This window comes from Humulus lupulus, chromosome 3, assembly GCF_963169125.1.
Source record: "Humulus lupulus chromosome 3, drHumLupu1.1, whole genome shotgun sequence".
Classification (NCBI taxonomy): domain Eukaryota; kingdom Viridiplantae; phylum Streptophyta; class Magnoliopsida; order Rosales; family Cannabaceae; genus Humulus; species Humulus lupulus.
Window position 1 is genome coordinate 77,847,443 of NC_084795.1, and position 144,179 is coordinate 77,991,621.

The 144,179-nt window shown below is 35.2% G+C and overlaps 3 protein-coding genes and 2 non-coding genes across 5 annotated transcripts; 2 read left to right on the top strand and 3 right to left on the bottom strand.

Moving 5' to 3' along the window:
* Window positions 1–44,734: 44,734 nt before the first annotated feature.
* On the bottom strand, window positions 44,735–44,841 carry LOC133827941 (small nucleolar RNA R71). The gene has a single exon (XR_009890590.1). It is a non-coding gene; the product is annotated as a small nucleolar RNA R71 (small nucleolar RNA).
* A 9,001-nt stretch (window positions 44,842–53,842) lies between these two features.
* Window positions 53,843–57,380, top strand: LOC133822862 (transcription factor BIM2). The gene is made up of 7 exons (XM_062255318.1): window positions 53,843–54,351; window positions 54,783–54,867; window positions 55,456–55,525; window positions 55,634–55,729; window positions 56,245–56,654; window positions 56,789–56,918; window positions 57,024–57,380. Exons 1-7 carry the CDS (start codon window positions 54,246–54,248, stop codon window positions 57,123–57,125), a joined length of 999 nt encoding a protein of 332 aa, XP_062111302.1. The 5' UTR covers window positions 53,843–54,245; the 3' UTR covers window positions 57,126–57,380.
* A 168-nt stretch (window positions 57,381–57,548) lies between these two features.
* LOC133822861 (rhamnogalacturonan I rhamnosyltransferase 1-like) lies at window positions 57,549–61,033 on the bottom strand. Its single transcript, XM_062255317.1, has 8 exons — window positions 60,382–61,033; window positions 60,136–60,203; window positions 59,558–59,646; window positions 59,303–59,456; window positions 58,741–59,030; window positions 58,453–58,657; window positions 58,198–58,355; window positions 57,549–58,101 (listed from the first exon to the last, which is right to left on the bottom strand). Exons 1-8 carry the CDS (start codon window positions 60,761–60,763, stop codon window positions 57,861–57,863), a joined length of 1,587 nt encoding a protein of 528 aa, XP_062111301.1. The 5' UTR covers window positions 60,764–61,033; the 3' UTR covers window positions 57,549–57,860.
* An 18,405-nt stretch (window positions 61,034–79,438) lies between these two features.
* LOC133827895 (small nucleolar RNA R71) lies at window positions 79,439–79,545 on the bottom strand. The gene has a single exon (XR_009890544.1). It is a non-coding gene; the product is annotated as a small nucleolar RNA R71 (small nucleolar RNA).
* A 9,583-nt stretch (window positions 79,546–89,128) lies between these two features.
* Window positions 89,129–90,137, top strand: LOC133824433 (uncharacterized). Its single transcript, XM_062257313.1, has 3 exons — window positions 89,129–89,304; window positions 89,417–89,864; window positions 89,982–90,137. Exons 1-3 carry the CDS (start codon window positions 89,129–89,131, stop codon window positions 90,135–90,137), a joined length of 780 nt encoding a protein of 259 aa, XP_062113297.1.
* The last annotated feature ends 54,042 nt before the right edge of the window (window positions 90,138–144,179 follow it).

The following is a 144,179-nucleotide window of genomic DNA, read 5'->3' on the forward strand; positions in this document are numbered from 1 at the left end:
GGAATTCTCCCAGTTGATATACTCTTGTGCCCGATGAATGAAGTCGTCAAGCCGTCGGCATCCCCTCCGCTGGAGGTCATCCCAAAGTGGGGACCCCGTGCGGATGCCAGCCTGCAAGGCCATCAACTGCTGGCCATCATCAACCCTCTTGGTTCTCGCTGCCTCCACCTTGAAGCATTTGATGTATGCCTTGAGGGTCTTGAAGGGTCCTTGTTTAATGTTGGCCAAAGCATTGACCTCAAAGCTCACCTTCCGAGCTACTATGAATTGCCTTCGGAAGGCAGATGACAACTGATGCCACGAATGAATGGATACTGGTCGATGTTTTTTGAACCATTCGTCTACTGGTCCCGTTAGAGTGATCGGGAATACATGACATTTAGCCTCGTCAGAGACGCGGTGCATCGACATCAACTTGTTGAACTTAGAAAGGTGGTCGGTGGGGTCCCAGTCTCCATCATAGGGAGGGATGGTCGACATCTTGAAGCCCTATGGTAAGGGGGCTTCCACAATATGGGGAGCACATGGCTCCACTTTTTTGTCTTCCGAGTCTGAGTTGTGGCCTTGTCTTCTAGCCATTCTTAGCACGATCTTCTTCAGACTCTCTAACTCTGCACGGAGCGGATGGCGGTCTCGGTTGACGCTCTATGCCGGGTTATATCTTCTTCAGGCATTGAGGTTATCGCGTAGGTCTGATAGACCTTTCCTGGCAGGTTCATGCCCATTGGCCTTATTACATCTTCGGGCATTAAGGTTGTCCTGCAGGTCAGCTTGACCCCAAAACACGCTATCCTCGGGACGAGTCACCTCGGTCTCTCCATCAAACTCAACATTCTCATCATTTACCGAGATATTTATGCCACGTTCTCGGTTTTGTGAGACGTTCCTTGGGCGGACCCCTGGACCGTTGTCCTACGGGGCTGGCAAGGTCCCGAGGGGAAACCACCTCTAGGCTCGCGCAATCCGTATGAGTGCATCGGGGCATGACGCCCCGAGCTTGATGGGTGCTGACAACTTGACGGTGTCCTTGGGTCCCTTGGCCATTACCTTTACCAGCCTGCTGGGGAGCCATGTGGCCCTCAGGGTCTTGACGAGCCCTCTTCTGCATTGAAGCAAGATTATCGTCAACTTTTCCTTTGTCATGATCCTGTGGCGACACTGGGGTTCCAACTCCAGTTGGATGCTTGGTGGGCACTCTAGTTGGTGGATCTCGCGCCTCTTCAGTCGGGTGCCTGGGGGTCACACCGGTTGTATTGACAGGTGGCACTCCAACAGGGTGCGCAGGTGGTACGCCAGTTGGGTGCCTAGCTAGTATATATAAATTTAAACATTATATAATATCATTATGATAATAATATATAATCTTAATTTTTTACATATTATATTAATATGAATTCAAATATTATAATAATATTTAATACAAGACTAAATATTTAATACTTATATTAATATAAATTTAAATGTTATAAAATATCATTATAATAATATATAATACATAATCTTAATTTTTATTAAAAAATGATCATTTATGATAAAAAATATTATTATATATATAATCATATACAATAATACTTTGGTTTAATTTTTCATTTATTATGTTTATGTTTTCATATCTTTGATTTACTCTTTTAATACCAACACTATGGGACCATTGCACCAAGACTTTCTTGATGATGTCGTTGTTTCTAGACACATAACGTCAGCTAAGATGGGGATAGGGAGGAGCAGAGGCTTGTTAGCTAGACTGAGTTCCGAAAGCGGGTAACTCTGTTGCAGCATATTACCAATAAACAGCTTCAATGGGATACATGAAAAGTGGGGTGTATGCGACTGTAGCTCTAGTGTATATGCAACTGGTTCGGTGTGATCAATGATAGGAAATGGCCTGAAGTAACAACGACACAATTTTGCATTAAGGCGAGACACGATAGTGGTCTAGCGGTATTGTTGGAGCTTGGCTCTCACTAAATCTCTAATGTTAAATTGAATATCCTTGCGTTAAACAAAGGATAAATCACATATCATTCTAAAAATATATTTCAATTTGAGTAATAAATCACATGTCATAATTTTAATAACCAATTAACTTTCCCTATTTAAACTATTGACCAGTTAGCATTAATTGAGACATTTAAAGCTGATTGCAATCTAACATTCTAATTGAATCCTTCATCTGCTAAGCTACTTCTACTTGGGCCATATATGCGAGCTTAGTCACTGACTCCTCCTCAAGCCTTATCTATTCATGCATTTTGCCAACTGTGTTTCTTGTTGTACCTATGCATACTTACAGAGTTCCACCAAGCGTAGTTTTATTACTTTACTTGAGCTCGAGCACCTTCCTTCATCGAGCTAAACCCTTGACTTATCGTTGAGAGTTTTTATTTTGGGGGGAATTTGGGTTTAGCAATTACATATTAAACATAAATAAGTGCATTCAAATTCAGGTAAGTAGTTAAATAAATTACATAAGGAGAATATCCTAGGCAATTTCCTATTTTTGTGTGGTTGACCAAATAGCAATTTTTCCATCCTTATGACCGTCAAGGATTTAATATCACATTAATATCCCACAATATCATCTCATTTTGGTGGTTTTAGAATGTTTGCTTAGTGTCACGGGCCGTCAACTTCAATACTCGAATTGACGGAACGAACGACACTTGTTAGCGCTCTTAGCTAGCAAGTCAGCCTAGAATTCACACCTGCGGCAAGCAAACTCAATGGTTAGCCACGTTACAAGTCTCGCACAAGTAAGGGAAATTGTGAAGCAGGAGCAAGCACGAGGCAAGCATTCCAGAGACAACATCCCACACAACAACTAGAGCATACAACACAATCAAGTGGCACGTAATGGCCCAACGAAGGTAACAAACAAGCAACACATAGACCATAAAGAAAGCATACACAAAGGGACATGGCAAAGCATCGTTTTATTCATATTAGGCCTTGATAGGGTAAGGGAGTACACAGCTTAAGCCCCTATCTATTGGTGGCCATGGTGCTTCCTTAAGTCACCAGGTCACCCCCCCCCCCCCTAAGGAGCTTTCTAAGGAAATGAAGTCTTCCCAGGAACATATATAATTTTTGTCTGGGAGACATATGCATAATTACAAAAGTGCCATCCCCTCCCCATGAGGTTACTTGGTGCAAGACTTGACTAATGATCAAGCACCAAGGCATGCTCATATCTACAAAATGGCCCCCTGGAGATGTGCATGACACAACATGTCACACTTAGCACATCACAAAACCACAATGATTTGCATGCAAGTACACCTTTTGACCAATTTGTTTTATATTATTTTAAATAATATAATGTTAGATTAAATAATGTGACAAAATGTGATTTGTCACACATTGTAACACATTATTGAGGGTCATAAAATTGGACATGTGTGTGTGCCCAAATATGACATATTTTGGAGTTACAAATTTGAAAATCATAAATATTACCCAATAATGTGTAAATTGTGTGTTACACATTTGAGTTTTGATTTCACAAAGCCATTATGAAATATGGTTGTTTGAGACATATTTTTAACTCCCATTAGGTGTATGGAGGTTACAAAAGCATATGGGAAAGGGTTTGGGACTTTTTGGAAAAACTAAAAAATTTGTTGCTGAAATTGGAGTTGTGGCCATGGCCACTGATAATCCCTGGCCGCGGCTTGGGGGACAGAGGCCAGTGGCCATGGCCACTGATACTCCTGGCCGCGATGAGGAGTGTTGACTGCCAATTTCTCTTTTTCAATTTTTCACCAGAAACTCTTTCTTCTTCTTTCTATCCACGACCACGGTCCTCTCTGCTAGGATTTCTTTAGGTTGTCTACTGCTTCGTGGCTTGATGCTGACTCCTTCTCTGGTAGACTGGTTGCGCGCTGGATCTTCATGATACGACTTGAGGTTTTTGATGTGCAAGACCGGGTGTATCTTCATCCATTATGGTAAGCTGACTTTGTAGGAGGTCAGGCCCACTTTTGGACCCTTGTATTTGCGGACGAGTCTGTTGTCCTTATTCCCTCAGAATCTCAGTTGTTCGGGTCTCAGCTTGATCATCACTAAGTCGCCTGCTTTGAATTCCAGCGGTCACCTCTTCTGATCTGCCCACTTCTTCATTCTCTTTGATGTCTTCTCCAGGTAGGCTCAGGCAATCTCAGTGGTTTTCTTCCATTCTTTCGTGAAATTAAAGGCTCTCGAATTTCTTCCCCGATACTCATCCACTGTGTGGGGTAACAGCGGTTGCTGACCGTTAACAACTTCAAAAGCGCTCTTGTTTGACGAAGAACTCTTCTGAGAGTTGAAACAAAATTGAGCTATGTCTAGTAGCTGTGGCCAATTCTTTTGGTTGGCACTGACGAAATGCCGCAAATACTCTTCCAGCATCCCATTGAATCTTTCAGTCTGTCTGTCTGTCTGAGGATGGTAGCTCGAGGAAATATTTAGCTGTGACCCCAAAAGGTTGAATAATTCGGACCAAAAGGTCCCTGTGAATCTTCCATCACGGTCACTAACTATGTTTTGGGGTACTCCCCAATACTTAACTACATACTTGAAGAAAAGTCTCGTTGTCTCTTCTGCCGAGCAATATTTCGACACCGGTATGAAGGTTGCATACTTTGAAAATCTGTCCACGATCACCAAGATCGCACTCAAGTCTCCCGTCTTCGGTAAACTAGTAATGAAGTCAAGCGACACACTCTCCCATGGTCGGCTTGGGACTAACAAAGGTTCCAACAACCCTGGCATCTTGTGTCTCTCTACTTTGTCTTGTTGGCAGGTGAGACAGGTCCTGGTGTACTCCACAATATCGTCGCGCATTTGTGGCTAGTAATACCCCTGCTTCAATAGGGCATGAGTTCTCTGCCACCCTGGATGACCCGCCCACAAGGTGTCATGACACTCACTCATTGGTGTCCTCTGCAAATCTCCCGTCTTTGGAACATATAAGCGCCCACCTTTGGCCCACAAAAGATCGTCTTCTACCCAAAATTGGCGAGTCTTCCCCTCTTTTGCGAGATTCATGATGGTCTTCACCACAGGGTCTTTCACCAGGTTCTCCTTAATGCGCTCTCGGAGTGGAGTGGTCACCATGCTAGCTGACATATTCGCTAGAAATTTTAGAGTCGCTAACTCAGCTTTGCGACTCAGGGCATCAGCTGCCTGGTTTAGACGGCTCGCCTTGTGTTCAAAATGAAAGTCGAATTCTGCTATGAACTCCTGCCATCGTTCTTGTTTAGGGGTAAGCTTTGGCTGGGTGAGGAAATGACTCACCGCAGCATTATTTGTCTTCACCACAAACTTGACCCCAACAAGTAGTGCCTCCACACTCGTAGACAATGAATTACTACGAGAAGCTCCTTCTCTTGTGTAGTGTACCGCCTCTCTACCTCCGTGAGTTTGTGACTTTCATAAACTACGGGGTGGCCCTCTTGTACAAGCACCCCTCCCAAAGCATAATCAGACGCGTTTGTCTGCACTTCGAAGGGTCTACCAACATCTGGTAAGGCAAGGACAGGATCTCGCATCATGGGCTCCTTCAGACTCTTAAATGCTTCGACACACTTATCGGTCCACGTCCAAGTTACACCCTTCTTCAACAACTCGGTCAAGGGTGCCGCCCTTCTTGAATAGCCCTCCACAATTCTTCGATAATAGTTGGCTAAACCAAGGAAAGAGCGTAATTCTTTCAAATTGGTGGGGCCTTCCATTCTTGAATGGCCCGCACCTTCTCTAGACCCATGCGGATCCGACCATGTTCTACTATGTGGCCTAGGAACTTGATTCTCTCTTGTGCAAAGGAGCACTTCTCTCGCTTCACATAGAGTTGGTTCTCTCTCAATTTCTGAAACACTTGAGATAAGTGCGTTAATGTTCTTCTATTGTGGAGCTATAGACCACAATGTCATCCAAGTAGACTACCACAAAATTGTCTAGGTATTCCTAGAAAACTTGGTTTATCAACGTACAGAATGTGGCTGGTGCGTTTGTCAACCCAAGCGGCATGACTCAGAACTCGTATACTCCATATCGAGTCACACACGTTGTCTTCGGCTCATCCCCTTCTGCTATCCGCACTTGATAGTAGCCTGATCTCAAGTCCAGTTTCGTAAAGAATTTCGCTCCACTCAACTGGTTGAATAAGTCGGCGATCAAGGGGATGTGGTACGTATTACACATTGTCACCTTATTGAGAGCCCGATAATCAATACATAGTCTCAAGCTCCCGTCGTGCTTTTTCTGAAAGAGCAAGGGTGCACCATATGGTGCCTTTGATGGTCTGATGAAGCCTGCCTCTAGTAAGTCCTTCAACTGCTTCCTCAGTTCTGCTAGTTCAGGGGGTGCCATCCTATAGGCCGCCTTTGCAGGTGGTTTGGCTCCCGACACCAGCTCAATCTGGTGATCAATCCCTCTTCTAGGTGGTAAGGCTCTGGGGAGTTGATCCGGCATAACATCCCCATACTTCTTCAAGACCATTTGAATTTCTGGTGGGATGACTTCATCTACCGTATCCTCGTATATTGTGGGTAGGATAATATACGTGGGCTCTTGTCTTCTCACGCCCTTCTTCAATTGTAAGGCTGACAGCAACTTGGTTTCTGGGGGCTGCTCTACTTTAGCAGGCACCACTGCAGGTGTCTCCCCCATTATGAGTAAGCTTCCCATAGCTAGGATGGGAATGGCTCCCTTTTCCGTAAGGAAGTCCATACCCAATATCACATCAAAGTCGTCCATTCGCACGACCACCAAGTCAGTTTGCCCCTCCCACGAGCCGATCTTCATGTTCACCTTTTTAGCCACGCCGGTTTTGGCCAAGGCTTCTGAGTTAACCGCTTTCATGCAGCCATGGTCCTTCTCCCATTTCAGTCCCAGACGTTTAGCTTTGATCTCCGAAATGAAGTTATGAGTGGCGCCCGTGTCGATCATCACACGTTTAGAGTGGCGTCCACATACATTAGTCCCTTTCAGGGGGTCTTCTTCACTTTCGCACCGTGTTTCTTGAGAGCATTTAGCATCCGGAGGGCACTCATGTGCGTATACTCCTCCTCCTCCTCTTCGTTGGTTTGTTCTCCTTGAGCAAATGTCGCCTGGAGGGCACTCATCTTGGATCTGTGAGGACACTCTGTCGACTTATGAGGTATGGTACAGATCCAACATGTAAGAGGCTTCTTGAACAAGGGGTTACTACCTTTGTTAGGAGGGTTAGATTCCACACTCCTTTTCTCTCCTCCCCCACCCTTGCTCTGCCAAGACTTCCCAAACTTTTTACTCCCAACATTACTTCCACTGGTCGACAGATTGGTCTTCCTGGATGGAATATTCCCTGATGAGTAATCAGTCAGTCGTTCGGCAGCAGCTTGACCAGTGGCTAGGTCAACCACTCGTTGTCTCTCGAGCTCTTGCTTTGCCCAAGGTTTCAGACCTTCTAAAAACGCGAAGAGTTTGTCCACTTTGGACATGTCTTTGATGTCCAGCATCAACCCAGAGAATTTTTTCACGTATTCTCGGATTGTCTCGTGTGCTTCAGCTCTCTCAACTAGCGTCGAGCTATGTAGGAAACATTTTCAGGGAGAAATTTTGTCTTCAACTCTCTCTTCAGATCTTCCCACGTTGTTATGGTTCATCTGTCGTTCTGAATATTGTCGTACTTCGTCCTCCACCACACTTTGGCATCTACAGACAAGTACATCATTGCCATGGCGACCTTGCCATCCTTTGATTCAGTTCTCACGGCTCTAAAGTAATGCTCCATATCAAAGAGGAAGTTCTCTAAGTCCTTCGCGTCTCTAGCCCCACCATAGGGCCTCGGCTCAGGGACTTTTACTCTCCCATATTCCATGCCAATGGGTCCAGTTGCAGGCTGATTCCCAACTGCCCTCATGGCGAGGTTCAGCTTGGTGTTCATCTCCAACATTTCATCCTTCATTGCCTCAACTGACCCCCTACAATTCTCTACGAGGTCATTTAATGCTTCCTGTAAGTCCTTCACCGCTCGTTCCACTACATCAATACGTTCCTCCCTCTGAGGACTATTGGACGTGCTTGAAAGGTTTTCCCTCCACTCCATTGCCGTTATGCGGGCTATTAGATTGGTCGTATCCCTCCACTCCTTTGAGTGTTGCTCGCCATCCTGCAGGGTCACCAAGCTTTCTCAAACTTAGCTCTGATACCAACTGTCATGGGCCACCAGCTTCAATACTCGAATTGACGGAACGTGCGGCACTTGTTAGCGCTCTTAGCTAGCAAGTCATCCTAGAATTCACACCTGCGACAAGCAAACTCAATGGTTAGCCACGTTATAAGTCTTACACAAGTAAGGGCAATTATGAAGTGAGAGCAAGCACGAGGCAAGCATTCCAGAGACAATATCCCACACAACAATCAGAGCATACAACACAGTCAAGTGGCACCCAATGGCCCAACGAAGGTAACAAACAAGCAACACATAGACCGTAAAGAAAGCATACACAAAGGGACATGGCAAAGCATCTTTTTATTCATATTAGGCCTTGATAGGGCAAGGGAGTACACAGCTTAAGCCCCTATTTGCTGGTGGCCATGGTGCTTCCTTAAGTCACCAGGTCACCTCCCCCCCCCCCCCCCTAAGGAGCTTTCTAAGGAAATGAAGTCTTCCCAGGAACATATATGATTTTTGTTTGGGAGACATATGTATAATTACAAAAGTGCCATCCCCTCCTCATGAGGTTACTTGGTGCAAGACTTGACTAATGATCAAGCACCAAGGCATGCTCATATCTACAAAATGGCCCCCTGGAGATGTGTCATGACACAACATGCCACACTTAGCACATCACAAAACCACAATGATTTGCATGCAAGTACACCTTTTGACCAATTAGTTTTATATTATTTTAAATAATATAATGTTAGATTAAATAATCTGAAAAAATTTGATTTGTCACACATTGTAACACATTATTGAGGGTCATAAAATTGGACATGTGTGTGTGCCCAAATATGACATATTTTGGAGTTACAAAATTAGTTACAAATTTGAAACTCATAAATATTACCCAATAATGTGTAAATTGTGTGTTACACATTTGAGTTTTGATTTCACAAAGCCATTATGAAATATGGTTGTTTGAGACATATTTTTAACTCCCATTAGGTGTATGGAGGTTACAAAAGCATATGGGAAAGGGTTTGGGACTTTTTGGAAAAACTAAAAATTTTGTTGCTGAAATTGGAGTTGTGGCCATGGCCACTGATAATCCCTGTCCACGGTTTAGGGGATAGAGGCCAGTGGCCACGGCCACTGATACTCCTGGCCGCGATGAGGAGTGTTGACTGCCAATTTCTCTTTTTCAGTTTTTTCCAATTTGAATGGTTCTAACATCCCAAGTAACTCTCAAATCTCCATTTTAATTCTATAAACATCCAATTATACATTAGTAACAACCATGGGAGTTGGTGGAATTTGAAATTCAAAGGTATCTCAAACTCTATAAATAGGAGCTTAATGCTCACTTGTAAGACAACTCTATTTCTATCCACTAGAGAACTTGACATAAAATACACCAAAATGCTTGAATATTCTAGATAGCTATTTCAAATATTGAGAGAATCCCCTAGTGCTTGAGATAGGGGAAATAAGCTTTTGGACAAATGCTGTAAACCTTGTTCAAGTTGGTGATCCTCAATGCTCTTCACTTTGGTTGTGTGAGTAGGAGAGTTTGGCTTATTGTTCTTGTTATTTCTTTTTTTATACAATTGTTTTTATCTTTTCTTCTTCTATTTCTATTTACTTGTATTTTTGTAATAAGAGTTGTAACACTTATTTATCTATCATCTTGTCTATTGTAACCTTTTGCATAGAGTTGTATCTTTGCTTTTACTATTTCCATCGAGTATAATATATATATATATATATCTAACAATCAAAAGCTTATTTTCATTTTCAATGGAAGGAGAAACCATAGAGATCTTGTTAAGATCCAACTTTGAAAAGATTGTAAGATAAGATAATGTTCTTCTTTGGTTTTCTTAGAAGATCTAATGACTTTCATATAGTGATAGGAATAGGAAGAAGAAAATTTTATAAATGAGGTTCATTGTTTTCTAATCTTCTTTGCTTTTGCAAATATAGTTGTTAGATTAGAAGATAATTCAACATCTTGAATTTTTGCTATATGTGATTAATTAACATATTATGTAAATAATCTAGTAGATCATTGGGTAATATGCTAGCATGTTCTAAAATTGTCTTATTTTGTGATAATGAGAAATTATTAGAATGACAATTTTATGAGTTTTATATGACGTGTATAAATATATTGATTTTTTGAATCAATAGAAATGTGAAATCATATGTGTATAATATTATTAATTTATGTTTACATATTAATAAAGAACCATGTTAGTATGATATAAGTCACATGTATTGACAATTATGTGAAATTATATTGAAATATAATCATATAAATATTTGTGAGATGTTAATATGTTTTACCCTATATTATTGTTAGTATGTGATTGGTAAGTAAAAGAATAATTTGAGAAATTAAAATTTCTCATTTAAAGTGTTGAGCATCTCAAATTATGAGATAAGAAAAGATGAACCAAAGGGGGTTACATCTTTTATTGGAAGTGTCTTGCCATTGCAAGAAAAATGGATCAAGGTGGATTCAAAGATTGTGGGATGACATATTGACTCAATAAACTTGGGGTCTAGAGTGTGGTCAAATTAAATATATTTTGAGAATTATTTAGTGACAATAATTCTTAAATATTCAATGTCTCAATGAGGAGACATTTCAAAATTGGAGAAGCAATTTTGAATCTTTACACCAATAGTGAATAGATTAAAGAGAACTTTATTTATTTTGGTTATAGATGATGATATGTTTAAATTAATCTCAATGATGAGATAATTTTAAACTAAAGCATAAGAAATCAAAGTGTTTAAATAAATCAATGATGGTTTATTTTCTTTGATTTAAAGTGAATAAAAATTGACATCTTCAAATTGATTTTGATGAGAAAATCAATGGATGTCAAATTGGTGTTTTCAAAAGAATCTCAAAGAGACTCTTAAGAAATACACAAAAGTTGTTTAAGTGATTTTGAGATTATTTAGACAACTACAAGTGAAAATTAGTGACTATTTGTTTGAGGAATTTTCACATGACATTTGTGTCCACATATTTTATTTTGTGAAATATATAAAAGAAAGCAACCAAGGGAAGATTACTTTCAAAGAAGTGTGTCTTGCTTTTGCAAGTAAATGAGTCAAAATAAACTAACATTGAAGTTTTGTTTATTTTGATCTATTGTGAGTTTATTATGTGGCTTGAGGACTCATGATGAACCTAGATAATTATAAGTCTAGATTTATCTTGAATGATAAATGACTTAATAGAAATAAAGAGTTTTCTATTTTAAAGTGATATTTTATTATCACTATGTGATAAATGTGAGGATGATGCTCCAAAGTTAATCAATTTATTTTATCGATAATAATTGATTAATTTGATCATCCTATAAATCATGTGGGAAAGGTTTGTGATGTTTTGGAAAAACTGGAAATTTTGTTACTGAAATTGGAGTTGTGGCTGCGGCCACTGATAATCTCTAGTCACGACCTGGGGGACAGAGGCCAATGGCTGCGGCCAAGGGTGCTAACAACCAATTTCTCTTTTCAATTTTTTCCAATTTGAACGATTCTAACATCCCAAGTAACTCTCAAATCTCCATTTTAATTCCATAAACATCCAATTAAATATTGATAACAGCCATGAGGTTGGTGGAGTTTGAAATTTAAAGGGTATCTCAAACTCTATAAATAGGAGTCCAATGCTCACTTGATGGACAACTCTATTTATATCCACTAGAGCACTTGTCTAGAAATACACCAAAATGGTTGATTATTTCAGAGAGTTATTTCCAATATTAAGAGAATCTCTTAGTGCTTGAGATAAAGGGAAATAAGCTTTTGGACAAAGGTTGTAAATCTTGTTAAAGTTGGTGATCCCCAATACTCTTCACTTTGGTTGTGTGAGTGAGAAAGTTTTACTTATTGTTCTTGTTATTTCTTTTTCCTACAATTGTTTTTATCTTCTCTTCTTCTATTTCTATTTACTTATATTTTTGTAATAAGAGTTGTAACACTTATTGATCTATCATATTGTCTATTGTAACATTTTGCATAGAGTTGTATATTTGGTTTTACCATTTTCATTGATTATAATATATATATATATATATCTAACAATTAGCACTCAATCCTCATAGCTCTCCTACTCTGGCTAGATTGCATATGAGGCTCTTTCTATTACATGACCATTTTCTTATGGGATGGGGCTTTCCTGGTTCTGTTTACCCCTCGAACGCACTTCTATTTCAAACCTTTTTTTTGTCCCATTTGAGTAGAGATATGCTTTCTTGGATGTCGTACACATTAAAAATGTGCACAACCCTTCTCTTTGATTTACAATAGGTTATATATTATTTTAATATTTTATACCTAAGTAAAGTACTTTGTCTCTAAGTTATAAAAAATTTAAATATAAGCCATAATTTATTTATAAAGGTATAATAAGCCTACTTTTTTTGACAAAAAAATTAATATCATATACATAACAATTATAAATACATTGAAATTCTTCTAACCGAGTAAACACATCATCAATAAAAAAAATGCATCCTTATTGGCTAGTCCATAAACAATACACCTTAAAATATAGATAACAAGTGTCTAATATGTCTAATGTGAAAATCTCAATAAAAAGATTAAAGAAATACAACTCAACACTACCTCAAACCGAGAGGGAAAAAAAAGCTAAATAACATAAAACAAAAATGTCAAAGTTTTTACTACTCTAGGCGTGAAAAAATCCTCCACCTTTTGAGAAAAATAAGCTATAAGTGTTGAAGAATATATTATATTCAATGAAAATAGGGAAAATCAAAATACAATTCTATGCAAAAAAAAATACAATAGATAAGGTAATTGATTAAAGAAATGTTACAACTCAATTGCACAAGTAAATAGAAAGATGTAGAAGAAGAATATTACAAACTCAAAACAATGATAATATAAGTAAAATAAGAACAAAAGAAATAACACGAACTCTCACACAACCAAAGTGTAGAATAGTGGGGATCACCAACTTGAACAAGGTTCAAAACCTTTGTCCAAAAGCTTATTTTCTCATATTCTCTAAGCACTAAGGGATCTCACAAGGAAATAACTCTTTGGAATTATCAAGCATCTTTGGTGTATTTTCTAGCCAAGTGCTTTGTGGATGGAAAATTGTGTGTCTTACAAGTGAGCATTATACTCTTATTTATTAGGGATGAGAACCAGTTGGTTGGACGGTATTTTTTTTCTATTCCAAAATCCAGATTTTGGTTTTCGGTTTGGATTAGTGCGATCCAAAAATCGACCGACCTACTTAAAACACCAAAAAAATCAACCGATTTAGACCATGGTTTGGTCGGTTAAAACCATCCAAATAAAACTTGATTTTTTAAAATTTATTTTTAATTTTTTAAATAATTTTTTATAAAATTTAAGTTTTAAAAATGTAGATTATTGGAATCCATTTTTGAGATTTTTTTAATATGAAAATGATTAATTAAATTTGTTAACTTGAAGATTTTAACTTTAAGATTTGAAAACCTAAACACATGGTTACAATGCTACATCCACAAATTTAGAACCTAAGCATATTCAGTCGGTTTCGGTTTGTACGGTCGGTTTACGACCAACTTATAAACCAACCGATTTAATGTCGGTTTTTGCTAAGGCAGTTTCAAAGATTTTCGATTCTGTCGGTTTCGGTTTTTTCAATATTCGGGCAGTTAGTTTGAGTAGTTTATTCAGTTTTTTGGATTTTTTTGCATAACCCTACTATTTATAGAGTTTGAGATACCCTTTGAATTTCAAATTTCACCAATCTCCATGGATGTTACCAATGTTTAATTGAATGTTTATGGAATTAAATTGAAGATTTGAGAGTTACTTGGGGTGTTAGAACCGTTCAAATTGGAAAATACTGAAAAAAGAAATTGTCTATCAGCACCCATGGCCGCGACCAAGAGTATCAGTGGTCACGGTCACTGGCCTTTGTCCCCCAGGCCGCGACCAGGGATAATCAGTGGCTACGGCCATAGTGCATTAAACAACTTCCAATTTTCAATTTTTCCAAAAACGTCTCAATCTCTTGCCACATGATTTTGTAACTTCCATACACCTAATGGGAGTCAAAAACATGTCTTCAACATCAATATTTCATAATGGCTCTATGAAATTCAAACACAAATGTCTAACTCTCGATCTACACATTATTGGGTAATATTTGTAACTGATTTTGTAACTCCAAAATATGTTACATTATGGCACACACATGTGTCCAATTTTGTAACTCTCAATAATATGTTACAAGGTATGACAAATCACATTTTGTCACATTATTTCATTTAAAATTATATTATTTAAAATAATATAACATTCCTTCACTTAGATTAAATAATCACTTTTTGTAACACTTATTTAATCAATCAAACAATATATTAACATATAATACTCCCCTACTTGATTAAATAATCACTCTCTATAGAAACTTATGCATTTGTGCATAAAATAAAATGTATTTTGACTTAAATTTTATATTAGTGTAATTAGCACAATGTTTTTTGAAATTTTTGTTGCCAAAGAATTGAACCATTATCCCTTGATAACAAATTGGTGATAACACACACATCTTTGCTATGTTCACTTGAGACCTCAATGTCTCGCTTTTGCACTGTTAATGCCCATGTGCACATTCCATTCATAGAATTTTCTTGAGAATGGCTCCCAATTCTTATGAGGGGTGGCACCACCCCTAAGTCTATATAGATAGAACTCTTACAATATTTTGTTACCATAAAATACTTGTCTTTTCAAGACTGAGTTCTATTAAAAAACCTTTTGAATTTAACCCTCATTTTGGTAACACACCAGTACTCATATCTCATATGGGACAAAATTTTGAGTACTATTACTATTCACTTCATTGACTTGTTATTACCTATTGAACCTAATACTAATTTGGTTACTAGTATTAAGATATGTTACCATTAACCGTGAATCTCTTTAGGGAGTCTAAGTCCCATCCCTTGAGATGTAGAAATAATTCTGTTTGAGTAATTTCTTTTCTCATATATGCATACTTAATCATTCTCTCATTATCTTATTCAAACATTGTTGCTAGCTATAGTTTGATTAAAATAGTTACACCATTAAAATAGTGAGTTTGACCATAGTCAACACCCCCACTATTTTATACTTCAATATCCAAGATAAACATTTTTCTTGAATATTAATTCTAGAAACCTTTTTGTTTCTAAAATTCTCCTTTATGTTTTAAATTGACTCCTTCTTGAATCAAATATTTTACAAACAATAACTTTAGACATCAACCATGTCTAGATTTATTCATTTTATACACATATAGCCAAAGTAATTTAGAATGTGGAATTCCAAATTACCTATTTGATAGGATGACCAAATTAATCAATCATTATCAACAAAATAAATTGATTAACTTTAGAGCATCACCCCCACATTTCTCACATGAAGTGATAATAAAATATCACTTTAAAATAGATATCTCTTCATTTTTATTAAGTCTTTTATCATCCAAGATAAATCTAGACTTATAATTCTCAAATTTCATCATGACTCCTCAAGCCACATGATAAACTCACAATAGATCAAAATAAACAAAATTTCAATGTTAGTTTATTTTGACTCATTTACTTGCAAAAGCAAGACACATTTCTTTGAAAGTAACCTTCACTTGGCTGCTTTCTTTTATATATTTCAAAAAATGAAATATGTGAACACAAATAACATGTGGAAATTTCTCAACCAAATAATCACTAATTTTCACTTTTAGCTGTCTAGATGATCTCAAAATCACTTAAACAACTTTTGTGCATCTTCTAAGAGTCTCTTTGAGATTCTTTTAAAAACGCCACTTTGATATTCATTGATTTTCTCATCAAAATCAATTTGAAGATGTCAATTTTGAACACCTTAAATCAAAGGAAATAAAACCTCATTGATTTATTTAAACACTTTGATTACTCATGGTTTAATTTAAAATTATCTCCTCATTGAGATTAATTTTAACATATCACCATCTTTAATCCAAAATGAATAAAATTCTCTTCAATCTATTCACTTTTGGTGTAAAGATTCAAAATTGCTTCTCCAATTTTGCAATGTCTCCTCATTGGACATTGAATATTTAAGAATTATTGTCATTAAATAATTCTCAAATATTTTTCATCCGCCCACACTTTAGACTCCAAGCCTTATGGGTCAATATGTCATCCAATAATTTTTTAATTCACCTAGATCCATTTTTCTTGCAATAACAAGACACTTCCAATAAAAGATGTAACCCCCTTCGGTTCATCTTTTCTTATCTCATAAGTTGAGATGCTCAACACTTAACTGAGAAATTTTAATTTCTCAAATTATTCTTTTATTTACCAAATAAATGGTTGCTAATCACATTAATAATCATATTATATGGCACACCATAAAACATGATAACTCACATGTATATATCAATATACTTTTATGTAATGACCCAAATTTCCTAATAAGGTTTAGGACCTTGATTAGGAGGTCGGGAGGGCCATAATTGATTATCTGTGCTATTATATGATTATATGCATGTTTATGTGGATCATATTATTATATGATGATGAATTCATGCATATGGGTATATATTTTGCTATGGGGGCATTTTGGTAATTTGGCCCTTTGATGGCGTAATTGTATAATTGTATATATATATATATTGGTAGTTATTGTTGAGGCCACATTATAATGTGGACTTGTTCGAGCTTTTGGACATGAGACGATCGTTGAGTATTAGTTAGCGGCTTGGTCATAACGGGGTTAAGTTTGGGGCTCAGGGTGAGCCCCGGGGTAATTTGGTGACTAGAGCATTGCCGGGAGTTAAGGGGTAACGGGATATGAATTAATGATATTCGAGAATATTGAGAATAAAGGGAAATGGAGGGTGTTAATTATGATTAACGAGATAGGTGTGAAAGGACGATTTTGCCCTTGGTGGCTAATAAGGACTTTAATTAAGCTTGAGGGCATTTAGGTCATTTTAACTTTAAGGATATATATTGATACTTAGGCTGGAAAATAGTAGAAGGCTATAGGAGAAAACAGAGCACCTCTTGCTTCATCAATCGACTGCCATTTTCTCCCTTTTTTTCTTCAATTTTTGAAGCTTCTTTTGGGGAATTAAGCTGGGAATAAAGTGTTGAGGATCTAGGGTATTGTTCCATCATTGAAGAGGAGTTCATACCGAGCTTGAGGTAAGATTCCAACCACTAGAACTCTGGTTTTCTGCTCTGTTTTGCTACTGAGTTTAGTTGAGATTTTGGGTTTGAAAGTAGAGAATCCAATGGGATTTTTTGGCAAAGGTTGGGTAGGTTATGATGCCTAGGACTAGTATATATGGTATTTGGGTTCATTTGGGGGTTTAAATGGTGTTTGGAAGTTTTTGAAACAGGTTGAAAATGGAGAATTCGAAGGAAGAAGAACCAGGGCCATGTCTACCTGGTCCTAGCGCTATAGCGCCCAGAGGGTAGCGCTACAGCGCTAGCCAGGGCAAAATGTCCCTGGTTGTAGCGCTGGGGCACTAGGGGGGTAGCGCTGTAGCACTACCCTGTTTTCTCATATGCATATTTTGGGTGATTTTAAGGGTTTTTAGCTTGGGGTTTCAATTCTTAAGGCTCGGGATCGAATCTACTCACCGTTTGGGTACTATTCGGGGTCCTGGGAGTGAGGTTCAGGTTAAGACTCATTTATTGGCATTTTCATTAATTGGATTCCACATATGGTTATGACTAGGTGACCGCTAATGTAACGACCCAAAATTACTAATAAGGCTTAAGGGCCTTGATTAGTGTGCCGGGAGGGCATGATTGGAGGTTAAGAGAAGTAATGGTAAGAGGGTATGTATATGGTTATTGGATAAGCGGGCGGGCCCTGTTCGGCTGGTAAGGGCTTAATCGTAATTTTGGCCCGTTAGGGCATAAATGTGAATGTGTGATAAATTGTTGAGACCACATTATTATGTGGATAAATAGATAAATATATATGCGTGTACATGTGTGTGCATTTGTTACTATCGGCACGAGGCGATCCCAGGGAGCAGGTAGTGGGAAAAGTCACAACGGGGCTTAATAGTTGACTTTGGATAAGTCAGGGGTATTATAGGTATCGGGTAGTTATTTAGACTATCGGGTTATGAAAATAAATATATGGGGATATATTTGAGGTTAGGAAGTCTAGGTGGGAATATTGGGGAATTTTACCATTTTTCCCTTGGGGGCGTTTCCGGCACCCCGAGGCTCGGGATTGACTTAACGGGATAAAGGATAGACTTAGTTAAAACAGAAGCTAGTGGAAAAGAAGATTAGACCGACTCTTTCTCTCTCTCCCTCCTCTCTCTCAAGGAAACTAGGAAGAACACAAGGAAAGCAGAGGAAATTTGGAGGATTTAGGCTGGGATTTCAGAGGATTTCAGTGGGGATTCAAAAGCTTACCTCAAGGATTATCCAAGGAACATTTAATCAAAGCCAAGGTGAGAATCAAACTGTGTTTTTGAGGTTAGAAACTCTGAGTTTTTCTGAGTAGTAAGATAATTATAATTTTGATGTTTAAGGTTGAATTGAAGCTAGAAACTTGGGAACTAGCTGGGATTCTGCTTAGAGAAGGGGTTCAGCTGAAGAGGTAAACTTTAATTTATGATTTAGAAGCTTAAATTTGAGTTTTGTATGGTTGGTTTTAGTGTTTGAAGTTCTTGAGTTTCAGAGATTGAAACATGGATTGCAATGAGTTTTAGGTTGGGTTTCCTGTTGAATTATGATGTTAAATTTGTCTTAAAAGTGTTGGGAATGATTGATATTGAAATAGGGAGCTTTGGGATGATTTTGGGTAAGGTTTGGAGGTTAGAAATGGTGGAAATTCTGGGCTCGAAGGGAAGGGCCGCGACTATCTTCTAGAGCGCTACGGCTCTAGGATGAAGATGAGCCAGGAGGGCTCGGCCAAGGGTGAGTGCCGCGGCGCCCAAGGCAAGGGCCGTGGCGCGTGTCTTCTTTCAGGGAGGGCCTTGGTTCTGTTTTGAGGGCAGGGCCGTGGCTAAGATTTAGGGGCCGCATCCCTTAGACGCATACTTGGACGTTCAAGGTTTTAAAGTACGGGGATCGAGCCTAGGGTTCTCGGGATTAATCTCACCACCGTGCTTGGTGGGATTCGACTTCCCGGAAGCTAGTTTTGTGCACGAAAACCTATATTTGAATATTAATGGAATCCATTATCTTGTTTGTGACTAGGTGATAAGCTAGGGCTCGGGAAGTGGATCGTGCTCGAGGGTCGTCCTTTCTAATTAAAGCACTTGGAATCAAGGTAAGAAAACTGCACCTGTGTAGGTAGATAGGATGGGACTAAGTGCTCCCTATATCTGAGTGTATTGTTATGTGATTGTAATAAACCATGTGAACATGTTGGGACTAAGAGTTCCCTATAATTGTATAAATGTCATGAGGTGGTATTATGCCACGGGGACATGTGATAAACGGCCTAAGGGTGCCGAAATCAATACTTGCGCACAGGGCGTGGCTCGGACACTGGTATCCGAGGAAAACTTATTAATCTCTAATGACCCAACTACTCTAGACTTTTGGACCATTAACGAAAACTATACATACTAATCCTTAATAAAACTTACAAGTGAAAATACCATACTTTATTAAGAAACTTGTAAAAATAAGGGTTAAACTTACAAAATGTCAAGTAGGATATGGGATCCCATTGTTTTTAAAAAGAACAAAAAACATAATTTAAATAAAAAAAAATTACATAACAAGTGCGGAAAATACATGTAAAAACCATAAAAACAAAACAAACTACATCCTCGAATCGTAACGCTCGACTCTTTAATCCATTCCGCCTCAATACACATTCTCCAAGCTACCAAGAACCTTTCCCGCCACTAAGTCTATTTTCCTGCACATATAAACAAAAAGGAATGAGCCTAATGCCCAGCAAGGAAAATCTAACACATAGTTCATATACATAAATTTCATAAGAAACATAAAAACATAACATAACACTTATATCATACACATACTATAATGGCCATTATTCCTTGGGGTCCCATAGACCAAACAAGTCATATGCCCATTAGATTAGTGGGGTCCTATTAGCTAAGTAGGTCATATGCTCATAATCTATTTGGGGTCTTGTTAGTCATATGGGTCATATGCCCAAGCCTACATACATACATATCATAACACATTTCATAACATAAAAACATAAGAACACATATAAAACATATAACATATGAATTCTATCCTATTTTCCTTACCAAAATACCGGGATAAGAGGACAGAGGTGGGACTTTGGAACACTCCTAAGAACCATTTGAAAAAGAGTGAGTATAGTGAAGAAGAGAAATGAAAGGAATGGAAGGACTAAACCATTGAGAAAATACTTGCCAAAAACTTATGTGCGAGTTCTTAGATTTCCTAACCAAAATAAGAATAAGGTTAGAATAAGTAGAAGACTATGAGAACTTTTAAAGAAAAAGTACAGAAACGAACTAGAGTTTAGGTTACCTTGAAGACTTGTAAGACCAATCTAAACCTCGAACCGAAATACTATAAATCCTTACTTTCCCAAGTGTTTGATAAGCTTATGATTTCCCCACCCAAGTGTTTACACTCTCATTCTCACCTAGCAACTTGCAGCCTCTGAACTTAGAGCAAAAGATGAATAATGGATGGGTACTAGGTCCTATTTATAGAGTTTAGGAATGAAAGGATCTTAATTTTACTTGAATAAAAATAATGGCTTTTTAGGTAAAAATAATTCGAATAATCGTTCAGCAGAGGCTGAAGACTCGTTCAAAAAGGTGCTGGACTTATCAAAAGGTTGAATGGTTGAATGGAAAACGAATTCAAAAGCATTCAAAATATGCTGAAGGAGGCGATATATCGCCCCCTATAGGCGATATATCTCCAGGACCATTATGCCTGAGGCAAACGTACATCGTTTCGTGTTTTCCGTATCTACGTGCTGCGATATATCGCCCCCTATAGCTGCGATATATCGGCATACGCTGATTATTTAAACACGAAATTACACATTTTTAGCTTAATTCAAATTGAGTAAACAGCCTTGACTAAGCCCTCAAACATATTCAAAGCTGCTGACTGACCTTAGAGCATTCAAACTTTACCCTTATTAAATTTAATCCTCAAAATACTTAATCCTTTAATCACCCATACATAACATGTGCTTAAAATCCTATTGGTTCTCATCTAAACCTTATAGTATAATAAATATTGTCCTTAATATCAGCCATATTAATCAAACCTTAGGTTAACATTAATATTCCTAGACTATAAGTTAAACTTAGAAAATCTACAAGTACTACTATGAGTGTCCAAATAATTCCCGGTCTGAACCAATAATCCACAGACATAAAGATAATACTATAAATACTATAATACTACTATCTAACTAGCTAAGTAAAGTTCTTGGACTCTACATAATCACTGAGCTCGGTTAAGTTGGCCGGAGTCAGTGGGTATGTCACTGGGCTTGGCCAAAGTGAGCCAAAGGCAGTGAATTAAATAGAGGGTACGGCCTGCGGGCATTAACCCTAGTTATTGCTTGATATATGTCAATTGTGGATTATTGCCTATGATTTGATGAGTATTTGGAGCTGAATTGTTGGTTATCGACCAGTGTGCTGCCTTGAATGTATTTTGTGGCTTGATGAAACTGATTAATGCTTTGTGATTATTGGGTAATGCTCTACGAACTGTTTAGCTGCTAATACCGTTATGTTATGATATTATGTTTTCTTGCTGGGCTTCGGCTCATGGGTGCTACATGGTGCAGGTAAGACAAGTTGACCATGGGTTGCAGAGCTCTGGGGGCGAGGTGTACATTGTCAGCTGCTCAGCCACCACGGTCGAGGATTTGTACAGGAACGGGGACCTAAAAAGTATATTTTTCCATTAAAGTGGCTTGGTTATCTATTTGTAATTAAGAATTTTGTATTTACGTTATTTAAACCCTGATTTGGGATCCCATGTATTAAGCATCTGTTTTTAATAAAGTTTAATCATTTATAACCAAAATTCTTTTTAACCTAATCTGCTTGTGTCATTAGAAACACATTTTGAATTAAATGACTTGATTAGCAAGTCTTGCACTATTCCAAACACACAGTGTAACGGTCTTGGTTATCCAGGGCGTTACAGCTAAGGGGTTAAAAGATCGATCGTTCTCAAGGGTCATTCATAAAGTGTTTCTCGCTCGAACAAGAGGTAAGAAAACTGCACCCGATTATGTGGTTAGGTTGGGACTAAGTGTTCCCTATATTTGTATGCATTATTATGTGATTGAGAAGGGACTAAGAGCTCCCTATATCTGTATGATGTCATAGATGGTATTATGCCATGGGACATAAGATAAACGACCTAAGGGTGCCGTAAATAATATTTGCGCACATGGCGCGGCTCGGACACTGGTAGCCGAGGACATCTTATTAATCACTGAGCTCGGTTAAGCTGGCCGGAGTCAGTGGGTATTACACTGGGGGTGGCCTAAGTGAGCCGAAGATAGTGGGTTAAACAGAGGGAGCAGCCTAAGGGTGCCGGCCCTAAATATTGTGTAATGATTGAGATAAATTGTTGATTATGCATATGATTTGCAATCTGATAAATATGATATGCTGATTATCTGGATGACAAATTGTTAGTTTGTCGATTGTTATCACTGAATAGGTGAATGTTAAGAATTACTAAATTCTTGATTATGTGTTGTGGAATATCTGGTTATTGATATTGATCATGCTATGTTATTACGTTTTGTTGTTGGGCCTCGGCTCACGGGTGCTATGTGGTGCAAGTAAAGGCAAGGGCATGTAGATTCAACCATGAGTTGGAGAGCTCTGGGGGCGAGGTGTACATTGTCAGCTGCTCGGCCACCACGGTCGAGGGATTGTACAGGGACGGAAACCTAAAATGCGTATTTTGCCATTATAGTGGCCTGAGTTGTTTATAACTTCTGGAATTTTGTAAATATGTCATCCAAACTCTGTTTCGAGAGTCTATATATTAAACTTTCATTTTTAACAAAAATAACTTATTTATGACCAAAATCTTTTACTCCTAATCAATTGATGACTTTAAATTCACAGTTTGTTCAAATGACTTGATTAGCAAGTCTTGCACTATTTTAAACACACAGTGTAATGGTCTTGGTTACCCAGGGCGTTACAACTTGGTATCAGAGCGGTCTAGGTTTATGGGTTCCTGAAGACTAGCTGGACATGTACACTCGCCGCTAAAGACAAGCTCAACTCAAGGGTTTGTAATGGAATATATGAAATTGTATGCTTAAGTGCTTGAATGAGATATGAGTATATTAATTGGTATGATTAATAGGAAGCATGAGATACTGATAGGGCCTGGGCCTTGACTGCTGTGTGATGATATTAAGGCATGCTGATTAGCATTGCTCTTGCATGTGGATGAATACGTGGATAATGATGGTATATGGATTGCAGGTTATTATATGTTTAAATTGAACTTATATGCTATACCTGTTTATCGTTATGGAAGGCATAGTAGGTATGAGTGCATCTAGTGATAATGCAATCTCATAATTTATGCATAATATTGGTGTTTGGTATGCTTTATGTGTGTTTGATTATTATGGCCATTTGGATCTGCCTTGGGATGGTTTTGGGTATAAACGTCAGGGCTGAGGGGTTTAGGTTGTGAAGACAGATTAATTCAGATTGTATTTGCTTGGAATGGTTAATTGGACCTGATTTTGTTTTAATAAGGGTTGCAGATAATAGATAGGGTTGGAATCCTTTATCTGCTCCTAAGTTTTTGCAGCAGATTACTGGGGGAAAACAAGCTGCTTTGTATACTATGACCGTGTTGGGCACCAGTGTTGGTTTAGCTCGAGGGGGAAACATATAGGGATTATTGTATGGAAGACTTTGGAAGCATTATCCTCTAGTTTTGAGGAAGGTTTGGGCTGGTTCAGGAACTGGTTAGTAAATGGGTATAGCTGATCTCATTCTTGATAATATGAGGAGGACAAATTGCGACTGGGTAGTTGTATTAAGTATTTGTGGCAGAAGAATGTTGACAGTGATAAGATAGCGACAGTGTATGTCAATAAGTTTGGTGGGTTGGTCAATCCACTTTGGATTATGTCACAAGTTGATGTAGCCCAGAGATGATGATTTATTTATGGATTAAACTCGGAAATGAGTTGGAGGGTCAAGACTATGTTGTTTAACATGTAAAGTGATGATATTCTTTTTGGTGAGATTTAGTAAGGAAGGATACTTGAATACCGGAAAAGAAGAACCTTTGATGGTTCTAAGGCTCCTGGTTTTGACAAGAAGGGGGTCCGGTTTACAGATTGGCCATCAAGACAGGGATGAGGCCTAATGATGTCATTTAGTATGCATCAGAAGCAGAAGAAACTGCCTGTAAAGATGCCAGGTAGGGGCATGTTCTTTATATGGGATGATTTAGTACGCTAGGGCGGATTTTCCAGGAGTAGAAAAAGGAAGACTGGGATGCCTTGTACATTCAGAGCTCAAGGCTAGTTACTCGGAAGTGACTAGTGGATTTGATAGTCTTTGTTTTTGGTTAGATAACAAGGTTGAAGAATTCAGTGTTGCGAGTCACCAGGAAAGATTTGGATATGAAGTACATACCACAAAGTTGTTATATGAAGGGCTTGAGATATGAGTACTTGTTAAGAAAGGGTTAGCATCTCTACAAGGAAGAAGTGGAATAAGAGTAGTAAAGGGGTTCATAGGGAAGTGGTTGAACTTGTCAAATGAGATTTTGTTATGGGCTTGATGGAAAGCTAATGTGTTACATAAGGGACAACCCTAAACAGTCGAGGACATCTCTCGAAGTATAGTGATTAGACTGAAGGGAAATTAAATTGGTCAGTAAGGATGTAGCTGAGTATGCAAGAAGTTGTTGGATACGGTTCGAAACTTGGGTATGGAAGGATTTGGTATCAGGAACGTTATGAAGAATGATATTAGTTTGGCTTAAGGAATTATTGGATCACCTGAAGATGTGACTTATAAGTGAATTGGACAAAACATTGTATCATGGGATCGTGGATATTGCCTACTAGGGATGAAGAGTTTAAATGCCCCATTACAAGACAGGACAATGTCTTCAGGAGTTGATCATCGATCTGGTTATTACCAGATAAGGATCAAAGAAAGAGACATCTCAGGAATTATTACTTGTACCAAGTGGGGTGTGATGTATTAATAGTAAAGGTTCCTAATCATTTTATACTTCAATGACATGGATAAGTCCGACAAGCAGAGAATAGAGAAACGACATGGATGGGTTGCATTCAAGTTCACTAGCGATGTGTTGGACTACTCCCCAGCTAGAATCAGAACGTGGGCGACTACTATACTGATGATATTACGACTAAAGAAGCAGGGTTAGAGGTAAGGTTTGAGAAGGTATTAACTTCGTTTCTCAAGGGTACTCAAGGTTATAATACAGGAATGGAAGAGATCAGGTATGAAGGAAGTTGATCGGAAGCATGTTAAGACTGGTGAACATATCAACTACTACTTGAAGTATCTTCGAAGACAGTTACAACGTAAGGGTTTTGAATATGAAGAGTTGGTCAAGTATGGAACAGTGATGGGTTGTAAGAAAGGAGCAGTAACTCTTGAGTTTAAAAGGGGGAAACCCTTGCAGTGGTTAGTATTTTTACCTAGAGTGGGAGATCTACTGCAGGGGGATGGTTAGAACCTTACCTAGTGTGATGGACACTACTTGAGTTGTACCAGTGGGACAAAGACAGACTGGATTAGTTTGTGAGTTTCCGGATAAGTTTCCAAGGAATTTGTCAAGGAGCTCATCTGCATGAAGAGGTGGAATGGTGATTAGATTGGTGTCAGGGATGGAATCAGATCTAAGACACTGTATTGAACGGTTTCAACAAAGCTGTGAGAATTAAAGTCTTAATTGTTGAGCAGGATGATGTTCTTCAAGGTGGATCTTTGACCTGGTTATTACCAGTTAGAGATCAGGGATAGTTAAGGATCTTTGATCTGGTTATTACCAGCTGGAAATCAGGGAAAAGGATAGGCATGAGATTGCTAATATATTAGATAAGGGCATTGAGGATGCTGAGTCATGTGTTGAGGATTTGGTCAATGCCAAATTGTTTTTGTGTAATGGGTGAACAGAGTATTCAAAGATTATCTAAATTAGATTTGTGATTGTCTTGATCGACGGTGTAGTGATGTATTCTGGTTGGAACTTTGCCAAGGTTAAGGAATGCCTTAGGAGTAGGAGTTTCCTTAGGCAGGCATGGTGGTACATGTATTTCAGGTTGAGTTCTACGTCTTTTTACAGGTTAGAATCAATTGGTGAGTTGCTATGATACTTCAAGGACAGGAGAAAGTGATTGTCTATGCATGTTGTTGGTTAAAGGATTCGAGTAGAACTAGAGTGGAGTTTCTAGTGGGCTAGATCCAGTTTGATACTTGGAATTATTACCTCATAAAGGATCAAAGAAAGACAGATAAGTAAACCCCAGATGGGAAGAACTGAAGGCAAAGTCTTAGCTGGATTTTACAGTGTCAGGTATAAGTTTATTAAAATACAAGGATCAGATCTGGAATCTGATGGACCGCAGAATTACATAGAAATTTTGGATGAATCTTATACTACTCTCTTGGACTTTTCATCCAGGCATCAGGAAAAGGTGCCAGAATCTGAAGGTTTTATAGTAATAGCCTGGGATGGAGAGAGAGACATAATGGAATATAGGATGAAGCTCTTAACCTGTTAGCAGGTCAGGACAAGGTATCAGAAACTGGTAAGGCTATTGCAGCCTTTGAGTATGTTATAATGGGAATAAGGGAATATCGCGATGGGTATCACAAAGAGGCTGCCAAGATGGTTGGTCAGTGCGGGACGGTTGGGTCATTATGGACCAGCATTTGGGGTGAACTTGCTTTTATTAGTATGGACAAGTTACACAGCTGATCAGTATTCGGAACTCTATGTGAGATAGATAGTAAGCTTTCATGGAATTCAGGGTCTATTTCATCGAATGAGGACTTTGTTTTACTCTCAAGTCTTGGGAGGATTAAGGAAGACGATGGATAGATAATTGGAATCTGGTGCATTTTATTACTTTCAGACTGATGGTAAATCAGAGAGAAAGCGAGCTATCCAATTATTGGAAGAACACTTGATGAGATGGAGTATAATAGGAAATGTATATTATCCATTCGTTGGAATGAGATAAGTGAGATGTTGTACTTGGATCCTGAGGTAGTTCAGGGGATTGTTGAGATTGTTAAAGGATAGAGCTTCGAGACTCATTTTTCAAAATCAATGAAATTTTTTTACTGAATTGGAAAACATGAATATGGAGTTCCAAGTAGAAGATTGTATCTTCCTTAAGATATCACCAAGGATAAAGGGGTGAAGAGCAAGTTGAACCCTAGAGTATTAAGACTATTTGGATCCGGGAAAGGATCAGCGAGGTTGTTTTTAAGTTGATAACAGTTTTGGCACTGTCGGCCGTACGCAGTGTATTTTGTACTCCATGTTGAGGACATGGGTTGGAGAAACTCACATGTTGACTTATGGGAATCTACAGTTGAAGATGGAGTTATTCCATGTGGAGTGACCAGTTCAGTTATGAGGTAAAAAGAATAAGGTTTTGAGGAACAGGATTGTACCTTGAGTTAAGGTAATGTTTTAGAAATAGTAAGGTCAAGGAATGACCTGGGAAACTGGAATCAATAGTGCGGAATTTGTATTTCGGGCGGCTCAGATAAAATTTCGAGGATGAAATTTCTGTAAGGAGGGGATAGTTGTAACGGCCCAAATTTCCTAATAAGGTTTAGGACCTTGATTAGGAGGTCGGGAGGGCCATAATTGATTATCTGTGCTATTATATGATTATATGCATGTTTATGTGGATCATATTTTTATATGATGATGAATGCATGCATATGGGTATATATTTTGCTATGGGGGCATTTTGGTAATTTGGCCCGTTGAGGGCGTAATTGTATAATTCTATATATATTGGTAGTTATTGTTGAGGCCACATTATAATGTGGACTTGTTCGAGCTTTTGGACATGAGACAATCGTTGAGTATTAGTTAGCAGTTTGGTCATACGGGGTTAAGTTTGGGGCTCGCGGTGAGTCCCGGGATAATTTGGTGACTAGAGCGTTGCCAGGAGTTAAGGGGTAACGAGATATGAATTAATGATATTCGAGAATATTGAGAATAAAGGGAAATGGAGGGTGTTAATTATGATTAACGAGATATGTGTGAAAGGACGATTTTGCCCTTGGTGGCTGCTAAGGACTTTAATTAAGCTTGAGGGCATTTAGGTCATTTTACCTTTAAGGATATATATTGATACTTAGGCTGGAAAATAGTAGAAGGCTGTAGGAGAAAAAGAGCACCTCTTGCTTCATCAACTGACTGCCATTTTCTCCCTTTTTCTTCTTCAATTTTTGAAGCTTCTTTTGGGGAATTAAGCTGGGAATCAAGTGTTGAGGATCTAGGGTATTGTTCCATCATTGAAGAGGAGTTCATACCGAGCTTGAGGTAAGATTCCAACCACTAGAACTCTAGTTTTCTGCTCTGTTTTGCTACTGAGTTTAGTTGAGATTTTGGGTTTGAAAGTAGAGAATCCAATGGGGTTTTTGGCAAAGGTTGGGTAGGTTATGATGCCTAGGACTAGTATATATGGTATTTGGGTTCATTTGGGGGTTTAAATGGTGTTTGGAAGTTTTTGAAACAGGTTGAAAATGGAGAATTCGAAGGAAGAAGAACTAGGCCCATGTCTGCCTGGTCCTAGTGTTATAGCGCCCAGAGGGTAGTGCTACAGCGCTAGCCAGGCAAAATGTCCTTGGTTGTAGCGCTGGGGTGCTAGGGGGGTAGCGCTACATCGCTACCCTGTTTTCTCATATGCATATTTTGGGTGTTTTTAAGGGTTTTTGGCTTGGGGTTTCAATTCTTAAGGCTCGGGATCGAATCTACTCACCGTTTGGGTACTATTCAGGGTCCCGGGAGTGAGGTTCAGGTTAAGACTCATTTATTGGTATTTTCATTAATTGGATTCCATATATGGTTATGACTAGGTGACCGCTAAGGGATTAAAAGATCGATCGTTCTCAAGGGTCATTTGTAAAGTGTTTCTCGCTCGAACAAGAGGTAAGAAAACTGCACCCGATTATGTGGTTAGGTTGGGACTAAGTGTTCCCTATATTTGTATGCATTATTATGTGATTGAGAAGGGACTAAGAGCTCCCTATATCTGTATGATGTCATAGATGGTATTATGCCATGGGACATAAGATAAACGGCCTAAGGGTGCCGTAAATAATATTTGCGCACATGGCGCGGCTCGGACACTGGTAGCCGAGGACAGCTTATTAATCACTGAGCTCGGTTAAGCTGGCCGGAGTCAGTGGGTATTACACTGAGGGTGGCCTAAGTGAGCCGAAGACAGTGGGTTAAACAGAGGGAGCAACCTAAGGGTGCCGACCCTAAATATTGTGTAATGATTGAGATAAATTGTTGATTATGCATATGATTTGCAATCTGATAGATATGATATGCTGATTATCTGGATGACAAATCGTTAGTTTGTCGATTGTTATCATTGAATAGGTGGATGTTAAGAATGGCTGAATTCTTGATTATGTGTTGTGGAATATCTGGTTATTGATATTGATCATGCTATGTTATTACGTTTTCTTGCTGGGCCTCGGCTCACGGGTGCTACGTGGTGCAGGTAAAGGCAAGGGCATGTAGATTCAACCATTAGTTGGAGAGCTCTGGGGGCGAGGTGTACATTGTCAGCTGCTCGGCCACCACGGTCGAGGGATTGTACAGGGATGGAAACCAAAAATGCGTATTTTTCCATTAGAGTGGCCTGAGTTGTTTATAACTTCTGGAATTTTGTAAATATGTCATCCAAACCCTGTTTCTAGAGTCTATGTATTAAACTTTTATTTTTAACGAAAATAACTTATTTATGACCAAAATCTTTTATTCCAAATCAATTGATGACTTTAGATTCACAGTTTGTTCAAATGACTTGATTAGCAAGTCTTGCACTATTTTAAACACACAGTGTAACGGTCATGGTTACCCAGGGCGTTACATTTTATATATTAACATAATTATGTCTCAATGTAATTTCACATAATTTGTCAACATATGTCTATCATATTAACAATCTTTTTGAATCACATAATTAATTGTAAGTATATCACAAATATTATACAATAATTCTCATATCCACATATTGATATGTTCTATTGATTCACAAAATCAATATATAAGCATGTCAAAACTACCAAATTATCATGCTTTATAAAATCTCAAAACATAATTTTCATGTCAATGTACAACTATCTCACCTATAGCATACAAATAAGTTTTACAATCCCTATATTATGAAAATCATGTCAAAAGTTTACTTCTAAGGATTACACATTAACTTTCACAAATCAATGTGTCAACTATATCACAATGTATCTCATATTGTGTTAACATGTTAACAACTGCACATTTATTCATATATCCGTTGGGAAAACTTATACATGATCTTAATTATTTTCATGTAAATCATATATTAAACACATTAATATAAGATAACCTAGAACATAATTCTATAATTGAATTCAAACAAAAATAAAGATAAGAACACTTATATAATACGCAGTGGAATGTATTAGTCCTTCCTTTAGTTTCTCTAACCCTTGAATCCTTTCTGTCACAGGGTATCACCAATAAACTGAACCGATCTTCAATTTTCTTAACAACCTTCCAAAGTATCCTTAGAATCACCTAGACTAGAGTGGACAATTATCAACACATTAAATAGATACATAGAGAAGAAAATATAAGGGAATATTGAGGCTTAGAAAAGAGCTTATGTTGTAGAGAGAATCTAAAACCTAGTGCATCAAGAACAAATATTATGATCTTCTCAGATTCACCACTTAGATTGTCTGTCAGATCACTTTTAAAAAATTCTGATTTCAACTCTCACTTAATATTCCTTTTATAGGCTCAATTAGGTCATTTATTTTAATTAAAAAATCAATAAAATAATAGATAATATCAGCCATTAGGTCGAAATTCTCATGGGCTTTAAGCCCGTGAAATTTCTTATTTAATTATAAGCCCATTGGACTTAAAATCAATGCCTATATTATTTTCTATTAATTAATTAATTAAAAAATTATTTAAATCCTTTATCAAATTAATTATTTATAATTTTAACCTTGATTTAAACTTATTTATTAATTTAGACACCAATTTGTCTTAATTAATAAATCATCCATATAATCTCTTTTCTTCTCTAAATTGTATAACTCTATGAAACTATCCAAAATTTACCTGGTCAACTTTGATAATTCTAATTGATAATTAAATCAATTAAATGAGAATATCTAGATGATTTTACAGTGGGGACTATGGGCCTATGAAATCAAGCTCCAATAAGTTATCATAAATTTAACAAATAAATTTACTAACTTATTAATTCCTCATGACTCCACTAATTACTCAGAATTGCACTTTTGAATTCATAGAACGCTCTATAACAAATATAGATACGTTATTAATTATTCATTGTTACAACCATAATTGTCACTCAATCATCTATAGACGATCTACAATGAGATGAGACTAAAATACCATTTTACCCCTCCTTGTATTTTATCCTTAAAACACTTAGTTCCTTGTAAATAATATTTCAATAAACTAATCTTAATTGCTGAAATAAGATCTCTATCATTTAGCACCTTGAACCAAACTAAAAGTAAACCATCGTTTTACTTCTTCATCAAAAGATATAGATGCTCATATCTATGATTAACACTCCCACTCAATTATACTACCGAGTTCCCAAGATGTAAGTATGAGCTAGTCCGTAGGGTAAGCTGGTAACGAACAAGTCAAAGAACTCAAATAATACAACCAGTTAGAATACTAACCACTCAGAATTGAGATTGAATTGACCTATGATCAACTATATGATATGACTAGAATAGATAATAACAGTATGTTTACTTATCCTATCTACTGTCAATATCGGTCCAGTCCGATGTAACAAATACATCCGATCTTATCTACTTTTCTAATGTTCTGGAAATAACATAACACTACAATGTGTAAGTAGATCATATCGTAGATTGGCAAGTCAGTGTAAATCTTGTACACTGACTAATCTTAGGACTAACTTATTTTGAACATATAATCATATTTATATTCCACTGTGATTACGTCACTATAAATATGATTAGCTATATGCTCGGGATTTAATAGAAGTTTATATTAAACAAATAATCATGAAAATAAAACATGTGAGCAAAGTGAATGACCAAGTCAAAAATAGATTAGGGCATAAAACCCCAACAATATCAACATATGAAATAATGCTAATACAATCTCATTACGATTATATAAAATAGTGGATACCTTTTACAATTATCTTATCTTACTACCTAGTGAAATTGGATTCATCAAACCTATCCAACCTCACTAGGTATTGGTTCATGATCTTGATGGTCTCACATGTTAGATTAGCTTATATAGGATCTTTATTTATTTTCATGTATATCTAATATTAAACAAATTAATACGAGATAACCTAAAACATGTTTCTAAAATTGAATTCAAAGAGAAACAAATAATAGAATACTTACAGTATACGCAGCGGAATGAAACATTCCTTCCTTCAGTTTCTCTAACTCTTGTATCCTCTCTGTCACAGAGTATTATCAAGAAACTAAACCGATCTTCTATTTTGTTCACCATCTTCTAATGTATCCTTAGAACCACCTAGACTAGTGTGGGAAATTCTCAACACATGAGATAGATATAGAGAGAAGAAGAGAAAATAACAAAGAGGCTTAGAAAAGGACTTGTGTTTAGAGAGAATCAAAAACTATCAGAAAACCAGTGGTTAAACTTATCAAACTTATGTTTTGACTTCTCTCTAAGCACTCATTTTATAGACTCAATTATGCCATTTAATTTAATTAAAAAATCAATAAAATAATATCCATTTTAAAGCCCTAGGTCGAAATTATCATGGGCTTTAGGCCCGTGAAATTTCCCATTTGATTATAAGCCCATTGGACTTAAAATCAAGGCTTGTATTATTTTCTATTGATTTAATTAATTAAATAATTATTTAAATCATTTATCAAATTAATTATTTATAATTTGAACCTTGATTTAAACTTATTTATTAATTTAGATACCAATTTATCTTAATTAATAAATCTGCCATAATTTCTCTTTTCTTCTCAACTCTGTGAAACTATCCAAAATTGACTTGGTCAACTTTGATAATTCTAATTGATAATTAAATCAATTAATTGAGACTATCTAGATGATTTTATCCAAGGTACAATGGGGACCATGGGCCTATGTAATCAAGCTCCAATAAGTTATCATAAATCTAACAAACAAATTTACTAACTTAATAATTCCTCGTGACTCCACTATAGACTCAGAATTGCACTCTTGAATTCATAGAACGTTCTATAATAAATATAGATACGCTATTAATTATCCATTGTTACAACCATAATTGTCACTCAATCCTCTATAGACGGTCTACAACAAGATATGACTAAAATACCATTTTACCCCTCATTGTATTTTATCCTTAAAACACTTAGTTCCTTGTAAATGATATTTCAGTAAACTAATTTAATTACTGAAATGAGATCTCTATCATTTAACACATTAAACCAAACTAAAAGGAAACCATCGTTTCACTTCTTCATCAGAAGTTATAGATGTTCATATCTATGATTAACACTCCCACTCAATTATACTACCGAGTTCCCAAGATGTAATTATGGGCTAGTCTGTAGGGTAAGCTGGTAACGAACAAGTCAAAGAACTCAAATAATATAATCAGTTAGAATACTAACCACTCAGAATTGAGATTGAATTAACCTATGGTCAACTATATGATATGACTAGAATAGATAAAAATGGTATGTTTACTTATCTTATCAACTGTCAATATCGGTCCTGCCCGATGTAACAAATACACCCGATCTTATTTACTTTGCTAATATTCTGGAAAGAACATAACACTGTAATTTGTAAGTAGATCATATTGTAGATTGGCAAGTCAGTGTAAATCCGGTGCACTGACTAATCTTAGGACTAACTTATTTTGAACATATAATCATATTTATATTCCATTGTGATTACGTCACTATAAATAAGATTAGCTATATACTCGGGATTTAATAGAAGTTTATATTAAACAAATAATCATGAAAATAAAACATGTGAGCAAAGTGATTGACCAAGTCAAAAAATGATTTCTATTCTTTTATTGATAATAAAATGAGATTACAAAGAATTTGGGTTTTAAAAGTAAAAAAACGGGCTGAGAGGTCGGGTTGCTCCCTTCCATGTTGAAGAGGAAGAAGCTAATTCGTAAGCCTGATATTTTACCAGATGACCGATTTGAGCAGTAACTGCAAGAGGTTCAACAGAAGAAAGTGAGTGGATCCGAGGGAGATGTTGCTGCCGATCTAGGGCAGAGTAAGCAATTGGGTGAAAGGCCTGGGTCTGGGTGTAAGCAGGATGATATGATGGCTCGACAGGGTAAGGGCTCCCAGCCGATTGAGGAAAAGGATGATGGATTGGGTACAGAGGTGCCCAATGTTGCTTGGGCAGACAGGTGCGAAGATGGTGATAGGGTCATGGAAGGGGATTTCCAGTCGGATTCACAGCTTCATTGGCAGCAATTCTGAACGAGTAAGCTTTCTTTTTTTGAACCGAAGCTGGAATACACTGAACATATCTTTAGGAATGGACAAAAGTTGGCTCAAGTGGACGCTGAAGAGGTGAGGATTCAGTTTGCAAATTGGAGCTCTGCCGTGGTTTGTATGGTTCTTGGAGCAAATCCTCCAATGGCTGTGTTTGAGGGTTTCATAAAAAAGGGTTTGGGGTCATCTAGGGATAGCCCAGATTTCTAGAATGACTTTGGGGCTTACTTTGGTGAAATTCAATGATGAAGCAACTAGAGACCATGTCCTTGAGAATGGAGTTCTTCAATTTGATAGGAAACCCGTCATTGTGAGGCCATGGACAGCTGATCTAAGTGCAATTTGCTTGATTCGGACGGTTCCGTTGTGGATTCGTCTTCATGATCTTGGGCTACAGTATTGAGGGAGCAAGTGTCTCATTGCGTTGGTCAGTACGATTGGCAAACCTCTTTTAGTGGATAAATTTACTAAGGAGCGTTCTCGTGTTCAGTTTGCGAGGGTGTTAGTAGAGACGGAAATCACAGATAATCCTCCGCGTAGTTTCCAATTTATCAATGAACATGGTCAGGTGGTTGAACAAGGAATAGAGTATGAGTGGTTGCCTACTAAGTGTAAGAGCTGCTCTGGTTTTGGGCATACTATGGCAGAGTGTCGGAAGGACCATAAGGCAATTTGGGTAGAAAAAGTTGCTCATCCTACTGATGAGAAACCTCTAGATAGAACAGAAAGTTTAGAGGGAGCTAAGGTAGGGAATCCAAGCAAGAAAGAGGAGGGGTCTAAATCTACTGAAGATGCAGAAGCGGGTGAAGGTGACGTGTCTATTTCAGAGGAGACTAATTCTGGGTTGGCTGTGGAGCGGAACAGGGAAGTGCAATGGCATACTCCCAGGCGGGTTAGTTCTCAGAGACAGGGTTATATTGCTGGTTCCACTAAAGTGGCTGGGCTGGCTCAAACACAGGGAAATCAATTTGGTATTCTGTAGGAACATGAAAGGGGTAGTAAGTTTGGGAATATTACTGTTAGTTCTTCTAATGGATAAGTGTCCTATATTGAGTTGGAAAATAAGGGGGCTGACTAGGATGAATAAACAAATTTCAGTCCAAGAAATGTTTAGGAAGAATAAGATTGGTATTAGTGGTTTAATGGAAACTAAATTACGTGGTAATAAAATTGGTGAGTTCATGGAACATAAATTTCCTAATTGGGACTATTTCTCCAGCCCAAGCACAGAAGGAAGGCTGTTAATTCTTTGGCGGAAGGGGATAGCTAATTTGAGTATCTTGGAAGACTCTCCTCAATTGGTTCACTGCCAAGTTAAGTTGGTTGGTCACATGAATATCTTCTATGTCACGTTTGTTTATGGTTTCAACTCAGTTGATAATAGAAGGAGCCTTTGGCATGATCTAACTCGTATATCACTTTCTGTCAAAGCGTGGATGGTTCTTGGGGATTTTAATGCCCCATTTTCAGCTGATGATAGGTCTGGTGGTTGCTCTATAACAAGTTCTGAATTGGTTGATCCTATTGGGTGGAAAACTATTGCTAAAGTTGAAGCAATTAAGAGCATGGGTTCTTATTTCACTTGGACAAATAACCAAGAAGGATTAGCAAGGATCTATTCCAAAATTGACCATGCTCTTATTAATGAAGAATGGCTGGACATATTCCCACATTGTTTGGCTGTGTTTCAATGGGAGGTGGTGTCGGATCATTGCTCCTGTGTTGTCTCTAATATCCCTTTGGAGACTATGGGAATTAAACTATTCAGATTTTATAACTTTTGGTCCAGCCACCCTGACTTTAATCAATTGGTGTTGAATAGATGGAGAGCCCATGTGCATGCTTCTGGTTTGAGGGAAATTTTTACCAGGCTAGTTCGTTTGAAGCATCAACTTAAGAAGCTTAACAGGGATTGGTTTGGGGATGTTGGATCTGGCTATCAGTCAGCTATGGAAGCTCTTCAAACTGCCCAACTACAAGCTCAAGAGAAGCCTCAAGACTTTCAGTTGCAAGAGGTAGTCAAGGAGAGGGCATCCGAGTTTCACTATCAAGAACAAATATATCATAGTTTCCTTGTCCAACGAAGCAAGATCTACTGGATTAGGAAGGGTGATGTGAACTCCTCTTTCTTTCATGCCTTTCTGAAGAATTGGAAAGCTGAGAATTCTATTGTTTCTTACATTAATGAACATGGGTTATTGATATATGATTTCAAGGAGGTGGTAGGCCATTTTGTTGAGCATTTTAAGAATCATTTGGGCAATTCTAGTTCGGCTACAGGGATAGTAGATCAGAGTTATGTAGCTTTAGGCTCTAAGCTTTCAGTGGAGCAGCAACTCTATCTTTTAAAACCTTTCTCTGCTAAGGAAATAAAAGCTGCTTTATTTAGTATTCCTAATACTAAATCGCCTGGTCCCAATGGCTATGGTTCCGGTTTTTTCAAATCTATGTGGAAGGATATTGGTCAGGATATTTGCTCAACAATCATTCATGGTTTCTCTACAGGCCATTTTCCTAAAGAGCTGCATGAAACAACTTTATCCTTGATTCCTAAAGTTACTAGTCCGGCTAGGGCCTCTGATTACAGACCTATTGCTTGTTGCTCGACCCTATATAAGGTCATGGCTAAGTTGTTATGTTCCCAATTGGAAGTGGTGCTTCCTTATCTCATTCAATCGAATCAAGATGCTTTTGTTTGTGGTAGATCTATAGCTCACAATATCTTGATTCTTCAATACTTAATTAAGAATTATGGTAGAGCTATTACCTCTCCTCGTTGTGCGATTAAAATTGACCTTAGCAAGGCGTATGATATGGTTGATTGGCATTTTTTGGAAAATCTATTGAAGGCCTTCTGTTTTCCATCAAAGTTTATTGGCTGGGTTATGAAGTGTATCAGGAGTACTTCTTACTCTCTACTGATTAATGGTCGGGTCCAGTGCAATTTCAAGGGGGGAAAAGGTCTGCGCCAAGGGGACCCAATGTCCCCTCTTCTCTTTGTTCTCATTATAGAGTACATGACCAGATGCTTACAACTAGATGCCAGATCCTCTACATTTCGGTTTCACCCTATGTGTAAGAGCTTGAAGCTCATAAATTTATGTTTTGCAAATGATGTTATCTTGTTTTGTAAAGGCTCTGTTGCGGCTGTGACTATTCTTAAAGACTCTCTTAGGAAGTTTAATGAAGCATCTGGGCTGTCTATTAATTCTAAGAAGTCCCAAGTTTATTTTGGAGGGGTTATTGCAGCTGACAGGAATGAGATATTGCAGGTTCTGCAACTTCCAGCTGGGTCTTTCCCTCTGCATTATCTTGGAGTGCCTTTGAGGCCTACTAAATGGAAACATGTGGACTATGAAATTATACTCCAAAAGATGAGAACAAAACTGTTTTCCTGGTCAAGTAAGAACTTATCTTATGCTGGTCGATTACTTCTCATACAAACTGTCCTGTTTGGATTGAGAAATTTCTGGATGTCAGTGTTTACTTTACCTCAAAGTATCATTAAGGAAGTTGAGAAGTTGTGCAGACAGTTTCTTTGGGGGGCCTCGGGAACTCGAAGTAAATTACATTTAGCATCTTGGCATCAAGATTGCTTGCCTAAGGCGTATGGTGGTCTTGGTCTAAGGGATGGAGCTAGTTGGAATAGGGCTCTTCTTGCCAGGTATGTGTGGGTTGTTTCTACTAAACAAGACTCTCTTTGGGTTAAGTGGATTCAGCATGTATACCTAAAGGGGGCTAACTTTTGGGATTATGTTTTGAAGCAAGACAGTAGTTGGTATTGGCGCAAGCTGTGTCATCTCAGAAAAAGGTTCAATGAGGGAGAGATCTTGGCTGCTGGTATATCAGGGACATTCAGGCCATCAAAGTTGTATAACAGCTCCCTAAACCAGCAAATTGTGGCCTATAAGAATGGGGTCTGGTGTCACACTATTCTCCCCAAGCATAGGTTTCTATTATGGATGGTAGTTAACTCATTCCTCCTAACTAGAGACAACTTGGCCAAATGCACCATCCCTCTTGACAGCCTACTCTGCCCAGTTTGTGAAGATCAGTGGGAGAGCCATAACCACCTATTCTTTGATTGTTGTTTATCTAAGAAAATTCTGACTTGCATCTTTTCTTGGCTTGGTTATCGTGCTTGGGCTTCTAGTTTCTCGGTCTGGACTATGGGGCTCAATTTTAGCCATAATAACAGAATGAGCATGATCATTAATATGATCCTTGCAGCTGTAGTTTATCAAATTTGGAGGAATAGGAATAGATGCATTTATGATGGTTACTCTTGAACAGCTAACTGTATAGCTAAAGATGTAATTACCTTAGTTCAATACAGAATATATAGTGTTCATAGTAGGAAGGCTCTTCGTCATCTTAAGCTTTTCTTAAGGAAACTTTCTTGTATGTAATTTGAGGTGGTAGCTTGTTTGGTTGTAACCGGGTTCTTTCTGGGCAAATGCCCTTGGTTGTACTTACTTGTTTGTTCAATGAAGGTTATTTCTTCTTGACCAAAAAAAAAATTAGAATTTGGATTTTAATTAGGGCATAAAACCCCAACATCACATTCCATTGAAACAAACAAGAGATTAAGCTTTTGACTGTTAGAGTGTAGAAATTGTAATTCAAAATTAGAATTAGTCTACCGTATATTTAGATGTACATCTAGAGTATTAGTTAGAATCTAAGTTGTTAGTCAGTTCCTATAGTTGTGGATTAGTTTTTTTTTAAATATCTGGTGTATCTATTTATTTAGCTTTTTGGTTAATTAATAAAATGAAAAATTATCCAAACTTCCATGGCATCAGAGCAAACCCCACATCTAATCGCATAACCCTAAGCCTTGGTCGCATAACCTTGCTGAACCCTAAACCTCAGCCTATCCTAAAACCTATTTTTTCACGATGGAGACAGAAACTACAGCAGCTACTGTAGCTGACCTAAAAAATTCTTCTTCCGTCGCTAGCGAAACTGCTCCTCTTTCTATGCACATCACAGTGCATATATTAAATGGTAACAATTATTTGGAGTGATCTTAGTCAGTAAAGCTTACTATTGATGGAAAGGAAAGTTAGGGTATCTCACTGGAGACGTGAAGACACTGAAGGAAGGCAAAGAAGGGTACAATCTCTGGAGATCTGAGAACTCTCTTGTAACAGCATGGCTTCTCAACTCCATGGATAACTCCATTTCCAAGCCGCATATGTTCATGAAGACTGCTAAAGAAGTGTAGGATTCCATTAAGGAAACCTACTCGGATCTAGAAAATTTCTCCCAGATTTTTGAATTAAAAACAAGGCTTTGGCAGTCAAAACAAGGAAATAGGGCTATGACAATCTATTACAATGAGATGGTAGCACTCTGGCAAGAACTTGATCAGTGTTATGATGATAAGTGGGAAAACACGAACAACTACACCCGGCATAAAAAGCATGAAGAGAATGATCGTGTTTTTATGTTCTTATCAGGTGTTAATCGTGCTCTTGATGAAGTAAAAGGGAGAATTCTTGGACGACGTCCACTACCATCCATTCAAGAAGTTTTTTCTGAAGTTCGCTTGGAGGAAAATTGTCGGAAGATCATGTACAACAATGAATCTGCCGAGCAAGAAAATGAGAACTCTGCGCCGATTGTTTGAGGAGGAGGACAGGAGGAGAAAGGAAGAAACCATGGTGTGATTTTTGTAAAAAACTGTGGCATACAAGGGAGACTTGCTGGAATATTCATGGAAAGCCACCCGGGGGAAAGAAGAAACCAGAAAAAGGCTATCAAGCCATGGCTGAAGACTCACAAGAGCCATAAAATACCTCTGGACAACCGACTTTCACAAGGGATCAGATTGAGCAGCTCCTGAAACTATTATAGACCACACAAAAATCTGGAAATATTCCTTCCTGCTTTTTTGCACAAAATGGTAAAACAATTTCTATTGCATCCTATTTTTTTTCTACGCCCAATAACACTTGGATCATCGATTCAGGTGCTAGTGATCATATGTGTGACAGTCAGAATCCCATGGTCCGTAAGGGGAAAGACCGGGTAAAGCTGTGCAATCCCACACTGCATGGGGAAGGTTAAGTGTGATGATTCTAAGACTGTGTAGGTATGGGAATACATAGTTGAAGATGGCTTAAATGGATTGATGGGTACTACCTATGCCAACAAGATTCATCTTCTTTTCGATAGCCCATCACTTGAGAACTCCAAAGTTAAACATGCTTGACCTGGAGTAATCTTAAGATGGGTGACCTCCTGGGAAGTTTTCCCAGGAAGCGTGCGAGTGAGGAAAAAGCACGTTGTAAAGACTCGTGTTGGTTTGTAGGGCCAATCGTCATTCCAGAAAGCAGCCATAGTGACGTGGGGCGTTATAATATGACTGGAAATTCTAGGTTATTTTCAACATATAAACCTTGTGCAGGAAATAAAAAAGTTAGAATTGCTGATGGATCTTTTTCAGCGATTGCTGGATCTGGTGATATAATTATCTCACCTTCTTTAATCTTATCTAAAGTATTACATGTTCCAAACTTGTCATGTAATCTTATTTCCATCAGCAAAATGACCCAAGATCAAAAATCTCAAGCTAGCTTTTATCCTTCACATTGTCATTTTCAGGAACTGGAATTGGGGAAGACGATTGGCAATGCTAGGGAATGTGATGGACTCTATATTCTTGAAGAGGGAATGAACTATAATAAAGGAGGTCAAGAGAGCGCTTGCCTGCAGATCTCTACCACCCAAAGTAATAATGAGATTTATTTATTGCATTTTTGTCTAGGACATCCTAGTTTTTATTATTTCAGTAAATTGTTTCCTAAGTTATTTTTTTAATAAAAGTCCTTCTTTATTTCAATGTGAAATTTGTGCTTTAGCTAAACACCATAAAAATCCCAACCCATCACAGCCATATAAACCAACCAAAACTTTTGCACTTGTTCATAGCGATATATGGGGTGCATCTCATGTATCAACTCACTCGGGTAAAAGATGGTTTCTCACATTAATTGATGATCATACACGGGTAAGTTGGGTGTTTTTGCTAAAAGAAAAATATGAAGTTCAAAATGTTTTTAAAATTTTTTATCACATGGTTCAAAATCAATTTAAAACACAAATTCAAATGGTTAGGAGTGACAATGGGTTTGAGTATTTTGTTCACACATTAAACAATTTTTTTGAAAAAAATAGGATCATTCATCAAAGCTCTTGCATAGATACACCACCACAAAATGGCATAGCTGAAAGGAAAAATAGGCATATTCTTGAAGTTACACGAGCTTTAATGCTTTCAGCAAAAATTCCAAAATATCTTTGGGGAGAGAGTGTTCTTTATGCTACCTATTTAATAAATCGAATGCCTTCAACAGTTTTAAAATTTCAGACACCAATTAGTATTCTTCAAATAGAATTTCCTCAATCTCGTATGTTTCATTCTATGCCATTAATTATTTTTTGGATGTACTGTGTTTATCAAAAATCCAGATAGAACTGCAAGTAAGTTAGATCCAAGAGGGAAAAAATGTGTTTTTTTGGGGATAGTCCCAACCCAAAAAGGGTATAAATGTTTTGATCCCATTTCTAGAAAAACATTTGTTACCATGGATACTGAATTCTTTGAATCAAGACCATTTTTCACTTCTCATCTTCAGGGGAGAATAATCAGGAAGATGATATATTTTCAAAAGAATTAAGAACGGAAAAATTTATTGTTCCACAAAATCAGGATAGTTTAACCACTAATAGTGAGACTACGATTCTAATACCAGAGTCTATGGTTTTAAGTCCTGAAAAACAGCCAAGTATGTCTCAAGAATTAACTGAGGACAGGTATAGAGATCAGGCAAGTACTCTATTTGACCGAGTTTACACAAGGAAGTTTCCAAATCGAGGTGCAGAGCTGATAAATGAGTTTTAGACTCATTTATCTATGTGTTTTTCAGGAAAAGTATTAGGAGTTTTTTTTTTTTTTTTGTTCTATTTTACGCTGGTTTTTGTATGTTTTCAGGTGTCGAATGGCTTAGGTGACTTAGGTGTGGAAACATGGTGGAAAAATCGACAAAATGACAAAATTTGGTGGAAAACGGTGTTTCAAAGCACTTCCTGCGATTGCAGGAAGTGTGTCTTGCGGCCGCAACTCCAGAGAAGTTTTTGCATTTCTAGAGTATTCCTGCGACAGCAGGAATGACATCCTGCAACCGTAGGAATGACATCCTGCAACCGCAGGATATGTCTACAAATGAGAAAAACACAGATTTTTAATTGAGGGTGTTTTGGTCCTTTCATGTTTAAAAAATCGCTAATTAGGTTTAAATTACGATTAAGGAGAAAAAAGGAGGCACTTTTTGCAGACCTAGACTGGGAGAGGAGGCTGAGAAGTGGATCTATCACTTAGAGTTTCTTTTCTTCTCTTTTTATTTTTTAGTTTATGTTAATTTCAGATTTATGGATTTCTTAGTGATGTTTATGAACTAAGTTCTGTTTAGGTTTTCTAATTGACTCTCTTGAAACCCTGTTATGATTTAATGCATTTATCTATTTCTTCTTCATCTTAAATCTATTCAATTTGTGTTTATTGTGTATGTAATTGACTGCGCACCTTTTACATATGATTTATGAACTTGAATCAAAATCTGAAAAGTGAGATTTGAATATGCTAAAATTGAATAGCCATAGATTTCAATTTAGAATGAGAGTATCAAATTGGTTTGTGTGATTTAGGGCTGTTTTCATTGCTTCCTATTATTTGAATTGACCATAGAAATATAGGGAATTCACATTAGGTCGAGTTTTCTATCTCTTAACTCGAATAGTTAACACTTTTGCATGTCTATCATTTCAGTGAGAAGAGTTTCAGTAGTAATTGAATTAAAGAATAATAGAGTGGATAGTAGAGAATATTAGGATTCCTAATTGTTACATAGTGAATTTAATCCTTGTGTTCTTTTTATTATTTGATTTCTGCAATTTTCATTTATTTCTGTTTTCTTATTTTCAAATTTCACAAATCTAGTTTTCATTAGCCAAATAGAAACTAGAAATTAATTATTTGGTAATTGATAAATCAGTCTTCATGGGACGATACTCGTTCTTATCGAGATTTATTACAAATTGCGATTACGTATACTTGCGTAGCTTAATTTTCGCAACAAGTTTTTGGCGCCGTTGCCGGGGACTGATTTTTATTAATATCAATACAATTAATTTTTATTCTAATTTGGTTTTTCTGTGTTAATTGTTTCTAACTGTTGTGTTTGAGAATCTTAATTTCAGGTGCCAATTGGTATATGCGACGTCAAAGGGCTGACAATCTTTTGCCTATTAATATTGAAATTGAGAGGACTTGCAGACAGAATAGAAAGCGAAAACGGGTAGCAGAGATGGCCCAACATCAGGGCAATGTGTTGAATGGGGACGCTGCTGAGCCAGCAGTTCGCCCACTTAGAGAATATGTACTTCCCGCTGTTACTGGAGTACAATCATGCATCCAACCGCCGGCAGTTGCAGCCAATAATTTTGAAATTAAGCCAGCAATTTTGCAAATGGTCCAGTCTACTGACCAGTTTGGTGGACTCCCTACTGAGGATCCCAATACACACATAGCCAATTTCCAGGAGCTGTGTGGAAATTTTAAATACAATTGGGTCACCGACGATGCTATTTGACTGAGATTGTTCCCGTTCTCACTACGAGATAGAGCTAAAAGCTGGTTGAACTCTCTTCAAGCCAATTCAATCACTACATGGGAGGCATTAGCTCTGAAATTTCTTGCTAAATTTTTCCCTTCATCCAAGGCTGCAAAGTTAAGAGGGGAAATTAATAACTTCTCTCAATTTGATGGAGAGTATCTTTATGATGCATGGGAGAGGTTTAAGGAACTTTTGAGGAAATGTCCTCATCATGGGATTGAAAAATGGATGCTAGTCCATAATTTTTACAACGGTTTGTGTGGGATGACTCGCACCATTATTGACGCTGCAGCAGGTGGTGCTTTCATGAGCAAGAGTGCTGATGAGGCCTATGAATTGCTTGAGGAAATGGCCATGAATAACTATCAGTGGCCTAGTGAACGAGATAGAAATAAGAAGGTAGCCGGTATGCACGAGCTGGATGCTATTACCGCTCTCACTGCTCAAGTTGCATCATTGACCAAGCAACTACAACAAAATTCTATGGCCACTCAGGTCATGCAAATCCAAGCGGTATGTCATAATTGTGGTGGTCCTCACCCATTTGAGCAGTGCATGGTAGTTGAGATGAACAACTCCATTCCCATGGAGCAGGTGAATATGATGGGAAATTTCAATAGGCAAGCGAATAGTCCATTCTCCAACCCGTTCAATCAAGGGTGGAGAAATCAGCCTAATTTTGCATGGTGAAATACTCAAGGTCCTCAACAAATTCAGCAGCCCATGCTTCAAGCTCCACCTCAAGCACCGTTACAACCACCACTACTACCTGTTGCTCAAGAGAAGACAAATGAGTTACAAGCTGCACTGTTAACTCTAACCAACTCTTAATCTCAATTTATGACAGTAACTCGCTCATCCATCAGGAATCTTGAGATGCAAGTTGGTCAATTGGCAAATATGTTATAAAGTAGGCCTCAAGGAAATTTTCCAAGTAATACAGAGGTGAATCCTAAAGAGCAGTGCAATGCAATCTCTTTGAGGAGTGAGAAGAAGTTGGAAGAGCCAGTCAAGAAGTCTATACCTACACCAAAAGTTGAAGTTGAGATTGAGGGTAGGGTAGAAGAAGAGGTTATTGAAGACCTTGAGAAGAATCAGTCACCAGTGATTTATGAGCACCACATCAAGATTCCATATCCTCAACGACTTCAAAAGAAGACACTTGACAAACAATTTTCAAAGTTTCTAGATATTTTTTGAAAACTTCACATTAACATACCTTTTGCCGAGGTACTTGAACAAATGCCAAGTTATGTGAAGTTTATGAAGGAAATATTGTCAAAGAAAAAGAAGTTGGAGGATTATGAGACAGTGGCGCTTACTGAGGAGTACAGTGCTATTTTGCAGAAGAAACTACCTCCCAAGCTTAAAGATCCAGGTAGTTTCGCGATTCCTTGCTCAATAGGAGATACTGTTATGACCAAGGCCTTATGTGATTTAGGGGCTAGTGTAAATTTAATGCCCTTATCTATTTTTCGAAAGCTGAAATTGGGAGAAGCTCGCCCCACTACTGTGTCCTTACAAATGGTAGACCGCTCTGTTAAGCAACCTTGTGGAGTAATTGAGGATGTCTTAGTTAAGGTTGGTAAATTTATCTTCCCTGTTGATTTTATTATTCTAGATATGGAGGAAGATGCAAAAATTCCCATTATTTTGGGAAGACCATTCTTAGCCACAGGGAGAGCACTAATTGACGTACAAAAAGGGGAGTTGAAGCTGCGAGTGCAAAACGAAGAGGTAACATTTGATGTTTTTGCAGCAACTGATATTCCAACTTGTTGTAGGGTGGATGTGGTATGTAGTGGTGGTAGTAATTTTGAAACCACTAAGAGAAAAACCAATGCTAAAATTGGTAGTCGAGCAGTTCGTAATTGTTTGAAACAGTTCTATAGTGGAAAGGCTAGAAGGTTACACGAGCGGTGGAAGGCGCCAACAATTAGCAACGTCCAAAGACGAGTTTTTGCTTATGACACTATGGCTCTAAAGGATGAGCGGGGTGGACTTGACCCGAGTTGAAGTTCAATGAAGGAAGTGAGAGTCCAGCTGGAGACGTTAAATAAAGCGCCATTGGGAGGCATCCCAAGTTCATTTAAATTTATTTAAGTTCGTTAAGTTTTTAAGTTATTTTAGTTGAGACAATCTTTATTTTTTTAGTTATTTTTTGTTTAATTTGAATTTTCTTGTAAATATTGTTGATTATGAAATCGTGAAATACGTGAAAAAAAATCGAAAAATGATGAAAAAAAATAGAAAAAAAACGCACAGAACCAATATGCCTACAACCAAGCCTTCACTACTCATTTTGGCATTGACACTAGTGGATTTCCACCATATCCACAACCACCTAACATTGGGTATCCTCCAACTGAGGGGGATGACGACGCGGGACCTTCATTATGAGTCGAGTAAGGTAAGTTTCCTTTCCTTAGCTTTTATTTAAACATTGGGGACAATGTTTTGTTAAGTTTGGGGAAGAGGGATTTATGTTAGTTATTTGTGTCAGGTTAGTTGAGTCAAGTTTCTATTTAGTTTGGTGTTTTGTTAAATTGTGTTTGATTTTGTGTGTTAATTGTGTTGTGTGCTAGGGTATCTAGAGAGTGTGTTGAATCAAGATAACAATGATTAGCCGATGAGAATATGTGAATGTCTTGTAATATAATTCGAGAAAACTATATTTTATTATAAAAAAAAACAATCCGTGTGCTTGGTTTGACCACCTCTTTGGATTACTTTAATTCATTGTAAAACTGAATATTTGATCATGATTGGTAAATTCTTGCATTTAAATAAATTTACACTTGCTGAATTTTGAATGTGGAAAGAATGTATGAACAATTCTAGAACTTGCTTGCTTACTATTTGAGGCGAAATCATAGACAATGCTTGTTTAGAAAAATGATTTAGGCGACTTTTTTTGGAACGTTTGAGCCTTTCAAGCCATCCTTGATTAATTTATCCTTAGTTACCCTTTTTCAAGCCTAAAAGTATAACTTTTTATTGTTAACCACTTATTTTGAGCCTAATTGAACACTTAATTATTTTTTTCATTCCCTTGATTTATACCATGAGCATATAAACATATAAATGAGGATTGAATTGTATTGGGTGTTATTGTTTGATTTGGTTGTGACAATAGAAAAATAAAAGGAAAGATTGAGAGGAAAATTCGGAAAAAAAGAAGAAAGAGATTGAAAATAAATTACACTTCTTATGTTTGTTCACATTGAAAAACATAAGTTTGGGGAATTGTAGTTGAAGAAAAAAAAGAAAGAAATGAGAAAAAAAAGATACAATTAGTGTGAACTCTTCTCAATCTTGGAAAATAAAGGGAAATTTGGGGTTGTTTGGATTACAAAGTGGATAACAGGTGTGGTTTGTTTGGATTATATTCTTATGGTATAGATGAGCCTAAATGACTATTTTATCTACCGTTATCTAAGCCTCTCAATACAAGCTTTAAAAGACCTTTTGATTCTTGAACATGCATTGATTTATATTAGTGGAGAATAATAAGTTAGCAAGCATATGGAAATTTGGGATTTGATGGATTGATGGTGAGAGTTCAGCATGTGTAAATTATTTTAAATATGTGTTATTTACTGTTCATGATTGAGTAGACAAAAATGATCAATGGGTTAGGGTGAATTGAAGAAGTGGTTGGATTGAAAATCTGGATTACTTGTCAAAAAAAAAAAAATTTCGAAAATTATATATGCTTGTCCTTCATTAATTTTGAGGCTTAAAAATTGTGGTTATCTTGATTCATTTGTTTAGTGTCTGTATTTATTTGTTTAGTTTATCTTGAGTCTTGTTTTCTTTGCTCGAGGGCGAGCAAATGTTAAGTTTGGGGAAGTTTGATAAATGAGTTTTAGACTCATTTATCTATGTGTTTTTCAGGTAAAGTATTAGGTGTTTGTTTTGTTTTGTTCTATTTTACGTTGGTTTTTGTATGTTTTCAGGTGTCGAAGGGCTTAGGTGACTTAGGTGTGGAAACATGGTGGAAAAATCGACAAAATGACAAAATTTGGTGGAAAACGATGTTTCAGAGCACTTCCTGCGATTGCAGGAAGTGTGTCTTGCGGCCGCAACTCCAGAGAAGTTTTTGCATTTCTAGAGCATTCCTGCGACCGTAGGAATGACTTCCTGCAACCGCAGGATATGTCTACAAATGAGAAAAACACAGATTTTTAATTAAGGGTGTTTTGGTCCTTTCATGTTTAAAAAATCGCTAATTAGGTTTAAATTACGATTAAGGAGAAAAAAGGAGGCACTTTTTGCAGACCTAGTCTGGGATAGGAGGCTGAGAAGTGGATCTATCATTTAGAGTTTCTTTTCTTTTCTTCTCTTTTTATTTTTTAGTTTACGTTAATTTCAGATTTATGGATTTCTTAGTGATGTTTATGAACTAAATTCTGTTTAGGTTTTCTAATTGACTCTCTTGAAACTCTGTTATGATTTAATGCATTTATCTATTTCTTCTTCATCTTAAATCTATTCAATTTGTGTTTATTGTGTATGTAATTGATTGCGCACCTTTTACATATGATTTATAAATTTGAATCAAAATCTGAAAAGTGAGATTTGAATATGCTAAAATTGAATAGACATAGATTTCAATTTAGAACGAGAGTATAAAATTTGTTTATGTGATTTATGGATGTATTCATTGCTTCCTATTGTTTGAATTGACCATAGAAATGTTGGGAATTCACATTAGGTCGAGTTTTCTATCTCTTAACTCGAATAGTTAACACTTTTGCATGTCTATCATTTCAATGAGAAGAGTTTCAGTAGTAATTGAATTAAAGAATAATATAGTGGATGGTAGAGAAGATTAGGATTCCTAATTGTTTCATAGTGAATTTAATCCTTGTGTTCTTTTTATTATTTGATTTCTGCAATTTTCATTTATTTATGTTTTCTTATTTTCAAATTTCACAAATCTAGTTTTCATTAGCCAAATAGAAACTAGAAATTAATTATTTGGTAATTGATAAATCAGTCTTCATGGGACGATACTCGTTCTTACTGAGATTTATTACAAATTGCGATTACGTATACTTGCGTAGCTTAATTTTTGCAACAAGAGCCTATTACGTCACCAGCAAGTCAAGAGTCTGTACCGGCGCCAGAACTTGAAAGTGGTATGCAAAACTCTGACCTTGATCTTCCTATTGCCCTTAGAAAAGAAAAGCGAGCCTATGCTAAATATCATACCTCTGCTTATGTCTCATATTCAAAATTTTCTTCTACATACACTATTTTTTCCATGAATGTATCATCTATGGCTATTCCAAGTAGTATTCAGGAGATTCTTTCTCAACCTAAGTGGAAAAAGGCTGTTTATGAGGAGATGGAAGCTCTTGAGAAGAATCAGACATGAAGAATTGAAGAGCTACTGAAGGGAAAACCTATTGTTGGCTGCAAATGGGTATTCAGTCCAAAATTTAGAGCAGATGATACTCTCGAACGCTACAAAGCACGACTTGTAACCAAAGGATTTACTCAGACATACGGTATAGATTATGTAGAGACATTTTCTCCAGTTGCTAAACTTAATACTGTAAGAATTTTGTTATCTGTTGTAGCAAATCTTGATTGGAATCTCAGACACTTTGATGTGAAGAATGCATTTCTTAATGGAAGGATTGGAAGAAGAAGTATATATGAGACCACCTCCTAGTTTTGAAGATAGGTGTAATTCCAAAGTATGCAAACTGGAGAAGGCACTATATGGACTAAAGCAGTCTCCAAGAGCATGGTTCGATCGGTTCACTCAGTTTGTAAAAGGACAAGGTTACTGTCAAGCTTAATCCAATCATACCCTCTTTACCAAGTTTTCACAAGAAGGGAAAGTAGTTGTATTGATTGTTTATGTAGATGACATAATTCTCACTGGAGAATACCACAAGGAATTGGAGATTTTTAAAGAAAAGATGGCTAAAGAATTTGAAGGGAATGATTTGGGAGAATTAAGGTACTTTCTTGGTATGGAAGTTGCTAGATCTAAACAAGGTATTGTTGTCTCACAACAAAAATATATTTTAGATCTACTTAATGATACTGGGATGAGTGCTTGCAAACCAGCCGATACTCCGATTGATCCAAATCAAAAGCTTGGAGCTGTAAAAGATGGAACTCCAGTTAATGTGGAGCAATACCAGAGATTAATTGGAAGATTAATTTACTTGGCACACACTAGGCCTGACATTGCCTTTGTTGTGAGTCTTGTGAGTTAATTTATGCACTGCCCATACAAGGAGAACCTTGAGGCAACATATAGGATACTAAAGTATCTAAAGAGCTGCCCAGGAAAGGGATTACTTTTCAAGAAAATTGACAGCAGGTCAGTGGAGGCATTTACAGATGCTGACTGGGCAGGGTCGAGTGATAGAAAATCGACTTCTGGTTACTGCACATATGTTTGGGGGAATCTTGTAACTTGGAGGAGTAAAAATCAGAATGTTGTGGCGAGGAGCAGCGTAGAGGCTGAGTTTAGATCCATGGCAAATGGAATTTGCGAGTTATTATTGATAAAACGTGTTCTTGAAGACTTGAAGAAAGATGTTGAGTTGCCTCTTAAAGTGTTTTGTGATAATAAGGCAGCAATAAGTATTGCACAAAATCCAGTACAACATGACCGGATGAAGCATATTGAAATTGATCGACACTTTATAAAAGAAAAACTGGAAGCAAGGATTATTTGCACTCCGTTTGTCACTACAAGAGAACAGACTGCTGATATTTTGACTAAAGGATTATTTAAACCTGTTTTTAAGGTTCTTGTAAGCAAGTTGGGCATGTATGATATTTATGCTCCAACTTGAGGGGGAGTGTAGAAAATCGTAATTCAAAATTAGAATTACTCTACCGTATATTTAGATGTACAACTAGAGTGTTAGTTAGAATCTAAGTTGTTAGTCAGTTCCTATAATTGTGGATTAGTTTGTTTTTTTAAATATTTGATGTATCTATTTATTCAGCTTTTTGGTTAATTAACAAAATGAAAAAATTATCCAAACTTACATGGTATCAGAGCAAACCCCACATCTAATCGCATAACCCTAAGCCTTGATCGCATAACCCTAAGCCTTGATTGCATAACCTTGCTAAACCCTAAACCTCAGCCTATCCTAAAACCTATTTTTTTCACGATGGAGACAAAAACTACAGCAGCTACTGTAGCTAACCCAAAAAATTCTTCTCCCGTCACTTGTGAAACTGCTCCTCTGTCTAGGCACATCGCATTGCATAGATTAAATGGTAACAATTATTTGGAGTGGTCTTAATCAATAAAGCTTGCTATTGATGGAAGAGGGAAGTTGGGGTATCTCACTGGAGATGTGAAGACACTAAAGGAAGGCGAAGAAGGGTACAATCTCTGGAGATCTGAGAACTCTCTTTTAACAGCATGGCTTCTCAACTCCATGGATAGCTCCATTGCCAAGTCGCATATGTTCATGAAGACAACCAAAGAAGTGTGGGATTCCATTAAGGAAACCTACTCACATCTAGACAAGGTAATTGATTAAAGAAATGTTACAACTCAATTGCACAAAAATACAAGTAAATAGAAAGATGTAGAAGAAGATTACAAACTCAAAACAATGATAATGAAAGTAAGATAAGAACAAAAGAAATAACACAAACTCTCACACAACCAAAGTGTAGAGTAGTGAGGATCACCAACTTGAACAATGTTCAAGACCTTTGTCCAAAACCTTATTTCCCTTTATTCTCTAAGCATTAAGGGATCTCACAAGGAAATAACTCTGGAAGTATCAAGCCTCTTTGGTGTATTTTCGAGCCAAGTACTTTGTGAATGGAAAATGGTGTGTCTTACAATTGAGCATTAGACTCCTATTTATAGAGTTTGAGATACCCTTTGAATTTCAAATTTCACCGTGTTATGGAATTAAATTGAAGATTTGAGAGTTACTTAGGGTGTTAGAACCGTTCAAATTGGAAAATACTGAAAAAAGAAATTGGCTATCAGCACTCATGGCCGCGATCAAGAGTATCAGTTGTCGCGACCACTGGCCTTTGTCCCCCAGGTCGTGACCAAGGATAATCAGTGGGCGTGACCCACAGTGCATTTTTCAGCTTCCAATTTTCAAATTTTAAAAAAAATTTCTCAATCTTTTCCCACATGATTTTTGTAACCTCCATACACCTAAGATAGTTAAAAACATGTATTCAATAGCCAATTTCATAATGGCTCTATGAAATTCAAACACAAATATGTAACTCTCAATCTACATATTATTGGATAATATTTGAGAGTTACAAATTTACAACTAATCTTGTAACTCCAAAATATGTTATACTTGGGCACTAACATGTGTCAAATTTTGTAACTTTCAATAATATATTACAAAGTGTGACAAATTACATTTGTGTGATAAATTACATTTTGTCAAAAATATTATATTATTTAAAATAATATAACAATAAAAGGAAGATCTAAGGTGCGAAACCAAGATCTCCCCTTCTAGTTGGAACATCTCAATCAAAACTAGAAACATCCTTCGCAACAAGTTCAATAGTTTGCTTGCTTGTTATGACTCAAAATAAACAAAATATTTATTAGTAAATAGGAATCAAATTAATGACGAACAAAAACGCAATAATTAATAAAAAGGTAATAACTTATTATGATGATAATGGATACAAATTAATTATAGAAAGAAGAATAAAATTAATTGTTTTGACAATTTTTTCTAATATTAGTCATAATGAAAATAAAATAATGAACTTTTTATTTCCAAAAAAAAACTAAAAGATAATAATCACAGTGACTAACTTAATATAAGATATTGTAAAAATAAATAAATTAATATGAGATAATAAATTTTAAATATTTAAATTTGTCATTACTATAAAATAAAATAACTAATTTAAAAAATCTCAATACCTCAACTTTTTTTTTTTACAAAATCTCAATACCTCAACTTTAATATCTTAATATATATATTTATTGCTCTTACAAAATAAAATTTCATTTTTTAATTATTATAAACGTAACATTTATATTTAAGTCTTAAAAAAATACTTAATTTTTTTAATGTATCTATGATAATTAAAAAAATTAGGAGTTTAATGATTTTAATATCTAAAAATACAAAATATTTTTTTAATTAAAGACACCAAAGTAGTGACAAAATATGAGGAAGATTAGGGAATTTTCGTAGTTTTATTTCGGGGTTAAGAAAGAAAGAAAGAAAGAAAGAAAGATCACGGTTCACTTCACGGACGAAACGGGTTGTTGTTGATGATTGACATCCTCACGGGAAGCACATGAGGTAACACGTATGCTATCACTGGCAACCGAGTCATTGTGATTCACAACTCACAACCCCATTCACAGAGCCGGAAAAGCTGCCACCACCAGTGGTGCTCCGCCTGCCGGAGACTCGACTCTCAACCTGTCACCGCATCAGTTCCCACCTCCTCCACTTTTCTGATTCTCCAAAACCCAAATAACGGTTCATCCCTCCTCACCCCTCAAATCTCCAAATTCAAAATTTTGGCGTCAAAGGTTTTAGTTTTTCTCATCTGGGTACTCTCAGATTTAACTCGGGAAGCTTTGAAACCTAAAGATTTAGGCCCTTCGCAGAGAAAGATGAGAACACCAGCCAAGGGTCACCATGAAGAGGAAGAGTTTGAGGACGATGAGTATGGCTCCAAGAAAGAAGGCCCTTCTTCAAATAATAACTCCAATAGCAAAGGTACCCCTTTTGTCTTTTTTACCAATTTTCGTTTCTCATAGTAGATGTATATATAGATCCGAGAGTAAATACATGTATATATATATATATTTCTTCTTGGAGTTTACAAGGTAATGCATTATGTTTATGTATATTAATTGGCAATTTTTTTGGGTCGATTTCAATTGCATATGTTGTAATAGCCTGAGTTTGCTCGAATTTTGGGCACAAAACAGCCACTTTGCATGTGTACGCTTGTGCGTTATATTGAAATTTAGAGTTCACTTAGATTATCTGTGCAGTTTCCTTGGGATAACATGATATTTCTTGTGTTATGGAATGGGTAAATTTTAGCCCTTTTAAAGTATTGGAGTATTTATCTGATGCATAGTTTTGCCGGATTATTCTTTTCATTTTCTTTCTTGATTCTGGTTTTTGATCATGAACACCAGATGCTAAGAATAATGACAAGGCTAGTGCTATACGATCAAAACATTCAGTGACAGAGCAGCGAAGGAGGAGCAAGATAAATGAGAGGTATCCATTCCAATGGGCTCTTAGACCTTGCTTAATTAATAGATTTTGAGGTGTTGTTTGAATAGCTTTCTTTCGCTTTTGGTGAAGAAGTGTGTATACATACCTGCGCTTGAGCATGCATATAATAATGTTAATAATTATGAATTTTACGTCTAGAACTTCTGTATATATATATATTGTAGGAGTATAATGCCCCCCTGGCCTCTCTGACAACTTCATCAGTTCTGACCCCATGATTTAATTGAGAAGGAAACAAATGATAATTAACCAACTCTACCTTGTGAGGTGGATTCTGGATGTTTTGATTTTTGATAATAATGAATCTTAGTTTGCTTGAGTGTGAGTTGTAATGAGAGTTTGAAGCTTACATTGTTGTGGAGTGGTTATAACTTATAGTCACTTGATAAGTACATGTCAAATTAGTCGTATTTTCAATTTGGTAGGTATTACAGGTCAGTAGCAACAGGTTACCAATGAAACTGGTTTTCATTAGAAAAATGGTATGTTCAAAGATTTAATGACTCTTATGTATAAATCCTATCTACAGACTTGTTGAGCTTATTAACGCTCACCTTTTCTCTCTTTCAGATTCCAGATATTGAGAGATCTTGTACCTCATAGTGACCAAAAAAGAGATACGGCTTCATTCCTACTAGAGGTATGTTTTTGGTGTGTGCCAGCTATATGCTATAATGTAGTTGTTAATGTTAATAAAAATCACCATACTGTTTGACATAAGTGAATGATTATTTGGTTTTGTGTGCAGGTGATCGAGTATGTTCAATATTTACAGGAAAAGGTACACAAGTTTGAGGGTTCATACCAAGGGTGGAGTTCAGAGCCCACAAAGTTGATACCTTGGGTAACATTCTGATTCTTATCTTTTATACATTGTTCTATCGGAAGGCTTACTAACATGCTTGTGACAATGCTCATTGGAAATTGTAGAATTAGTCCTGGTTTTTTTTTGGTCCTTAGGACCGTGGTTCTTTGCAAATATATGTCCTGAACTTTTTATTCATTGGTAATATATGGTTTATTGATTGATTTTTTATCCTCATTTAATATTATAGTGTTTTTTTAGCCAGTAAAATTTACTTTGATTTTCTTCTGACATGACAAATTTCTTTATTGAATGGTAAAATTTATAATTATGAGACACAAGTGAAGGATTTACATTTTGATAAAGCTCTTAGTTGGGCATTTTTCTTAAAATTGTTAAGTGGGCTATATTGTCACGGGCTTAATTTTTAACTGTTGCAATTGTTAGTTTGCTAGAGCATATGCTGCATGCAATGGGGTTGATTTGGAATATGAGTTTATCTGGCTGCTCAAGATACTTATGAGTGTACCATGTCTTTTGCTTGCATAACACAGAGAAACAGTCATTGGCGTGTTCAGAATTTTGTGGGTCATCCTCCTCAAACCATAAAAAATGGACCTGGAGCAGCATTTTCGGGAAAATTTGATGAGAGTAACATGTCAATCTCCCCAACAATGCTTACAAGCCCACAAAATTTGGTAGACTCAGATCCTAGCAGGGATGTTGCTTGCAAGACCTTGGATCGTCAACCAGAGGCAGCAAACAAGGGAGTTCCTTTACCAATACCTACATTAGCCAGTATGTCTGCTCGCACAAGTGATGGTATGCTTACACAGCCTCTTCAGATACCTGTTTCAGAATCACAATCAACTCAGTGCCCTACAACAAGTGATGGGCCGAACCAACAGGAGGAATTTATGGTTGAAGGGGGAACAATTAGCGTCACTAGTGCTTACTCTCAAGGGTGGGTAAACTCAGTTTCTGGGTTGGTATATATCTTTAGAAGGATCATTACTCAATCTTGTGAGATATTTGGAGAACTAATTTTATGTTATGTCAAGTTTGCACACATTTAGTCTTTTGAATGGTTCTAAACAGGTTATTAAACACTCTGGCCCAAGCGTTGCAGAACGCAGGTTTGGACCTGTCACAGGCCAGCATCTCAGTGCAGATTGATCTTGGTAAGCGTGCCAACAGAGTACTGTCCGCTGGGACATCCAGTTCTAAGGTAAATATATCCTTGAGTTTTGATTTTTCTATTGCACATCTTAAAATTTTCCGTGTGTAATTATTCTGGCTTAGGTAATCTTATCGTTTTGGTTTTTCTTTCCAGGATTATGAAAATGCTCCCTCTAGCAATCAAACTATTGCACATCATAGAGATGCAGGTGTTGGGGAAGATTCAGATCAAGCTCAAAAGCGGCTCAAAACATAGAAGAGTATTTTTTGGCATCTCCTTGGCTTTTTTCCGCTTATAATTTACTGGCTACTTTGTTTATGTGTTTTGAACCTCCTTGTGTCATCTTCAGTGGGCGGGTGCTGTAGTCTGGTATCTGGTTTGTAGAATACGTAAATTATTCTGAATGTATCAAAATGAGCCTGTTAAGAGGTTCATTTTCTGGTAAATAAGTTGGTTCTTCTCTGGTACATTGGGTTGAATGTTCAATGCTATGAGTCAAAGTTATTTGTACTGCCATCTAACACTAATTTCTTCTGGGCTGTTAAAATTATGTTCGCAAAGTTTGGTTTGTTAAAATTTTCAAGAATTATAAGCTGCACAGATTATGAAGTGTGAAATTCTATGGGTCAGAATTAAGGCAGGGGTCAAATTAATTTTGCTCCAAGTGTTGAAACACCGTTTTTGAAATGCCCATCTGATACTGATAATTTGGTTCGAGTCATGTGTTAGAACACATTTTTTTACTAAATCATTATGATTTCCAAGTGAAATAACGTGCCGATCAAAATTTCTGCAAAAGCAGAGTACAAATGGTTGCAGAACCACTTGGTAGTAGTCTATAACAAGATAAATACATGCTAGCTAAACTCTCATGAAGAATTGTATAATAGTTGAATTTTACAGCAAGTCTTGAAAAGTTGCATACCATTCTGTAAAAACTGATGACTGTGCACACAATATTACACTAGTGATCTTGACTATAGTAGTAGTCTATGATGATTTTTGAGCAAATGGGGGTAAACACTCGTATGGATTACTATAAAAGTACTGTTCCTCCTTTGGTTTGCCCGGAATCCCCAGTCTTGGAGTCGGGCTACCAAATTTACCTGCATGGCCCCTTTTCACTGCTAGGGAAAATTCATTCCAGCTCAGGCTTCCATTCCTATACTGGTCTATTAGATACACCAAAAGCCTTTTGTTTGGAATGATAGTGGGCTTGAAACCCAAGTATCTGCAAAAACACGAATACATATGAAAAGGGTACTAACTAAAACCTTTATTTTTTTTATGTTAAATTAACTTGTATTGTAAATATAGAAGTACGTACCGGCGATGGCCTTCAACGACTAATGCCATGTTTCCTCTATGAGTTGGAATGAAAATATGGCTTTCCAATGACACAACGTAATCCAAAGCAGCCATCTGGTTGGAATGATTCTGGAAGGGCTCAAGCTCGGATGGCTCTAGCAATGTCTCCTTTTTAATCTATTCCACAAGTAGATTATTCAATATAAAATTAAACACCAAAAAACTCAATTGCATATGTTATAGAGTCTCATTTTCAATCTCTAGAAGTACTAACCAAATGAGGAAAGGCTAGTTTTAAGTCTGCCATTCTCCTTTGTCCCCCATAGATGTGACCAGCAGCAATGTAGATTTGCATAGCAGGATCAATATCCAAGGCTCTCAGTGTCAGTGCAGTTTCCTCTGGGGTTAAAGGGCATTCTCCCATTTGTCGCTTCTTTGCGGAATCTATTTCTTTCTGTTTCCACCATGGATACGCGTATCTACAATAAATTATATATATATATATATGTCAAAAAGTACATTGTCTATGATGATACAATTAACTATCATATATAATTATTACCTGAGTTTTGTCAATTCTTCAATTTCATTGGTGTTGCAACCTTCAGAGCAACCTGAGAATGCCAACATATCCATTTCGTATCTGAGGTGAAGAACTACGAATGGACCGTTTCGTCTCAAAAGTTCTACAATCTTCTTGCCAGTCTCTTCTATTTTGGGAGTAAATTTCAAAGCTCTGTAATTTACTCGGCACCGTAGCTTTTGAACTTCTAAAGGAATCCCATTATTGGCCAGCCTTGAATCACTTTTGGTGAAGTGAACCACTCCATATTTTTGCAGTCTGGGAACTACCTGCAAATCATATATATGCACACAAAAAATGTCAATTAGCTAATTAGCTTAGTGCTTCTAATGATTACCAAATTACATATATAGTTTACATGAATAAACTTGGGTTGTTTTTAAATTTCTTTACTTTATAAGCTAGATTATTTTAAATAACTTTTTCTCTCCTTCTTCCAGAAAGGACACGTGCTTCTATATATATATACATACATATAAATATATATATATATATGATAGAAAGTAAGATAGATGTTGGATGAATAAGCAGGGAAACCAACCACTTTATCATAAAATGACATGTTGGACCAGCTGACAGGAGGCATGGAAAATGGGGGATTATGAATAAGATGGTGAGGAAGCTTCTTCAATATCCTGACTTCGTCTCTCAATGATGTGATGAAATGATCCACATCAAACACATCTTCGAACTTACTGCCATTATATATTATATAATTATTATTATTTATTTTGTCAAATATAATGAACAAACATATAGCTAGACACATATATATGCAATCTGGATTGATGCCAACCTGTGATCATTCCAAAAGGAGGTTTTATCCAATTCTGGGACTATAAGCGTTGCATTCATATTTCTTGCAATTGCTACCATGTCACAAATCTGTAGCACAAAAGTTCTATATCAATATATATATACTTCAAGATATAATATATAGTTATAGGCGAAGTATGCATGTGGTAGGAATGACCTTTTTACTCTATTGTTAGACACTATTTTATTTTGTTTTTTTATGTGGTTAAGTTATAATAATAGCGAACCTTCTACAAGTTTTTTAGAAAATTTGAATAATTTATTGGGACGAAAATAGAATTTCAATAAAAGTTTGGATAGAGATATGTATTGGTTAAGCAAAAAATTTGAAACCCTATTTCGACCCAATAAATTCTCTTGATTCTCGAACACTTGCGATATTCGTTATGACTCCTTATCATATAAAAAATGACTCATTTACTTCCCAAAACAGGATAGCGCTATACCAATAGAGTAAAAAGGCCTATGCGAACTCATAGTATCCCTAGTTGTAGAACCAACCTAGAAAAACAAAAATAAAATAAAACTCCACTAATTTCTTGATAAAACTCCACTTACACCAGATCGCATTTGATTCAATCCCCCATTAGCTGATACAAGCAAAAACCCATTGCTCTCATAAACTCCTGCAGATTATTAATTAAAAGGGCAGCAAGCAAAACATTAATGAATTAAAAATGATAATAGGTCATTTTTATACTCCATGTATCTACATATATATATGTATAGTTTTAAAAGAGAAATTTTCTCAAATTCGACTATGTATATGATCAAATTAATTTAGTGATTATTATTATTACTGACTTTGGGGAGGAAGACCGATCTGTTGAGGAGAGGAGGGGAAATTGGAAGTGGGCTTTCTCATGAACTCGGTGAGAGTAGTGAGCTGCAGCAGACAAGCGCAGAGGAAGAAGGCGGCGGTGGCCGATCCCACCGCCCACAGCTTCAGCCGGTGCAAGCTCCTTAGCTTCTCAGCCTTTACATATCTTATCACATAGCTCGTAAGCTTCTCCACTTTGATGGCTCCTCCGCTAGTACTGTACTTGGAATCATCATCATCATCATGAAACTGATAAATAATATTATTAGTACCATCCTTGGCTTCTGATCCAAATACTAATTGAGTGTACTCTTGATCATCATGATGGTGGTAATCACCAAAACCAATGACCTTGCATTTCTCCATATATAATGATATATATGATATAATTATATCTATGTAGTAAATACGTATGTACTTGTTTTATTACGTAAAATTACGGAATAAAACAATTTCATGCATGCATGCATAAACAGATTTAATTTAATCCGAAGAAGTAGATCTTTTTTGGGAAATGGAGGTGGATTTTCCAAATAAGCAGCCTAGTTTGTGAAAGAACTGGGCTTAATTAGATCGATGATTCCACCGGCATCCGCAGGAAAATGCAAGAGAATTTTGTTGTATTTAAAAAAGAAAGGTTAGACACATGTATAATGATCGACCGACCCTACATACCATTTTTATTTTATTTGACAATTTGACAATCGACCATACTTACCATCTAATTAAATAGTTATAGTAATAAATGCATTTAAATTGTATCTATATTGGTCGCTTGTTATTGTTAGTCACTTATTATATATGAGGGTACGTATCATACATTCATATTATTAGGTATATATATATATATATATAATATTAATGTATATTATCATCCAAAAAGAAAAATATAATATTTAATCATTTTAAAATTTTCTCAGGAAAAAAATATATTTTTATATATACATACGTGTGGTGTGTGTGGCGGAAAAAAAAAACTGATGATAATATAGAACTATAGTTCTAACCTGTTTTATATTTAATTTTCAAATAAAAAATATAATTTATCAAATATTAATCAAAACGGAACTATATCTTACTGAAAGTGAAAAAACAAGAAATCTAAAAGAAAAAAAATGTTTTATTTTATCTATAATATAAAAGATCTCAGAAAAATTTCACTATATTAAAAGTCGTAAGACTTCAAAATACTTATATGCCTAAGGCATTTGGTAATAATGTTAAGCCGGGAAAACAGTTGCTCCATCAATTAATCTATATATCTTCTATATAAAATGTATGTAGGTAACAAATTTTTTTAGTTTAAATAGTTTGTTTTGTTAATTTTAATAAAATATTTTAAATATTTAATAGAATATTCTTTTGAAACTAATTAAAAAAAATATTTAATACTAGATATTATATTAGTATAAATCCAAATATTATAAAATATCAATATTATAATAATATTTAATATAAGACTACATATATAATAATTATATTAATTTAAATTTAAATTCAAATGTTGTAAAACAATACTAGATATTTAATAATTATATTAATATAAATTTAAATGTTATAAAATATTATTATGATAATAGTATATAATCTTATTATTTTACTAATTATATTAATATAAGTTCAAATATTATAAAATATCATTATTATAATAATATTTAATACAAGACTATATATATAATAATTATACTAATCTAAATTCAAATTCAAATGTTATAAATTATCATATTATAATAATATATAATACGAAACTAGATATTTAATAATTAATATAAATTTAAATATTATTATAATAATATATAATCCTAATTTCTTACTAATTATATTAATATGAATTCAGATATTATAAATTATTATTATAATAATATTTAATATAAAACTAGATATTTAATATTTATATTAATATAAATTTGAATATTATAAATATCATCATAATAATATATAATACAAAATCTTAATTTTTATAAAAAAAAATTATATGTGTTATCATATTATATATATGTATATATATATATTTAAAAAAATTATAAACAATGTTTTTGTTTAATTTTTTATTTAATATGTTTATATTATTTATATATATAATATTGTTTATTTATTTAAAATTTATATGACAATGACACAAATTTAATAAATATAAGTAAAAAAATTCTATAAATAAACTTAAGCAAACAAAGTGCATTGCACATTGCTTTTATCTAGTACTTATATAAAGAAGAACTATATGGAGATGATGTGACTTTCTAGAATCAATAATGTATGATTTATCTATTTTCTTAATTTGTGATTTTTCTAATTTTTTTTGTTTAACAAAAGAATCTATCTATCTATATCTATATATTTATATAAATGAGAACTATATGGAAGTGATGTGGCAATTAATAATATATGATTTATCTATTTTAAAAAATCTCTATAGTCCCACATAGTTTACAAACCATTGTAGCCTTCATTGACTACGAACCCTTCATTGACTTTGATTTTTAATTTGTCCAAATATTAATATTTTTTTTCTTATGAAGATTGATTTAACTCAATCTTGCCTTATATATTTTTTAGTTTATCAAATTTATATTAATATTTAACATATTATTTATATTTATATATTTAATTTTGTAGTATGTATTTTTATATATTATAGATTGAAAAAATGATAAATATATAGTGTAACAAGAATATATATATATTTCATCACCTATTTTAAAAAAAAAAATCACGTTTACAATCTTTGAAGCGGTAAAAGATTATGTGGTATGGTGATATTGAGTTCGTTTGAGGAAAAAAATACACTCTAACATTTTAATACACTACTACAAAAAAGATAATTGTGTCAATCAAACGCGTCAGTCAACTTAGTTGATTGACGAGGTTGACCAAGAATTAGCATTTGTGGCAGTGCCCACTGCTACAAATGCAGTGGCATTTGCATCAGTACGTATACTGACGGCGTTAAACGGGACCGTTTGCGTCAGTGTCACCGTGACGCTGTTAATGGGACCCTTTGCGTCAGTAGCTCAGTGACGGTAAAGGTCCGTTAACAATATAACCTTCTTTGTCACCGAGCCCAGTAGCCATTGAACTAAAACTTTCAGAAAAAAAAAAACGATGCGCGATTTTGAAGAAATTCCAGCGGCGCCTTAATGAGTTTTCCCTCATTTTGGTGAGTTTTTTTTTTCTTTTCAATTTTAATGTAAAAATGATGATATATATATATGTTTATGAACTTTATATATAGTTTTTTATTATTATTATTTGTATAGATTTTGTATTTTTGAAGATTATTGTTTGAAAACCCATAAACTTTCTTAGTTTTTTGGGGTTTTGTACTTCAAGAACCCAGATTGCTCAATTACCACAAATAAGTGCAATTTTATTAAATTTTATGATTTAAATTTAATTTTTGTGAATTTTTTTTAGGGTTTATACCTTTTTGGACCCTGTATTTTGTCTTATTACCTGTTTGGACCCTGTATTTTGACAAATTACTTTTTGAACCCTATGTTTTGTAAAATGATTCTGTAAAATCCTTTATTGGCATTTTTGATAATAAAGACAAAATTAATTAAAAGGGTTTTTTCGAAATTAGTAGTTTCCTCTTTTGTAATATTTTGTGGTGAATTTCGAAAAATGATAGTTTCTTGTTTTGTTGAATATGTCTTTCTATATTCAAATTTTTATTTTTATGTTAAATAAAATAAATATATATTTTTTCCTATAAAAGAATATCTTTTTCTTGAAATGGAAATTATTAGTATTTATTTTATTTATCTGATTTGGTTGCCCAGAAATCGTGTACAGCTTGCAATAATAAAGGATATATTGTTTCCTTATTTATTTAAGGAAATTGGGTTGAAAAACTGTCCAGGTTCAATGAATCTGTTTGAACGGATTGCCAGTCTGTTTGAACAGATTCTGACTTTCCTGTTTTGGAAGATTTTCCATTTATGGGCTGTTTGATTTCTGACTTGTTTTCCACGACCTTAAGGGATTCTAAACAGTATATAATCATCCTTAGGTCGTTGGTTTTTGATCATCTCTCTTGGGTATTACTTTCCAAATATTTTTCAAGTTTTAGAGAGACTTTTTATTATGTGAAGAACTTGAGTCCAGCAAGTTCTTAGTGGTTTATTACAGTGTACTTCTGTATTGTTTTCCTTTGTGTTAATTGTGCAGGTTGAACACACTTGGACATTGGTCATCAAGCTTCGGGAGAAGTCTTGTTCGTGAGTCACTTTTCGGGAGGAAAAGTGCAAGTGTTATGATTTGAAGGGAGTTCAAGATCTTAGCACTTCGGAAATTTGATTAGAAGTTTAGATTACAACAGTTGCGACAAATTCAAGAGGGAGTCTTTATTTGTATAAGTCAATTTGATTTTGTAATCATTTAGATATTCTTCTAATAAATTTCATTCTCTGGGCGTGGCCTCGTGGACTAGTAGCAATCTGCAAAGATTGCTGATACCACGTAAAAATTCGTGTGTTCTTTACTTTATGTTCGTTTTTATCTTCTGGTCACAAACTGTTTAAACATATCTGGTATCTGTTTAAACATTTCTGTAACAGTTTAACAATTAATTATTTAATTTAAATAATTAAGTTGGTAATCATAAAAAACGGAATTTCAATTAGTATCAGAGCGGTTCACTAAACTCTTAGTGAGATCTTGTGGTTATTTTCCGTTTGATTTGTTTTGAGTGAAATGTCTTTCTTTGCAGAAGGTAGTTCGGTGTCTCGACCTCCATTGCTAAATGACTCAAACTATCCATACTGGAAAGTTAGGATGAGAGCTTTCATAAAAGCTCAAGATGAGAAAGCATGGAGAGCAATTTTTTCTGGATGGTCACCTCCTACTGAAAAAGGTGAAGATGGAAGCACAATGGTAAAATCTGAACTTGTTTGGGACACAGAAGAAGAAAAATTATCCAGCTATAATAATAAAGCTCTTCACGCCATATTTAATGGTGTTGGAGAAAGTTTTATAAAACTTGTTTCCACATGTGTCTCGGCTAAAGATGCTTGGACAATTCTTCAAACTCAGTTTGAAGGAACTGTAGATGTTAAAAGGTCTAGATTTATCATGTTACAAACCAGGTTTGATGACCTTAGAATGTCTGATTCTGAAACACTATCTGAATTTTATGAGAGATTATCTGATATTTCTAATGAGTATTTTGCACTTGGTGAAAAACTTGATGATTCTGTTCTTGTTAGAAAAATCGTTCGAGTTCTTCCTGACAGGTTCAATGTTAAGCTCACTGCTATGGAAGAGGCAAAACATTTCAGTACTATGAAGGTAGAAGAACTGATGGGGTCACTTCGTACCTTTGAGTTAAATCAAAAGATTCGTCAAAAAGACAAGCCAAGCTCTTCCAAAGAAAAGGAGAAAACCATAGCTTTCAAGAGCACTGAAAAGGAAGTCTCAGATGATGAAGATGGTGATAATGAAATGGCAATGCTTGCAAAGAATTTTCGAAAATATATGAATAAAATAGGAAACAAAAAATTCAATGGCAAGATGTCAAAAGGTAACCCTTCTTCTCTTAAACCTTTTCAAACTAATAAAAAGGGTATTCAGTGCAGGGAATGTGAGGGATTTGGTCACATCCAGTCTGAATGTGCAAATACTTTGAAAAAGAACAAAAAAGGTATGATTGCTACTTGGAGTGATAATGACTCTGAAAGTAGTGAAGATGAGGAAGGTAATGTCGCTCTCACTTCTATTGTACCTGGTTCTAAATCTAAAAATGAAAAAATTGTTTGCTTGAATAATGTTTCAAAAGATGAAGAAAATTCTGATAGTGATGAATCTGAATTGAATGATGAGTCTTTGAGTGAATCTTACAAAAAAATATATGGTTCATGGGTGAAAGTGTGTTATGAAAATCGGTCATTGGTAAGCAAAAATAAAGATTTATGCCTTGAAATTAAACAACTTACTGATTTGAATGAAAATTTGGAAAAAGAAATAATTTCAAAAAATGTTGAAATTAATAAGTTGTCTAAGGATTTGGATACTCTTGAGAAAAATATTAGAATGCTTAACCCCGGTTCAACTATTTTTGAGAATATACAGAATTCAGGTCAAAGAAGTCATGTGGGACTGGGTGCTTCAAGTTCTCAAAAATCAAAGAAAACTGTCTTTATCTCGGCTGGGATGTTATTGTCTGATGTTCCTGTTGCATCCTCAGTGAAATCTGTTGTATCCGGTACTCGGTTTGTTCCAACAGAAAGGACACAGTCAGCAGGTAAATCCAATGGTAAATCCGAAAAATTCATTCCAATCTGCCATTTTTGTGGTAGGAAGGGTCATATTCGTCCTAAATGTTTTACTCTTATGAATTTTGCTAAAAATGAATATTTTGAAAAATTCAATTATTTTGATGATTTCAAAAGAGTAAAAAAGGAAAATGTTCAATCAAAGAAAATATGGATCAAAAAGAATAATTGTTTTGCTGGTTTTACTAGTGAATATGATAGATCTGCTTCTTCATATTTTTGGTATTTTGACAGTGGTTGTTCAAGACATATGACAGGTGACAAGTCTATTCTTACAGACATAAAACCTATGCATTGTGGGTCTGTTACTTTTGGCAATGGAATTGAAGGTAATGTTCTTGGTATGGGTACTCTTAACTTTGAAGGGTTGCCTAGAATCAAAAGAGTGTTACTTGTGGAAGGTCTTAAAGCTAATCTTCTAAGCATAAGTCAAATTTGTGATCAAGGTTATACTGTTAACTTTGATAAAGAGAATTGTTTTGTGTTAAACAAGAATGGTGAGAATGTTCTTGAAGGTTATAGATCTAATGACAATTGCTACACTCTTCTGCCATCTATTATGTGTCAATCTGTTGTGAGTAATAACACTGATATGTGGCATGCTAAACTTGGTCACATAAATTTCAAAACCTTGAAAAAATTGTCACATGCAGGGAGTGTTCGTGGTTTACCTAAGCTAGGTAAAGAATCTGATGGTAAGTGTAAAAGTTGTCAACTTGATAAGCAATTGAAAATTACACATAAAAGTGTTTCTGACATAAACACTTCGAAAGTTTTAGAATTGCTTCACATGGATCTTATGGGTCCAATTCAAATTGAGAGTTTAAATGGCAAAATGTATATTTTTGTTTGTGTGGATGATTTTTCTAGATATACTTGGGTGGATTTCTTGAAAGAAAAATCTGACACTTTTGATGCCTTTAAAACTCTTTGCTTGAAATTAAAAGTTGAAAAAGACTGCAACATTGGAAAAATTGTTCGTATAAGAAGTGATCATGGTAAAGAATTTGAGAATTCTGTCTATAATGATTTTTGTAAGTCTGCAGGTATCTCTCATGAGTTTTCAGCTCCCAAAACTCCTCAACAAAATGGAGTTGTAGAGAGGAAAAACCGCACTCTTCAAGAAATGGCTAGAGTGATGCTAAACAGCAAAAAATTGACTAAACGGTTATGGGCAGAAGCAATTAACACTGCTTGCTATATCATAAATCGTGTTTTTCTTCGTCCAGGTACATCTAAAACATCTTATGAAATTTGGAAAGGTAAGAAACCAAGTGTGGCTTACTTTCATGTTTTTGGATGTGTTTGTTACATTTTGAGAGACAGAGAAAATCTTGGTAAATTTGATGCTAAAAGTGATGAAGGTGTTTTTATTGGATACTCCACTAACAGTAGGGCCTATCGTGTGTATAACATGAGAACCCAAACTGTAATGGAGTCAGCTAACGTTGTTATTGATGATTCCAGGGATTTTTTCTGAGTTTTCTACTGAGGAAGAAATTGAAAGGTTTATTGATGAACCTACTGAAAAACACGAAGAAGCATGTGTCAGTGATACTACTGTTGAAACGTCTAGTCCATCTATTCCAACAAACCTCGAATCCGATGAAACAGATTCTGGACAGACAGAAAAGAAATTTCCAGATATTATTTTGGATGAAGTCCAAAAGGAGCCATCAACCAGAGTTAAGTTAAATCATCCAGCAGATTTAATACTTGGAAATCCAAAAGACAGTATGGTAACTTGAAGAAGGTTTAGTAATGTTGTTCAATTTGTTTGTTTCTTATCTTTAATTGAGCCTAAAAATGTGAAAGAAGCTTTAACTGATGAAAATTGGATTAAAGCTATGCAGGAGGAATTGGAACAATTTTTTAGAAACAAAGTGTGGATCCTTGTGCCAAGACCGTTGCATACCAATATTATTGGCACAAAATGGATTTTCAAAAATAAATCTGATGAATTTGGTACAATCGTGCGAAATAAAGCAAGATTAGTGGCACAAGGGTACACACAAGTGAAAGGAATAGACTTTGATGAAACATTTGCACCTGTTGCAAGACTTGAGTCAATTAGATTATTATTGTCTATTGCTTGTTTGATTGGTTTCAGGTTGTTCCAAATGGATGTCAAATCCGCATTTCTCAATGGGATCTTGAATGAAGAGGTATATGTTGAACAACCCAAAGGATTTGAAGATCCTCATGCACCTGATCATGTTTACAAATTGGAGAAAGCTCTTTATGGTTTGAAGCAAGCCCCTCGGGCTTGGTATGAGAAACTTACTCAATTTCTTGTTTCTCATGGATACAAAAGGGGTGGAGTAGATAAAACTTTATTTATCAAAAATATTAAATCTAACATAATTATTGCTCAGATTTATGTTGATGATATTGTGTTTGGTTCTACTTCTGACATTGAGGTGCAGGTATTTGTGAAACAAATGAAAGATGAATTTGAAATGAGCATGGTGGGAGAATTGACTTATTTCTTAGGTTTACAAGTCAAGCAATTAGATGAAGGCACATTTGTTTCTCAAAGAAAATATGCTAAGAACCTGGTCAAAAAGTTTGGACTTGAAAGTTCAAAGATTGCCAAAACACCAATGGGAACAACTGTAAAGCTATCCAAAGATGAAAATGGTGTCAAAGTGGATCCTACACTGTATAGGAGCATGATTGGTAGTCTTCTTTATCTCACTGCTAGTCGACCTGATTTGAGTTATAGTGTTGGTGTGTGTGCCAGGTACCAAGGAAATCCCATGGAGTCTCATGTTGCAGCTGTCAAAAGAATCATTCGATATGTTCATGGGACTGCTGATTATGGTATTTGGTATTCAAAAGAAACTAACCCTAATCTAGTGTGTTTTAGTGATGCTGATTGGGCAGGTAACACTGATGACAGAAAAAGCACTAGTGGAGGATGTTTTTTCTTGGGAAATAATCTTGTTTCTTGGCACAGCAAGAAACAGAATTCTATTTCTCTCTCAACAGGTGAGGCTGAATACATTGCAGCAGGAAGTTGTTGTGCACAACTTTTGTGGATGAAGCAAACGATGATGGATTATGGGTTTGATCTTGACATTTTAACTATTTTTTGTGATAATACAAGTGCAATCAATATTTCAAAAAATCCTGTGCAACATTCTCGTACTAAACATATTGATATTCGTCATCATTTCATAAGAGAATTAGTTGAAAATAAAGTTCTTGTCTTGGAATATATTGAAACACATAAACAAATTGCAGATATTTTCACTAAAGCTCTTGATTCGGTTCGCTTTGATTTCCTCCGAAAATCTTTGGGGGTTTGTTCTCTTTAAATTCTCTCGTTATGTTGTCCGCTTGATCTAATGTGTGTTATTCTTTGTTAAGAAAATTGTCAATCAATTTGAAAATTTTGTTATGTGTCAAGCTGGATAATCTGTCTTGTGTTTATGAATCTTTGGTTGTATATTCTTGAGAGAAATTTAATCAATTCCTCCTAGGCATATTCGAGTAAATTAATCAATGTTTAATGTTTGAGCTTCCTTTTGTGTAGCATTGTTTCAAGCTCCTGTGCAAGAATAGAGCTACCTGCATCAGTGTGTGAAAGCCGTCTTTTGAGTAAGTTGGAACTTTGTAATTCGGAGTTATAAAGAGGATACACTACCATAGAAAAGGGCTACCACTGGTGTAGTGTGACAGCGTCTTCATGGGTTACAATAATTTTAATTTCGAAAAATACTTATTTGTCATTGGGCAATGTTCCCTTGCATACACTGTCACACACTTATGCTTGAAACAATGTAATAAAAATTGTACACAGTTTATATAAAAAAAAAAAAAAAAAATGTGTGTAAGACTCATACATGTTGATTGATTCACTTAAGAATATATGCTTGTGACTGAATTGTGCTTTATTTATCTCAAATATTCTTTCTAATTTTTCATTTTCACAAGTGTTCTTATCTTTGGTTTACACTAACACTTATTTTTCATTTGCTTGATTTTATTCTTATCAGGTTGACTCTCTTTGATCAAAGCATTTTTTTTTGGGTTGAGTTTTTTATTTTTGTGCATATATATATAAAATAAAAAAAAATGATAATCAAGGAAATTCATGGTGGACCGAATCATTGTGGTGATTATGAGAAATTATGCATTTAATTGTGTGATTTAATATATTCTTTGTCTCCAAGGAATTTATTTTTGTCTTCTTTCTCATTTTTGGAATATCATGATTTGTATCTTTATTGTCTTGTACTTTATTTAGGATATTTTTTTAAAAAAAAAAAAGAGAAAAAGTCAATAAGGAGATCGTGTGGGGTATTTTTTTTTTTTGGTTACCTTTTTTGGTTTGAGATTTTATGAATAAACTGAAATTTAAAAAAAAAAAGGGTAAGTTGTATGAAGATCGTGTGTCTTCAAGTTTGTTTCCTTTTCTTGTTTAAATTAAAACATTTTTTTAATAAAAAAGGGAAACCTCTTTTTGCCGTGGGTATTCATTTTGGGTAAGTAATATATTTAAAAAGGCATGCCATTACCCTATTTCCTCTCACCCACGATTTCATTCAGTTATTTCTTCTCCTTCTCATTTTTTTTTCTCATTCTCTTGTAAGTACTTTCTGTTTTTCAGAGAAAAAATGGTGAGAACTCGTGGTGCCTCCTCCAAGAAGATCCCTGTTTCTCAATCCCGAAAGGGGCCATCTCCTTCGCCTCCTCCGTCTGTGTCAACGGCGCCTCTTTCTGTTCCAACAGCTCCCACATCTGTTGGAAAGTCCTGCAAATCCAAGGCTCGCAAAAAGGTGTTTTCGCTCTCTCACGAACATCCTATGGTGTTTCCAGATATCTCTGCTGACATTGTTGCACCACCATCTGAAGTGGCGGTGCCCTCTCGAGCCAAGGACCATTCTCCTCTTCCGTTTGATTCGTCTTTGGAGGCTAGGGCAAAATCGAAATTTGTTTCCTCCTCTTCCAAAGCTGCTGCTGCTGGGTTGCTCAAATTGCCCTTGAAGCCGAATCAGTCCAAGAAAAATTCTGTGACTCCCAAAAGGAAATTGGGGTTGGACGCGTCTCTTTCTCCCTTGTCTTCTGCCAAGAAAAAATTGAAGGCTCATCCCCCTTCACTGTCCTCCTCCGAATCTGATCCTGAGGAAGATAAGTCAGAATCTGAAGCAACTCATGATACCACATTGTCTGATGAAACGGTTCCTGACATTGCAGAATCAGAGGCTGAGTCTGATGAGCCAGAAAAAGAAGACACTATCCCCTCTGAACAAGAAGCCAAATCTGACTCAGACCACATTGCATCTCCTTTGCCATCCAAAGCTAAAGGGAAGAAACCTATTTCTGGTTCTGCACCTTCACCAAAACATTCAGGGGCCATTGGTTCTCTTTTTCTCCTCAAGACATTGCTCTTGCTTTGCATCTTCCCCTTGATGTCGAGGATGATGTTGATGGTGCTTCTCTTGACAAAGACATGGTTATCACTGAGTTGGTCGGACAAAAAATGGTATGGCCATCTAACACAGTCATCTCAGTCTCAAATCTCACCTACACTTATGCTGTCCTCCATAAGTTTGCAACAACAAATTGGAAGCCCACATCTCACACGGCCACTATCTCTTTTGATATGGCATCATTTTTTTACAAAGTGGGGACCGGTCTTGGTTTAAATTTGGCTTCGGTTATTCATGATCAAATCATTGGGTTTCGCAAAGGTAACAGGAAAAACTTAAATCTTCCTTTTCCTCAAGTTATTTATAAAGTGTTGAGTATGCAGAAAAAAAATCTCCAACGTGATCAAGAAGACTTGGTGGCCCCAACTACTGCTGCTTCCTACAAAGCCTCTGCCCCTCCTACTGAAGCCATTGCTGCACCGTCCTCCAAGAAAGTCAAGCCCCAATCCCTGAAGATTTCTTCGGCTGACATTCCTCATGCCTCCTCCTCTCTTGCCATAGATTTAGGACTTGTTGCAACCGAAATAGCTGCTGTTCGAGCCTCTGTTGATTCTTTGACTGCTCGAGTGATGTCAATTGAAGGACTGCAACGTTCTGTGTTGGAGGCTGTTCAATCTCTGTCCAAAGCTCCAATTGTTTAGTTTTATTTTAGTTTTTGTCATTTAAACATTGCTACTCTTTTTTTTCTTTTGTTTTATGGTTCTTTGGCTTCTTTGAAAGACACAAAGGGGGAGAGTAGATTTCCAAAATCCTGTTTGATTGTTTGTTTGTTTAACTCTGGACCTTCTTATTTTGAGGGGGAGTTAAGTCTAGTTTATTTTCATGTTTGTTATAAGTTCATGCATGTTTGTAGGGGGAGTTCTTTCTCTTTACTTATCACTAACATTTGTGTTGCAGGTTTTCTGAATTAATTTTGTCTATCAAATTGCCAAAGGGGGAGATTGTAAAATCCTTTATTGGCATTTTTGATAATAAAGACAAAATTAATTAAAAGGGTTTTTTCGAAATTAGTAGTTTCCTCTTTTGTAATATTTTGTGGTGAATTTCGAAAAATGATAGTTTCTTGTTTTGTTGAATATGTCTTTCTATATTCAGATTTTTATTTTTGTGTTAAATAAAATAAATATATATTTTTTCCTATAAAAGAATATCTTTTTCTTGAAATGGAAATTATTAGTATTTATTTTATTTATCTGATTTGGTTGTCCAGAAATCGTGTACAGCTTGCAATAATAAATGATATATTGTTTCCTTATTTATTTAAGGAAATTGGGTTGAAAAACTGTCCAGGTTCAATGAATCTGTTTGAACGGATTGCCAGTCTGTTTGAACAGATTCTGACTTTCCTGTTTTGGAAGATTTTCCATTTATGGGCTGTTTGATTTCTGACTTGTTTTCCACGACCTTAAGGGATTCTAAACAGTATATAATCATCCTTAGGTCGTTGGTTTTTGATCATCTCTCTTGGGTATTACTTTCCAAATATTTTTCAAGTTTTAGAGAGACTTTTTATTATGTGAAGAACTTGAGTCCAGCAAGTTCTTAGTGGTTTATTACAGTGTACTTCTGTATTGTTTTCCTTTGTGTTAATTGTGCAGGTTGAACACACTTGGACATTGGTCATCAAGCTTCGGGAGAAGTCTTGTTCGTGAGTCACTTTTCGGGAGGAAAAGTGCAAGTGTTATGATTTGAAGGGAGTTCAAGATCTTAGCACTTCGGAAATTTGATTAGAAGTTTAGATTACAACAGTTGCGACAAATTCAAGAGGGAGTCTTTATTTGTATAAGTCAATTTGATTTTGTAATCATTTAGATATTCTTCTAATAAATTTCATTCTCTGGGCGTGACCTCGTGGACTAGTAGCAATCTGCAAAGATTGCTGATACCACGTAAAAATTCGTGTGTTCTTTACTTTATGTTCGTTTTTATCTTCTGGTCACAAACTGTTTAAACATATCTGGTATCTGTTTAAACATTTCTGTAACAGTTTAACAATTAATTATTTAATTTAAATAATTAAGTTGGTAATCATAAAAAACGGAATTTCAGATTCAAATAGAACCATAAACCTGATTTTGGTCAAAGTTTTTTCAACTAAAATCACAAATCATTCACCAAACTAACAATTCAGAACAAAAATAAAATCATTCTGCTTAAAAACTGTGTCATTATATTCAATTTTTTCTTTATCAAAATTGAGTTTATGGGTCTATTTGAACAATTTTACAAAATATAGGGTCCAAAAATAAATTTTTTAAAACACAGGGTCCAAACAGGTAATCGGAAAAAACATAGGATTAAAAAATGTATAAACATTTTTTTTTTATAAATTGACTATATTTTAGATTTTTTAATTTTTGGATAATTTTATATTAATGATTATGTAATTTTGTTTAAGTTTAAACTTTGCATTTTAATATTTTATTTTTTTGAGAATTTTTTTTATTATAATTTCTTTATTTTTTGTTAATTTGTCAATTTTTTTAAATTTAATTTAATTTCGGATTTACTTATGTAAATGAGTATATATATATTAATGTATGTATTTTGCATAAGTTCCACTTTATTAATTATTTAGTTTGAATATTTTGAGTAAATTTTTCTTTATATTTTGTTAACTTTTTAAATTTATTTTTAAATTTTGGGTTTAATTGTTTAAATATGTATATATTAAATTGTTTTTTTTCTTTAAGTTATATTTATTATTGATTTAGTTAGGATATTTATAGTAGATTTTTCTTTATGTGATTTGTTACCTTTTTTAAAAAAAAAAATATTTTATTTCGGGTTTAAGTATTTAAATGAGTACATATAGCAAATTATTTGTTTTTCTTTAAGCACTTTATTGTTTATTTAGTTACAATATAACTTTCATATATTTTTCTTTATATTTTGTCTTTTATTATTTTTTTTGTTTATTTTTATATATTTGAATAGGTATTTTGTTGACAGCTTTGTTGGTGAGATCAAGCTTTGAAGGGCTTTATATTAGAGGTAATATTTTAAAATTTAATGTATAATTAAGATATTGAACTTAGTGGAATGTAGGAATTATAAAATAGTGGAAATAGCTTCTGGGACTATGTGCTGTGGTGATATAAGGCTGTAATTATGCATGTTTGATTGATTAATTGGTTTGTTGTGTTTATGTGATGAATATATGTTCATTTAAATTTTAGGAAATGTGATAGAAATAGGGGAAATGCTGCCCATTTTTTATAGATTTAGGGGTAATACTGTTGTTTTTCTGTTTCTGCTGTTTTTTTAATCAAAATAGGCCAGGGAAATTGACATAAACATTTGCAATTTTCCTGGTTAATACTTTATGCGACAGTTCCCAACTAATGCAAAAAAAAAAAAAAAACTCATTTTTAACATTTGTGGTAGTGCCCCCATTGACGCAAATGCTAGCTTGGTTTGCGTCATGAGATTTCGCATCACATATAAAACTGACGCAAAAACTCAATTGTGGCAGTTTGAAACTGACGCAAATGACATTTTTTGTTGTAGTGATAAGTTCAAGATACTCATGGAAATTAAGACCCTATAATATATTTTTTTGTGTGTTATGATTTATCTTTTGTGGTAATCATATAAGATAAAAGAGAAAAATAATTAAATTATGATATAGTTCCTCATATTTTTTATATAAGAATTATAAAAAGTATTAGCGAATTGAAAAAAAAATTTTGATTTATGAGACAGTTTTAAGTAATGATCTAATATATGTGTATGCATATAAATAATTTATGATGAATTACACAAATTTATATAACATTAAAGAAAAGTAGAAGAATTACTAAGTGTATACAAATTTTTTAATTTTCTATCATTATAAAAAAATTATAATTTCCTTACTCATACTATATTATATTTTTAAAAATATTAAAAATATATATTTATATAAATGAAAGTCTCAAGAAAATGATGTGGCACTTTAAAATTACTCTAAATTACTTGATCTATTTTCTTAGTTTTCCTCATTTTTTATTCAAAATTTTCTAATAACAATATACTTTTATTCTACTTTTTTTAAAAAAAATAATAGTAATTAACTATCTTTTATTTTATTTTAGTTATAATAATAAATTAATTACTATTAACTCTATTTTCTTCTATCTTAGTTCCTAAACATCTATATATATATAAAGATAAAAGAGATAAGTTTTCAAATTTTCTAAGCAAATTATAATTCCTTAAAAAAAAGCAAATTATAATTAGAAGTAGTATATATAAATTTATCAGAAGGCCGCTGATGATACGTCTCTTTCTTTTGATTTATTATATACGTCTTTATAAGTATTAACGTTACGTTAATATCATGTCACAGAAATATTAAAATAAACCTTAATTAGATTGAAATAATCACACAAGTTGAGATGGGCAGTTACATATGTGAGAACAACTGAGAAAATGCATGATTTGAGCTTTGTACAATACATACCACCAAGTAGGCTAGCGATATATATATAGCTTATAATTAATAATAATGGGTGGCGTAGCTATATAAATTTTAAATTTGTGAAAATAATATGCCATCATTCTGAATTGAAAGGAATCACTTAATTATAAGATGTCATCTTTCAAGAATTGAAATTAAAGCATGTTTAGGGAGATTAAGTTGTGATTCTCATCCTTTCAATTAAATGATCTATATAAACAGGTCACGTGGCTATCATATATATTCTGCGACCAATATTATTATTAAATGATCTCTACAAGTGCCTTTAACACGTAAATATATGTATATATTTATTTTGACGTCAATTTGAATGAAAATAGATCTGGGGCAATGCAAGGCTGCTCACGTGACGAAATTGACCAGATAGAAACACTATACCATACGATGCAACCAATTAAGATGTTTGAGATCTCTTATTGGTTAATTTTATATTACTAGCTACTTGTGAAAAAGAATACATATTTAGTAAAAAATACTTGATATATACCAGAGAAACAGTTTACTAGATCGAATCATTTTGATCAAGATCTAATTATTCTGGTCTAATATGAAGAATTTATGATTTGTCCAATTTTATTATTCGAATAAAAAGATAGCAAGTCCATTAAATGGTAACATATCTACGTACTTAGGCTTCAAATAGCTTCCATTCCAAGTGCTGATAAGGTACTAGATATATTCACCCAATGATCAAGTATATATTACAATAGACTCGATCGAATTTGATTACACTCTAAAGAAACTTTTATATATATACACACTACATGCATATCTTAATTATTATTGACATTTTAATTTTATGGTATTGTGTAAATTAGTAATTTTGGTTCGAATTTTGGCTAGCCTCATGTATATAATTATTTGTAATAGATATGCATGTAAGGATGGTTACTGATAATGAGAAAGAATTGATTTTCAGAATCCAATTTAAACTGATATTTAATTGAGTCAGTCTAATTAGTGAAAATTTGATATATCCAACTATAATGGATTGAATTGGATATTAAAATAAATTGGATTAGATAGGTTAATGATAAATGAGTTTTAGACTCATTTTAGTGTCTCTTTAGGCACTTTTAGTCAATTAGGTTTATTTTGTTATATTTTACACTTGTTTTGGTTTGTTTTTAGGTTTTGAAGGACTCGTGACGCTTTGGAACGAAAATGGGTGAAAATTTGACAAAAACCTGTCGAAACTGGCATTTTGAAGCAGGTAGCGCAACTGCGCTGGGTGTCTAGAAAGAGCAATTTTCTAGAATTTTAAATGAAGGACATTTCAGTCATTTCACTTGGGAAAAACATAGGATTTTGTATTTTAATGCGATTTTCATTAGAATAACCTAGTTTTTCAAATTCTAGACTTGGAGAAGACGGCTGAAAGCTCATAGGAGAGGATTGGATAGCTTTTGAGTTTTTTCGTTCATATTTTATTTTCAATTATGTTTTATTTTAGTTTAATAGATGTTAACACTATGAATATGAACAAAATATATTTGTAGGGTTTTAATGTAGTCTCTTGAAACTTTGTTATTAGTTAACGCAATTTCTATGATTTCTTCTTCTTCATTGTGATCCATTTAATTTGTGCTTAATGAATGTGAATAATTTGACGTCGTTATTTGCATTACTTATGAATTTAATTCAAAATTTGAGAGGTGAAAGTTAAATATGCTATAATTGAATAGTCATAGATTTCGATATAGGACAAGAGTACCTATATGGTTTGTGTAGCTTTTAGGATTTCTATTGTTAATGCTTGCTTTATGTTTGGAATTTATCACAGAGATGTAGAAAATTCGCATATAGGTTGAGAGATCTATACACCCTAATAAGAATATAGATTGCTTTAGTAAATCCGCTATCACAATAAGAAAAAAAATAATGGAAATTGTATTGATGAAATAATAAAGTGGATAGATGATGAAATTAAATACCCTAGCTTTATATCCATTGAGTTAATTTTGCTTTTATTTGTTTCTATTATTTGTTAATTGTTACTTTTGTCAATTCTTGTTATCGTTCTTGATATTCTTTAAGCTATGTTTCGGCAGCCAAATAGAATTAGGAAATTAGTTATTAGTAATTAATAGAGAATATCTGTGGGATGATACTATACTTAACTCTATTATTACCTGTCTAAGATTGTGTATACTTGCACATTGAAATTTTTGCAACAAGTTTTTGGCGCCATTGCCAGGGATTGTTTTATTGATATCAAAATAATTAGTTTTTATTCTAATTTGGTTGTTTTTCTTTTTAAATTCTAACTTGGTTTGTGTTTGAATTATATTATCTCGGGTAATTTTGGTTTATGCAACAAGGTAAAACATCTATGATATTACTGGTGAATCCTTTGATTGAGAGCACTTGCAGACATAACCGGATGAATAAGAGGTTGGAGGCAAGGATGGTTGCAAACCAAAGGAATGCAGTAAATAATGCCACCAACAAAGTTGAAGGGCAACGATTGCAGAAGATCAGGATCAAGCCTAGGACCAAGGGGCTTGAACTCTAATAGATTATGTACTCCCAACTATTCGGGAGTGCATTCATGCATTAGACACCCACACTTGTCGTTAACAATTTTGAGATCAAGCCAGAAATACTACAAATGGTCCAGTCCACCGTTCAGTTTGGTGGATTACCTACAAAGGACCCAAACATGTACATTGCCAACTTTCTGGAGCTATGTGGAACTTTTAAGATGAATGGGGTGAGTGACGATGCTATCAGATTGAGGTTGTTCCCATTCTCACTAAGGGAAATAGCTAAGAGTTTGTTAAACTCTCTGCAGGCCAACTCTATTAACACTTGGGAGGATCTAGCACATAAGTTTCTCACCAAGTTCTTTCCTCCATCAAATGCTGCAAGGTTGAGAGAAGAGATCAATAACTTCTTCCAGACAGATGGGGAAACATTATATGACGCTTGGGAAAGGTTTATAGAATTGTTGAGGAAGTGTCCCCATCACGACATTAAGAAGTGGATGTTGGTCCACAATTTCTATAATGGGTTATGCACTACTACGCACACCGTCATTGATGTCGCAGCAGAAGGGGCATTCATGGGTAAAAGTGCTAATGAGGCCTATGCATTGTTGGAAGAAATGGCCATGAATAACTACCAATGGGCTGATGAGCAAGCTACGAGTAATAGAAAGTAGCTGGGATGTTAGATTGTAAACATCATTTAACATTCAAAACAGATTGTTTACAATCAATCCAATAACACATTTTATTTAGAGCATTGATTCAGAGTCTAGAGAGCATACCTCCCATATTGCCAATCCTTTCTTGAGCCATTTCCTCCCTTAGCAATCTTCCAAATCACCTACAAAACAAGTGAAAAATGCAAGAGGGACTTAATGGATAGCAAACCCTTACCACAATACCACTTTACTTATCTTCACCCAACAACATATATGTTATATATATATATATATGTCTCGTATGCCTTCTTACCCTAAGGGGTATATTGGGCCTATTGGGCTTATATTATTAGATATGGTGCACTATGGTTCAATGGGCCAACCTATAGTCATTAGGGTGCTACCATGTGCCTCTAATGCAATTAGTAAGTGTGAACCATCCCATTATGGTTATTGATAATTAGCAAGCACTTTAGTTAATGATTGTGATTATGGAATAATGTCTATGATTATATTAGTCCATAACAATAATTCTAACATTCTCCCACTTGGACAATATAATCAAACCACCATAATATTGTCTAACACATATATGGCAATCAAATAAATCATACATAATATTATACCGATAGGATACAAATATTACATATGACTTGGCCATGTAGACATTTAAATATCATAACAACCATTAACTATCAAACCAAACATGCATGAGGTACAATTGATTGAGACTATGCGCATTCATCTTCTTTTGTACCTGTCACTTCGTTGAGCAATAGTATATACATATATAAACATATATACGTAATAGCAACAAGAAGAAGTGACTTCAATTATCATTATGCATGTTCATAATTAAACACAAGCTATAAGCAATCCATACAAAATACTAGCATGTTCAATACATAAATAACAAAACTCCCATTGAGCTCAACAAGCTAAGCTCCTGACAATCCCATTCGGGCAACGTGTTCTAAAAACACACATATAGGTAAGCCTTTCGTTAGCGGGTCTGCTAACATGCTAGTGGTAGGCGTGTATGTTGGAGATGTGCCCTGAAAGCATATGTAGTAGACATTGTTTTTATGAAATTAATAAATAAATTGAATTTGTTATGCATATATTTTGGACTATATTATTCTATGATAATATTATGTAAATATCAGGAAAATTCCTAAGTTCAAGTATGTAATCTCAAACACGTATTGGTACGAGAGGATTGTGTTTGAGATAAATGAACTTGAATAGTTCGCAGTAAAATAAAGTTATGGAATCTTTAGATTAATTACTGCAAGTACGGTCCACTAGTATTATGAATACATGTGATCTAGATCCGGATCACTAGTGTGGTAGGACACTTTAGTGGAGGTGCTTTATATATTAGAGAATATATAGAACTGGACCAGATATGTTTATTAATACTTAGTTAAATACCGTTTCGAAGTATTAATTAAATATATCAACTGATGATCATATACAAATAGATCTTAATCCTGAGGTTACTATGAACTCCTGTTTATGTTATATGAGTTCTTTGATTCACTTGTTAGGGTCTGTCAGAATAATCAGGCTAAAAACTTTTGTTTTGGGAACTCATTAATATAGATGGTTGGGGACATAGTGTACAGATATGGAATCTATACCTTCTCGCAAGAGTTTGAATGATGGTTCTCTTAAGGGTTGACTTTTGGGACTGAAAGGTTATTGAGCTCAAATTCATAATTTAGTTATGAATTAACCTTCACTAGTAGAGTCAATGGTACTTAAGGAAACAAGAGATAATTAAAAGGGTAAAACAATAATTTTATTCCCAATTAATTATGAACCATTATTAGAGGGTCAAGTTGTATGCAATGATTAAATCAATGGACGCTTTATGATTATAAAGTACTCAGTAAATGAAATGTCTATAATTACAAGAGTGCAGTCTCATATTTATAGTGGAATAATCATGAGATTAATAAATTAAGATTATTTAATTAAAGAGTTTAATTAATAATCTCAAATTTATTGGAGCTTGGAATTATAGGTCCATAGGTCCCCATAGCAGCTCTATCAACACTATTCAAGGTAAGAGTTGATATGAAGGGAAAATAGTTTAAAGACATATTTAGGAAGAAATTTGTTCTTCAGGCCAAATATGCAATTATATGATAATAGTGATTGATTAATTAATTACAAATTAGTTGTAGTTAACCAAATTAATTAATATTTAATTATTATATATAATTTTTGAAATTATATTAAATAATTAAATTAATTTTCGAAATTATAAAAAAAATTAATTAAATATTTAATTTTGAAAATATGGGTTTAATTAATTAGTAGAATTAATGAAATATCTTTATTTGAGTGGGAGAAAATAATCTGATAAGTTCAAATTGGATTTGAATTTAAAAGATTAATATTTATTCAAATAATTAATTATATTTGATAATTGATTAAAAAGATAATTAATTTGAATTAGTTATCAGGTTGTTAGATCTTATCTGACAAAGTAATTTGAATAAATAATTAAATAAAATTTGAAAAACAAATATCCCTAGAAATTAGGAAGCTACACGTTCACACACAGTCCAGGACTGTGTGTGGCATGTAGCACCAGTGTTTTTCAGGGATGGGATTTTCAATTTTATTTATTTAATTAATTAATTAATGGATAATTCGAAAATTGGTTTTTGGATTTTTTCATTAATGGAATAATTAATTAATTAAAAATTAAATTGTAAAATGGTTATAGATTTAATTTTTAAATTTTGAATTTTTTCTGTTAAGTATGACTGATCAGAAAATTATTCAGTGAAGAAAAAAAAAAGAGAAAAGAGAGTGAGACTACTCTGACAATATTCGCTCTGTGAAAATAGAACGATAGTTTTCTCTCCCTGAAAATAAAGAACCAATTCTCAGGCCTATTCTCTTGATCTCATGTGTTGAGTACATCAAGTAGAATCACAAATAAACTATCCTTCACTCTCTAAGTGCCCACACATTTCTTGAGGTGTAGAGAACGCTTTGGAAGATCTTGGTGTGAGTACGTGGAGCGGCTCGGATAGGAAGATCGTTCTAAATACGAGAAGATAGCAAGGACACTTGATAGGCTTCAAGAGGTATGATTTCTATCACTATCTTACTTATGATTAATGTATGTATATTAATGGATCCGCATATTTAAAGGTAGTTTAAATATGTTACAAATTTTTGTTGTACATTGGGCCAACCACACCACCTTTCCGCTGCGTATTAGAAAACTCGTTCCTAACAGTGTACTCAATAGAAATGAGGGACTCAGCGACTTTCTCTTTAACAAAATAGTACTTTATATCAATATGCTTTGAGCGAGAAGTACTCCTAGTGTTCTTAGAGAAAGCTACTGCTGCGGAGTTGTCACAATACAATTTCAGCGGCCTCGAAATAGAGTCTACAACACTCAATGCTGAAATGAAATTCCGCAGCCATATTGCTTGACAAGTAGCCTCATAACACGCCATATACTCTGCCTCCATCGTAGAAGAAGCTGTGAGTGTCTGCTTGACACTTTTCCATGAAACAGCTCCTCCAGCCATCATATAAATGTAGCCTGAAGTGGACTTTTTATCATCCACGCATCCTGCATAATCGGCGTCACTGAACCCAACTATATCAAGAGTGTCAGCTCGCCGGTAAGTCAACATATGATCCTTTGTACCCTGAAGATACCTCATGACTTTCTTAGCCGCTTTCCAATGGCTAAGACCAGGATCACTCAAGTATCTACCCAACATGCCGACAACAAAAGCAATATCAGGGCGTGTGCATACTTGAGCATACATCAAGCTACCAACCAGTGATGCATAGGGAACGACTTTCATTTCATCTCTCTCTTTATCATTTTGTGGACATTGAGCCTTTGAGAACTTGTCACCCTTCACTATTGGTGCCTTCCCAGGAGAACATGCATGCATATTGAATCTTTTCAAGATCCGATCAATGTAAGTCTTCTGAGACAAACGAAGAATACCATTAGCCCTATCCCAAAGAATCTGAATCCCAAGCACATAGGAAGCCTCACCAAGATCCTTCATATCAAAATGGCTAAACAAAAGTTGTTTTGTCTCAGACAATTGATCAGAATTATTAGATGCAAGTAGGATGTCGTCAACATACAATACTAGAAAAATAAAGCTGCTCCCACTGACCTTCATGTATATACATTGATCTACTACATTCTCCTTGAAGCCATTTGCAGTGACAATCATATCAAACTTGAGATACCACTGCCTTGATGCTTGTTTAAGCCCATAGATAGACTTTTTTGAGCTTGCAAACCATGTGTTCTTTGCCAGACTTCTCAAAACCAATAGGTTGAGTCATGTAAACATCTTCAAATAAATCTTCATTCAAGAAGGCGTTCCTCACATCCATTTGATTGAGTTCTAGATCAAAATGAACAACTATAGCCATAATGATTCGCAACGAATCTTTGGTGGAAACAGGTGAAAAGGTTTCTTTGAAATCAATACCTTCTCTCTGGCTATAGCATTTAGCCACAAGCCTAGCCTTATACCTTTCCACTTGCCCATTCAAGTTACGTTTGATCTTATACACCCATTTGCATCCAATGGGTCTGCAACCTTTGGGTAGTTCAACCAACTCCCAAACTTCATTTTGTGACATAGAACTCAATTCTTCTTTCATTGCATCCATCCACAACATAGATTTAGGACTACTCATGGCTTCTTGATAAGTGACTGGCTCATAATTATCTCCCACACAAAACTCATGTTCCTGCAAATAGACAAGGTAGTCATTAGGAATAGCAGACTTGCGGGTTCTTTGTGATCTTCTCACCGTAGCTTCATCATCCCCAATATCAAGATTTTCACCTTGTTCTTGATTTTGAGGTTCATCATGAGTTTCTACCGGAATCTGTTCAATCACAAGGTCATCAATAGGAGCGGAAGCAACAGGTACAGGGACAAAAATGTGTTCTTCCCTGAAAACAATTTCTCTTGACCCTTGCCTTGAACCAAATTCATCCTCAAAATAGACAGCCCTATCTGATTCTATAACCCTGGTGGTGTGAGATGGGCAATAAAATCTGGAACCCCTTGATCCAATGGTGTAGCCCACAAAATATCCACTAATGGTCTTCGGATCAAGTTTCTTAGACTGTGGATTATAGGGCCTTACTCTTGCTTTGCAACCCCAAACATGAAAATGACGCAAGCTTGGTTTCTTACTTGACCATAGCTCATAAGGCGTCTTTGGGACAGACTTGTTGGGCACTTGATTCAAGATATAAGCTGCATTCTTTAATGCCTCACCCCATAAAAACTCTGGCAAACTAGAATGAATCAACATACATCGCACCATGTCAAGAAGAGTGCGATTTCTCCTTTCAGCAATTCCATTCTGTTGGGGTGTTCCTGGCATTGTATATCTTGCATCAAGGCCACATTCCTGTAAGTACCTAGCGAAAGGCACGGGGTTCCTTCCACTTTCATCATAACGTCCATAATACTCTCCACCTCTATCAGAATTAACTGCCTTGATCTTCTTCCCCTTTTGAAGCTCAACTTTCGTCTTAAAAATCTTAAACGTATCTAAAGATTCAGATTTTTCACGAATGAGCTCAACATGGCCATGCCGGGAAAAGTCATCAATGAAGGTGATAAAGTATTTATAACCACCCATAGCTGGCGGAACAAAAGGCCCACAAATATCAGTATGGATTAACTCCAACAATCGTGTGCACCTATCTGACTTGCTCTTTCTAACCTTGGCAGTTAACTTTCCTTTAATACAATCAACGCAGGCAGTGAAATCTGAAAAATCCAGATCTTGAAGTACCCCATCTTTGATCAACCTTTCCATTCTGTCTTTAGAGATATGACCTAAATGTTTATGCCACAACATAGAAGATTTCAAATCTAATCTTGCATGTTTAGAGCCTACAACAACATTAAGACAAGAAGTAGAAGAAACATAAGCAACATCATGCAAATCAAGTTTATATAAATTTCCACATAAAGTTCCATTTCCAACCAAAAGAGAGTCACGATACAAAGTGAGTTTTCCAGTTCCAAAAAGAAAACTATATCCAAGCCTATCCAAAATAGATACAGAAATCAAATTCCTCCTAAAAGAGGGTATGTAAGCAACATCCTGTAACTCCAAAAAATGTCCTGTATTCAACTGCAATCTAACTGTCCCCAAAAATTCGATTTGGACTTTTGTATCGTCTCCCATGTACACATTCTGCTCCAGACTACTCGGTCTTCTTCGACTTGTCACTGCCTTTCTTCTCTAGGTGAGCTCTGAGCTTTCTACAATCAGCTTTCTTGTGCCCAAAATTCTGGCAAAAGTTGCACTTCCCTTTGAAAAACTCATTCTTATGACCATTAGAGGATGAGCTGGACTGTCCATTCCCTTTAGGACTAAAAGCATTTTTCTTGGGAGGTCTTTGGTTACCAGAGTTATTGGAAGTGAACTTTCTCTTGTGAGGATTGTTTGGGTTCGTCACCATGGAGATACTTCTTGCCCTACCTTTTCTCATGTCCTCCTCTTCCTTGGAAAGAATAGCAGACATCTCCCCAACAGTCCATTGCTCTTTCTGAGCATTATAGCTTGATCTGATCGCATCAAACTGAGATGGAATAGTCTCCATCACCAACCACACCATGTAATCCTCACCAAGGTCCATACCCATGGCCTTAAGTCTGTGATAATAGCTCATGAGCTTGTCAATATGAGCCCTGATGTCACTTGAACCATCATAAATGGTGTGATGGAGCATGTTCAAGTGTTCATTCTTCTCATTCTTTGAGAATTTTTGGTATTTTCCCTTAATGGCAGCAAGAAAATCCTTTGCATTTTCGGACTTAGGAATACTATCACGAATGGATTCATCCATGTGATATCTCATGAGCATCAAGCAACAACGATTGGAGTGTTCCCAGTCCTCATAGAATTTCTTATCCTTCTCAGTAGCATCATCAGCAGGCTTAGATGGTTCATCAATTCTCAAGGCCAAGTCTACTTTCATGAAAGTCAAGTGCATCGTGATAGACTCAACCCACTGCTTGCGGTTGGTTGCATTCAATGTCAGGACGACGAAGGTTCTAGGATAGCTTAGTGTTGAATGAGAAACAAGAGCAATAACTATTAAATGTATGTTATAACAAAATCATGTCATTTGTGCTCTTTTCTCATAAATGATCGCTAAAAAATAACAAATGATCATTATGTATGCTAGAGTTCTTAAATAAACAAAAGATAGAACTCATTCACAAGTAAGAACAATCTATTAAGCATTATAACCAAATACTTGAATTTACTATCTAGAGGATAGACAAATTGTGGTTCATAAAATTCAATAGACTTCCTTCACCATATTAAGCATCCTTACCAAATAATTATTATCGATAGGATAATTAATTACTCATATGGACCTTAATGTAACTTTGGAGGAAAAACACAAAATTTAAATAAATAATTATTTAAATGTTCCTCTTTACCAAACAATTTACATGTTTATTCTTACGATAGGCAAGAAAATAAACAATAATTGTTGACAATATATAATTAGATTTATGCCACAAAATATTAAATATAAATACATTATTGAAACCAAATTCATGAATTAATCTTGTGCATAAACATATACAAAATATGGTATTAAAAAATGAGTGAAAATGGTAAAAATTGGCCCAAAAGCGACCACACACGCCCCCCACGTGCCCAAAATGGTGTCTGTTTTTTTTTTAAGCCCGTACGACATGTAGTTTCTTAAAAACGACATGTCGTTTTATAGCCAAACGACATCATTTCCCCTTAAAAACGACATGTCGTTTTTACCTGACAAAGGCAAAACGACGTGTCGTTTTTCGTTGTCCCTGACCTCTGAATATTGGGCATACGGGTCGCGTTCGACCCGGTTCGTCCCGCGGGTCTGACCCGGCTGGAACCGCCTTCTCCGGCCACCATTTTGGCCACTGTAACGTGGGTTTTCTTCCCCTCTCCATCGCCGATGGCCCTAGCATCTCCATTCTCCCCATCTCCCAACCAAAGTGTCAAAACAACATGAAGTCCGAAAATGGGTTTCCACCATTTTTGAGCTCTATGAAAAGCTCGGTTTCATAGCAATACACATGAAATTTTTGTCTAAAAACATTGTTAAAACCCAACACACATTATCAAACCCGATTTCCCACATTAATATATCATGATTTTGAAAATTTTGTGAAAAAAATCAGATTTTGAAAAGTTGGGTTTTTTTTGTCTAAAATCAAGCCCTAAAACTCAAATGACCTTGCTCATGATACCAATTGTTAAATTGTAAACATCATTTAACATTCAAAACAGATTGTTTACAATCAATCCAATAACACATTTTATTTAGAGCATTGATTCAGAGTCTAGAGAGCATACCTCCCATATTGCCAATCCCTTCTTGAGCCATTTCCTCCCTTAGCAATCTTCCAAATCACCTACAAAACAAGTGCAAAATGCAAGAGGGACCTAATGGATAGCAAACCCTTACCACAATACCACTCTACTTATCTTCACCCAACAACATATATGTTTTATATATATGTCTCGTATGCCTTCTTACCCTAAGGGGTATATTGGGCCTATTGGGCTTATATTATTAGATATGGTGCACTATGGTTCAATGGGCCAACCTATAGTCATTAGGGTGCTACCATGTGCCTCTAATAGAATTAGTAAGTGTGAACCATCCCATTATGGTTATTGGTAATTAGTAGGCACTTTAGTTAATGATTGTGATTATGGAATAATGTCTATGATTATATTAGTCCATAACAATAATTCTAACATGGGATTCATGAACTTGATGCTGTCACAGCATTAACTGCTCAAGTTATTTCCACCTTAACAAAGCAGTTGCAGAAAAACAATATCTCAGCTCAAGCCATGCATATGCAGATGGTGTGTGAAATGTGTGGAGGTTTTCATCCTTTTGAGCATTGTATAGTAACAGAGGTGAATAATGCTATCCCTATGGAGCAAGTGAATATGCTGAGAAATTTAAATAGGCAAGCCAACAACCCTTTGTCCAACACTTACAGCCTAGGGGTGGAGGAATCACACTAATTTCTCTTGGAAAAATAATCATGGTGTTCAACAGCCTTTCTAGTAGAGCCAACAACCATTCCAGCAGCCTCCAACATATTATCAACCTCCAGTTAGACCACAGCCTCCCCCTCAATTGAAGCAAGCTAATGCTTAGTCTGATGTCCTGAACCAGTTTATGACTGAGACAAGGCCGTCTATTCAGAATTTGGAGACTCAAATTGGTCAAATTGGTCGTCTAGCTTAATGAAAAACCATGCTCAAGGGAACTTACCGAGCAATACTAATGTGAATCCTAAATAGCATTGCAATGCAATCTCTTTGAGAAGTTGAAAGATGATAGATGACCCCACACAAAAAGTAATTTTTGAAGAAAAGGTCTCTAACAAGGAGAAAGAATTAAGTGGGTCAAAGGTTACTAAGAACCTTGAGAAGCACCCAGAAATAAGTATTGATCATCATATCAAGATTCCCTTTCTGCAGAGGCTTCGAAAGAATAAGCTTTACAAGCAGTTTTCTAAGCTTTTAGATATTTCTTGAAAGTTTCGCATCAATATTCCTTTCGCTGAGACACTTGAACAAATTCCAGGTTATCTGAAGTTTATGAAGGAAATTATGTCGAAGAAAAGGAAACAGTTATGAGACAGTGGCACTTATTGAGGAGTGCAATGCAATACTCCAAAAGAAACTACCTCCCAAGCTTAAAGATCCGAGTAGTTTTACCATTCCTTGTACCACTGAGAATGTGGTTTTTGATAAGGAGCTTTGTGATTTAGGGGAAAGTGTGAATCTAATACCTCTATTTATATATCGAAAACTGAAATTGGGGGAAGCAAAACCAACTAATGTGGCACTTCAAATGGAGGATCCCTCAGTTAAACATCCTAGGGGTATTATTGAGGATGTTCTAGTCAAGGTGGACAAATTCATCTTCCCTGCAAATTTCATTATTTTGTATATGGACGAAGATACTAACATCCCAATAATTCTTGGAAGGCTACTTTTAGCTATTGGTAGGGCGTTAATCGATGTTCAAAAGGGTGAGTTGAAGTTGCGAGTTCAAAAAGAGAAGGTAACATTTAATGTTTTTGAAGCAACATAAATTTCAACTTGTTGTAAAGTTGATGAAAATAGGGGGTGATAAGCGAGAAGTCACTAAGAAAATTTCATGGCTCAATGTGGTATTCAGACGACTCATCATCGTGTGAAAATGATCTCTAGTGGGAAAGCTCGATTGTTACATGAGTGGTGGAGAGTTCCAAAAATTTGCAATATCAAGAAACGAGCATTCACTCATGACACTATGGCTCTTAAGGACTTGAGGGGTAACTTGGATCCCAGTTGAATCTAATAAGGAGGTCAGCGTCCAGCTAAATGACGTTAGCGACAACACATTTGGGAGGGATCCCAATTGTTACTTTTAATTTTTGTTAACTTTTAATTTTTATTTTTGAACAAATTGAATTTTTGGGATTTATTTTGATTTTATTTACTTAGTTTTGTAGGTTTAAATTTTATTCTGTAAGTTTTAATTTTATTTTAATTGTGCAAATCATGAAAAAAAAATGAAAAAAGCTTAAAAATAGCCATTTTTGAGTCGATGGCGCGGTTGCACTAGGCTTTGCCACGACCGTGCCCACAGAAAGTTCGGGCATTGTGGGCTAGTAGCGCGAACGCGCTAGACGCCGTTCAAAATGACATTGGGGAGATAGCAGTGTGATCGTGCAACACTATAGAGCGATCGCGCTGACGCGGAACAAAGTGTTTTCAAACACTCCAAACTCAAAATTTTCAGCCCCTTTCAAATTTTTCTCTTATCCGATTTTTTTTCTTCTCTCTCTCTCTCTGGGCTCGACCACATTGAGGCATTTTGGTAAGGTTTTCTCTTTTTCATATCATTTCACTCAAGTTTTTCTCTATATTGCACAACTTTCTTTTGTATTGTAAGTATTTTTCACACAGGTTCTCTCTATTGCGTTTTCTTTTAGTTCTATGGTGAAATCTGAAAATTCATATGTTAGTGATGATAATGTTGTTTAATTTTTAGATTTCTAGTGTTTATTGATGACTATGTGCTTGATTGTTGTTGGTACTGAGGATTCTTAGTGGAAAATTGAGGGATTGTGCATTGGAAAAGTTTGGGGGACATTTTTCACCTAGAAATTGGGATTTTTGAAAATTTTGATTCTATGATGAAATTGGAATGGAATTGATGAAATTATTGTGATGCTTGTGAATTTTTGTCACTTATTTTGTTGAGTTTCATTGTAATTTGAGAGAATTTTGCATTTTGACATTTCTAGGGCATGAAATTGGGGTTTTTTGTTAATTATGATGAATTGATGAAATTAAGTTGAAATTGTTGTTCCTTTGGGCGTTTATTGATCATCTAGAGCTTGAATTTCATTGGGTATTGATTTAATCTACCAATTGTGGTGTAATTTGCATTTTAGGTCATCAATTTGGGGTTTATCAATTTTGTATGTAATTGCCCATATTCTTATGTTTGTTGAGATCTTTGATATTATTTAAACTTGCTTGGGTGATTGTGAAGAATTTTTGAATAAAAATGGTGATGATTGTGCTTAATTTTCGTGAGAATTTTTTGTGAATTGTTCTAGTGAGATGACATCCTCTAGGAAGAGAAATAAAAAAGTGCAAGAACAATTGCCTGCATCCTAAGATCCTGACATAGAGTCTACTGAGCCTATATCTAGATTTACCAATGCTAGTGCTAAGTCTAGGTATAAAATAGAAAAATCTGAGAGTTTGATTCCGGAAAGGGGATTTTCCACTAATGCTAAGGGAGAGTTTACTGTTCATGAGGAATATGTATTTGATGTTAATACCCATCACTGGAAGTATTTCTATTCCCCACCTACCCATGTTGTGATCCCAATTGTTAGGAAATTCTATGTCAATGCCTATGACAATGACTATACTTGGCAAGCCAACATTAGGGGGAAGACTGTTACTTTTGATAGAAAGGTCATTAATGACTTCTTTAGGTTGCCCCTGTTGCGAAAATTAAAGCTACGCAAGTATACGTAATCGCAATTTGTAATAAATCTCGATAAGAACGAGTATCATCCCACGAAGACTGATTTATCAATTACCAAATAATTAATTACTAGTTTGTATTTGGCTAATAAAAACTAGATTTGTGAAATTTGAAAATAAGAAAACAGAAATAAATGAAAATTGCATAAATCAAATAATAACAAGAACACAAAGATTAAATTCACTATGAAACTATTAGGAATCCTAATCTTCTCTACTGTCCACTCTATTAATTTTTAATGCAATTATTACTGAAACTCTTCTCACTGAAATGATAGGCATGCAAAAGTGTTAACTATTCGAGTTAAGAAATAGAAAACTCGACCTAATGTGAATTCCCTATATTTCTATGGTCAATTCAAACAATAGGAAGCAATGAATACAGTCCTAAATCACATAAATCAATTTGATACTCTCGTTCTAAATTGAAATCTATGTCTATTCAGTTTTAGCATATTCAAATCTCACTTTTCAGATTTTGATTCAAATTCATAAATCATATGTAAACAGTGTGCAATCAATTACATACACAATAAACACAAATTGAATAGATTTCAGATGAAGAAGAAATAGATAAATGCATTAAATCGTGACAGGGTTTCAAGAGAGTCAATTAGAAAACCTAAACAGAATTTAGTTCATGTTTATCATTAAGAAATCCATAAACATGAAATTAACATAAACTAAAAGAAAAAGAAAAGAACTATAGATGATCAATCCAATCTTCATCCAAAGCACTCCTTAGCCTCCTCTCCCAGTCCAGATATCAAAAAGTGCCTCCTTTTCTCTCCTTAATCGTAATTTAAACCTAATTAGCGATTTTTTAAACATGAAAGGACCAAAACACCCTTAATTAAAAATCTGCGTTTTTCTCATTTGTAGACATATCCTGCGGTTGCAGGATGTCATTCTTGCGGTCGCAGGAATGCTCTAGAAATGCAAAAACTTCTCTGGAGTTGCGGCCGCAAGACACACTTCCTGCAGTCGCAGGAAGTTCTCCGAAACACCGTTTTCCACCAAATTTTGTCATTTTGTCAATTTTTCCACTATGTTTCCACACCTAAGTCACCTAAGCCCTTCGACACTTGAAAACATACAAAAACCAGCGTAAAATAGAACAAAACAAAACAAAAACCTAATACTTTACTTGAAAAACACATAGATAAATGAGTCTAAAACTCATTTATCACCCCCACACGTTACAATGCTGATTATCAGGATCAAAAAAATAACTTGTGTGAGGAGAGTGTTGGAAAAAAAAATCATAGTACGCAGGGGAATAGGCGTGGTGGGCCCATTGTATACAACAACAAAAATTTTCCATCTCTCATATAAACAGTTTATATGATCAAGAAAACATCCAAATAGAAACATTAACATAAAATATTATTAATCATGCAATATATATTTATATATATCATATAAACATTTACATAAATATTCAAGAACATGAGTATTTACCTCTTGAAGCCTATCAAGTGTCCTTGAGTCTTTCGTATATTTATCGATCATCCTATCAAATGCTTTGAGTACTCAAACCACTATCTTCTGGAGTGTTCTCTACACCTCAAGATGTGTGTGGGCACACATAGAGAACACGAGTTTGTAATTTAGGAATCACAAGTATTTCTCAACACATTAGAACTTGGATTATGGTCTGAGAATGGTTAGAATAGAGAAGAAGAAGATAATCTTTTGTCTGAAAAAAATTCTGAAACTATTATGAATTCTTTCTAGTATCGTCTATCTCTTTTCTTATTATTATTCTATAACATATATATAGAGAATATTCTATTACCTTATTATTCCTAATAATAATATAATATCATAATTGTTGACGCAGTTTTTTGCCAACAATAGATTTAGAAATCTAATAAGGATATTAATGCTTATTTGTAAAACCGTAATGAAATTATAAAAACTCTTTCATACACACACAACTTTTACGTGGTTCATTAGTTAAAATCCACCTAGTCCACGAGATAGTATTACTTCTTTTCTCTCACAATTTCTGCAGAGTTTCAGTAATACAAAAAGGTCGTCCCCTTCCCTGTCTATTATCCCTAATATTTACAGTGGAATTTCCTGGACAGGTTTGGGTAATCGTGTGCATAAATATGGTATACATTTAATACAGAATATTCCCATTTACATTGGGATATGATTGCATAACAAAATATACTCCTGCTATCTCGAATAATAAATGATAAATGTGCAATACAACATGGGCATTAATGAGTGTATAAAAAGCCTTCGAGCCTCTTAGGATCCTTTAGTATGAGTTTTGACCAGGTTTCCACGAGCTGAATATCTTCAACTAGTTGGTGATCAAAGACTATTCGAACCTTAACTCTGATTAACTTCAGAGCGCCCAAAGGAGGATCTGGCCACTATATATCTCGAACTGGACCATTATCTTAAGAGGCGACCTGATGATCACCTGAATGTTGTATTGCCAAATCCCAACTTGAGCTATTCACATCATTATTAACTAGAGGTTCTACTTGGCTGCTTTTCCATATATCCATCTACCAACTATATCCCTAGCTGAGTGATTAAACTCATGCTAATTTTTAGGGTACAACATTTGCCCCCAAGCTCATGCTCGTGCTTGATGTCATTACTCTCTGACACACACAGTAGGGGCTTTTAGGCTTCTGTCATGTAAAATCGTACCTACCTACTACTCGAGTGTTGGACTCGTGGACGTCTGTAATTGGCATCTGTTCAGATTTTGAGGACTGTGACAACTGTCCTGTCAACTTTTTGCTGCCGCACAACTCATTTAATCTTGGGCTTTGGATCTCGAGCTGACCCAATCATATGCCCGAAATTAATTCCTATAGTTTATGTACAAATAGGGAGATCAAACCTGAACCTTACCACCTTTGCATTAAAAAACTTTCCTTTCAGAATTTTTTTTTCCTTTTTCTCTCAAACTTTTCCCAAACACCTTCATCACCCTTCAGACTCTCAGAAGTTTTCAAGGAGCTTCCTGTGGACGTATCGACATTCTTTTTGAATGAACATATAAACTGTAAGAATTTCCTCATCTGGTTTAAATCTTTCAATTTTTTATTTTCCAGTGAGTTTTTTACTTCAGAAAACATTCTTTGTTCAATATCGTTTCATGTTCTTGTCATGTTTGAGTTTAAATAGGGTTTGGTTTAGGCTAAATGAATGAGAGTAGGCTTGTCTAGAAATAAGGTATTCATAAAACTGGGCAAATCTTCTAGGTTTCACAAAGAAAATGTTGCTGGTAAGTCGATTAGAATACCTGTTTGGATGTAGAAGCTGAGAGAGTTTTAGGTTTGGTTCTGGGTAGCTTAAGGGTCACAATTCCTTAAGTGGTTTTGCATTAAACCACTTTCAAAAGAAAAGTAGTGGGTCTGACGAGTCTAACAAACGAATCCCGAAGTATCAGGAAATTTCACGAATTCAAAGCGCGCGACTTAGGACCACGCGTGGAACCACCCGTTGATGATAGGACACATCTTAGCTCGTGTAAATTTTAAATCTCAAAAGTAAACCACTTAAACCCTTGGATCTCTGTACCTTTATCGTCGTAGCTAGTAATTGTCTTAGGTCGCCACTAATAGACCGCTTTGTTGTCCGGCGAGCTAAATCATGCCCCCCAAAGAAAAATGTCGCGATCTCCTCTACCCAGAGCAAGAACAAAGGCAAGCAGGTCGCTTCTGACTCCCCCATTCTTCGTTTTGGTCTAGTGGTGGAGAGGGAACTTGTTGTCGACCCTAACGCATTCTTCGAGGCCGAGCACATAATGTCCCGGATAATGACACAGTGGAAAGTTAACAAGATCCTACTAAGCCATGGGATTGAGAAGAGAGTTGATGGCCCCCTTGCCCGACCTTCGTTGGAAGGAGAGCAGAGCTACGTCCCTCTCCAAGATGACTATGGGGCTTGGAGTGATGAGCACCTGAAGGCAGGTGCATTCCTTCCGCTGGACCAGTACTTCGTGGACTTCATGAACTATGTCGAACTGACTCCATTTCAGCTCCCCCAAACTTGGATCGACTTTTGGCGGGGTTAAAATATCTGTTTCTGAGGCACGAGTGTGAGGTCCCCGCTCAGGCAGATATTATGTATTTCTTCTATCTCAAGGCCAATCTTGACTAGAAGGGGCGAGGTGATGGCTTTTACTAACTCACTCGTTTTCCCAACTCAGCATCCGTCATCGACCTCCCCAGTCACTTAAATGACTATAAAGACATGTTCTTTATGTCAAATGGGTTCAAGAACTGCGAGCATTGATACTTCAACTGCCCTCGTAAGTCCTCTAACTTTATGAATTCAGCACGTGAACTCTCTGATCACTTTCACTACTTTTTTTGTTTAATTATTCTAACTGAGTTCATTCCTTATGCAACTATATTTGCGAGGACAGAGTGATCTGAGACCCTTGGGGGTCAGTACGAGACACTGTTTAGTCTTCCTTCGAAGGAGAAAGACTTACGTCAGGTTGTGAATGACGCCACCATGGTGGCCTGCAACTTGAACAACAAGGACTAGACGCTGGCTCTTAGAACCCGAGGTCCACTTCCTATTATTCTTGAGCTCCCCCTCCTCAAGGAGTCTTGCCCACCATTGAAGAGATTGGAAAAAGTAAAGGATGTGGCACGTCTAGTGTGCAATAGGTGAGCTCCTGAAGACGATCAGGGTCTTGATCCAGAGCGAGCTGCGTCCGGGGCAGTAGCTGACCCCTTTGGCCAAGGTGGCCCATATAGATATTTAGATCAGGTTGCTGCCAGTTTTAGGCTAGTTCGCTTCAACCCCAACTAGCTCATTAGTCGCCATCCTACTGACCCGGACCTAAACACAACACTTTGTCAGTGTGTGGATGATCTAGCGGTACGCTATGACCAAAGCTACCCCAAATGCACCATTGTGGTTGACAACACTCTCCATTTTAGGTCCTCCATTTTTGAAGAATATGGGACAAATCGTAGGACATGGCCTTCCTAGCGTTGGGGTGTATACGCCCGTGGTTTTAGGTAGTATGTAGATGAGTCCAACTCGAAGGAAGAACCTGAACCCCCTAGGACTCATGGTGTAATAATTTTAGACTCTCCCCCACCTCCGGTAATCCAGGAGTTAGAGGTTATGCCTAGTCCAGTCCATAACATCGAGCTGATCATAGTAGATTCCTCCCCTCGCTCGGAGGGTAGGGTTCTTGCTCTTTTTCTTGTCCTTACATTACCTTGAATAATTATCTCTTGTATCTGAATCTTCTGTTTGTTCTTTTTCAGGCGAATAAATGGAGCTGCCAGATGCTTCGAGTTTGAGAGGTGTTTGTAAGGCTGGCAGGGCTGCAGCTGGTCCTGTGGTGAAGAGGCCCAGACAAAAAAAGAAACACGCTCCCAAGACTAGGACTTCCACTAAGTCTCCAGTTAAAGACAAACGTACCAGCTCCACTCGGGATCAGCCGCAAAAGAATTGACACCCAGCTCCGGTGACAACAGACACAGTTCTCTGGGCTCCGCCTCCTCTTCCTCATCATGTACCTTCCTCGGTTCCCCAAGTGATCCAAGGTGAAGCTCCCTCTGGTCAAATCTCGGTGAAGCCACTCAACCTGGCAAGGATCCCTGAGGTGTTTTGGGGAACTGTTTATGAGATGGCGAGCCATATGCTGGGCCATGCCTATAGAGTCAACACCAAGGACCAGAGGGCTATGGAGGAGCGTACTCCTGAGGACGTCCTCGAGTCTACTATGGGGATGAACCTCACTGTGAGTCCTTCTCATTCTTCTAACTTCTTCTTTTTCTTTTCTTCTTTTTTTTTAAACTAACCATGTCTTGCCTTTTCCTTTTGCAGTCTACCCTGGCTCAATTCTTTGGAATTGCTCGGTTCAAGCTAGGGATGAGGAGCTCTGAGCTGCCCTGAGTGCCACCCAAGAGAGCAAGCAGTCCACCAAAGCCACTCTGGTTTCCTCCCAAGAGAGCGAGCGATCTTCTAAGGAAGGCGAGCAGATTGCTAAGAACCATATAGTGGAAGTGAGTCATCGCATGGACCAGCTGCAGGCCAAGAATGAGGGGCTCAAGAAGAAACTTGTCGAGGTCGAGGCCAAGGCCAAGGAGAAAGCTAAAAGGGCGAGGATAGAGATCGCAGAGTCATTAACTTAAATGGAGGAGATGCTTTACCGTTGCTGGGATTTCAACCAGGATGGGAACTTCACCTTCATGAAACCAGGGTTATGGGAACCATATCTTGCCAAGTTCAAGATTCAATTCTCACAAGAACCCTTGGAGACTGCCGAAGCTTCTGATGCTATTAAAGGAGATGGCGAGGAAGTGACCTCTTCTGAGCGAGTCGATGGATCCCAACAATGATATCATTATTATTTTTTTATTTTTATGCTTTTGTAATTAAGTCCCCAGGGACCAAAACAATTTCCTTCAGGCTCAGGTCGAGGTTTTTTCTCCTCGAGATAACAATATATTTTTTAATACATATTTAACTTGTGATCTATTTGTGTTCCCCTTAGTCTATTATTTTCTCATGTTTGTGAATCCTATGATTCTTGTATATTCAAAGTCTTAGGGGTTGTCTTTAGATCAGGATAAATTTTTTTATGGCTCGACTAACTAATTTTACTCGATATCTTAGTTGTATCCAAGATTTTGCCCGCCTAGTTGCGTCATACCTGTTAGGAATCAGGCCTCAGACCTGGTCGTATCCAGGGGTTTTGATAGGATTAATAGCTTTGTACCTGTTAGGAATCAGGCCTTGGACCTAGTCGTATATAGGGGTTTTAATAGGCTTAATAGCTTTGCACTTATTAGGAATTAGGCCTCAGACTTGGTTATATCCATGGATTTTTTATTTTTAGAAATTTCTCAAACTTAGTTCGTGTTCGGAATTTTGAAAATCCGAGCTTTAAAAAGTCGTTGAATAATCAAATTTTCCAAACTCTAAGTTTTAGATTTCATCCAAATAGGCTGAACCCTTTAAAATCTTTTAAAAGCTTTATTCGGTTATGTGCCCCCCAAGCAACCAGAACTTATAAATGTTCTCAATTGCTTTTACAAAGTGAGCCCGCGATAATAAAACAATAAAATTGATTACGTAATAATCCAATTGTTCTTAAAATGAAATGGATTTTATAAACAAGCCTTAAATAAATGGTAATTTTGAAAACATTAGAGACAACAAAATTATTGATAATACTTTTTAAGGTGTAGGGCATTCCAGGTCCGCTGAACTATTTCTCCACTTAGTTGGGCTAGCTTGAAAGTCCATTCACGCTTGATCTCCATGATCTGGCATGGTCCTTCCCATTTCGGTCCTAACACGCCATCCTTGGGATCTTTACTTGCTATAAAGAACCTTCGGAGAACCAGATCATCTAATCCGAGTCTGCGTCCTTTCACCTTCGAATTGAAATAACGAGTGATTTTCTACTGATAATGGGCAAGCTTTAATTGTGATGCCTCTCGTTTTTCTTCGATTTGATCAAGGGATGCATTAAGTAGCTCGTGGTTATGATCCTTATCAAAGGTCTTTTGTTTGTGGGTCATCACCAGCGCCTCAATTGGGAGCATAGCCTCGCTTCCAAAGGTCAGAGAATAATGGGTATGTCCCGTGGAGGTACGATGTGAGGTCGGGTAGGCCTAGAATACCTGCGGGAGGTTCTCGGGCCATAATCCCTTAGATTCATCTAATCGTTTCTTCAAGCTTACCTTCAGGGTCTTGTTTATGACCTCGACTTGCCCATTGGCCTATGGGTATGCTATCGACAAGAAACTCTTGGTTATGCCATATTTTTCACAAACATCTGTGAAGAGATCGCTATCGAACTGAGTTCCGTTATCAAACACAATCTTTTTAGGGAGCCCAATTCAACATATGATATTTTTTACAACAAAATCCATGACTCTCTTCGAGGTGATGGTTGCCAGAGGTTCGGCCTCTACCCACTTCGTGAAGTAATTAATGACAACTATAGCATAACAAACTCCTCCTTTTCCCGTCGACAAAGAACCAATTAAGTCAATTCCCCATACTGCAAACGACCAAGGGGATGAGATCATGGTTAGCTCGACGGGAGTAGCTCGGGAAACTGGGGCGAAGCGTTGGAATTTGTCACACTTCTACACATATGAGATCGAGTCCTTTGTCAATGTGGGCTAAATATATGTAGAGTCCAAGAACTTTACTTAGCTAGTTAGATAGTAGTAGCAATAGTAATAGTTGTAGTATTTTTATGACTGTGGATTTTGGTTCAGACTGGGAATTAGTTGGACACTCGTAGTAACACTTGTAGATTTTCTAAGTTTAACCTATAGTTTAAGAATATTAATTTTAACCTAAGGTTTGATTAATATGACTGATATTGATGGTGATATTTATTATAATATAAGGTTTGGATAAACCCAATAAGGAAATGACACTTGTCTTGTGTATGTTTAATGATAATTAAGTATTTTTGAAGAATAAGTTTATTAAGATCAATATTTGAATATCCTAGGGTGTGCCAGCAGCTTTGAAATCGTTAGAGGACTTAGTCAAGACTATTTACTCAATTCAAATTAGGCTGAAAAAGTGTAATTACCTGTTTAATATTTCAGCGTATGCCGATATATCACAACTATAGGGGGCGATATATCGCCATACGGGGATACGAAAAACACGTAACTTCACATGACCACCTCGACGAGCCTCAGGCATATCAGCCCAGGCGATATATCGCCTACTAGGGGCGATATATCGGCTCATGTACCAGATTTTTGAATGTTTTTAAAACCGAGCTCATTTTAATCTTAACCTCTTGATAAGTCTAGCATCTTTCTAACCGAGTCTTCAGCCTCTCCTGAACGATAATTCAAATATTTTTCAATTAAAAAGCCATTATTTTATTCAAGTTAAATGAAGATCTTTTCATTATTGAACTCTATAAATAGGACCTAGTACCCAGCCAATTATTCATTCATCAAGCTAAGTTCAGAGTCTGCAAGCTGCTAGGTTATTTTAAGAGTGATAAACACTTGGGTTGGGGTTATAAGCTTTATCCTTATAAGCTTAATAAACACTTGAGAAGTAAGGTTTATAGTATATTTCAGGTTCGAGGAGTAGTTCGGTCATAGAAGCATTAAAGGTATTCCAAATTTTAGTTCATTTCTGTATTGTTTCCTTAAGTTCTTATAGTTTTCTACTCAAAATCCTAACTCTATTCTTTATTCTTGGTTAGGAAATCTAAGATCTTGAACGTAAGGTTCTTGGTAAGTATCTTTTCGATGGTATAGTTCTTTCATTCATTTCATCCATTTTTCTTTAGTATACTCACCTTTCTTTGATGATTTTTAGGAGTGTCCAAAGTCCCAATCCTGTTCTCATATCCCGGTATTTTTGGTAAGGAAAATAGGATAGGATTCTATATGTTATATGTTATCTTATGATTTATGTGTTATGAAATGTTATATTATGTATGTTGGTAGGCTTGGGCATATGAGTTGTATAGCTAACAAGCCCCAATAAATTTATGGGCATATGACTTGCTTAGCTAGCAAGCCCCACAAATCTAATGGGCATATGTCTTGTTTAGTTTACAAGCCTCAAGTAGTAATGGCCATTATAAGTATATATGACATATGTTTATGATACGCTTATGGTATATGTTTATGGTATGTTTTTAGCATATGATATGAATTTTATGTATATGATTTATGTTGTTAGATTTTCCTTGCTGAGCATTAGGCTCATTCCTTTATGTTTATATGTGCAGGAAAATAGCTATGATGGCGGAAAGGTTCTTGGCAGCTTGGGGGTTGTGTATTGAGGTAGGATGGAATTGGTGGATTGAGCGTTCGATTCGAGGATGAAGTCGCTTCTTAGTCTTTTAAAAATTATGTTTTATATGTATTTTCCGCACTTTATTTTGTAACCCATTTATTTAAAGTTATGTTATGTTTTATTTTAAAAACAATGGGATCCCATATCCTACTTTAAATTTTATGTAGTTTAACATTTGTCTTACAAGTTTAATGAAGTTATGATTATTTCACTTGTGAGTTTTATTAAAGATTAGTGTCTATGTATAGTAGTCATTAATGGTCCAAAGTCTAGAGTAGTTGGGTCATTACAATATAGCCCTGTCTCAGTACCTCCAGAGTCAGGTTTCGCCCCCCAACATGGTCTCCGCAGAAGCCTTCGTGTATTTCTTGCAAAAAAGTCTACGCTTCCTTGGCCAGATGACATCGTCGAAGAGGTAGCGAATGCCCTCGTCGATATAGAATCCCTTCAACCATAACATATCGCAGAGCTTGATTCAACAACTTTCTTGCACCCTTTCGATCATCAGGGAGCTTTTTGGTTGTGAGATACTCCACTATGGGGGTCATCCAGATCGGTTTTATGTCAGTTATTCTGATCTCAACCGTTTCTGCTGTTATACTCGAGCTTTCCAAGAATTCCACCGAACTACATTCAGTGTATCTGCCTCTTTGGTGGTAGCAAGTCGAGCCAGAGCATCAACGTTGGAATTCTGCTCGCGGGGTACTTGTTCAACGGAGCCAAACTCGAACTCATACAATTCGCCCTTATCCTTGGCTAAGTAGGTTGCCATTTTGATACCTCAAGCTTGGTATTCTCCCAATATTTGATTGACTACAAGCTGAGAATCACTATAACATTGGATGACCTTTGCCTTTAGCTCTTTCGCCACCCTTAGCCTTGCCAATAGGGGCTCATATTCAACTTCCTTATTGGATGCTTCGAATCTGAACCTAAGAGCTTTATGGAATCGATGCCCCTCAAGTGAGATTAAAATTATCCCAGCTCCAGATCCATTTTCATTAGAGGATCCATCAAAAAATATTTTCCACAATGCCTGTACCGGTTTTCTTATTGGCTCATCTTGAAAACCTGTACACTCGGCCACAAAATCAGCAAAGGCTTGACTCATGATTTTTGTTCGTGACATATATAATATTTCGAACTGGTTAAGTTCGATGGCCCATTTCAGTAGACATCCTAACGTTTCGAGTTTTTGCAAAACTTGCCTTAAAGGTTGGTCGGTTAAGATATGGATAGAATTGGATTGGAAATATGGATTGAGCTTCCTTGAAGCCAAAATGAGACAGAACGTGAGCTTTTCTATCAATGGGTACCGGGATTCAGCTCTGAGAAGTCTTTTACTTACATAATACACGGGTTTCTGCACCCGATTTTGTTTTCCAACTAACACGATACTGACCAAATTTTTGTCACGGCCAAATATAGAAATAAACATTCTCTGGATGTTGGTTTTGATAGTGTAGGGGGTTCAGCTAGATGCGCTTTCAGGTCGCGAAATGTCTGTTCGAATTCTTCAGTCCATTCGAACTCTTCTTTCCTCTGAGCAAGTTGTAAAATGGGAGACACTTGTTAGTGGATTTTGAAACAAAGCGATTTAAGGCTGCCACCTTTCCAGTTAAGCTTTGTACTTCCTTACACGACCTAGCAGAAGGCATTTCTATTAACGATATGATTTTCTCTGGATTCGCCTCTATCCCCCTTGTGTTGACTATAAACGCCAAAATCTTTCCAGACGAAACTCCAAAAGTGCCCTTATGGGGATTCAACTTCATGTCATATTTCCTTAATATGCCAAAAGATTCTTCCAGGTTAGATACATGGTTACTGGAAGTCTTTGATTTAATGAGCATATCATCAACATACACCTCCATGTTTCTCCCAATCTGGTTAGCGAACATTTTGTTGACTAATCGTTGGTACGTAGCACTGAAATTCTTCAGCCCGAATGGCATAACTTTGTAGCAGTATATGTTATGCTCAGTCATGAAGATGGTATGTTCGTGGTCTACAGGGTTCATCTTGATCTGGTTATATCCAAAATACGCGTCCATGAAAGACATGAGCTCATGACCAGTTGTGACGTCTACCAACTGATCAATTCTTGGTAACAAGAAATAGTCTTTAGGACAAGCCTTGTTGAGATCGGAGAAATCAATGCAAGTTATCCACTACTTGTTTGGCTTTGGGACTAGAACGGGGTTAGCAACCCAGATCGGGTATTTTGCTTCCCTAATAAAACCGCATTTAAGTAGGAGAGCTACTTCTTTTTCCAATGCTTTCGACCGTACTGTCCCCAAAAGCCTTCGTTTTTGGACTTTGCAAGAACATTCTTGTCCAGGTTCAAAGTATGCATTATTATACTCCGACGAATTCCCACCATATCCTCATGCGACCAGGTGAAGACGTCCAGGTTCTTCCTCTGGAATTCGACCAGCTCCTTCTTCCTTTTAGCTTCAAGATTTTTCCCATCTTTTATAACTCTTTAAGGTGTTTCTGGGTCAATAGTATTTTTCTCGAGCTCTTCTACTGCTTTGAGCTTAGATCTTTCTTTGCCTACTTACGGGTCAATGTCGTCCTACTGGGCGAGCTCATTATCCCTTTCTCAAGATTCTTCCGTCCCATGGGTAACTTCCATTATCTGCGACTCCTCACCTCCTTAATCTATGACCATTTTTTGCTGCCCGGGTTGTGACTTTCTCTTCATGGCTATGCTGTAGCATTCTCGGGCAACGAGCTGGTTTCCTCGTACTGTGCATATTCCCGAGGTTGAGGGGAAATTCATTGCCAAATGTCGGATCGAGGTGATGGTTTCAAAAACCATTAGTGCGGGTCGTCCCAAAATCGCGTTATATGCAGCCGGACAATCAATTACCACGAACTCAAGTATTTTTGTAACAATTCGTGTATCATCTCTTAGCATAACCACCAGTCCGATTATCCATATGGCTGCCATCCCTTCACCTGAAAATCCGTACAACGTCGTTGAGGTCGCCTTTAAATCGGTTATGGATAGTCCCATCTTTTTAGGGTGGATCTGAAAAGTACATTTAATGAACTTCCCTTATCTACCAATATCCTTTGTTCCCTTCGATTAGCGAGCTGGACAGTTACCACTAGCAGGTCATTATGTGGGAATTGAACGTTGCTAGTGCCCTCCTCTGTGAAAATAATTGGTTGTTTTTCCGATCACTGTTGTTTTGATAACCGCTGCTCCGGGACAAATTCCACTCCGTTATGAGATTTTAGCTCCTGTATATACCTATTATGGACTCTGTTACTCGTGCTCGCAAAATGAGGTCCTCCGGAAATAATAGTTATATCTCCTCCTACTATTGGGGGAGGGTCAACTTGATTCTAATTTGTCTAATCCACCTGAGTCCTCGGCTGACCCGCCGGAGCTTCTAGAGCTGGACGAGAATTCTGCCCAGCAGACTGATTGGGAGCAACTAGATTTCGAGCGTATTGGGCTAACGGTCCAACCCGAATAAGAGTCTCAATCTCATCATTCAGCTATCGACAATCATTAGTATTATGATTGATGTCATTGTGGTATCGACAAAACTTTGAACAATCTTTCTTCTCCCTCTGATGCCTTAATGGCTCTGGTTCCTTCCATGGAAGGCAATTGGAGTTTTCCAGGAAGATATGTTCCCGTGTATCCATTAGATCAGTGTAAGTGGCATAAACGGGCTTGAATTTTTCCTTGGGCTTGTTATTCTTCATGTCATTCTGGTCGCCCTCACCATTCCCCTTCCTCTTATTGTATCCCACATGGTTATTTTGGGTAACAGTTTGAGTCGTAGCTACAACACCTATCACCGCTCCAGCATGTTGGATGTGGGCCTGGCTGGTTCCTGTGACAGTAGATCACGCCTCTTCTAGGTTTATCCACTCCTGAGCTCGGGCCAAGAACTCATCTACACTTTTAACCCCTTTTCGTTGGAGCTCCTACCATAGATCGCCTCCCACAAGGAAACTTGTTCTCATCATCATGAGCTTGGAGCTATCATCAGCGTCTCTAGCTCGTGCTGCAGCGTTGGTGAATTTGCTCAGATATGCTTTGAAGGACTCACTAGGTTGTTGTTTTACGTTGGTTAATGAGTCGGCCTCTATGCGAGCTGCTTTTAAAGCTCAAAATGCTTTCTTGAACTCGGAAGACAACTTTTTCCAAGAGCTTATCAAATGCTTTTTGTAGTTCTTGAACCACGCTTTGGCAAGCCCGATTAGAGTCGTGGGGAACAGAATACACCTTAGGTTGAACTCGACATTGTGGGCCATCATCAATGTATTGAACATCCTGAGGTGGTCGTATGGATCTGTGTTTCCATCAAATGAATGCATGTTTGGCATCCTGAAGCCAATAAGATATGTAGTCACTGCAATGTATGGAGTGAAAGGTTTGAGCTCTCATCAGAGTCACAATCATCAATCCTTTTCCCAGATAAGAGCTTCTTCATCTACTCTTCCATCAAGTCCAATTGTTCGAGGGTTGGGTCTTTGGTCTCTACGTTAGCTAGGGGTTTTTCACCAGCTCCCTTCCTATTGTATGCATTTGATGGGTTGTTGTCCCTCCAAGTTCGAGCTTGGTTAGGGGGGACATTCCCATTGTCGCGTACAATAGACGGACCTCCCTCATGTCAAGTATAACTCATATCATCATTACGAGCTGGATACCTCCTTTGTGAATTCAGATGATCACGCAGGTCGGGTTGTGGATCGTACCTCAGACTTTGCGCTGAGCTAAGGTGATTCCTTAGGTCGCTCTCAAACCTACCTCCATTCTGGCTCCCCGTACAGTAACTTCCATTTGCAAAACTCATAGCCAGCAGATGAGATCGAGGACCTGAATTATTAGCACGTGCTTGTGGAATGTAAGTGTCTACTGATGGGGGAGGATTTATCCTACTATTTCCACGAGCTGGAGTGTCTCTTTGTGGGTGTGGTGGTGTAGGATGTGTAACAGGTGATGGTAGATGCCTTATTGGTGAGGCTATCCTCGTTCCATCAGGACGAACTAAATTAACCTGCCTCGACTCTACTCCAATGTCCCGAGTTCTCTATGCTTAGGGTTCTGATCGCGGCACAGGTGGATTCGATGGGGTGTTTTGTCTCCGAGAACTTGTCCCAGCTCGCCCTGGTGGGTTTTTGTGGGCACTCCTGGGAATCTCTGCAAAAGGCACGGAGCTGGGGGTCGTAGTTCTGACCGACCGAATGACATGTAGATGATGGTTCATGTGATGGATAGTGGGCTGAGCACTTCGGTGATTTCACTCTAAAGGTACAGAGCTCGGAGTGGCGGTCTTGACAGAGCAACTGGGTTTGGACTGGTTATTCATGTGGGACTTATGAGACCCATTTTGCCTATTTCCGACATTAGTGTTGATTGCAAGAGGGGTAACAAATCCAACACCTCCTCGATCTGTCTGTTTGCCCTAGCAAGATGGCTCCTTAATTGGGAATTCTCCATCTCAATGGTTGTTAAGTATCCAGGATTGATATTTGGTAGGAGTGACGCTGAATTCCCAGCGTTGTCTTGGCCCAGTGGTTGCTTCCCAAGACGTTGTTGAACATCTGGGCCCCTTTTAGTGGGAATAGTTGTATGATGGGCCTCCTGCCCACCAGGTTGTTCCATTTTGTTTTCAAGCATCGATCGAGTAACCACCATGATGACTACCGAATGGAACTTGTAAAACACTAATTTCCTCTCAACGAAAGCACCAAACTGTTGACACAATTTTTCGCCAACAGTATATTTAGAAATCTAATAAGGATATTAGTGCTTATTTGTAAAACCGTAATAAAATTATAAGAACTCTTTCATACACACACAACTTTTACGTGGTTCATTAGTTAAAATCCACCTAGTCCACGAGACAGTATTACTTCTTTTCTCTCACAATTTCTGCAGAGTTTCAGTAATACAAAAAGGTCGTCCCCTTCCCTGTCCATTATCCTTGATATTTATAGTGGAATTTCCTGGATAGGTTTGGGTAACCGTGTGAATAAATATGGTATACATTTAATACAGATTATTCCCATTTACATTGGGATATGATTGCATAATAGAATATACTCATACTATCTCGGATAATAAATGATAAATGTGCAATACAACCTGGGCATTAATGAGTGTATAAAAAGCCCTCGAGTCTTTTGGAATCCTTCAGTATGTGTTCTAACTAGGTTTCCACGAGCTGAATATCTTCAATGAGCTGGTGATCAAAGACTATCCGAACCTTAACTTGGATTAACTTCATAGCGCCCAAAGGAGGATCTGGCCACTATATATCTCAAACTGGACCATTATCTTAAGAGGCGGCCTGATGATCACCTGAATGTCGTATTGCCAAATCCTAACTCGAGCTGCTCACATCATTATTAACCAGAGGTTATACTTTGCTGCTTTTCCATATATCCATCTGTCAGTTGTACCCCTTGCTGATTGATTAAACTCGTGCTAATTCTTAGGATACAACAATAATGATGATAGGAATTAATTTAGGTAAATATCTAAATTACCAAATTTGAAAATATCTATTTCAAATTATTAATTAAATAAATAAATAAAATAAAAACAACACTGATACAATATTAGTGTAGTGGTACACGCATGGCACAGTCCTTGGACTGTGTCATGCATGAACTGCTAAATTTCCTTTTTAGGGATATTGTATTTTTATTTAATTAAAATCAATCTTCCACAAAATAAAGTATTTATCTTTTTAAGGAAAAGATGACAACCATATTTCAAAATTTAAATTTTAAATTCAAATTGATGATCACCATTATCATCATCTTTTAAAATTTAATAAATCAAAACTATTTTTGACTAACCAATTTTATTTTCTCTCACTCAAATAAAATAATTAATTTCAAAAATTAATTAATTAATTTGTATATATTTATGAATTTAACAATTATATATTTAAATTAATAAACATATTTTCAAAATTTTAATAATTAATGCCAAATTAATTATTTAATCTCAATTATCATATAATTGTATACTTGACCAGAAAAATAAAATTCTTCTAAATTTTCCAAATTACAATTTTACCATTGCATCAACTCTTACCTTGATATGGTGTTGATAGAGTCACCCTGGGGACCTATAATATCAAGCTCCAATAAATATTCGATTATTAATCAAAGCTCTTTGATTAAATAATCATATTTATTAATCTCATGATTACTCTACTATAAATATGAGATTGAGCTCTTGATAATTATAGACATATATTTACAGAGTACTTTATTAAAGAATAAAGTGTCAATTGCTATAATCTTTACATGCAACATTAATCTTCTATTAATGGTTCATAATTAAAAGGGAATAAAATTATTGTTTTACCATTTTAGCTATATCTTGTTCCTAGAGTACCATTGACTTTACTAGTGAAGGTTGTGTCACAACACACTACTACTACTACTACTACAATAATAGCCTTTAACTTCTGTTTTTTAGGCTAGTAGACTTTAGTTCTCGCTGAAATAATAACTGAAGTCTATCCATGAGAAATTAAGAGCCTTACAATAACCAAAGTTAAAAATTAAGAATAGACTTCGGTTATTACATAAAAAGCAAAGTCTAATCATACATTTAACTTCAATTTTTATGTAATAACCGAAGTTAAAGGGCTCCAGCGTGAATATTTAAACCTTTTAAATTTAGTTATTACATAAAAAATGAAGTAGAATGTATGAATAGACTTCAGTTTTTAGGTAATAACCGAAGTTAAAGGGTTATTTAAAAAAATTATTTTGTTTTGTAATAATCGAATTGTATATATATATATATTTGTTTTGTAATAACCAATATATATATATTTGTTTCATATTATATAACCAAATTTTTATTTTAGATATAATATTTAGAAATCTAATTTAGTTTAATATAAATAATGTTCTATTTCCTTTACTAACATTATTATGATTTAATTTATCATTTGCATAAATAAAATTCATCAAGTTTGTAATCTTATAAAAACATTCATTCTTTCGTCTAAAAAAAGACATAGTATTCATATCAATTGACATAGTTATAAGTAGCCATAAAACTAAATTCACTTAATAATAAAAAAAAGTTGTCAATCTTGCTAACCATTCATTTTGTATTGGGAGGAGGTCATCGATCTCACTGTACACATTTTTCCCATCAAACTTTAAAATTGAAAAATAAAAATTAATGAGCATACTAATTATTTTATAGTTTATCATAAGCCAAAATAAATTATAAAAATATAAACAAAGCAACTTTATTATTTAGGAATCTCACCGCATTTGCTGTCCTTACAAGATCCCGGATGTATTTTAATACATAAAAACCACATTCATGACTCTTTTGTTGTTTTGGGCACTGAATATTGAAGATCTTTGTAAACTTCCCAAGCATGGAATTTGAAGAAGCCCTTTCGTATGCACTACATTAAGAAATTAAAGATGTAAACAATTTAATAATTTAAACTTGAAAATTTAAGAAACATAATTTTAAAAATAAAATTCACCTCATCATCAATGCATCAATTTGTGGAGGTCGTTCATGTACTTTTAATGGGTCAAGAAATACGACATTTCCTTGTTGCATAGCGATCACTAGCATCCAATGTTTACTAAAATAATAATTAAGTTAAATTAATTAAATGACTATATGAAAATAGTAGTTAAATTAGTTTTATGTAGTTCTTACTTCACATTCCAAGGACTAAAGTACATTTGTCCTGGTTTATCCATTGTCATCAACCAATTGGCCATAATTGAAGTTGTACGCTCCATATCTTATGCATTGTTAGTACTAAGAAGCTCAGTATAAAAAAACTTGAAATAGACACGTGTATTTTCATAAAGGCTCTCCCAAATGCATCTGTAAAAAATTCTCAAGTATTAATTTTTTTTTTAAATTTCGGCAAAGTTTCTTCTATAAATAGGACTACCCAAATCTGTTACACATTCAATTTACAACTAAAATATTCCATAGTTCGCAGAGGAGATAAGGAGAATCATGTCAAGCTTATCTTAAATTAAAGATTAAGTTGAAGTTGAAGGGATACCTCATGCCAAAAAGCATGGATGAGCCTCCAATATTATCCAAAGTTGCTACTTGCTCTACATCTTCTGAAGTGATGAAGATGGACTCACGACTCATAAATGATTGGTCAACGGGAATTACTACGACTCATGTTGTTCCTTTAATCGAACATTATTCCTTCACAATAAATATAAGACTAATGTGGGTGTATTCATTATATGAGCATTGAATAGTTGGGGTTTCATTTCAGCTTCTCCTACATTGATGTGAGATCCATTTGATGACACATGTGGGCTAGGCATGGATTTATGTTTTTTCTTGGATGCATTTCTTAACATTCCAGGGTTCATTTGTAGGGGACCCTATATAATATCATTTAAAATCATTAATACTATATACATATACAACAAATGAATAAAGTGATAAATTATTTTATACCTCATGAGTCATAATTAAATGCTTCAGCCAAGGAAGTAATGTATCCGTTGTATCACAAACAAATCATTTCACCAACTGCAATTGGGATTTCGGCATCCTCTTGTATAAAATAGGTGACCAAAACTCGCACGACCGAATCATCCAGTTGAACTATATGAATTGTGACAGGGCCCACTGAATCAATTATGGCACCCTCATCCACTACGTTATGAATATTATCTTAACATAGTTTCACAATGTTGTTATGTTGTGGAAGGAACTGATACATAACAGGTTGAAAGTTTTCTTCAATGTTTTCTTCATTATTGTATTCTACTTCAGTGTCCATATTCTCTTCTTCATTGTAGAATTTTTCTTCATTCTCATTCTTCTCTGATTGTCTAGCTTTTTCCCTCTTCATCTCTTCAATTTTTTTTGTGAGTCTAGCAATCTCATTTTCTTTTTGGAGAAACAACATCTGACACTTTCCTGTTTTTTCTTCCATATAATGAAGTAATTTTAGCAGTAAACCTACAAAATAATCCACCAAGTTAATTATTTTAGTTAAGTAAATACAAAGCTAATACAAATTAAGAAGTAATATACCCTGCAGGTCGAACACGACCTAAGTGCTCAGGTGTCCCTAACACTTGAGTCAAGATTTCATCCCAACCCTTAGCTAAAATTTCGTCAGGACTAGATTTTTCTTTCAATTCCTCATATTCAACATATCATTAATGAATAAAATTAATAATGTATACAAATTGAAGTTAGTTTAATCATTTTTACATTACTTTATATCACTTACTATCTTCTCTTTAATCTGTATGTCCAATTCTGTGACAAGAATTTTTTTTTTCACGAGCACTTAGCCAAACTTCATGGCGTTCTACATTTTGCACACGTCGTTCTTTTTTCTACGACATACAAGATAATTGAAGTTATTTGGTGATAGTCAATATATGCTAAACCACTAACGTGAATTACTTACCAAATCCTTTATAATATTCACCATGCCTCTGCGAGATGTGCGATGCCTCGACGTATTTTGTAAAGCTCGTTCTATTTGTGTTTTCCTGAATTCCTACAAAAAAAATATTTAAGTTTAAGTTACTAAACACTTACTCATATTTCAAAACTGAGTTTGCACAGAAAAGAGTACCTGAAACTCTAGAGATAGACGATGTTGGACAAACTGTAGCCATTCCTTGTGGTTGATTTTTGGATACGCTGATGGGACATGTGAGAGTCGTTCCATCATGTTCACATTTGCCCATGGGTAGATGTATTTGGTAGTGATATAAGTCTTAAAATCCTTCATCATTCTTCCAGAAATTTTCAAGCACTCTTTCTTCCATGACTCTAGAACGTTGTAACCACCCTGAAAATATAAAGAAAAACAATCAATTAAATTTAAACATTAAATTCAAATGAACACCAAAGCATTATACATTCCATAGATTAACTTACATATAAATCAATCCAGATATTTTCTTTCAAATGTTGTGGGACACGCCTCCAATCAGCATAATTCAGAGAGATTGACTTTGTACATCCAACTCCAAGGTATGAAATCGTCTTTGAATATGCATCTCCAAAAGGTTCTCCCCTATCATTGTACATAAGGTCTACCCCGATTCCTTTATCTTTTCGTTGATTTACATGACCCATCTTTGTAGGACCTCGCTTATCTGACATATTCTCATCTCTTGGATCTGTCATCTGCAACATAAACATAAATTTAACAATTATTATTACCAATTTATACATTACTAAAAACATACACATAATTAGGACATAAATAATAAACACATATCACTCACTAAACACGTTTTCTTTTCTTTTTTTCTTTTCTTTTGGGTCGATTGACAATCCACACATATTCCTTCTTCAATGTCGCTTCTAATGTATTCACCATCATCGTCTTCCGAACAATCATGAATTTCTTCAACTTGGTCATGTATCTATTGTCCAACTATGAAACAATCATGACATAAATCATCATTTTCCTCATCATCTTCATTCTCTAAAAACTTCATCCCCGGGACTGTTAAAACAACAGGCCATTTAGCATCAACTAGATCAATTATATAAAACGCATGTTTTGCTTCTTTAGCCATGATGAAAGGATCATTCTTGCTTCCTATTTTACTTAAATCAACCAAAGTGAATCCAATCTCATCTGTTATAATTCCAATATTGTTGTCTACCCAAGAACATTTAAGAAGGGGAATTGGGAACAACGAATAATCAAGTTCCCATACCATATTTCTTCAACAATCCCATAATATGTCATAGTACCTGAAAATGGATTATTTTCTTTTGCACTTGCAAAATGCATTGCTTCTGCGACAATAATTACTCCACTATTTTGAACCATTCGAGCATCATCTCTTGACTTTGTATGAAATCATTTTCCCCCGACAATATAAGCAAGATGATTTATTACTTCAATGCTTGCTCCAAGAGATATGTGATTCAACACATCCGATACTCCATGATTTTATTTTCCTAACTTCATTAGAATGGTATTCTTCAACCACCTAATAAATGTTTTACGATGTTTATCTATAACCCATTTCTATTTATTTTTTAACCTTATTTGGAACCATTGATTGTAATAACTCCATGTGCTCACTACAAATAAACATTAATGGTTTAAAATTTAAACAATACATAAATGAGTGTTAAAATTGATTGAAATATATGACATACGTTATATATTGAACCTCTGGATTGTTGTCCATTACAGCTAACTAAGCTTGATCTAATTCTATCTTAGATACGGTCACCAATGTTCCTCTCCCCCATAATCCTTTATCAATCTCTGAGTTATTTCATGGTTTACTAATTCCAATTTTCTTGACTCCAACCATGTACTCTGAACAAAATTCGACTGCCTCTTATGATATATAACACTCAACCATACTAGCTTCTGGATGATGGTGATTACACACATAACCTTTCAACACCTTCATAATCCTTTCAAATGGATACATCCATCTCGCCCAAACTATCCCACACAATTTCGCTTCTCTTACTAGATGAACCATCAAATGTATCATGATGTCAAAGAAAGATGGTGGAAAATATCTTTCAAGGTTGCATAAAGTAACGATTATCTAATCATGCAATGCATCCAACTTTTTCATTTCTAATTCTTTTATGCATAATTGATTAAAAAAGATGCAAACATTTGTCACAAAATCCCGAACTCTTTTTGGTAAGACTGATCGAATGTCATTCGGAAATAATTGTTGCATTAACATGAGGCAATTGTGAGATTTCATTCCCATTAACCTCAAATCCTCCATGGACACCAAGTTTTGAATGTTAGATGAATATCCACCAGGAACTTTCATTTCGGCAAATGATTTACATTAAACTTGTTTCTCTTCTCTAGACAACGTAAAACAAGCCTCAGGTAAATATGTACGATTACCTTTCTCCTCAGGTGTCAAAAAATGTCTTATGCCTATCTCAATAAAATCTAAATGACTAGCTAAACCATCATTAGTTTTTCCGAGGATATCAAGTACGGTACCGATAATACTTTCACAAGCATTTTTTCTGTGCATGACATCCAAACAATGCCGAACCAATAAATCTTTCCAGTATGGAAGACAAAAAAAAAATTGATTTTCTTTTAAAACATCCATTAACTTTTTTTTTTTTTTTTTGCGTCTTTCCATACTTGAAGTCTATTTTTCTACTTCATCAAGAATTTGCTCCCCTGATAGTGGCAAATGAGCAACATTTCATTCTTCAGTTCCATCAACTGCTTTCTTTTTATTTCTATCACGATGACTTAGAGGCAAGTATTGTCTATGACCCATACAACACCATTTGTGTCCATTTGATAGGCAATGAGCCCATGTGTTGGTGCAACAAATTGGACAAGCTTCGTAACCTTTTGTGCTCAACCATGATAAATTACTATATATTGGGAAATCACTAACAGTCCACAACAACATAGCTTTCAAATTAAATAATTCTTTCTTTAAACCATCATATGCCTTAACACCATTTTCATACAACTCTTTCAAATCATCAATTGATGGTGCCAAATAAACATCAATATCATGTCCTGGTTGTTTTGGGCCTGAAATCATTAACGAAAGCATCATAAACTTCACTTTCATAACTAACCACGGAGGAAGATTGTACATAACAAGAAAGATGGGCCACAAAATATGTCGACTACTCATAGATCTATGTGGGTTTACTCCATGGGAAGACAACCCTAGACGAAGATGTCTTGGTTCAATTTTAAATTAAAGATTCAAGTGACTTACTTTTTTCCAGGCTTGTGAATCAACAGGATGTCAGAGTTTGCCGTCTTTCACTCGCCTAGTCTTGTGCCATATTAAGTTTTAAGAGTGCTTTGTACTTCGATATAACTTCTTAAGTCGAGAAATCAAAGACAAGTACCACATCACTTTTTGAGGAATGTTTTTCCTAATTTCCTTACTCTTGTTAGGTTTGTACCACGGTAAACCACATTCAAGGCAAGTGTCCATGTCTGCATACTCTTTACAATATAAAAAAAAATCGTTCAAACATGCATAGATCTTTTCATACTTCAACTCTATCAAATTTAAAGTTTTCCTGACTTTATATGTAGATTCCAGGAAGCAGTTATCTAAAAGCAAAATGTCCTTAAAAGGAGCTAGAAATTGACTAAAACATTTATCGCTCAGTCCATTTTCTGCTTTTATGTTGTAAAATTTCACCATTGTAGGTAATCTTAGTTTATTGCAACCATTGAACAACGATTTATCTACATGTCTAACCAAATTATCAAATTTTTCTGGATCAACAACAAACTCCTCTTGAGCTTCATCAAGCAATTCCATAGGATGATCATCAAAATCATTATAATCAAAATCATCTACCCCTCGCCTCCCTAATGGATATGGATCATTATTTGATAATTCTCCATGCCAATACCATGTAGTATAACTTCTATTGAATCCCCGACAAATCATGGTAATATTCCCTTTTGATCCATTACCACAATATACCCATGGACAAGGAATTCTTTCAAGATCACTACAATTCTTTAAGTAAAACTCTAAAAATTTGTTGAATCCATCTTGAAATTGTGGTGTTTCTCTCCTCTCATGCATCCACGATTTATCCATCATAATAATAATAATAATAATAATAATAATAATTATTATTATTATTATTAAGTTTTACAAAACAAATATCACATATTAAAAAACATGTTTAATTAATAAATCCTAAAAAGAAATCAAGCAGAGTTTCCTCTATTTCTATAACATATCCCAATTTCATAAGTACTTATTAATAAAATACAAACAAACACAATAATAACAAGCATAATTCTGTCCTTGTCAATTAATAATTCTTAAAAAAAAATTGGGCAAAGTTATTTTATTTCTATAACATATTCCAATTTCATAAGTATCTATTAATTCAACACAAACAAACACAATAATCACCAAGCATACTTTTGTCCTTATCAATTAATAAATCCTAAAAAAAAATTGGGCAAATTTTCCTCTAATTCTATAACATATTCCAATTTCATAAGTACCTATTAATTAAATACAAAGAAACACAATAATAACAAACATAATTTTGTCTTATCAATTAATAACCTACAAAAAATTGAGCAGAGTTTCCTCTGTTTCTATAACATATTCCAATTTTATAAGTACCTATTAATTCAACACAAACAAACACAATAATCAACATGCATAATTTCATCCTTATACCACCGCAACACACAAATTTCTAGAACCTACTTCACTAATTTTCAAACCTAATTTCCACTAAATTCAATATGGTTTAACTATAATTCTATAAATATGTGCAATAGTAATAAATAAAAATAATATTCGCACTCACCTTAAAATTAATCTTCAAGCTAGTAACAACCAATGAAAAACCAAATTACCTCCAAAACAATAACCGTCCTAAAAATAATATAAACAAAATTAAATATTATAATTATTGAGTTTATAATAACTAGTACCATATTATACAAATAAAACTTTATTTTAACTAAATATTAACTTGAATTTTTTTATAACAACAACATATCTAAACATTAAAACTATATTTTACAAATGAATTTTTTTTAACTAGATATCAACTTGATCTTTTTTTATTATAACAACAACATATTAATTTTTTTTAACAACAACAAAATATTAACTTTGTTAGTATTCTAAATAAAAAAAATATTATAAAATACAAAAATAAATAAAATAAATTAGAAATTTAGTAATACATTAATATTAAATTCGGATTAATAAAAAAAATTATCACAAACATATTTTTTAAGATTCATAGATTCTTAAATAATCAAATACAATTCTAAAACATTATTATCAACCATAAACACATATACATTATCAATATATTATCAAAAAATATAAAAAAAATCTGAAATAATATATATATATTTATATAATCATGTAAATATCTTTTTAACGATTAATACATAATACAAACCTCAAAACTTTGTATAGAAGCTGAAAATTCGTTGAAAACCCCAAAACAATGGGTATTTCCGACCACCACATGTCACCATTGTCAAGACACCATTTTTTTCACTCAAAACTGAAAATAACCAAGTTTCTATAATATATTTGAGTTTTCTAGCAAGATTGATGGATGAAATTGGAAGAAAATAAGGAAAATGGTGGTAAATGGAGAAACCCTTGTTTTTCTCATGGTGGAAATGGAGGATTTTGCTCTCTGTTTGGGGGGTTTCAGCATTTCGAAAATGAGGGAGGAGCCGAAGGGGTTCGAATATAAGCACCTTTAACTTCAGTTTTTAGCGAAAAACCGAAGTTAAAGGGTTCCATCATTTTTTTCTCGCAAAAATGCCCCTCCGCCTATTACCCTTTAACTTGACTTTAAGTAAATAACCGAAGTAAAAGCTTAATTTCTATGAGCGCTAAACCAAAAAGTGAAGTTAAAAGTCTTTTAAAAGATTTAACTTCACTTTTTTTATATATTTCCCAATATCCTTATGTGTAAAAACCGAAGTTAAAGCCTATTTTTGTTGTAGTGACAAGTTTGCGACGTGAGCGCTCATAACCTTTTCAATTCCAAAACTCAACCCAATAGGGAACCATTATTCAATCAATAAGAATGTATATATTCCATATCTGTTAAACTATGTCCCCAACCATATATATCATTGAGTCCCAAAAACAATTGTTCTTAGCCTGATCATTCTGACAAACCTTAACGCATGAATCAAAGGATCAGATGACATATATAGGAGTTCATAGCAACCTCAAGATTGAGATCATCGTGTATATGATCATCATTTGATGTGTTTGATTAATACTATGAAACGATGTTTAAACAAGTATTAACAAATCACATCTAGTCCAGTTCTATATATCACTATATATAAAGTACCTTCACTAAAGTGTCCTACTACACTAGTTATCCGAATCTAGGTCACTTGTATTCATAATACTAGCGAACCGTACTAGCAGTAATTAATCTAACGATTCCATAACTGTATTTTACTGCGAATTATTTTAAGTTTATTATCTTAATCTCGATCCTCTCATACCAATATTAGATTAAGACCACATAGATAAGCTTTAGAATTTTCTAATATTTACTTAATATTATCAACATAATATCAGACATAGTCTATATATATAATAATTCAATTCAATTATTTATTTTATTTAAAACATTTTTCAACTACAATTGCTTTAAGGGCACTACTCCCAATAGAGAGTACCTGGGATACAATTCTGATTACTTTGAATCCAACTGGGAGTCAATGGAATTTCAATGGGACAAATAGAAGAGGTTTTCCCTTTACTTTGTTGACTAGAGAGAAAAGAATTTGGTTGAATTTCCTCTGACCAAATGTGACACCTAGTAGTCATGTGACTACTGTGAATCTTAATAAGGAAGTATTACTTTATGCTATTTTGTCAAGTATGTCTGTAGATATTGGTAGGATTATAGCCTCACAAATTCATTTGCATTTTTCACTCAAAATGTGGGGTTGTATTTTCCTAGTTTGATCACTGGTCTTTGTTTGAAAGTTGGGGTCCAATTTGATGAGACTGAGGAGATTTTGACTCCTTGGATTTATGATATTGTTCAGATTAACAAGAAAAAACTAGTTGGCTCTGCTAGCGTTTCTTCTGTAGGTGGCGCTTCGTCTTAGGCTCGGACTAGACATCCCCATCCCTCTACTTTGGAGGAGAATATGAGTAGACTGGAGCTGAATTTCCAAGAACATCATTTATGGAGCGTCAATATGGCCCATTATCAGCATGGGTACCAGTAGGAGTTATGCTCCACATGAGGGGGATAATGGTGAGGGTCCTTCATCATGAGCAGTACGAGTTCGCCAGGTAATTTTATTTTCCTTACCTTTTAATTAAACATTGGAGACAATGTTTAGGTTAAGTTTAGGGGAAGGGATTTATTTTTTGTATATATTAGGTTTGGTGTTTGTGTTGTTTTGTTTTCGTTGTGTTTTGTCTAGGGTGTTAGTTGAATCAAGTTGACAATGATTAGCCAATGACAATATGTTGAATGATATGTTGTATAAATTGAATGGAAATGATAGCTATAAAAATCTGTGTGCTTGGTTGAATATTTCTTTCCATTTTTTACTTGGGTCTACTTAAATAATTGAGAGCTTGATCATGATTTTGAATAAATATTTTATGATTGAACAATATTTATGCTTGCTGAATTTTGCAAATGAAAATAAAAGATATGAAAGTGTTATTATCCTAGAACTTTTTTGCTTGCTTTTTGAGACGAAATACTAGATGATACATACTTAGGAAAGCGATTTGGGCAATTCTTTGAACCGAATGAGCCTTTCAAGCCAACCTTTATTATTTAATCCCTAGTTACCCAATTTTGAACTTAATATGATTATTATGTTTGTTTGACACCCATGTAAATGAGCTTATTTGAAGACGTTGTTATCTTTTCTTCCTTGAGTTATACCATGAGCATATGAAAAGTGATTAGGGGATTTGTTTGTAATGGGGTTTATATTTGGAATTTTGTGTCATTAATAAAACAAAAAGATTGAAAGAGAAAGAAAAGAAAAATATTGAAAATGAACTACACTCCCATTGAAAATTCAAAGAAATAAGTTTGGGGGAGTGTAGTATCATTAGGAAAAAAAAATGAAAAAAAAAATCATGTTATGAATTCTCTCTCAAAACAAGAAACAAAGGGAAATTTGGGAATTTTTTTAAGGTTCGTAAGGTTGATATCAAATTTGGTTTGTGGTATAGTTGAGCCTAAATGACTATTTCATCGACCTTTACCTAATTCATTCAATTATAAGCCATGAAAGTCCTATTGATTTTTGAGCATGTGGTGTCTACATTAGTGGAGAATAGTAAGTATAGCAAGCTTATGGGATAATAATGTATTGATTGCAATGAAAAAAAATTGGTGCGCATGAATTAATTCAAATGCAGTTTATTTATTAATCATGATTATGATAGCTTTTATTTTTGTTGGACCTAAGTAAGTTGGAATAATATTTTCACTGAAATTCTCGATTATCGGTTGATTTTCCTGAAGATTATATAAGCATGTTATTAATAATATTTCGAGGCTTGAATTGTTGTTGTTGGCTTGATTTGTTTGTGTTGGTTGTTTTAGGTTTTTAGTTTTGTTTGTCTTTTGTGTTCTTTACTCGAGGGCGAGTAAATGGTAAGTTTGGGGGAGTTTTATAAACGAGTTTTAGACTTGTTTTAGTGTGTCTTTTTAGGTAGTGTTTTAGTCAATTAGGTTTATTTTGTTCTATTTTACGCTTATTTTGGTTTGTTTTTAGGTTTTGAAGGAATCATGATGCTTTGGAACAAAAAGGGGTGAGAATCGACAAAAAGACGAAAACCTGTCGAAGCTGGCATTTTGAAGTAGGTAGCGCGACCGTGCTATACGCCAGCGCGACTGCACTGCGTGTCTGGAAAGAGAAATTTTCTAGAATTTTAAATGAAGGGAAATTTGGTCATTTCACTTGGGGAAAACATAGGGTTTTGTATTTTAATGCAATTTTCATCAGAATAACCTAGTTTTTCAGAGCCTAGACTTTGAGAAGACGGCTGGAAGCTCAATGGAGAGGATTTGATGACTTTAGAGTTTTTTTCTTTCATATTTTATTTTCAATTATGTTTTATTTTAGTTTAATGGATGTTAACACTATGATTATGAACTAAATCCATTTCTAGGGTTTTAAAGCAGTCTCTTAAAACTTTGTTATTAATTAATGCAATTTCTATGATTTCTTCTTCTTCATTGTGATCTATTCAATTTGTGCTTAATGAATTTGAATAATTTGACGTCATTATTTGCATTACTTATGAATTTATTTCAAAATCTGAGAGGTGAGAGTTAAATATACTATAGTTGAATAGACATAGATTTTGATATAGCACGAGAGTACATATGTGGTTTGTGTAGCTTTTAGGATTTCTATTTTTAATGCTTGCTTTGTGTTTTGAATTTATCGCAGAGATGTAGAGAATTTTCATATAGGTTGAGAGATCTATATATCCTAATAAGAATATAGATTGCTTTAGTAAATTCGCTATCACAATAAGAGAAAGAATAATGGAAATTGAATTGATGAAGTAATAAAGTGGATAGATGATGAAATTAAATACCCTAGCTTTATATCCATTGATGAATTAATTTTTCTTTTATTTGTTTCTATTATATGTTAATTGTTAGTTTTGTCAATTCTTGTTTCTGTTCTTGATATTCTTGAATCTAATTTTTAGTAGCCGGATAGAATTAGGAAATTAGTTATTGGTAATTAATAAACAATATCTGTGGGAAAATACTCAACTTAACTCTATTATTACTTGTCTACAATTGTGTGTACTTGCACATTGGAATTTTCTCAACTTCAATTTTGGCTAGCGTCATGTATATAATTATTTGTAATAGATATGTCAGGATGTTTACTGATAATGAGAAAGAATTGATGTTCAAAATCCAATTTAAATTGATATTTAATTTGTGAAAATTTGACATATCTCCAACTATAATTGATTGAATTGGATAAAATAGATTGGATTATATAGAATAATGATAAAAGTATTATATTAGATTGAATGATTATCCCTAATAGAAAGAAAAAAATAATCAAATCTAATGGAGGAAGTTGTGTAGATTGGTTCAATTACTATACACAAAAGAAAGAAATATACCAAGAAATACACCAACTACTTTAATAACATCCTTTTGCATGCTCTTAATTAATCAATGTACTATCATCAAGCCATGAAGGCTTCTTCTTCCACCACCTCGATCCATTTTTTCGTTCATTATAGAAACCTCACAAATTTTGAATAAAAGTTAAAACACACATAAAATTGCATATGATGTACACTTGAATTTCTCTGCAAAATCTCTTATTTCTAAGCCCGAGCCCCATATGAAAATCTTGTTGAAATGATGAGTTCGAAGCTAAACTAAACAAATTGTATGTGTAAGTTCACTAACTATGTTATGAACAAATTATTTTGTCAACTATTTTGATTTCCTTGTTCCAATCTGCTTAAACTTTTATTATGTTAGTTATTCTTGATATTAACAAACCTGTTATTTGTGCTAAGGTGTATTTGCGCCTTTGTATAAATTACTCTGTTTGGCTTTTTAGTGGCATATTTTGTAGAACGGAGAAATGGAAAAGTACCAAAATATTGCATAACTTTTGGAGCTTCCACTTTTAGCCAAAGTGGTTTTGATGCTTGGTTTCATCATTCTTTGTCATCGACTTATTATATTTAGCTAGATCTTGAGAGTTCAAGATCAAATAGAAGGAGTATAGGAGCTAGAGGTATACAAGCATTCTCTTCATCAACAAATCTTGTTGTTGATGGGAGTTTTCGTCAATGAGATTTAAGAGAAAATCAGAAGCTAAAGACTAGTTAAAAAGGAGATTTTGTATGTAGTTCGACCATTAATGAGACCTAATTCACAAGTCAATATTATTGACTAAGAGCTTGCAAAGCTTAAATTCTCTTTAAGGTTACAATTTGGCAGCATTTTGGCTTTCTCAAGTTGTGTTGTGTCTTTATAATGATATATGTGCCCTATTTATAGGCGGCTGTGGATGTTTAGAACTCTTTAATGAGAGCTAATTACATGCTAATAACATGATTTACTTAAAGGAAAGTAGGAAAGACATGTATTACGTGTGCAAAATACTATGGTTTTCCTCATTTAGCAAGTAAGTTGATCTACTCGCATATTTGAGTAGCCATATCTGGAATTGATTGGAAGAATCCAGTTGTATGGAGTACGACTACTGTTAGAGATATATAAATTACTCAATGGAAAATGTAAGACTCTTACAACTCTAAGCAAAATAATACAAATGACAAGTTGATTGATTAAATAATTTACAACTCTATTGCAAAAAATACATGTAAATATAGTAAAAAGTAGAAGAAGATAGTAATAGAAAATACAACTCTATGAAAAAATGATACAAATAAACTAAAGGATGAAGAATAAGAGATATAGATGGAAGTACAACTCTATAGCATAAAGAAACAACTAAATATGTAAATAGACAAATAAGGAGAAGAAGATAAAGAACAATAGAAGAAAAGAACAAGAACAAAACAAACACTCTCACTCACACAACCAAAGTGAAGAGCATTGGGGATCACCAACTTGAACAAGGTTTACAACCTTTATCTAAAAGCGTATTTCCCCTATCTCAAGCACTAAGGGATTCTCTCAAATGGAAATAGCTCTATGGAATAAACAAGCCTCTATGGTGAATTTCTAGCCAAGTGCTCTAGTGGATAGAAACTTGTGTGTCTTGCAAGTGAGCAATAGGCTCCTCCTGTATATAGAGTTTTGAGACACCCTTTGAATTTCAAATTCCACCAACCCTCATGGTTGTTACCAATGTTTAATTGGATGTTTATGGAATTAAAAATGAGTTTTGGGAGTTACATGAGTTATTAGAATCATTCAAAGTGGAAATGGAAAAATGGATTTGGTTGTCAGCCTCACTGGCTGCTACAAGAGTTATTCCTAGCCACGGCCGTGAGCCTCTGTTCCCCAGGTCGTGGCCAGAAACACTTGTGGCCGTAGCCACAACCCAGTTTTAGCACTTTTTTTTGTGAAAATTTCCAAACGGTTCTATACTCTTCCCACATGACTTTGTAACCTTCAAACACATTATGGAGTTAAAAACATGTCTCCAACAGCCATATCACTTATGGCTTTGACAAATTCAAATCAAAATGTGTAACATCCAATCTACACATTATTGAGTAATATTTGGGAGTTACAAATTTGTAACTATTTTTGTAACCCCAAATATGTTACACATTTGGATATTCACACTATCCGAAAATGTAACTCTCATATATATTATGTTACAACATGTGACACACTTTGTCACATTATTTAATCTAAACATTATATTATAAATAATATAACATTCCCCCACTAGATTAAATAGTTCACTAGTGTAACACTTATTTAATCAATCAACATTATATTTAAATATAACATTTTTCCCCACTTAATTAAATAATAAAACTCTCATATAGAAGCCATTGAATTGGTACATAAAGTAAAGTGTTCTTTGACTTTACTATAGTGTAATTATCACAAGATTTGTTGAAAAATTTGGTTGCACTAGGGATTGAACCAACTTTCCATAATAACAAACCGGTGATAACACACACACCTTTGCTATGTTCACTTGAGACATTTTTGTCTCGCTTTGCACCGTTAATGGTCATGTGCATTTTCCATTCATGGACGTTCTTGAGAATACTCCCAATTCTCATGAGAGGTGGCACCACCCCTAGTTCCATATAGGTAGAACTCTTACAGTATTTTGTTACCATAAAATCTTTGTCTTCTCAATACTAAGTTCTATTAAAAAACCTCTCGGTTTTAACCCTCAAATAGGTAACTCACAAGTACTCATATCTCAGATGGTACTATTTTGAGTACAACTATTATTCACTTGATTGACTTGTTATTACCTATTGAACCTAACACTAGTTAAGTAACTAGTATTAAGATAGGTTACCATCAACCGTGAATCTCTTTGGAGTTTAAGTCACATCCCTCGAGATGAGGTAGCCACTAAATTTCTTGTTAGTGGCTTAGTAAAAGGATCCGCCAAGTTTTCACTTGTTCTCACATAGGATATTGAGATGACTCCTCTTTGAATCAATTATCTTACATATCTGTGTCTTAGACAAATGTGTCTAGACTTCCCATTATACACTCTGATGTATGCTTTAGCCAATGTTGCTTGACTATCACAATCTATCGATATAGTGGATACATTCTCTTTGATTAGGGGTATCTCCATCAAAATATCCCTTAAACATTCGGCCTCTTTGTCGGTAGCAGCTAGAGCTATGAACTCTACTTCCATAGTAGAATGAGATATACAAGTTTGTTTCTTGGAACCCTAAGAAATTGCACCCTCACCAAGTGTAAATACCCAACCAGTGGTGGACAAGTTGTCCCCTAGATTGGATATCTAACTTGCATCTGTATACCCTTCTAAGATTGAAGGAAATTTGTAGTAGTGAAGGCTTGGTCCTTTGGTTTTCTTAAGATAACCTAGGATTCTTCCAATAGCCTTCCAATGATCCACACTTGTATTACTTGTAAACCTACTAAGTTTACTTATCGCAAAAGCTATATCAAGTCCAGTACACTGAGCGACATACATAAGACTCCCCATAACACTTGCATACTCCAATTGAGCCACCGCTCTTCCTTCATTCTTCTCTAGTTTTACACTATGGTTGAATGGAGTATTGGCATCTTTAACCTTGAGATGGTTAAATTTGTTCAATACTTTCTCAATATAGTGGGTTTTCCCCAACGCAAAACCCCCACTATTTTTCTTCACTTTGATACCAAGTATGGTATCAACTTCTCCAAGATCTTTCATCTTGAAGGTTGATGATAGAAACCTCTTCGTTTCTACTATCCCTTTCATGTTATCACTTAAGATAAGCATATCATCCACATATATACAAACAATGATCACATATCCCTTACAAGTTTTGGAATACAAACACTTGTCTTCATTGTTATGTCTAAACCCATTCGACATAATTTCTTTATGTTCATACTTTGGTAGAACAAACCCTTCAAGTTGTTCCATATAGACCTCCTCATTGAGGTCACCAATAAGGAATGTCTTCTTAACATCTATTTGATGAACATACAAGTTGTGTATAGAGGCCAAAGTGAACAAAATTCTTATAGAAGTTATTCTTGCAACAGGTACATAGGTATCGAAATAATCGATACCATCCTTTTGCCTAAACCCTTTAGCTACTAATCTAGTTTTAAAGGTTTGGATAGTGTCGCCAGTGTGGTATTTTCTCCTAAATACCCACTTACACTCAATTAGCTTAGACCCTGGTGGGAGGTCTACCAATTCCCAAGTGTTATTGGAAAGAATGGAATCAATCTCATCATTGATGACTTTTTTCCAAAATGCACTATCTCAAGATTGCATGAATTCTCTATAAGTCTTAGGATCATCCTCAACGAGAAGTACAATTAGAATTTTCCTAATGACTTCTTCTCTATTTCTTTCTACCATGTAGAATGAAATTAATTGAGAATGTATCTCATCCAATCCTAGACTTTTCTCTTTTCTAACCCTTTGACTTCTTCTAAGTTCAATGGGTTGCTCTACATCCCGTTGAGAATTCTCCTCTTGGGAATTATTTTTTGAAGTAAATGCTTGAGAATTGTTCTCATATAGCGAATTCTCCTTTAGAGAGTTTGAAGCTTGAAAATTGTTATCACATTACATGTTCTCAAAGAATTCAACTTCCTTAGATTATATCACAACATTATACTCTAAGTCTAATAGCCTATAAGCTTTACTATTGTTGGCATAACCAACAAAAGTACACTTTATGGCTCTTGAACCTAACTTTGTTCTATTAAGTTCATTTTTCTTGCAATATGCAAGACACCCCCACACTTTGAAGTACCCTATATTGGGTTTTCTTCCTTTCCATTAACTCATATGGAGATATCTCATTTTTCTTCATCGGTATTCGATTAAGAATGTGACAAGAGATTAATAACGCTTCACCCCATAAGTTGAAGTTCAACTTAGAAAACACCAACACAGAATTTATCATCTCTAGATAAGTCTTATTTTTTCTTTTGGCAACACTATTGTGTTGTGGTGTATAAGGTGCGGTGCACTCATAAATTATGCCAATTTCTTCACAAAATGCATTGAATTCATTAGAGAAGTACTCACATCCTCTATCATTTCTTAGCACCTTAATCTTTTTATTTAGTTAATTTTCAACTTCTAATTTATAAACTTTAAAAGCATCAAAAGTCACATCTTTATGTTTTAATAGAAACACATAGGTATATCTACTATAATCATCTATAAAAGTAAGAAATTCCTTTTACCACCTCTAGTTAAAACACCATTTAATTCACAAAGATCACTATGGATTAAATCAAGTAAATTAGTTGATTTTTCTACACTAGGAAATTGTTTCTTTATCATTTTTTCTTTAACACATGTTTCACATTTTCCATAGTTTTTAATGTTGAATGCAATCATACCACATTTTACTACTCTTTTCATGGTTGAAAAACATATATGAGATAGTCTAAGATTCCATAAAAATAAAGAATCATACTCAACAATATAAGCAGAATTAGCATTTTTATTTATAAAATTGAAAGTTACACATTGGTGCACAATTTAATCATACCCTCACAAGAGTACCCCTTTCCCAAAAATGCATTGGACTTGGTAAGAATAAGTTTAGCAAACTCAAAAATGACCTTAATGTTGGGCCTACCAAGCAAATCTCTACTTACCAAATTTCTACTCATTTCGGGAACATAAAGCACACTCACTAATGTGACTTTCTTGAAAGAGGTGAAAAATACTACAATGGTACATTTGCCAAGTACCTTGGATTTTCCCTCATTGTCCATTTTAATCTCATGGTTGCCCTTTGACTCTTCAAAGGTCTTGAACAATGACTTGTCATAGGTTACATGGATGGTGGCACATGTGTCATACCACCACCCTTTCACCTTGCCTTTAACCGCATTCACCTCACTAAGGGTTGCAACTATATTATCCTCTTGAGTTGCATTCACCTTAGGTTCTTGTTGGTATTTTCTATGTCTACATTCTCTAGCATAGTGACTATTTTTCCAACACACAAAGCAAGGAACTTTCTCGCCCTTAAACTTATTTGGGTTAGATATTGGACCCAAAGATCTCTCATTACCCTTTTTGCCTTTCCCTTTATTTTTGGGATGTTTTGGTTGTGACACCACATTTTCTTTGGAAGTCTCTCCATTAGACCCCTCCACAATTTTATATTTATATATCAATTCCTCCTTGATTCGAATATGTTTTTGGATTTCCTCCAAAGAATAATCCTCATTTTTTATGAAGGATTCTTTTCATATACCTCCTCCAAGTTGATGGTAATTTTTCCACTATTGCACCAATTTAAAAGGCCTCAGGAAGCTCAATCTTCAAAACTTTCAATTTGTTAACAATTATTTGAAGCTCGTGAATTTGAGGAAGAATAGGTTTATCACAAAAAAAAATTGAAATCAATGTATTGAGAAATCAAAATCTTTTTGGTACCTTCCTCTTCTGCCTTGAATTTTGTCTCAAGTGCATCCCGAATATCCTTTGCCAAATGTGGTCTTGGTATAGAGATCATAGAGCCTATCAGATAGGGCATTGAGGATATGACCCATACAAAGAAGATTGTTCTCCTCTCTCTGCCTTCTTTTCTCCACCACCTTGGGAGTATCTTTGTGGATGACGCCGGGAGAGGTTCAAGGGTGAACTCTAGGATGTAGGCGATCTTGAGAGTGGTCAAGAGGAATCTCACCTTGTCTTGCTACCTAGAAAAAATTAGATCCATCAAACCTATCCAACCTCCTAGGTCTTGGTTCATGATCTTGATGGTCTCGCCTTCCATTGAAACAAACAAGGGATAAGCTTTTGAATGTTAGAGATATATAAATTGCCTCAATGAAAAATGTAAGACTCTTACAACTCTAAGCAAAATAATACAAATGACAAGGTGATTGATTAAATATGTTGCAACTCTATTGCAAAAAATACATGTAAATATAGTAAAAAGTAGAAGAAGATAGTAATAGAAAATACAACTCTATTATAAAATGATACAAATAAAATAAAGGATGAAGAACAAGAGATGTAGATGGAAGTACAAATCTATAGCATAAAGATACAACTAAATATGTAAATAGAAAAATAAGGAGATGAAGATAAAGAACACTAGAAGAAAAGAAGAATAAGAACAAAACAAACACTCTCACTCACACAACCAAAGTGAAGAGCGTTGGGGATCACCAACTTGAACAAGGTTTACAACCTTTGTCAAAAAGCTTATTTCCCCCTTTCTCAAGCACTAAGGGATTCTCTCAAATGGAAATATCTCTCTAGAATAAACAAGCCTCTATGGTGTTACAGGCAGATTTGTCCAATGAAGAGCAACTAGTTTAGATTCTGGTTAGGAAGGATAAAGTCTTGTGGAACAAGACTATTCCTTTAATTAAAGTGTTATGGAGGACAAAAAAGTGGAAGAATAGACTTGGGGGTTAGATTTGGATATGCGGGATTAGTATCCTGAGTTATTCAGGTAAATTTTAGGGACGAAATTTCTATTAGGATAGGACAGTTGTAGCGTCCTGAAAATTCTAATAGAATTAAGTGCTTTTATTAGCGTGATAGGAGGGAATGTGGGATAATTATGTGTAAAATAATTTATTTACATGGTTTATATGATAGAGTATGCATGACTCTGTGTATTAAATATGTTTAAAGACCCGGTTTTGTTAAAAAATAGGCATTTTTGTAATTTTGACTTATTTATGGTATATTCATAATTTTTATGTGTTATATGCTTGGGACCACATTATTATGTGGATATTTACAATATTCGAGATAAGTGGATCTTTTCGAGAAATTTTAGCAGAAAATGTCACAATGGGAGTGAGTACCCGACTCGGGTCGAGCCTAGGGGTATTTTGAGAATTTCACATATTTTGGGAATTTTTGGTAAATGAGATATATTGGAGGGAAAATATATATGTTTGGAAAATTAGTGGATTAAATCGGGAATTTAAGGTGTAATTTGATGTTTAGTGGGAATTAAAGGTTAAAGACCATTTTCCCCTTGGGGTGCTTTGAAGAGGAGTTAGGAGAGGAGGGTATAATGGTCATTTGACCAAAAGGCTAGAAAAATTCAGTTAAGTCTTTTGAGCAGCCTTCATTTCAGGTTTTCTCTCTAAGTTTACTCATGGGTTGGTTCTTTTCTTACTCACAAAGATTCAAGACCGTCAAGGCTATCAAGCTTTAGTTTTGAGGAATATTGGAGGAGATTGGAAGTTTCTAGGAGAATTGGAAGCTGTTGGAGACTCCAAAACCAATCAAGAATCTGGAAAGTCAGCGAGTAAATCTCTTATCTTCCTAAGTTTCCATGTTCTCTTTGTGTTCTTGAGTTTTAGAGATTTTTTCTTTGAATTTCTAGTTTGGGTGCTTCTAGGATGTTTAGCTAGGTGTTTTGAGGACTGGGAGTTGTTTATAATCTATTTGGAAGTTTGATTACTGTTAGTTTCATGAATTTTAGCTGGGATTTTGGAATTGGGAGTAAAAGTTTGAGTTTAAGACTCAAAGATTCAATTTTATGTTTTGATGTGTTCTGGTGCGTTTTTATGGTATCTTGATATCATTTGTGGCTTGTCTAAGTTGTTTGAGGTTGTTATGGGTCAAATTTTTTGTTAAAATGAGGTGTTTGGTCTGACTTGAGGTCTGGGATTTTAGGAAAATCGTAAGTTTGAATTTGGAGAAGAACATCAAATTCTTGGTTCGTTTTTGGTTTCTGGCGACTTAGCTCGACCACACTATGGTGTGGCGTGACCGTGCTAGTGTCCTAGAACCTAAGAAATTTCAAGGTTTAATTTGGGTTTCCAAGCCACCAACGAGATCGTGCCAGGGTCAGGGGTGGTCGCGCTAATTCCCTAGGAACCCAAATATTTTATGTGGGCACGACCGTGCTAGAGACAGGCGCGACAGTGCCAGGTGCCCCGAAACATGGGTTTTCTAGAAACTTTGGGATTTAGCTCAGGGTTCCTAGGATTTAATTTGGGGCCCTGCTTGGAGGCTCGGGGAACGATTCCACTACCGTGTTGAGTGAGATTGGAATCCTAGAAGCTAGGGTTTTGGTTTGAAATAGAGATTTGGATTTAATCCCTAATAAGCGTATCATTCATGTTGTGACTAGGGTTTCCGCGAGGCTCGGGAAAAGGATCGTACTCGAGGTCGTACCGTCTCATATGCAGGACTCAAGGTAAGAGAAGTGACACATTCACTTTGAATAGGGCAATGGCCCTGATTGTTGAACACGGTTATAACCGTGTCCTAATTCTAATTAGAATTATATACTCTTGTTATTGTGATTGCATCTGTGGTATCTATTATCATATATTTGTTTGTGAGAGATCGACAAGGGGGTCGTAATCAGCGATAATCATGTGAAATGTAGGGCGTTACGACAGGCCACTATGGGGGTGTGATATGCACCTATTCAGCATAGGTCGTATAACTTGTTGCAAAGTTAACATGAGTTTATTTATAATCTGTGAAGCATGTAATTAATGTTTGTGTATAATTGATTACTTGCTATGTCTATTTGAGTTTTCTTGTTGGGCCTTAGCTCACGGGTGCTTTGTGGTTTAGGTAAGGGCAAAGGGAAGTTGGACCAGTCATGAGTTGGAGGGCTCTAGGATGGTGTGTACATACTCAACTTGCTTAGCTGCCACAGTTAAGATACTTTTGAAGGACTTAGGGTTTAAGCCCAATTTTTCCACTTAGGCCGGCTATTTATGTAATCTTGGTTATATTTGTATTTAGTTTGAAAAAATATTTTCGGGATCCCTTGTATACATTCAAACTTTTTAATGGAAAGTCTAATTATTTTGACTAAATTTTTTAGTACCTAAACCATTGTTTAATCTTATTTACACTTTTGAGTCCAAATGACTCGCTTAACGAGTTAAGCACCATTTTAGACACATAGTGTAACGTTCCTAGATTAGTAGGGCGTTTAGGATAAATTTATATATATGGGATTCAGGTCATACTTTATTCCCACGAGTTTAGGAGAAAGTTACATCTTCAAATATGTAAATTAAATACAAATATTCTTAAATTCCTAGATAATCGTTCTAAATCTGGATTAACTCCACTTTTATAGTGCATGATTATAATTTTTTTAAAGTTGCACATTGTAACTAGCTTGGTGAACCCGAGCTAATCATCTGGTCAAACCTTACTGTAACATAGCAAGCTGAGTATCAGACCTCAAACCATAATACCGAGCAAGCCTAGCCTACTAGAGTAACTAGTCTTGGAACAACCTTCATACTTCGTATATTATCCAACAGAATGTTTCCATAGATCTCTATATCGATTCTTGAAATTTTTAGAATATACCCAAGCTAAACTAAAAAAAGATACCACCCCAGCTTCGTAAATTATTCAGCTAAAAAATTTAGGAACAACAAAACTCTTACACATGTTGAGTCTCAACTCATTATGGTGTCTGTAGTTTACAAGGATGATAAAACATAATGAACTCTCTCTCTCTCTCTCTCTCTCTCTCTCTCTCTCTCTCTCTCTCTCTCTCTCTCTCTCTCTCTCTCTCTCTCTCTTTTAGGCGTGTAGGTTGGAAGTAGCTTTTAGCATTAGATTTTTTGTTATGAGGATAATATAAAACATTTATTAGGGATATTCGCGTTGCATTTTTTTACCAATTTATTGGACCGTACCGCATATGCGATTTGAACAATTTTACAAACCGCACTCGCACCGCATAGACCTCAAAACCATACAAACTACACCACAAAAATACGATACATTGTGGGAGGTTTACACCTATCACTAAATAATTTAATAATTAAACATTATAATAAAGTTTCATAATAAATTTCATAAACAATTTTGATAGGGAAATGAAAGTTTCATTTAACATGTCACCCTAATCAAATGTGGATTTGAACAAACATAATAGGCCTTATTTTTAATGGGCTACATTAAGTTTAAATGTGATAAAAAGGAAAAACATATATAAAAATAATTGATATATATAACAATGCGGTGTCAATGTGGTTTCGACCACATTTATAAAATTCAAAACCTCATACGACATTGCGAAGGGTTCCAAACTGCATATTTTAGTGCAATGAGGGCAGTTTGTACAGTGTGGATGATTTGATGAACACCGCTAGCATTTATAGACTCCTTGGTGGGAAGGACAAGAAGCCAAAACAATAGAACCCTTTCCTTAGTGGGCTTGGCGTGAAACACAGTCCAATTGAACTGTGATGTGTGTGGCATGTTGCCCCTTTGACACACCTACATGAGCCATTTTGTATATGAGCATGCCTTGGTGCTTGATCATTAATCAAGTATTGCATCAAGCAACCTCATGGGGTAGGGTGGTGGCAGTATTATAATTATGTATATGTCTCCCAAACAAAATTATATATGTTCCTAGGAAGACCTTTATATCTAGGAATTCTCCTTAGGGAGAGGTAACCTAATGACTTAGTGAAGCACCATGGCCACCAACAGATAAGGGCTCAAGCTAAGGGTGCACACGTGTAACGCCCCAAACTCCAGGGACCGTTACAGTGTGCCTTGTCAATAGTGTTAAACTCGCTAATCGAGTCATTTGGCCAAAATTGTGTAACTAAGTATGATTAGCGATTTAGGGATTTAAAATTTTGGTTAAGATGTAACGTTTCATTAGAACGTTTACTGTATACATTGGGATCCCAAAAATATAATTTCAGAGTCTGTTACAAGAAAATATTTACAACAGGCCGATCTAAGCGGCAAAACAGGGTTTAACCCTAGTTCCTCTTTCAACCCTCGGCCGTGGCGGTCGAGCAGCCGCATATGTACACGTCGTCACCTAAGCTCTCCAGCTCAAGGATGGTCCAGCTTCCTTTTGCCTTTACCTACACCACATAACACCCGTGAGTCGAAGCCCAGCAAGAAAACTTAATATGCTCTTGAACAGTAATAACATGTCATCAAATCATAAGGCACACGCCTAGCAGATATAGCCCTACTCCAGCAGGCAAGCAAAACCACGTAATGTTGAGTATAACACATCAACCAATGACCATAATAGCCATTCAGGGATTTTCGCCCCAACAGAAGAGTGACAGTGGTACAGTCACTAAGGTGGGTTCCGTTCCCAATAGCCATGTGACGATAGGGTCACCGGAGCTTATAGATAAGTGATCCTTTCACTAGCTTAACAAGATAGGTATCCGGTGAAATAGTCACCAGCATAACCCTGTCGAGTAAATAAGTGATCCTTTCACTAGCTTAGATAGGATAGGTTCATGATGACTAGTTACCAGCATAACCTTTCTCATGACCATAGAGTCATAACCATGGAACTCTGTTCCCTAGCCATGTGACAAGCAGTCACCTAGGCCTTAAGCCTTGGCTCTGAGTAACTAGTCCTAGACTAGCCAAGTACTTATAAGTTTCATCGACCTTAGGGTTGGTCCAGCATTAATACCCCATATGAGTCATTCAATATTGATATCAATTAGATCTAATCTTCATTCGGCCCTGCGTTTAGGATGCTTATGTCGTTTCTGACTCTTAGGGCAGTGTCCCTGACTAGTCAGTGCCATAAACAAGTAAGCGATGCCACCAAACATATATCATATATCTAATATCTGAATACAGGGCATTCAACATGCTTACTTAACAAATACTAACACAATTAGGATCATGCATAAACACAGAGGCTTAAGCTCTGAACAATATCATACTCAGTATACAAAGCATGTCCTAATCACATGTTTCTCATGCATTACATTTAAACACCCAACATGCATCAAGAATAACCATGCATGTCACATATACACAGGGTACAGTTTTCTTACCTCCGGTTTGAGTGAGAATTAGAACAAGAACGACCCTTGAGAACGATCGATCCTTAATCCTTTAGTGGTCACCTAGTCATAACCAAATACAATATTCGATTAATGAAAAACAACAAAGATAGGGTCTTGATCTAAACCCCACTCTCGGGACCTCGAAACATGCCCACACGGTGAGTAGATTCGATCCCGGGCCTTAAGGATTGAAACCTCGAGCCAAAAAACCCTTAAAAACACTCAAAACAGGGTAGTGCTACAGCGCTACCCTCCTAGCGCCCCAGCGCTCTTCACAGAGCCAAAACGCCTTAGCCTCCTCTGCAGGTAATGCTGTAGCGCCCCATACTGGGCGCTGCAGCACTGCCTTCAGCCAACATCTGCCCAGAAAGTTCTTCCTTCGATTCCACAATTTCTAACCCAAACCAAAAGCTTCCAAACATCAAATTAAGTCCCAAATGAACCCAAATACCATCCTCACATGCCCTAAGCATCACAACCCCAAGAACCCTAGTCAAAACTCCAGTTTATTCCCCACTTTCCAACCCAAAAACCTGCTGGAACTCAACTAAGAAAACAGAGAAAAACCAAGGGTTCTAATGGCTAAAAACTCACCTCAATCTCAGCAACACACCCTCTTCAATGGTGGAGCATAACCGTAGCTTATCCCAGCTTGGTTCCTTGGCTTGATTCCTCAAAAGAGGCTTGAAAAGCCCAAAGAGAAATGGAGGAGAAAAACCATCGGGAGAGAAGGAAAAATAGGACTCTATTTTAATAAACTTCTACAGCCTTAATGGCTGATATAAATCTCTAAGGGTGGAAAGACCTAAATGCCCTTAAGTCTAAAATAAAACCTTAACAGCCACCAAGGGCAAAACAGTCCTTCCGCACCTATTTCGTTAATCATAATTAACACCCTCTAATTCCCGCTATTCTCAATATTCTCACATACCAATAATCCATATCCCATTACCCTTTAATTCCCGGTAATGTTCTAATCATTGAAATCACCCCGAGACTCACCTCGAGCCTCGAACTTAAACCTGTTATGACTAGATCGAACACTTGCATTCCATGATCGTCTCATGCCGAAAGGCTCGAGCAAATCCATATATAATGTGGTACCATCCAAAACTCACCCACATGCACGAAAATACACAATTGCGCCCTCAACGGGCCAAATTACCAAAATGCCCTTAGAATTAAAATACACCCATATGCATGCATTCATCATCATATAATAATATAATTCACATAAACATGCATATGATCACTAAGCAACATAATAAATCAATTATGGCTCTCCCGGCCTCCTAATTAAGGTCCTAACCCTAATTAGGAAATTCGGGGCATTACAACACGGGTCGGATTTTCGGCGGGTTCGGGTTTTACGGGTTTCGGGTTGAGAAAAATAGTACCGAAACTGATCCAAAATTTTCGGGTTTCGGGTTTTATTCGGGTTCGGTTTCAGGTTTGATTCGGTTGGGCTGGGCCATTTGTGTTTTGGGTGAAAAGCCAAATTTTGCCAAAATACCTTTTTTTTTTACACTTTTTTTCAAGAATACCATTTTTTTTCAGATTTTGAGTTTGATTTTGGGTTAGGCTGGGCCAATTGGGTTTTGGGCCGAAAAGCCAAATTTTGCAAAAATACCATTTTTTTTACACTTTTTTTTTTCAAAAATACCATTTTTTTGGATTATGGGTTTGAACCCGAACCCGAGTTTTAAAAAATTTCAACTCGACCCGAATTTTGTCGGGTTCGGGTCGGATTTAACCCGAATCCGACGAGTTTTCCCAAAAAACGGGTTTTGGGGTTGCGGGTCAAGCGGGTTTGCCCTATCAAGGCTTTATATTAATAAAATTATATTTTTCCATACTTGCCCGTGTATGCTTTCTTATTTTCTATGTGTTTCTCATTTGTTTCCTTAGTTGGGCCATCGCGTCCCACTTGCCTTTGTTGTATGCTTTGTGTTGTGTGGATGTATCTATGAGATGACTTGTTTTGTGCTTGCTCATACTTTGTTATTGTCTGTAGCATGTATGAGACATGATCATGGATAACCAATGAGTTTGTTTGCCCACATGAGTGAGTTCTAGGCTAACTTATTAGCTTGGAGTGTCAAGTGTCGCACGTTCTATCTACTTGGAGAGTAAAATAATCGATCTGTGACAATGTGCACCTACTACATGGTCTTTGGGTGCTATGGTGCTTTGACTTTTAATGCTTCCCCATTTTGGTAAAATATTATTTCATAAATAATCATTTTTTGAGTTTTAAATAATACTATATTAATTAGTGTTCCTTTTAATTAGTAAAGGAGAATTTTACTTTCTATGCTTAATGGGTGTTGCTAATTAAAAATGATGCTAGGCATTATGTAAATTAAAAAAGAGAAATTTACATAACACACTATTTTGCTTCAAAATATTTCATTTTTCCACTAAGGCGAAATTTTTTTTCATTTCTACCGTTTCACGCTTAATTTTACATTTTTACGATTTGTTCTTCACAACTAAAACGTGTAGATTCTATCACCAGTTCTTAACGAGATGCAACTATCTCACATTAATCTTGAATTATATGGGAAAGAACCATATATTCCAAGCACAAACACCACATGAGCAATCCAAAGATAACACAGTCTGATTGGGTCTCTCAAAACAACAATTTTATTGGTTCTTGGTGCAGTGCGATGTCGGCTAGGAGATTTTGTTGAACATGTGTGTTGAAAATCAATTGCAGCTTTAAGCTGCTCCATTTCATTTTCATTGTCAAGCTATACACTCAAAAACATTAGACACACTAATTATTCAAAAATCACACATTTTAGTCTGAAACAAATATAACAAAATTTAATCAATAAAATAAATGCAAGCTTAATTATAAACCTGATAAAAGCAGCCTCTAAAGAGAACCACCGACTGTTCTTCTTCTTCTTCGTTCCTAGAATCTTTTGGATAATAAATAATTAAAATTATAATTTGAAATTTCATTTTTAGTCATTATCAAATTAATTAAACCATATAAATTAATTAAACTGTGGAATGGTAGTTAAATGTTGAAACAGATTTCAGATCTGTCTAGACAGAATCCGAACTTTTCACGACAGAAACTTAACACAATAAAAACAGTGCAAAAACAATATAGAACACAACATATTTTTACAAGGTTCAGAAACCCTTTCAGATAACCTACTCCTTAGGGCCATGCCCAAAGAATAAAAACAATTAATAAAGAATCACAAGTACAAAATATTGACTTAAACAAAATAAGACTCCCTCTTGAGATTTTCCGCAACTTTGTTGTACTTCTCTTCACTAATCTGATTCTGATTGAAATGCTCAACCACTTGAACTCCCTTCAATGGCCAGCGAGTGCTTGCTGCATCCTCCCGACGCAAGGCTTGTAAAAATCATCTCCCGAATACTATAAAAGTTGTGTTCAAATTACAATGTGTATTCAGTCATGAATGTGGTATAAACTCACCACAAAAACTAAACACTCATTTTTCTACAAGATCATGTGAATACTATGATCTTGAATACAAATAAGGAACTCTCACAAATATTACAATACACTAAAAAATTGTGCACCAACGAGTTCACTTTTTCTCAAGGCCTTAGAAGTCTATTTATAGAGTCCATTTCGTGTTTAGAAATGTTGAGAAAGAATCTCCTAATAAAAGCAAGAATATTTAAAGATATTTTTTATTGATGAAGAATTTCCTTTTTTAGAAGATTCGGATCCGACAAATACGAATTTGGTGGGTACATCTAATACCTGTGTCAGATCAAATATCTCAAGATAGAAATATCAATTAATTACTTCAAAGATTTAGTTTCCTGAAGTTTATTACATTGAGTTGCATGAAAAATAAAAGACAAATATTCCAGAAATGATTTTGAGTAAGTACATAATATTTGCTTTATAAAACTAAGATACAACTTCCCTTTATAATTTATATTGTGATCAAATCAAGATAAATAAGGAATAATATGAAACTTAATATTCTGAAAATCACAATAATGGGAAAGTAATATTCTGAAAATTACAATAATGAGAAAGTACAATTATCTTTTAAATAAAAAGATATTTCCATAAAATTTGTCAATTTTAAGATTTACATAATAAATCAATAATTAAATGAAGTCAATACCTTTGAAGTGTGGACAAATGGAATGATCAAGCAATATATATTTATATTTATATATATATATATATATATGTTTTGTCTTTTCGGTTGGTTTTCTTTTTCTTGCATGTTGGCCTATGATTTTGCTAGCTGTCAAGCTCTCCTTTTTGCATGCTGGCTATTACTTTTGTTTGTTCTTTTTTTAGGCAGCCGACGTGCTGACTTTGAGTAGCAAATTTTAGACGTGTGATGCTACTATCACATGACTCTAGTTTGCATTACATATTAGCATAATTATGTTAGTCTTATATATAAACAAAAGGAGAATCATGCATTATATATTAGCATAATTATGTTAGTCTTATATATAAATAAAAGGAGAATTTGTAGCTTTAAGTTAATAGAAAATTCGTATTAACATTTACAATAAATATATATATATTCAACATTAGTTATTCTACAATTTACCAAAAAAATGTACAAATTAAATACTAAAATATTATATACTTTTAATGTAAATACTCCAACACATAATATTTTTGGTATAGTTGATTTTTAGTTGTCTTTGTTGACACTATATTCCGGCAAGTTGATGTATAGTTATTTTTTTTTATTGATGTCTAGTTGATATCTAATTTATGATAGTATTAGTTTATTTTCGGTATATGTTGAATATATTTTTAGTTTATTTTAGATATATCTTGAACCACCACGTATCGTTTTAAATGAAACTCATCATCATGACCTATCTTCTCAAACTAGTTTTTCCCCGTTTATTTTGAGTTGATGGAGTGTGTTGATGTTGAATTGATTTGTAGTTGCTTTTTCGACATTGTATTGTAGTAGGCTGATTTCTATTTGATTTTCAGTTACTTTTTAGTTTATTTTGAGTATAAGTTAAGTTATGAGAAAAAAAAAATTAAAGGTGTCAATTGTATGGTTTACCACTACAATATATGTTCTATATCTTTTACTCATACTATAATGTCTAATATAATTACAATTCTTTACCAACATTTTACTATTGTAATTTGAGCATAATTGCCACATTCATATGTACTACATGTAATGGTGTTTTCAAAATTTCACACATATGTTAATAAAAATTAAATATAATCATCTTATTTTTTTAATATATAAGGAAATTAATATAATTTATTTTCAGTATGTGTTTGGTATATTTTAAGTTTATTTTTTATATACCTTAAACCACCACGTGTTACTCGAGCTGTAGCTCATCATCATGATTTATCTTCCCGAACTAGTTTTTTATTACGTATATATTAAGTTTATTTTTTTGTTTTAAATTGAATTAAATTGTCTTTTTTATCATTTTTTTTTTGTAGTTGCTTTATAGATATTATACGTACAAAATAGTATTTTTAAGTCTTTTTCAATATTTGTTGTTGTGAGGTTGTTGTCGTATGGCATTTAAGTTGTTTTTTTTATTTTTTATTGTTGTTGTGCAAATTTATATATATATATTTAGTTTTCCTATATTTTTTGTTGATGTCTAGTTGATTTCAAATTGAGTAAATATTTAATATTTTTTTCCCAGGTCAGTTTAGTTGTTTTTGTGTTGTTTAGATTTATGTATAGTTGTTTTCATGTTGTTTTTTAGTTGTTTAAGTTTATATATAGTTGTTATGTTATTGTGTTGATGTCTAATTATTGTTTAGTTGTTTTAAGATATATTTTGTTTTTTTTTTTAATGTTAGTATGCAATGTGTTAACTTCTAGCTGTTGTCCAATTGTTGTTTTTTAGTTGGTTTTTAATGTGTTCGTATGTAGTGGGTTAATGTTTAGTTGTTTTCTAATTTTTGTTTTTTTTAGTTTATTTTGGGTATATGTTTATTTTTTTTTAGATATATTTTAAGTTTATTTTTGACACATTTAAAAATGCAGAGAAAAATTGTTTTGATGTTGCTTTTTTGTTGTTTTTTAGTTTATTTTGAGTTAATGTAATAAATTGATATCTAATTGCATTTTCAACACTGTATTGTTGTGAGGTTGTTGTCGTGTTGCATTTAAGTTGCTTTTTTGATATTGTATTACAGTGTGTTGTTTTTTAAAATGTAAGAACAAATTTTTTGATGTTGTTTTTTGGTTTTTTTTTGTAATTGCAATGGGTTGCACTGTGTTGTTGTGAGGTTGTTGTCATGTTGCTTTCTTGTTATTTTTTTAACGTTATGTTTTGTGGGTTGATGTTTAGTGTAAATCATATTTTTGTAATTTTGAAACATTAAAATCATATTTTTGAAAACTTGAGTTAGTAAGAATGTAAAAAAATGAAGGACAGTAAAAATGTAAAAATATAATTAAAAATGGGTATTTATGAAAGAACCCCATTAAAAATGATGTTAAACGTTCCTAAATTCTCCAAAATACCCCTCCCATTTCCTCTTCTCTCTCTTTTTCTTTCTCTCTCGATTCACACTCACGGCAACCACCACCACACCATTCTTCTTCCACGACAGCCACCACCACACCTCCATAACTTCAACCATCTTATAGAAATCAATACAATACCCAAAGCAACATACATTTTGAGGATTTTTTTTGGAGTATAAATCTATGGGTAAGTAATTTTTTCTCAAATATAGTGATGTTTCTTTTACTTAAGACACTAATGTAGGATCTTGGAATTTAAATCTAGATGCATGCTTCCTATTATTTTTCCAAACACATAATAGAAACATAGAATAACATGACATACATATGAATATTAGATTCGTAAATTAACATAAACACAATGATGTAGAAAATTACGAATACGCAGTGGAACTGGAACAACTCCATCCTTCAATCTCTCTAACCCTTGATTCCTTTCTGTAGCAGAGTATTATCAAGAGATTTAACAAGATCAGCAACACAGTCTTCCTCACCAAGCCTTTGATCAACCTAGAACTAGTGTGGGCTGGTTCTCAACACATGAGATAGAGATCTAGAAAAGAAGAAGAGATTGTGGCTAAGAAAGGATTAGAGTGTCTAGGTTTTCACTTACCCAAATCAACTGAGACTGACGTGCTTTTTTTATGAAAACCCTAGATATCATGTTACTTATATAGGCAAATTAATGGGATTTATTTAAATTTAAATTAATTAAAAATAATAAACAAAAATAAAAGCCTTGGGCTGTCATAAATGGACTTGGGCCCAATCTCTTTGTTTTGAATTTAAATCCCAACTGGGCCTAAATTCAAAACCTTTATTTTTAATTAATTAATTAAATCCTTATTCAAATTAACTAATTATAATTTGAAACTTGATTTAATATTATTTATTTATATTGATACCAATTTATCAATATTAATAAATTTACCCAAAGATTCTCTTTTATTATCTAAATCTCATATCTCAGTAAATTTTCCAAAATTGACCTAGTCAACTTTTAAAAATCCAATTGATAATTAAATCAATTAATTGAGACATTCTAGATGATTTACTCAAAGGTGATGCGGGGACCATGGATCCATGAAATCAAGCTCCAACAAGTTACCGTGAATTTATTTACGAATAATTTCACTACCTTATTAATTCCTCGTGACTCCACTATAGACTCGGAATTGAACTCTTGAATTCATGAACGTATTTTCAAAACCATAAATATGTTATCCATTGTTATAACCATTACAATCAGTCAATCCTCTATCGATGACTTACTAACGAGCTAGGTGCAAATTACCGTTTTACCCCTCATCAGTATTTTATCCTTAACTCCCACTAAGTTCCTTATAAATGATATTTCCATGAACTTAATCACAGAAATGAGATCTCAATCATTTAACCTTTTGAACAAAGCAATTAAGGAAATCATATTTTCACTTCTCATACAGAAGTTATAGATTTCGTATCTATGAATAATACTCCCACTCAATTATATTACTAAATCTCCAAGATGTAAGTATGGGCTAGACCGTAGGGTAAGCTGGTAACGAACAAGTCAAAAAATTTAAATAATATAATTAGCAGAATATTACACTCAGAATTAAGATTGACTTAATATATGGTCAACGTTGTGACATTGATTAGATTTGATAACAACGATACTTATTTATCAATCAATAATCAATATCGGTCCTAGTCCGATGTAACTAAATACATCTGATCTTATCTACTTGGTCGATGCCTTGGACAAGACATCACACCCTGAATGTGTAAGTAGATCATATTGTAGATTGCCTAATCAATGAAAATCCAATGCACTGATCTAATCTTAGGACTCGTTCTTTTGAACATATAATTACAACTATAATCCCTGTGACCTAGTCACTATAATTGTAACTATCCATATGTTCGGGATTTTATAAATATTTGTATTATTTCAATAATCAGTAATAAAACAAGCAAGCAACACGGTTTTCAAACTAAATGATTTCTACTACTTTTATTGATAATATGAAATTGTGTTACATGTCCGACATGGTTTTATAAGGGCATAAAACCCAACAAATAAATACTGCATTTTGAATAGATCTGGGAATGATTTTTGAATTTTTTTTCAAATCTGAAACTTTGAAATCTGCAGAAAATCAACTTTGCTCGATAGTGCTCGATGCTAGCTTGTTGGGACCTTAAAAATCAACATTTTCACGAAAAAAAATTGATTTTGCTTGATGGTGGCTCGATACTACTAGATGATTCTCGATACGATTCTTTCAAGAGACTTAATTTTTTACTAGTGTCCATTTGGGGTGAATTTTTTGTTTGAATTTGGGTATTTTTTTTGTGATCTACACGTTTGAAATGTGTATATACATATTTGCGAAGTGTGAAGGTTGGAAAAAGTAAAAAAATTCAAAATATACCTCACGTTTAAGACATGTGTTTGGTATGTTTTCAAGCTTTAAACTTCTCAAATGTGTATAAACATATTTCAAACGTGTAGATCTCGAAAAAATACCCAAAATAAAAAAAAAATCACTTCAAA

Excerpts from the sequence above, each read along its gene's own strand:
- LOC133822861 (XM_062255317.1), bottom strand. The coding sequence starts at position 60,763 with ATGGAGAAATGCAAGGTCATTGGTTTTGGTGATTACCACCATCATGAT. Across the intron at positions 59,031-59,302 it reads TGTCATTTTATGATAAAGTG|GTAGTTCCCAGACTGCAAAA; the intron begins GTTGGTTTCCCT and ends TATGATTTGCAG. Across the intron at positions 58,658-58,740 it reads GAAGAATTGACAAAACTCAG|ATACGCGTATCCATGGTGGA; the intron begins GTAATAATTATA and ends AATTTATTGTAG.
- LOC133824433 (XM_062257313.1), top strand. The coding sequence starts at position 89,129 with ATGATAGATGACCCCACACAAAAAGTAATTTTTGAAGAAAAGGTCTCT. Across the intron at positions 89,305-89,416 it reads AAGAATAAGCTTTACAAGCA|AAAAGGAAACAGTTATGAGA; the intron begins GTTTTCTAAGCT and ends ATTATGTCGAAG. Across the intron at positions 89,865-89,981 it reads TGCGAGTTCAAAAAGAGAAG|ACGACTCATCATCGTGTGAA; the intron begins GTAACATTTAAT and ends TGTGGTATTCAG.
- LOC133822862 (XM_062255318.1), top strand. The coding sequence starts at position 54,246 with ATGAGAACACCAGCCAAGGGTCACCATGAAGAGGAAGAGTTTGAGGAC. Across the intron at positions 55,730-56,244 it reads CCACAAAGTTGATACCTTGG|AGAAACAGTCATTGGCGTGT; the intron begins GTAACATTCTGA and ends TGCATAACACAG. Across the intron at positions 56,655-56,788 it reads ACTAGTGCTTACTCTCAAGG|GTTATTAAACACTCTGGCCC; the intron begins GTGGGTAAACTC and ends GGTTCTAAACAG.